The sequence below is a fragment of the Eumetopias jubatus genome, unplaced genomic scaffold (assembly GCF_037043125.1).
Source record: "Eumetopias jubatus isolate StellerSeaLion01/CBP00866 unplaced genomic scaffold, mEumJub1_p1.0 scaffold_6, whole genome shotgun sequence".
Lineage (NCBI taxonomy): Eukaryota > Metazoa > Chordata > Mammalia > Carnivora > Otariidae > Eumetopias > Eumetopias jubatus.
Window position 1 is genome coordinate 121,016,861 of NW_028274812.1, and position 121,896 is coordinate 121,138,756.

The 121,896-nt window shown below is 48.0% G+C and overlaps 6 protein-coding genes, 1 long non-coding RNA gene, 1 other non-coding gene and 1 pseudogene across 18 annotated transcripts; 6 read left to right on the top strand and 3 right to left on the bottom strand.

Moving 5' to 3' along the window:
- Positions 1-11,207: 11,207 nt before the first annotated feature.
- On the bottom strand, positions 11,208-68,117 carry LOC114199246 (uncharacterized). 3 transcript variants are annotated; one of them, XR_015768371.1, is made up of 12 exons: positions 67,876-68,117; positions 66,198-66,366; positions 65,826-65,976; positions 63,547-64,892; positions 62,741-62,832; positions 43,529-43,638; positions 28,151-28,376; positions 27,954-28,027; positions 27,748-27,850; positions 20,114-20,280; positions 18,298-19,649; positions 11,208-14,551 (listed from the first exon to the last, which is right to left on the bottom strand). It is a non-coding gene; the product is annotated as an uncharacterized LOC114199246 (long non-coding RNA). The 3 variants fall into 3 exon arrangements; XR_015768373.1 differs by lacking the exon at positions 11,208-14,551 and having other exon boundaries at positions 19,351-19,649; positions 63,547-63,668; XR_015768372.1 differs by lacking the exons at positions 11,208-14,551; positions 27,748-27,850; positions 27,954-28,027; positions 28,151-28,376 and having other exon boundaries at positions 19,351-19,649.
- On the bottom strand, positions 25,873-27,180 carry LOC114199245 (large ribosomal subunit protein eL6 pseudogene; annotated as a pseudogene).
- On the top strand, positions 52,885-52,987 carry LOC114199270 (small nucleolar RNA U13). The gene has a single exon (XR_003607256.1). It is a non-coding gene; the product is annotated as a small nucleolar RNA U13 (small nucleolar RNA).
- A 4,825-nt stretch (positions 68,118-72,942) lies between the features above and the next one.
- On the top strand, positions 72,943-74,246 carry IER3 (immediate early response 3). The gene is made up of 2 exons (XM_028091130.2): positions 72,943-73,187; positions 73,283-74,246. The coding sequence occupies exons 1-2, from the start codon at positions 72,978-72,980 to the stop codon at positions 73,541-73,543; spliced, it is 471 nt and encodes a 156-aa protein (XP_027946931.1). The 5' UTR covers positions 72,943-72,977; the 3' UTR covers positions 73,544-74,246.
- Positions 74,247-74,638: 392 nt separating this feature from the next.
- Positions 74,639-85,297, top strand: FLOT1 (flotillin 1). Its single transcript, XM_028091128.2, has 13 exons — positions 74,639-74,792; positions 75,131-75,187; positions 75,493-75,568; positions 75,656-75,746; positions 75,986-76,129; positions 76,264-76,383; positions 76,472-76,567; positions 76,792-76,944; positions 82,170-82,351; positions 82,536-82,581; positions 82,699-82,836; positions 83,090-83,254; positions 84,867-85,297. Exons 2-13 carry the CDS (start codon positions 75,145-75,147, stop codon positions 84,894-84,896), a joined length of 1,284 nt encoding a protein of 427 aa, XP_027946929.1. The 5' UTR covers positions 74,639-74,792; positions 75,131-75,144; the 3' UTR covers positions 84,897-85,297.
- An 812-nt stretch (positions 85,298-86,109) lies between these two features.
- Positions 86,110-90,635, bottom strand: TUBB (tubulin beta class I). Its single transcript, XM_028091125.2, has 4 exons — positions 90,395-90,635; positions 88,874-88,982; positions 88,493-88,603; positions 86,110-88,210 (listed from the first exon to the last, which is right to left on the bottom strand). The coding sequence occupies exons 1-4, from the start codon at positions 90,449-90,451 to the stop codon at positions 87,153-87,155; spliced, it is 1,335 nt and encodes a 444-aa protein (XP_027946926.1). The 5' UTR covers positions 90,452-90,635; the 3' UTR covers positions 86,110-87,152.
- Positions 90,636-92,490: 1,855 nt separating this feature from the next.
- Positions 92,491-106,273, top strand: MDC1 (mediator of DNA damage checkpoint 1). Of its 7 annotated transcripts, XR_015768374.1 has the most exons (16): positions 92,491-92,563; positions 94,782-94,920; positions 95,774-96,154; positions 96,240-96,309; positions 96,616-98,075; positions 98,773-98,838; positions 99,003-99,095; positions 99,628-100,395; positions 100,507-100,550; positions 101,003-103,255; positions 103,337-103,456; positions 103,585-103,767; positions 103,994-104,119; positions 104,231-104,341; positions 104,658-104,841; positions 105,518-105,615. XR_015768374.1 is itself a non-coding variant. In XM_028091091.1 (15 exons), exons 1-15 carry the CDS (start codon positions 92,561-92,563, stop codon positions 105,683-105,685), a joined length of 5,985 nt encoding a protein of 1,994 aa, XP_027946892.1. In that variant the 5' UTR covers positions 92,491-92,560; the 3' UTR covers positions 105,686-106,273. The 7 variants fall into 7 exon arrangements, 6 of the variants coding, with proteins under 6 accessions (XP_027946892.1, XP_027946893.1, XP_027946897.1 ...); XM_028091091.1 differs by lacking the exon at positions 104,658-104,841 and having other exon boundaries at positions 105,518-106,273; XM_028091092.1 differs by lacking the exon at positions 104,658-104,841 and having other exon boundaries at positions 99,006-99,095; positions 105,518-106,273.
- A 2,681-nt stretch (positions 106,274-108,954) lies between these two features.
- Positions 108,955-111,905, top strand: NRM (nurim). 3 transcript variants are annotated; one of them, XM_028091047.2, is made up of 4 exons: positions 108,955-109,129; positions 109,679-109,875; positions 110,485-110,661; positions 111,023-111,905. In XM_028091047.2, exons 1-4 carry the CDS (start codon positions 108,997-108,999, stop codon positions 111,302-111,304), a joined length of 789 nt encoding a protein of 262 aa, XP_027946848.1. In that variant the 5' UTR covers positions 108,955-108,996; the 3' UTR covers positions 111,305-111,905. The 3 variants fall into 3 exon arrangements, with proteins under 3 accessions (XP_027946848.1, XP_027946850.1, XP_027946849.1); XM_028091048.2 differs by lacking the exon at positions 108,955-109,129 and adding an exon at positions 109,224-109,555; XM_028091049.2 differs by lacking the exon at positions 110,485-110,661 and having other exon boundaries at positions 108,956-109,129.
- Positions 111,906-113,814: 1,909 nt separating this feature from the next.
- PPP1R18 (protein phosphatase 1 regulatory subunit 18) lies at positions 113,815-121,437 on the top strand. Its single transcript, XM_028091046.2, has 3 exons — positions 113,815-115,540; positions 119,713-119,923; positions 120,554-121,437. Exons 1-3 carry the CDS (start codon positions 113,909-113,911, stop codon positions 120,571-120,573), a joined length of 1,863 nt encoding a protein of 620 aa, XP_027946847.1. The 5' UTR covers positions 113,815-113,908; the 3' UTR covers positions 120,574-121,437.
- The last annotated feature ends 459 nt before the right edge of the window (positions 121,438-121,896 follow it).

The window sequence follows — 121,896 nt, forward strand, 5'->3', positions numbered from 1 at the left end:
TACAGACAGCAGAGCAGGTGTGTATATATATATATATATATATATATATATATATATATACACACAGAACTAGTAGGAAATAGATACTGTTTTTTAAAAAGTCAACTGAAAAGCGCCTGGGTGGCTCAGTCATTAGCGTCTGCCTTTGGCTCAGGTCATGACCCCAGGGTCCTGGGATTGAGCCCCGCATCGGGCTCCCTGCTCAGCGGGAAGCCTGCTTCTCCCTCTCCCACTCCCCCTGCTTGTGTTCCCTCTCTCGCTGTGTCTCTCTCCGTCAAATAAATAAATAAAATCTTTAAAAAGAATAAAATAAAATAAAAAATAAGTCAACTGAGCAAATTTAAAGACCTAACTGGTTTTACTCAATGATTCATGAATCAGGCATCCCATCTAACAAATAGAAGGGAGCTCTGAAGATTTTGTACAAGATGAAAGATTTTTATAGGCAAGAGAGTGGGACAGGAAGTCAAAAGGAGTGGATTATTTCAGGCAAAGTTACCTTCTCTTAAGGGAAGGCAGGGGGTTTTTCCATACAGATTACCTCACCAGTGTTGATCAGGACATTCCAGACTGATTACTTTAAATTCCAGTCCTAGGTGGATGAAACTGATGCCAGCAGCCTGGGTCTGAGGACCCAGGGGGGGTCCTGCAGGATGAACCAAGGTTCTTAGGCATCGAGAAGGATGGAGATCAGGTAGGAGCCAGCAAGAGGTGAAAGCAGAGTTTATTGAAGATATATATATATATATATAAAGAGAGATACAGACCAAGGTCTGGGAGACTCGGAAAGGAAAAAAGCATGAATCTCATCTTTGCTTGGAGTCTGGGGTTTTTACTGGCAACTGTGATCTGGTGTACGTGTCCTTTTAGGCATCCAGGAACTGGTCAGAGAAAGACAGGGTCCAGGTGTCCTTAATAAGTCACTCATTCCCTGAAGTCAGGGGTCTTGGCATCAAGGTGTTTGGAGTCAGCGGTCTTGGAGAATGTTTATGAGGACCCCTCCTAGTCACTCCTTAGATGTTATCTATTGTGCTGGAAGTTTCCAAAGACATCATTCTCTTTGTCCTTTACAAGGAGTACATATGCTATTTGCATTAGAAGGCCTGTGTAGTGTGGGGTGGGGGTGCAGATCCTAGCAAGAATAGAAGCCAGAAAAGGAGCAAAGGGGGAAAAATGGCATTTTTTGTGGGGTCCCTTCAGTTTCCCTGTCCCAGAGCTAATTAAGGTGTCTGACATGAAAGAAGAGTCTGAGGATATTCTGAGGGAAATGCTGGTATGAGAATTAACCTAAGTGCAACCATGTTAAACTTATATAAATCTTTCATTGGTTGGCAGAAAGTCAAAGTTTGACATCGCAGTGCATGAGTGAGGCTGAGGAAACCCCCTGTCCCATACATTGCTGGTACTGGTGCAAATGGCACAGTCCTGAGGAGCAGAACCTGGTAATATACACCAAAATTACAAATGCATTTACCCCTTGATCCAGAAATCTCCCCTCTGGGAATCTATCCTATAGATTTGCCAACCCAAACGCAAACTTGTTCAGGCATTAAAGTTAGTCATTGTAGCACTGTTTATAATCACAACTTATTATATTGTAACATAACCCAAGTGTCCAGCAATAGGGGACTGGTTGAATGCATAAGTCTGCGGTATCAATCAATGGAATACTATACAGCTATCAGAAAGAGACCAAGGCATGGGGAATTGCTAAATGTGCTTCCTTATGGAAGTATATACAGAACATTTTGTTAAAATTTAAAAAGGAAGGAGGGGCACCTGGGTGGCTCAGTCGGTTAAGCATCTGACTCTTGATTTCAGCTAAGGTCATGATCTCAGTGTCATGAGATGTAGCCCCATGTTGGGCTCAGCACTCAATGCAGAGTCCAGAGATGCTCTCTCCCCCCTCCCTCCACCCCTACCCCTCCCCCTGCTTACACATGCTCTCTTTAAATACATAAATGAAATCTTTAAAAATTTTTAAAAATGAAGGAGCAGAATATATAATAATATTTTATAAGATTATATATATACATAATATAATATGCTTTTTGTGTAAGAAAGGAGGAAATAGGGGTGTTTGGCTGAGTCAGTGGGTAGAGCATGGGACTTTTTTTTTTTTTTAAGATTTTATTTATTTGACAAAGAGAGAGAGACAGTTTGAGAAGGAACACAAGCAGGGGGAGTGGGAGAGGGAGAAGAAGGCTTCCTGCTGAGCAGGGAGCCCAATGCAGGGCTCGATCCCAGGACCCCAGGATCATGACCTGAGCCGAAGGCAGTCGTTTAACCAACTGAGCCACCCAGGCGCCCCTGAGAGCATGGGACTTTTGATCTTGGGGTCATGAGTTCAAGCACCACATTGGGCATAGAGCTTACTTAAAAAAAAAAAAAACAATAAAAAGTAAAAAAAGAAAGGAGGAAATAAAGTATTTATATATTTGCATAAAGAAACTTTGGAAGGATAAATAAGACACTATTATAATAAAAATGATTACTTACATGGACAAAGCAAGGGAGATCAAAGAAGACAGGGATGGGGTGGGAGTGAAATTTCTCATGTACCAGTTGATATGATTTTCATTTTGAACTACATAAATATAATATCTATTAAAAAGACTTCTTACAGGGTGCCTGGGTGGCTCAGTAAGTTAAGCGTCTGCCCCCCACTCAGGTCGTGATCTCAGGGTCCTGGGATCAAGCCCTGAGTCAGGCTCCCTGCTCAGTGGGGAGTCTGCTTCTCCCTCTGCCCCTCCCCTCCGCTCACGCTCTCTCTCTTTTTCTCAAATAATATCTTTTAAAAAAATAACAATAAATAAAAATTTTAAAAAGACCTTAAAACTAACACAATGTTATGTCAGTTATATCTCAATAAAATAAGTAATTTTAAAAATAAATTTTAAAACATTTTAAAGAATGTTTTCTTCAAAAGATTGTTAAAAATCTAAACAAGAAGACTTGCAATTTGGGTAGGCTAGAGTAATCTGTGGCAAACTAAAGTGGCCACAAAAAACAACTAGAGGGGTGCCTGGCTGGTTCAGTCAGTAGAGTGTGTGACTCTTGATCTCCAGGTCATGAGTTCAAGCTCCATGTTTGGTGTTGGAGATTACTTAAAAAAAAAAAAAAAACTAGAAAAAAAACAGATGAAACAATGTTTATAATCATCAGAGATCTGAGGAAACAACTCATACCATGGAACTAATTTAGTTAAAGTTCTAAAGGGAGGACCTAAGAAAGTAAGCTTATGATCTGAAGCTGCTTTTTTCCCAGAGGCATTTGCTGACCCTGGACTCAGGCAAAAGGCTGAGAATCTGCCCTTGGCTCAGACAGAATGCCATGGAGTTAGGGTGACAAAACTGGAGACTTAAGAGGTCTCAAAACTACAGTATCCTTTCAAGACATTTACCAAATTTTGAAGGCACATAAGGCGCAGGCAGAAACCTCTGAAATGAATGTTTTCCACTGTCTTTCAAGGTTTTGAATACTACAGATTACAGTTAAGGACCCTCCAGGGGAAGGATTGCAGTGAACTCACCAGCTCTTAGCTCAAAGTCTTGAGAACTATACCCTAGGAACAAGAACAAATAAAAGGTGGGCTACAGCCATAAACACTAACTAAATAAACAACTGCAGTTCAGCCTTAGCACAGCTAGGTCACCAACTGGATCAAGGTGCTCAGTTTCTACTCTGTCTGCCTAGCAGAAAAGAAGGTGAACACTCTACAGTAGAAGACATCATCATCTGGCCTAGGCACAGTTTTTATAAACAATGTTTTAATATCAAATCAAAATCAGTACACAAAAGACACTTCCATAAAAATGAAAGAGACGCTTCCATGAAAATGAAAACCAAGAGAAAAACAGGCAATATAAATAGACACACACGTGATCCCAATATTGCTTTAACAAGCAAGGGCTTTAAAAGAACTATGGTTAATAAGTTCACAGAAAGAGAGGAAAAGATGGAGAACCTATATTAAAATGGAAACTTTCACCACAAAACTGAAATCTATAAAATAATCAAATGGAAATTCTGGAATAAAAAATTACATCTGATATTAAGAACTCAAGAGATGGGATGGGTTTACAAGGGGTTAGAAATAGCATAAAACATGCTTGGTGAACTGGAAGGCAGACTAGTTTCCAAACAGAAATGGAGAGAGAAAAAAGAATGAAAAACCCAGGAAATATTTGTTAGGAGAAAAAGTTTAGAATTTTTAAAAAATCTCGGGGCACCTGGGTGGCTCAGTTGGTTAAGCAACTGCCCTCAGCCCAGGTCATGATCCCAGGGTCCTGGGATCGAGCCCCACAGCAGGCTCCCTGCTCAGCGGGGAGCCTGCTTCTCCCTCTCCCTCTGCCTGCTATTCCGCCCGCTTGTGCTCTCTCTCTCTCTCTGTCAAATAAATAGATAAATAAATCTTACAAAAGAATGTTTAAAAATCTCTAAGGATTTATTAAAGATCAAAAAAATACAGAAGCAAATATTCAGTAAGCAAGAAATAAAGGATATGCATAAAAAATAACCGGTTTTTATTTTTCTGAGGAAGCCTCTCTTCTGTTTCCATGCCCTTCTTTTTGTAAAAAATAAAATAAAAACTCCAAGCCTGGAGACATTTCAGGAAAAACCTGCCAAGGAAAATGCCTAGAATTCAATGGACAGAGGAGCCACAATGCAAAAAAAAAAAAAAGAGAGAGAGAGAGAGAGAGAGAGAAGGCCATAAAATGTTCCATTGACTTGAGAATTATGTTGTTTATCAATTTTTGTTACAAAATATACACCAATGTCACATTCCTTATTTTTTCTCAATCAAATGGAATCTACTCTGCGCCCCAACCTGCCACGCTGGGAAGAAATTCAACCCTAGTCATTGGTGGGGCTCCGTCCTCCCTCCACAAGGTCACAAAATCTCAGGGGCTTATGCTATGCCAGAAAAATTGAAAGCAAGGCCAGGCCCTTCGTGGTAGCTGTCCTAGCTCCAGCTGCTCTGGTGAAACACTACAGTCCGGGTGACTTAGACCACGGACATTCCTCTCCCAGTTCTGGAAGCTGGGAGGTGCCAGCAGGCTCAGTGTCTGGTGAGCACTCTCTTCCTTTCACTTACCCTCGCGTGGCAGGGGTGGGAGGACTCTGGTCTCTTCCTCTTCTTATTAGGGCATGAATTCTCAGCAGGGGCTCCAGCTTCATGACCTCACCCAAACCTAATTATCTCCCAAAGGCCCCAATTCCAAATACCAAGGCACTGGGGGTGAGGGTCTCAACATAGGGATTTTCAGGTGGCACACACACGCAGTCCATTGTGGCAGTCACCGTTTCAGTCGCTCCCTCTGCTTTCAGAGGCTTGTCAAGCCCTGCAGTCCTGGTCCTCCCACGGGTCCATGTCACTGACAGCAGGGTCTCCCTGGGGGACCGTGGCCTAGGTGCTCCTACTGGGAGAAACTAGGCCCAGCCTCTCGAGGCATCCTCCAGCCATCCCTCAGCCTAGGAAGACTCTGGGCAAAATTAGAGGCCTGCGTATCCACTATTCATAGGGAGAAAGCCTCAAATCTCCAGACCCCAGAGAATTTCAGCCTCTGCTCAGCGCATACCCACAGCCCACTTCTGTCTCTGTCAGCCTAGGTGTTAGCACATAATCCAGATGCCAACGACCACCCACCCACTCCATACCCAAAAAGAAGCTCAGAATTGAGAACCAAAGCTTCATAACTTGCTCAATGAGGACAATGTGCATAGAGCAACAAGAACAAAATAAAAAATAATTCCACAGTAAATTATCCTGCCACGAGCCTGGCAGCTTAGATAAATTCTGATGGAATGGAGAGCTAGTAAATACTGTAGCCACAATTTGGAAGGCAGCTATGCTCACCACTATACCACCAACGCTGTAGCTACAATTTAGCAAAGTGAGTTAAGGAGATGAATTCTTTCAGAGCCAAGGAGCTGCTCATCATGGGCGTGAAGGCTCTGGTCTAGGTAAAGATTCAACTTTTCCAGTGACCTATTGCTGAGAAATAACTATGCCAAACCTCATGGCCGCTGCCTCATATCATGATTTTGTCTGTCAGTCTGGCAATTTTTTTTTTTAAGATTTTATTTATTTGACAGAGAGAGACACAGCGAGACAGGGAACACAAGCTGGGGGAGTGGGAGAGGGAGAAGCAGGCTTCCCGCGGAGCAGGGAGCCCGATGTGGGGCTCGATCCCAGGACCCTGGGATCATGACCTGAGCCAAAGGCAGACGCTTAACCACTGAGCCACCCAGGCGCCCCCCCCTTTTTTTTAATGTAAGAGTTACAGTTCATTTATTTATTTTTAAGTAAGCCCTACACCCGACATGGGGTTTGAACTCACGACCCCATGATCAAGAGTCACATTTTCTACTGACTGAGCCCCTCTTCTGCTCTTGATGTTGACTGAAATCACTTGGCACCATCAGATGCAGATGGGCTTGGTCTAGAGTGCTCAAGACATTCCCTCACGTTTCTGTCTCCTTGGTGGGGACAGCTGGACTCCACCGGTAGTCAATGGGAGTGCTGCACACGGCTGTTGCAGCATGCGGTCTTGGGGAATTTGGACTCCTTCCATGGCAGGTCAGGGTTCCCAGAGTGTTCGAAGAGACAGGAAGTGGAAGTTGCCTACGTCTGGAGACTGGCTCAGCATCGCTTTACCGATTTTTGTTGATCAAAAAGCCATAGAAGCACCCAGATTCAAGGGAAAGCCCCCTCTTAATGGGACAAGGAGCAAAGGATTTGTGGCCATCTTTAACCTCCTGCACTGCATAGAAGTAGCCCCCTCCCTCCGGGTGATTCCAGGTGAGCTGAGTCCTGCTTAAGCAACAGCACCTATGAAACTAGATGGCTCTGGAGAAGATACCGAGACGACCTCAAACTTGACCAGCAGTGTCTGCCTAGCTGCTGTGAACAGCACACAGGCCTTACTGCTGGGTTTACAAATGCCGATGCTCACACTCAAGAGTCCAGCTGTATTTGATGAAGGAGGCAGCAAACTGGGAGCTCTCAATAACACAAACCCATCTAGTTCATTTCAATTTTTGCAGGAGCTGGAAAATGCGTGAGATCAATGCAGGAAGCCATTAAAAGGGTGAGCAAAAAGAAAAGTCCTTCATGATTTAAATTCTGCTCCCCGACCCCTCCTCTTGAGGAGACAAGAGCAAAGATCTATGAGGAGGGCACCGAGGACGGTGAGCACTGAGATGACAAAAGACCACTCCCACTTCCCTCACTCCATTCTGCAGACTCATTTCGAATACTTACATCTTTTTAAAAAATGATTTACATAAATATAATATACATACAGAAAAACACACAACCGTAAGCGTACAGGACAATGAACTTTCACACACTGAGCACATCATGGAACCAGCGCCGAGATTAAGGAAGAGAACATTCCCAGGATGCCAGGGGCCTCCCTCATGTCCCCTTTTAGTCACTACCCTCCCCAAAGGGTAACCACTCTCCTGACTTCTACAGTCTTGCCTGGACTTGAGCTTTATATAAATGGAACCTACCAATAGGGGGCCCTTTTATGGGCAGCTTCTCTCACTCGATTTTCTGTCTGCAGATTCACCTGTGTTGTCAGAAGTTGTTGTGAAATGATTCACCTTCATCGCTGAGAAGCATCCCACTGCATGAAGCTGCTATAGTTTTTTTTTTTCTTCTTCTTCTCATTCTCTTGTGGAAGGATAGTTGGGCTGTTTCCGGTTTAGGCTGCAGCATGTTCCCCAGTAGCCGTATCTCTGTCGGGGACAGTTCTGCTCCACCGGCCTCTCACTGAGGCAAGGGCACCAGTCTGAGGCATTTGAGACCTGGCCCAGCCAGCAGCACCACACAGTGCTGCCTTCCCAAGGGCTGCAGCCTGCAGGGCTCAAAGAAGCTAGACAGGGGCCTCCCTCCTGTCCCACAATCCTTTCTGGCACTTCTACCACCTTCCCAGGGCTTAGCCCAAGGACCCCTTCCTCCAGGACCCTCAAGTGTCCCCAGGCTCATCACGTCACCTCTGCCCCTCCAGTCCAGGGGCGCATGTTACTCTTAGTGTCCCCTTCTCCTAAGTCCTGGGCTTTTCCATGAACCCTTTCATTTCCCTCAAAGGTCCAGTATTTAAAACTCGGGAGCCACGGAAGGATCAGCAGGCCCTATCTTTAGGTCCTTCCTTCCTCCCGACTCTTACCTGCAACGTGGGCAGCACTATGCGGAACATGGTAGGTTTCCTGGGAGAGCCTGGCATTTTCTCAGCCTGCACCTGAGAATGACAAGCCCCCTGACCCTGAAATTCCCTCCGACTTACTTGACTGCTTCCAACAGTACAACCCCCTAGTGTTTTGAACCCAGGCAGGGGGGCTTGTGGGGCTCTCGGAGAAGCCAGAGTACACCGGTATTTGTGCAGTTAAAGCTGGAGAGGTGGCCGCAGCCTCTCTGCCAGGCCTCACCCCACTCTCCGTGCCAGTTCCTCCCCGGCCCACCTGAGGCCCAGGTAGCCACGTCCCTCCCTCGGATGCGCCCCCGCCCCGCTCCTCGCCCGGGCAGTGTCTTCCCTGAGCAGCCCTTGCTCTGTGCGTCCCCAGCCCCGCCCGCGGTCTCTAGAGCACAGGGCAAGGGCAGAAAGGGGGGGGGGTGCTGCTGGCAGACGGGGCTCTCCGTCCTGGTGGGGACGCCTGCCTGAGAGCAGTGGAGCCCGCCCACCCACCTCCCTCGCCTCTCCCCTCCCTCTGCGCGGGACTCTGAAGCTTCGGGACGTCCTCGGGACCTCGGTTACCAGGTGCGGTGGACAAAGCTGCCCTTGGGGAGGGAAGACGCCGCCCCGGGCCTTCTCTCTCGGCCCCTGCCCCGTGCCGGACCACGTCAGAACTACTCCAGCCGAAGCACGGCGGGACCTGAACCGTGGCGGCAGGTCAAGTCCAATCCGTGACCTAGGAAAATGGAGGCACGGTTCAACGTGTGTGGTAGAAAAACGAAATCACCCCCACGCACCCTCCGGGAGGCTCCACGGAGACCGACTACCGCAAGATGTGCCGAGGGCTCCCCCTGGTGGGCCTTCCAGCCGCTCCTCACGCCACCGCAGTCCCAGCTCGGGCCCCCGTCCCAAGCTGAACAATCTGCCATCTCAGGCAGGACTGGAAGACTTTCATTTGCTGCAGGGCCAAGTTATGACTCCTGGCATCCTCTGTCCTGAAATGACACTCAGTTCCAGGAAGAACTGGCTTCTGGGACAAACTTGCACTGGTGCCCAGTCTGGCCAAGCAGGTAGCCTAGTGTGTCCTGCTCCGGAAGCTGGCCCATGTCTGCTCTTCAGCCCCACTGGGCCTGAGCGCAGAATGCTAGTGGCAAGGGGAGCCAGGGCCTCGGGGTGGGCAGAGGCTGCTCCTTACCGCCCCTGAATTCATAGCCAAGAAGGGACTCGAGCAGGAGCCGGGTCTGTTTATATTGCAAACAAGGCTGATGCGATTCTATGTTTAGATCCCCTTCTGAGCTTTGGACAAAACTGGTGCAGCAGGAAAAGGGAAACAAACTGGGGCCATGCGTGAGCCCTGCCTCCCTCTGGAAGCAACTGGAAATCCCCTGCTCACCCAGACCAGGATAGATCTGGAATATTGGATGATTTACTCACTGGGTCCCAAGGACACGGCTACATAATGCCCCTGATGCATCCTGCTATCACATACACCCATGACATATGACACCTCTGGTTGTCCATCCGGGGACCGTCTCCAGCTTCCAGTGTTTGCTCTCATATACTCCCTGGCACAGGATCCAGCCTGGCTTGAGACCCCTAATGAAATGTTGGCATGGAACCCCAAGCAGAAACCTTCTTCCTGTCCTAAAGCTGCCATCCCAGGGCTCCTTTCATGCATCCTCGAGTTGGGTGGGGGACAGCACCCCTCCCCCGTCCCTATCTCAGGTGACTACTGTAGAACCTCCTCCCTGATCCAGCCTTGAGAAAGTTAGCAGAATATGCTTGGAGGAACTTGTTAGAGTAGCCCCCTACCATGTAGCATGTACAATTAATGCTTGTACAAAAGACATGGACACGCGAGTGAAACAGCACAGATAGCCCAGAGGCTTCCAATGAAGAACAATGATGTATAAAATATTGGAGAAAAAAAATCCAGGGCGCCTGGGTGGTTCAGTTGTTAAGCGTCTGCCTTGGTCATGATCCCAGGGTTCTGGAATTGAGCCCCGCATTGGGCTCCCTGCTCAGCGGGAAGCCTGCTTCTCCCTCTCCCACTCCCCCTGGTTCTGTCCCTGCTCTCGCTGTCTCTCTCTCTGTGTGTCAAATAAATAAATAAAATCTTAAAAAAAAAGAAGAAAAGAAAAAAAATCCATGTTCAACAAGGGGAGAATATCCCCATGGATACTCTCAGAAATGGAATATAAAAGCAAAAAATGAATAGGGCTGAAGCAGAGGCCTGTTGGGCTCTCGGAACAGTCAAGGGCAGCTAGGAATTCAAGGCCTGTCAAGTGAGAAAGAATTCAATTGTCTGCTTGAGGTGGGGGACCAGAGTCCACGTTCACTGATCAAAACTCCAGGAGCCGCGTCTGGCCTCTCCCCACCGTCTTCAAGAAAATAGATGGATAGGGAGGTCCCTGGATACCCAGATGAGTCTGCACGTGGACCTAATGCAGCCTCCTCTTGCCCGGAGTCACACCCAGGGTCATACCAGGGCAGGAGCCCTGGCTGCCTATAAGAACTTCCTCTGGACAGGCCCCAGCGCCCGAGGGAGAGCAACCACTCAGTCACTGGACAGGAGGATTGAGGAATAAAGAAGGGAGACAGAAAGAAAAAAAACAGGAAATGAACCTGGAGGCTGAGTTCCGAACTACACAAAAACACACGGAGAAAGTCAGCCAGCAGCATCAATACTCCAGAGACAGATTCGTGCCAGATGACGAGAAAAGAGCAACCAGAAAGAGACTTCAGTATCCTCAAAGAGCCGACTGAACATATAATGTTCATTAAAAAGACAAGCAATTATGAAATAAAACCCAGCAGAAAGGTGCCATTATAAAACATTGAAAACAAAAATATCATTTGATACGAAAAAAATTCCAAATATTTTCTAATCTCTGAAAAGAGGAGGACGTGCTAAGCTGACTGGAAAAAAAAAAGGCCAACAAAAGAAAGGAGTAGACTGATAGATTTAACCATAAAAATGTAATGATTATATTAATAGGGAAAATAAGGCAAGCAAATAAATTAGGGAAATATTGGCCATTTTGTAGTTTGCGCAGGCTTTGAATCCAGACTTTCTGGGTATGACCTGGGGCACAATACTTGATGTCTTCATGTTTCTGTGTCCTCCATAAACTAGATTAATCATTGCACCTGCCTCCTCGTGGGTCAGGACTAACCGACTGACTACATGTGAAGCTCTTCGACCAGTAACTAGCACATAGAAAGCACTCAATAGCTGTTTTTTTATTGTACTATGTTCAGACACAAACAGTTCAGAGCAGAGAAGCCACAGCTAATTAAAAATCACAGTAAAAAATTCAACTTCACCAATAACGAAAAAGTCAAAATAAAATTTAATTTTTACCTTTTTAGTTGGTAAACATTGTTAAAATGACAATAGAGTATTCCTTCTGTAACCATTCTAAAATTCTCCTTGGGTGAAAGCATTGTGATTAAGGAACTTAGGACTTTATTCAAAGTTTGGCATTGGAGACATCAAAATCTTTAGTAAACCTATGTTCTGGAAAGGCTTTATGCCACCGCACACCCATCAGGATGGCCACAATCATATATGATTGCATGTGTTTGGAAAGGCCCCTCAGGTGGTTCTAGCTAAAAGTTCTAATGTGAACCCATGGGAGACGGTTGGATCTGGGAGGAGCCTTGGCTTCCGCGTGTGCTCTTCCACCATCTTGCAGTTCAGCCTTAGATGAGGGTTTCCATTTCCTGGGTTTTGATTTCCTCCTTTTGCTATAAAATGGAAGAGCTGGACTAAAGTGGGGTCCTCGTTCTATGACAGGGCAACATGACATCTCAGGAAAGAACAGAGGCCTTGCGGTCAGGCCACTGGCAGTGATGTTCTCTCCAGTCATTCTTCCTCTCCGTCGCTGTATATCTGTCTTTTCTACCCTGAAGTCTGTCCCCCTTCTGTCCCCACCTGCCCTTTGGTGGTTATCTTAATTAAAACTTCCATCAGCTCTCATTGAGACAGTTTCAATAGACTCCAATTATTTTTCCTGATACCAGTCTTCACTTCTCCAATCCACCCCTGCACTGCCTTTTGGTATGCATCTTTCTTTCTCTGTGGTTGAAATTTCTGGCTTACAACAAGGGCATATTTGCTCTGCTTTATACAGTCATCTTATCAGACCAAGATCCTGGTAATGATCAGGGAGCAATTTATACTTTTGCAACATGGTTCCCATTATACTGCTTTCTCCTTTCTTCAGCAAACCCTCGGTATCTTCCCTTATATAAGAAATAAGCGAGGGGTACGTGCGACTCTTGATCTCCCCGGGGTCGTGACCTCGAGCCCTACATTGGGTATAGAGATAACTAAAAATAGAATCTTAAAAAAAAATGTGCCAGGATGTTATGATGAAGGTTTGCCATTGTAATTTATTCCTCACAATCAACAAAGTTTTTATTTTATTTTTTTTAAAGATTTTATTTACTTACTTATTTGCGAGAGCGAGAATGAGAGAGAGAGAGCACATGAGGGGGGGAGGGTCAGAGGGAGAAGCAGACTCCCTGCTGAGAGGTGAGCCCGATGTGGGACCCGATCCCAGGACTCCAGGATCATGACCTGAGCCGAAGGCAGTCGCTTAACCAACTGAGCCACCCAGGCGCCCTCAACAAAGTTTTTAAAGGAATTTTGCCTTCAGGGGGAGTTCTGTCTCCACCCACACATCTGGGCATTGGGGGTTTCCTGGGGCCTCAGTCAAGAACCTCTCCTGGGATCTCCATCTCCCTGTGGGACTAAAGACCAAAATTAGAAAGTGCCTTAAAGCCTAGAACTCTGCCTTATTTACTATTTATCCTCAACTCCTACACTATGCCTGGTATTTTTATTGAGTAAAAGAATGAATCCAACCACCTAAGATAAATATTAGAAATAATCCTTTAGGGGCGCCTGGGCGGCTCAGGCGGTTAAGCGTCTGCCTTCGGCTGGGGTCATGGTCCCAGGGTCCTGGGATCCAGCCCCACATCGGGCTCCCTGCTCCGCGAGAAGCCTGCTTCTCCCTCTCCCACTCCCGCTGCTTGTGTTCCTGCTCTCCCTGTGTTTCTCTCTGTCAAATAAATAAATAAAATCTTTTTAAAAAATAGTCCTTTAAAATTCCCCAGGGTCAAAAATGTATAGAAGCACAAAGCCAGCGCTGAACGTCTTTATTTTTCTCAGTTCCCTCTTGCCTTGTGCCTCCTACTCCCACCTTCTCAGCCCCAAAGACCTGTGGTGGACTCTCAGGCACTCCTTACCTTGGACTCTAGATCCCACGTGTGCCAAATCCAATCTGGATGTAACCAGAAGAGAGAGGCTAATGTGCAGGGGCCAACTGTACTCATCTTCAGACAGCACAAGACAGTCAGCACTTCTCCTCACAAAATGGGATACGTATTTTAGTCCAATAATACTAATATTAGCAATAATTCCTCACTGACCTCTTCTTCTACTGTGGTATTCAATGGCTCACTGGCGAGCAGTCTATAGCCAAGGGAAGTTCATGTTAGATGCAGATAAAGATAAGCCTGCTTCCAGTTCTTACTCCCAGGTGGCTTTCTAGACACAAGGCAGGGAAGGAAAATCTAGACTAAACAGGGCCAGGAGGCCCTTATCTGTCATTTTAAGGTTAAGAAAGGAATTCGTCTGTACCTTGATGGCAAGAAAAGCACATCAAAATATCAACTGACACTTAGAACAGACACGTGAAATATGCTTTCTTGTGGGCGTTTTCAGCATCGATTACAGGTTTCCCTCCCTCTCCAAAAATAGAGCATTCCTATGAAAACTTTTGGAAGCCAAAATGGCATACAGTGAAGAAACAGCTAACATTAATTTATATGGAAAAAATTTTAACATCCCAAGACCCAAAAAATAATCTCTCTTGGGCTTTTCTGATACCTTAGGGCACATCGTGCTAACGGAGGCACAAAAGAAATCCAGATAAAGCACCTATGCGCACATAGTTCCACGGGGAGATGCTGAGAGGCTGAGTGTAATTCCCCGCGAAGGCGCTTGGTGGCGCCGCTCCCAAAGCTCGTGCTGCCGGCAGTTTCCGTAAGGGCTCCCGGGAAATCAGTGCTGACTGCTGTCACTTTTCACTTTTTTTCCACAGAAGCAAATATCCTCTTCAGATTTCTTTCGGTCCGGGAAAGCAGGTACTAATGTAGGTCTTTTGAAAAGTGAAATGGCATAGCTCAAACTTTCAAAAAGCAGGGGTACCTGTATCTAGCGATTGCCTCGCGGCGGCTGTTAGGAACGGCCGACTTCCTCTTTTTTTTTTTCCTTTCTTAAAAGCACTCATCTGGTGCCATCTGGTGGCCAAACATGCAAGTACCTGGCTTGAGCAGGGCCTTTGTAGTTGGAGAACCTGTGAATGGGTCCTTTTAGAGTTATTCCCCTTCCGTTTTATTCCCCGCCCCCATTTTCCCATGAGAATCTATCAGTCGCCGCATACGGAGCGCCAGGGCATTGAGCTTGATAGTGTCTGGATCCCTACAGGGAAAGATAAGGAAGTTTGCTCTCCGAGGATGTGCAACTGATTATGACAAAAGGACAAAGGACGAAGGGATACATCCCTCACTCATGGCCACTCACAGTGTTCCCAGATTAGAGATGGAGAGCAGAATCCTTTGAGTGCTTCCAGCTTCTCAATAAGAAGCACGGCCTTTGGGGGCACCTGGGTGGCTCAGTCGTTAACCATCTGCCTTCGGCTCAGGTCATGGTCCCAGGGTCCTGGGATCGAGCCCCACATCGGGCTCCCTGCTCTGCAGGGGGCCTGCTTCTCCCCCTCCCACTCCCCCTGCTTGTGTTCCCTCTCTTGCTGTGTCTCTCTCTGTCAAAGAAATAAAATCTTAAAAAAAAAAAAAAAAAGGAAGCATAGCCTTTGAGTGGGAAGGTTGGGATGACTATTGGTAGACAGGGATCAGAACACAACACCTAAGAAAAGAAGGTAAGAGAAACTGTAGCTGCACTAAATGTGTTCAAACTTCCTATTATGAAAGGATTACATGTCAGAGTACACCCCCCCCAAAAAAAATCACGTGGATACTCTTAGTATCACCACGTCACCATCAATGATCTTTGAGGAATCATGAAAAGGCAGACAAGTGTTAGAAGGCCAGAGGTACCTTTGACTTCCAAAGATGGACAAAGGTGAATGTTGAAAATTACAAATCGGTGACCTTGACAAGGACCATAGGCAAAAATCCGCAAATGAGATACAAAAAGGTGTCTTGTGAGGCCTTAGGAGAAGTCAGTGGGGCCTCAGGGGCTTGTGGGGCTCAGCAAAGGCAGGTCATGCCAGACTGTCCTCGTTCATGTTGTCTTGTCAGGGTTAAGACTGATAGAAAGAGGCACTATAGCAGACCAAGGGTCTGCATGTGATTAAGGCATTTCATGACATCTCAAATTATATCCTTCTGGAACAAATGGAGAAATCTGGAATTGGTAACTACACAGTTAGAAGACCCTGGAACTGATTAAATGACAGAATTCCAAGGTGCTGAGGGGGTTCTCACTTCAGTCCTGCCCTGCTCAGTATTTATATCATGTCTCATGTGTTACATAAAGGATGTTTAGCAAAATATGAGGATGGCACAGAGTTTGAAGGATAGAAAATCCATTAGATTCCAAAATCTACCCAAAACCCATCTAGTCAGACCAAACAGATTCTAACAGGAAGAAGTGGGTCTTTCTTTTCTCCATCCCAGATCCCATTCTCTTGTTTTATGGGTTTTGCCCATAGTTTCTCCTCTGTATATGGCTCAGCTAAAACTTGCCCTGCTTCCCCCAAATCCTCATGTGGGTGAAAGCATCTTATCCACCTGAACCCCAAGGATTCCTCCTTTCATCTCTCTAGCAATTGATCTTTGAAGTCACTGAGAAGAATGTTCCTCACTTCTTCAACTACCCCCGAAAACAATCTAAATTCACCTGATCAATATGCTCTCAGCCTCGGTCTCAGAGTGGGCAAAATATCCCTCCAATTCCAGGCCAATCACTCTTCCTGGCCATCTTCTATCTTCTCCCCGGGCCTCCCCTATTAACCATCCTGTCCCCTTCCAGTCTCTGCAAGCACTCCCTCTCAGCCTCCTTCCTCTCCTTCCTGCTCTTAAGACAAACAAGAAGAAAAAATTTAGAGACCCTTTTCTCCTTCCCAATAAACTCTTCAAAAGACTTGTTTCCACCCCCCTGTCAGAGGTTGGGGTCTCTGGAAGCAGACACCCAGATGGAATTTGGGATGCAAATCACGGTTAGGAATCAACCTCCGTGAAGTAAAAGGCAGAACAGGGCAGAAGGAGGCCTGCAGAGTCTCTGATAGCCATGGCCAGCCCCCCAGAGCAAACCAAATTGGGCTGAACCAGCCAGGCCTTTCCAGCCCCATCCTTGCTCAGTCACTATGTGGGGCTGCCCAGAAAAAGGAAGGACCCTGAAGGAGCTGACAGCTGGTGACTGTCACCCTACCTCTGTGTCTACCACTCTCTCTTTGCTTCTCCTTCCTTTCTGGCACCTTGGAAATCCACCTTCTGTCTCCACTTCTATCCCATGCGTCCCGTTCCTGTGCCCCACTCCAAATCCAGCAGGTACTTTGTGATTCTTCCCTTCCCAGAAACGCTGCTGCATTCACTGATGCTGGTTCATTCTCCCTCTCTCTCTCCTCTCAGAAGTCTCAACTCTCGATTTCCATGATAACTTCCTCTCCTACCTAGCCTTAGCGTCTCTGGCTGGCCTTCTCAGGGGTCTTTGTCCTGTACTTACCACGGAAGTGCTGGGACCCCAACCTCCCCTTCTTCCTTACCCTCCAAGAGTGACCTCGCCCACCGTCAGGGTTTTAATCCCCACTGACATGCCAGTGACTCCAAAATCTACTCTTCAGCCCACTCCCTCCCTCCTGAGCTTCCAATTCTCACATCTAATTGGTTGCTAGACATGTCGATGCTAAAACTGTCAAGACGGGGAAGTTCTTTTCCTTTCCTGTCGTGTTCCCACCCCAAAGAAGGCTCTTCTTCTGGGGCAACAATTGAGGGATCCTTTGAAACTGCTCCTTCAAGTTCCTTTTCTAGGCAGCTACCCTTGCTTTGTCCTGTTTGGGCCTGTGTGTGAAAGTACTCTGAACAACAGCAAGGACTCTACCTATGCAAACCTGCATCGCTGCCATATAAAGAGCTGACGCTGGGTGCTGAAGCCGAAAGAATATTCATCACTTCTTCCCTGATCACACCCACTACCTACCTAACCAGGTGTGAACCTCTGACTCAGTGGGTCCCCAGGAAAGAGTTATTCAGAATTTCCTTATTACAGGTGTTGAGAGGTGATAGTGATTTCTTTTGTAGCTTGTGTTTCTCCTGAAGAAGAGTTCTCTGACCAGGTAGTTTTCAGCCATGCCTTTTTTTTTTTTTCCCCTTTTCCAGTCCTATATCTGTGTGGCAAAGGCCTGTATAGGAGGCATTTCTCGAGGGAAATGATCTCCACTGTATTTAAATGCATCATGCTTAGGATGTTTGTCTTCTCTTCCCAAGTTGGAATTTCCAGTTGAATTCAATGAATACTTATCAAGCAAGTATAATGTGCCACGGGCAGGGCTAAGTACAAGACAATCCCTGTCTTAAGGAACCTAAATGGTAGTAAAAGGAGTAAGTCTAATCGAGCACATGCCAGTTTGCTGATGATCCCAGAAGCCACAGAAACTAAGTGCTGTGGGGTTCTAGAGAAGGGAAATGTCTCCATCCAGGCTGGTTTCATAAAAGCATCTGAGACAGACCTTGAAGGGTAGATCAAATTTCAGGGAGTGGGCATATGACGGAAATAAGCAAGAAATAATGATGACACAAAAGGAATAGAGAAAAAAAGAACGACAAATGACAAAAAGCTATCAGAAGAATATCTTCAGAGAACTGCAAAATAAACAAAGAATAGTAGTAAGAAAATTTTCTCAAAGCTACGGCCAAAAACTGAGACCATAGAAAATAGCCTGGGAGACAGAGGCAAGGTCATGGAAGAAAGATTAGGACAATATTATTACAAGGAGGTGGGTAAGACAGGCAAGATCACTGGCCCATTAGCCCTTCATAGACCCCAGATGAGACCCAACCTCTTTGGATTTCCCTTTCTCACCTTCGCAGGCAGGATGGGTGTTAATGGCTCAAGACCCCACCTCTATCCGGCTCTCCAAGGAGGACAGCGCTCACCAAGAAAGACGTTGCTGCTGCATTGGCCCAATTCTTGTAGCTTGGTAAAATGCTGGGGCCCCAGTGTTGCCTAAGTGGCTACCTCCCACCTATACCAGTCCATCCTTCTGCCTCATGGGTGCAAGGTGGCTGTTCTGCCTGCAGGCTTCACATCCACATGGCAGGCAGAAAGGAAGAGGAAAGAGCATAAGGCGTGTTGCAACAGGATCTATCTTTTCTTTTCTTAATCAGGAAAGCAATTGAATTGCTGAAAGCCACACCAAGCGGACTTCTGCTGATGACTCATTAGCCATAGAGCCAGGTGGCCACCCCTAGATGCAAGGGAGTCTGGGGAAGTAAGTGTCTTAAGTAGTACATTGTCAACCAGACAAGATTGAGATTCCATTGAAGAGGATGATGGAGTTTGGGGCAGCAAACAGCTCTGCTGATATCGGAGATACATAGCCCATCCAGATAAATAGCCAACCACAAGATGGAGGAGGCTGCTGAGAAAGGACATTCTGAGTAGATGAGGAGGAGGGGATATCTGAGTAATTCTCCACCGTAGATGCAGGCACCTGCATGGCTTGGTCTCCTGTTCCTGTGGGTGTGGGCATGAGGCTGACAGGAAGTGAGTGGATTGCTTCACTTGCCCCAGGTCACTCAGATAGTTGACAGCAAAGCCAAAACGCACACCATTTCCCAACTTGGGAGGCTGAGCTCTTTTCACCACCCCATACATTTGCAAACGCTATACATTTGCAAACCCTATCCATTTGCAAACCAAGGGTTCAAGGGATCCTTGGAGATCCACAGAAGGGCCTCTAAGGGCTCTAGTGAGTATCCAGATGGGTACACAGTGGGTAGGATTCAACTCCTTGGCCCTCTTCACCCAGAGAAGTTCCACCTCCATGTTTTTCTTATGTAGTGAGCTTCTTTCTCTATGAGATTTAATTTGATAAAAAGGCTAAACCATTATTTTAAAAACCATTCTGCTGCATAGCTGTTGCGTACGTTTATTATTTGGTGAGCATTTTGAGATAGATCTAATTATGGGGTGGCTCACTCAGTTAAGTGTCCAACTCTTGATCTCAGCTCAGGTCTTGATCTCAGGCTCGTGAGTTCAAGCCCCATGTTGGGCTCCACACTGGGCGTGAAGCCTACTTAAAAAAAGGGGGGGGTAGATCTAATTATTTCATACATTCGTAAGTCCTCTGAGTTCAAAAGTGTGGCCAGTGCACAAGGGGTTCCAGAAACAGTTCATACTCGTTTGGTGCTGGTATCAGAAGACAGCGCTCTCTAAAATGGAATTAAAATGAAGGAGGATGGGGTCAGACACCTGCAGAGGCAATCCGGAGGGAGTCAGTATATCCCCACGTGTCCCTCAATGGAGTACAATATGGGTTGTACCCCCTGTGAGCTTTGTAGAGGCCGCTCATAGGCAGCAGGCTTGAGCCCTGGAAATCTGAGCAAGGAAAAGGGCCTGTGGTGACCACCAGGCTGAGTGCAAACAGGCCCATCAGGCGACCCACCTCGAAATAGCCAGAAGCCCTAGCTGACCAATGGGTTACTTACACATGGGCACAGGTACGAAAAAAGGAAAATTCCATACGTTCCCACACCTCCTCGGTCCCCCATTAACTGTAGCCCCCACCACTGCCTCCTGGCAGGCAGGCTCTCCTTTGCTGCCTGTCCACTACTCCCTTGCAGGGTATTCAGTAAACTTCTGTCTCCTCTGTCCTGTCCTGGGTGAATTCTCTCACCTTGGACTCAGCGGCTTCCACAGGATCGAATGGGTAGCCCCGCAAGTTGGCTCCATCTCTCCTGCAGCAGCACATGGGGGGGGGGGCTTAGCAGAAGGTGATGGTCTGAATTGGAGAATGGAATGTGTCTGTCTTCAGCTTATTTTCATTCAGTAGTCACACACTGACTGGATGGAGGAAAGAAGAAAGAGAAAGAGTCAGGGTTTCAGTGATGACTCACACGCAGATACCTGACCGTGGGACCCAGCAGGAGAGAAAGCTGACATCCATACAGGAGAGCTAGCTGCAGCCCGCCTACAGGGAGACTTTGTGTGCGTTTTTAAAAGACTCCCCCTCAGGGTGAATTACATAGGCACGGGTAGCCCAGAGGCATACAAGCTGGGCAACAAGGGGCAACTTTTGTGCAGGTTAGAAAAAAAGGGCCCTTCCTTTGGGTAGGCTGTCTATGCCCTGCTGGGGCATGAGGCCAAGGGAGCCGAGCAGAGGCTGAAAATTCAACCACACTTACCACCTTTGTGAGCTCATAGGCAGGGCCCGAGTTACCCAATTCTCCTTGTGCCTCAGGTTATCTGTTGAGGTACACAGCCCTGCATTCTACACATTAAAGCATTCTCAGCTCCAGACAACATCTGCCTTGGAAGGCAGGAGGAAGAGACATGGGGAAGCTTCTTTTCTCTTCCCCTTTTTGTCCTATGTGGACACGGGTCTGTGCACGAGTGAACACATGCATACACTCTTGCTTGCGCATGCACACGTGCAAGCACACACAAAGTCAGGGGCCTGTTGGGTAAAGCTTAAGCCACTGAATGTTTCAGAAAGAATAGTGATACCTAAAATAGAATAGTTTGTGTAATAAAGGTGGGAATTATCTTACTATTCATAGTTCTTGGTTTTATATGCAAGTACATTTTAGAAACCCAACAAGTAAATGCTAAGTATGGAATTAAGGAATCACAGTGTAATGAAGTGCAAGGAAGCTGATGTTCCTCACAAGAGTAAATAAAGTAGGAGGCATAGGGCCATGGTAAAGAGCTTCGTGTAGGATTCCTGGAGCTCCAAGCCCTCAGAGTGCATCACAGCCATCTTGCAGAGACCTGATATCCATTCTCTATTCCTCCTACTGACAGAAGCCCAATTTTACTTTGTTTAGCAATACTCCTCTGCTTTAAAAAAAATTTTTTTTCTCAGCTTCCCATGCAGGTAGAAGTGGGTATGTGACACAGTTGAATGGGATGTCCTTCTAAGTCACTAAATGGGACTTTTCTAGAGCTGACTCTACAGGCTTGGGTCCCCTTGGCCCTTTGCACTCCCGCTTCCCCTGCCTGAAGCGTCAGCACGGCAGCCTGGCCTCCGGTGGGCATCTCAACAGCATTCCCTCATTTACTCAACAGACACAAGGAAGTTTCAGGGCTGGGGACTCCGCATGAAGAAAACAGACAAAAATCCCTTCCCTCAGTGAGAAGAGTCAGATCATAAACAAACTGCTAGATAGTATGTCAGAATGTGGTAAGGGGTAAGGAAGAAAACAGATGAAGAAATGAAGCAAGACCCAGCCAGCCGTAGAGACCATTGTTCAGGAGGCTGCGGGAGCCAGGTTCCCATTGCACTATCAGGAGCCCTGTTCTCACCTTGAGACTGATTTTTCTTCTTAGAGAGCGCGCACACACTTGCAAGGAAGGGGGCGGTGCAGAGAAAGAGAGAGAATTTTAAGCAGGCTCCACACCCAGCGCAGAGCCCGACACAGGGATTGATCTCAAGACCCTGACATCATAACCTGAGCCAAAATCGAATCAGGGACTTAACCAACTGGGCCACCCGGGGGCCCCGAAGTTTGATTTTATTTTTTTTTTATTTTTTTTTTTAAGATTTTATTTATTTATTTGAGAGAGAGAATGAGAGATAGAGAGCACGAGAGAGAAGAGGGTCAGAGGGAGAAGCAGACTCCCTGCTGAGCAGGGAGCCCGATGCGGGACTCGATCCCGGGACTCCAGGATCATGACCTGAGCTGAAGGCAGTCGCTTAACCAACTGAGCCACCCAGGTGCCCCAGAAGTTTGATTTTAAATGCAGAAAAATTAAACCCCTAAACTGTGTATGTCACTATTTTTGAGGTTTCTGTTACTGTTCTGATAATGATCCTAAAAGAAGACTGTCTCGGGCATGCTCAGTGACAGTTCCTCAGCTCTCATCCATATGAATAGGTTGTTAGCCAGATGATACAAATAGCAAGATAAGTAATAGACTGTCAATAAGATAACTACTCCCATCTATGAACATACACAAGACGCTGCTGTAAAAATACAATGATTTTTCACAGAACTTTTCTGCAGATTGAAAATTGAAAATTTCAGTGGTGGTCCGGAAGTTATTTAACCTTCCAGTGCTGATTAATACTAATCTTCATGTGTGGGGCGCCTGGGGGGCTCAGTCGTTAAGCGTCTGCCTTTGGCTCCGGTCATGGTCCCAGGGTCCTGGGATCGAGCCTCGCACCGGGCTCCCTGCTCCGCGGGAAGCCTGCTTCTCCCTCTCCCACTCCCCCTGCTTGTGCTCCCTCTCTCCCTGTGTCTCTCTCTGTCAAATAAATAAGTAAAATCTTTGAAAAAAAAATAGTAATCTTCATGTGAACCAAAGGTGGGAGGAGGATGTACTATGTTAAAAGTGGGGGTGAAGGGAGGGAAATGGGGAGAGGAGGCATGAGTCTTCAATAGCAGAGGTTGCAGCTGTCGCCGCCTGCAGAGGCAAAGCAGGAAATGTAAATGCTAAAAGCACTCAGGGGTGAGAAAAAAAAAAACAAGACTTGCTGTCTCTTTGTTCTCCCACGTTTGAGTAAAGATGTGGGTAGGAACAGAAATTTTTCTGCTAAAGGATAAAAAGCTGCTCAAGCTAATGACATTAAAATGTCAAGTGCTAATTGACATTTTCCCTCAGTGTGAGGGAGGTCAGGGGACACCGAGTAGACTCTGGTGACCTGACATGGGCAGCTACCACCCAGCTCCACCAATTGTTACCAGCATTCAGTGTGGGCCTCGTGCCAGAGAGTCTCAATTTTTAAAAGCTAGAAATCTGGATTTTTTTTTTTTACGTGAAATATCCCATTTTTTAATGTTGGAAATGAATTCAATATTTTTGGTAAACATTCTTTGGCAAATTATGTTTCTGCAGTTATCAGGCAATGGGCCGTGAGTTTACAGTATGCTGAATGGACGGGATAAAAAGCTGTTGCAGTGAAAAAGTGGGAGAAAAGCAAGGAGCTGTCTGATAGTAGGTAAGGTGAGGAGATGGGAAATAAGGTGGAAATGGAAGAAAAGGCCAAAGATGGTGGGATGGAAAGATTAAAAAAAAAAAATAGGGGGCGCCTGGATGGCTCAGTCATTAGGCATCTTCCTTCGGCTCAGGTCATGGGATCGAGCCCTGCATTGGGCTCCCTGCTTCTCCCTCTCCCACTCCCCCTGCTTGTGTTCCCTCTCTCGCTGTGTCTCTCTCTGTCAAATAAATAAAATATTTTTTAAAAAATAAAATAAAATAGGTAGAAAGGAAAAAAATGTTGAAGAATGTGATCAAGGAGAGATTGGGAGGAAGAAGGTACAAAACGTGGGAGAAGAATGTGTGAAAGGGGAGGAGAATTTGAAGAGGTAGGAAGCAGCGGGGCTGCTCTAGGCAGAGCGTGGGGGTTTGGAATCATCCCCCAGAGACACAGGATTTTGCTGGCACTACAGGGGGAGCAAGAAAGAGCTCCACCCGGTAAAGGGGAAGCCCAGCTTCTCAGCCTCTGGCCATCGCTGTCTTTTGAGAGTCACACTGAAAGAGGACTTCAACTACTTCCGTTGGGACTTCAGTCTCTACTTTCCAATTGATTAAGTTCTTGTTTCCAGCTTCTCTCTTAACTCAGGCAAAAGACCCCGTGGGCAGAGCGGGGGACTGACACTCTCCCCTCCAGCAATAAAAGCTGGCCTGAGCCAGCAAGACCCTGAGGCAATGAGCCACCTGACCTCGGCTGCCTACAAACCTTTGTCCCACATTTTCCCCCTATAAACCTGGAGGCTTTTTCAGCACTTTGGAGATAATCTTTGAGATGTTAGTCAGTCCGCTGCCGTCTGGTGTTGGCCTCACTGAAATGAATTCCTTTCTTGTGTCACCACCACCCGTGTCTCTGCCTTTGGATTTTGTCAGTGGCAAGTGGCTGAACCGGGTCTGTTTGGGACCCCCCGAGCTGGGTGCTCTTGTACCTAGGGGCCCCAGCTACAAAATGACCCAAACCCCCACTTTCCTACAGCTGTAGGAAGAAGTCTAGGACCCTGACCCAGGAAATGCCACCCGGGTCAGTCAGTAGCCCCAGTTGATACCCAAGGTCAATATCACCTCTTGCTTCTTCCTCTCACTACTTCCTGTAGGCATCCAGCCTCTTCAGCCCCTCCCTCCCTCCACAAACTTACACTGGGCTAGGGGGCAACTCAGCTTCAGCCAGAGGCTTGAACCATGGATAGGCCAGTCAAGAAGGGGAATTAGAGGGGAGCCTGCATGGCTTGGTCGGTTAAGCAACTGAGTCTTGATTTTGGCTCAGGTCATGATCTTAGGGCCGTGGGATCAAGTCCTGCATCGGGCTCCATGCTCAGTATGGAGTCTGCTTAAGATTCTTTCCCTCTCTCTCTGCCCCTCCCCACCACCCCTCATGTGTGCACTCTCTCTCTCTCTCAAAAAAAAAAAAAAAAAAAAGAATTACAGCCCAGAGCAGGGACATGGTAGAATTCCATAGCAAAGGTGACTGTTCCTAAAATGATTTCTGTCTCAGGGGACCCACTCTGGACATTTCTCATCTCTCTGCTCAAGGAAGACACCCTTTCTTTTCGTTGTGGTCAGCAACGGAACACCTCTTTGATCAGTCTCTCAGTTCAGATTCTGCCTTAATTTCATGTAATCAAAGGATACATTGCAGATTTTTGTCTTACGAAAGAGCAATACTCCCCCAAATTAATGATACCATCATACCCTAAAGCAAAAACAAAGGAAGGATGGAAGGAAGGAAGGAAGGAAGGAAGGAAGGAAGGAAGGAAGGAAGGAAGGAAGGAAGGAAGGAAGGAAGGAAAGAAGGAAGGAAGGAAGGAAGGAAGGAAGGAAGGTGGGAGGGAGGGAAGGAGGGACTTACTGTCACCTTCCTCAAGGACAGAGTGGTTTCCTCCTCTGCCAGCCCATAACGTCCCATGGCTGTTATAGCCTGAATGGCACTCCAGCTCCCCTCAAGCCCTTCACAGATCATTTCTTCTTCTTTTTTCTTTTTTTAAGACTTATTTTGAGAGAGAGTGCAAGTTCCCGTGCGCACAAGCATGAGCAGGAGGGGCAGAAGGAGAGGGAGAGAGAATCCCAAGCAGATTTTGTACTGAGCATGGAGCCCACTGTGGGGCTTGACCTCATGACCCCGAGATCCCAACTTGAGCTGAAATCAAGAGTCAGATGCTCAACCGACTGTTGCCACCCAGGCGCCCTCCTCTCTCTCTTTCTTTTCTTTTCTTTTTTTTTTTTTTTAAGATTTTATTTATTTATTTGACAGAGAGAGACACAGCAAGAGAGGGAACACAAGCAGGGGGTGTGGGAGAGGGAGAAGCAGGCTTCCCGCGGAGCAGGGAGCCCGATGCGGGGCTCGATCCCACGACCCCGGGATCATGACCTGAGCGGAAGGCAGACGCTTAACGACTGAGCACCCAGGCGCCCCTCTCTCTCTTTTTTTAATGGATCTGTTACTTAACTAGGTTCTTTCCAAGAAACTTAGAACACCAGTTTGTGAGGATAAACTCCGTTTGTAAGAGAAAACACAGAGCAGAAACAGCCTCAAAGCTGAGGAACAGCTTTGATTTTTGGCAGAATTTGTGAGTCCACAGCTTCCTGATCAATCTGGCGCTGCTCTATAATTTCACATTTCTCCTTCTCCGTGTTGAAGAACTCACCTTCCTTGTGTGTAGCTTTACATGGCTTCTTCTTCTTGAAGCATCAGTGAGATGTTTTGGTGGGGGTGGCAATGACAAATCTCTGGTGTGTTCTACGCAGAGGATTGAGGGCCAGGGGTCTGGTCACAAGTAACAAGCCACAGCTCAGCTGCTTTAGGAAAACCACCCTCTTCTTCTGTGGCGCCCAGTGAAGATGATCAAAATGGTCCCAGGAGTGACACCAGCTCTCCGTTTTCTCACATGCTGGCTGAAAGGTTTTTTTGCACGGCTCAACAGCTTTTGAGACACATCTTCAGTAGGATGATACCTAGGCCTTGTGCAAAGTTTAACCATTTGGGTACCACCATTCTTGTCCCCACCAGCTGGTTTTGTGACAATAGCAAGAACCTTCTCCTTTTTCTTTTCAATCCTGGATTTAGCTGCTGACTACTTCCTCTTGCACAGAGCTCTTCTGGAATACACACCCGGTGGGGGATGTCTCAGCCTTGGACTGAGACAGGGTATCGGCTGCAGGGGGTCTTCCCCTTCTTTGGTATTTTAGCCTGGAGGTTACTGTCATAACCTTGCCACCAGCATCGGCCTTCTTGGCTTCAGGTTTCTTCTTAGCATCCAGCTTCTCAGCTGTTTCGCCCACCATCTTGCAAGATGGAAAAGAGCCATTTCCTATTTTTCTTACTCACCTGTGTAGCCTCGGAAAAAGGGCTTCCCTGAAGGTAACTTGGGTGTTTCCCTGTTCTTTGCCATCTGACAGAGCTCAATACCTTCTTCACCTTACTTGTTTGTAGAATACAGTCAGGGTTTGTGTCTGCATGTTTTGTTTCTCAGTTGAAAGACTGAGGATGAAAGTTGAGGATGTTTGAATGTGGAACGGAAATGTTCAGAATCTGAAGGATGGAAGAAGACGTGCATATTCTGCCACAAAGAGGGGAGCTCTCTTCAGTCCTGGGCCCACAGTCTAGGTCATTTCCTCATGACCAAGTTGTTAAAAAATTGAAATCCGGGGCGCCTGGGTGGCTCAGTCATTAAGCGTCTGCCTTCAGCTCAGGTCATGATCCCAGGGTCCTGGGATCGAGCCCCGCATCGGGCTCCCTGCTTCTCCCTCTCCCTCTCCTCCTGCTTGTGTTCCCTCTCTCACTGTGTCTCTCTCTGTCAAATAAATAAATAAAAGTCTTTAAAAAAAAATTGAAATCCTCTTTAAGCTGCAAGTGATATCTTGTCTGTGCTTCTAAACAACAGCAACATGGGCCCCTTCCAGCCACCAGCATCTTCAGGCCCCACCATCTTACCCCCAAATCTGCCTCTCTCCCTCTGTGCCTTCTCTACTCCTGCCCCTTAATCTCCCACACACATTCCTCTTTCCCCTTCTTTTTCATCTATTCAAGCATCCAGCAGATATGTAATCAGTATCCGCCAAGGGCCAGACACCATGCTGGGAACAGAATAAAAGCTGGCTAGCATGGGGCCCTCCTGACCACAGAACCTTGCAACCCAGCATGAGGGCCGCAGTCTAGAGGCAACCACAGTGCCCACATCTGAGCTAAGGGGATCTGGGCAGTGAGTTGGGATGAGGCTAGGGCTCAGATTGAAAAGGAAACCTAACTACAGGGTATTATAAACCTTTTATTATGGGGGCCACGGACTTAGGAGCATTAAGCCTGGAATTTGATGTCATACAGACCGAAATCCTACTACTTACCAACCGTGTGACCTTAACTCTGAGCCTCTTTTCCTTTCTGGCAGTAACAACCTCAGCCAATGAACAGGTCAAGTTTGATGCTTTACTCCATTTAGCAGAGTACCTGGCAGTTGGTTGTAAAAATAGCGAGTGGGAATTGGCATTAATGATACAGAGATGTCGGGTAGCATGTGAACACAGAGGAAGAGAGGTTCCAATTTCCGTACCCCATTGCTCCCTTTTGCTGTCCACTTCTCTTCCCTCTGTCTCCAGTCTTCTCCAGTTAGAAAACTGACACTTCCTAACATAGAAACAAGAGCAGAAAGTATGTGGGGACAGGAAACGTGGGTCATTAACAACGGAACTCCCTCCCAAGTGCTCTTGAGTGAGCACCTTCGCCCTGCTCCCATAAAGCCACTTTCACCTCCAGCAGAGCGGCCTCTGCAGGACCTGCTCCAGCTTGAATCACTCTCTGGACAGATCTTCAGCCCACTCTTCCTAAAGCCCGAAAGGTCATCACTCCCTTGAGCTGCTGGAAAAACACTGTGCAGAAATCACAGAGTCCAGGAAAGAAAAACAGGCAACAAAATGGAACAAGTGCAGGGAGTTGAACAGATGTTTATTTTGATCCATGTCCAGTGTTGGCAAACCTAGAAAAGAATACAATGTCCAGGAAAAGGCAAGCTGAAGGGAGGGAGGGAAGAGGGCTAATGATAGCAAATCTGAGACTCTACATAAAAAAATAAATTTGATCCATTTATCATAGCATACAAAATGATAACTTCTACATAGGATATATTTTTTAAATTGAAACTATAGCAGGGCACCTGGGTGGCTCAATCGGTTGAGCATCCGACTCTTGGTTTCAGCTCAGGTCGTGATCTCAGGGTTGTGAGATGGAGCCCTGCATCGGGCTCCCCTCCCCTCTCCCTCTGCCCCTCTCCCCTGCTTGTGCACTCTCTCTCTCAAATAAAAAAATAAATCTTTTTTAAAAATTGAACCTATAGTGGTGCCTGGGTGGCTCAGTCGTTAAGCGTCTGCCTTCGGCTCAGGTCATGATCCCAGGGTCCTGGGATCGAGCCCTGCATCGGGCTCCCTGCTCAGCGGGAAGCCTGCATCTCCCTCTCCCACTCCCCCTGCTTGCGTTCCCTCTCTTGCTGTGTGTCTCTCTGTCAAATGAATAAATAAAATCTTAAAAAAAAAATTGAAACTATATACGTACCAAAGGAAAAAATGGCAGAATTTCTCTATAACTTGAGAGTAGAGAAGACTTTCATAACTATGGCTAAAAATCCAGCTTCAATTGAAGAGAAAGATTGATAAATTTAACTACATAAAAATTTAAAAACAGGGCACCTGGGTGGCTCAGTCAGTTAAGCTTCTGCCTTCAGCTCAGGTCATGATCCCAGGGCCCTAGGATCGAGTCCCACATCAGGCTCTTTGCTCAGTGCGGAGACTGCTTCTCCCTCTCCGCACCCCCCACCCCCCCGATCATGTTCTCTCTCTCTGTGTCAAATAAATAAATGAAATCTTTTTTAAAAAATGTAGAAGCAAACACTTTCTTAAGGAAAATATTACCATGAGCACAGTAAAATGACAAACATGTCACAGACAAATGGCTAACATCCCTAATATATAAAGCACTTCTAAAATTAGAGGGAAAAGAACCAAGGACTTTAAGGGGATCAGAATAGGCCACCCCAAAATGTGCCACTTTGGCATGTGAATTATTTTGATCTGAAGGTAATCGACACCCAGCAGACTCAGGAAAAGCTTTTTACCTCTCCTTCAACTGCCTAAAAGAACTTAGATAGGGTTCTGAACCACCAACAGAGTTATTACCAAAGATAATTTCTGTTTTTCAAGTAATCTCTACACCCAACGTGGGGCTCAAACTCACAGCCCCAAGATCAAGAGTCACATGCTCTACCAACTGAGCCAGCCAGGTGCCCTGGTAACTTTTTGCCTGAAAAATTTACCTGCTCGGCAAGGCAAACATATGACTACCAAACATCTGTTCTTTTTATCTTCCTATGAATTGTCCCCCTCCCCTGTGAAGCCCGAAGCCCCTGTTCCATTCCTTAGCTTAGGCCAGCATATAAGCCTCAGTTGCCTGACTATCTTGGAATATCATATTTTTATTGGGCTCTCGTATGTACAAAATTTGTTTTTCTTCTTTAATTTAGGTCAATTTAATTATTAGACCAGCCAAAGAGCCTAGAAAGAAGAAGGGACATCTTTTCTGCCCCTACAAACTCAGTTTGAAGAACAGACACCTGGGTGGCTCAGTCAGTTAAGCATCTGTCCACCTCTTGGTTTCAGCTTGGGTCACAATTTCATAGATCCTCCACATGGGGCTCCATGCTCAGCAGTGAGTCCGCTGGAGATTCTCTCCCTCTGCCCCTTCCCCAACCCATGCACATGCATGTTTTCTCTCTCTCTCTCTCAAATAAATGGATAAGTCTTCGGAAAAAAAAACTGGAAGAACAGGGCACCTAGCAGACTCAGTCGAAAGAGTATGCAACTCTTGATCTTGGGGTTATAATTTGAGCCCCATGTTGGGTGTAGAGATTACTTAAATAAATTTTTAAAAAACTTAAAAAAATTTGGAAGAAACATGAACAAACAGTTCACACAAAGAAATGTAAAGGGCTCCATAACATATAAAAATATGTTCAGCTTTGTTTCTAATAAGAAAAATACAAATCAAAACTATACTAAAGTAGTATTTTTTACCTATCAGATTGACAAAAATCCAAAAATTTGTCAACACACTTTGTTGGCAAAGCTGAGGGGAAACAGGCATTCTATTACACTGTTGGTGGGAATGGAGAAGGAGGCAACCCCTATGGAGGGGATTTCGTTGGCAATTCCAACTATATTTGAATATATATATGTTTTTTTAAATTACATATGCATTTCCTCTTTGGTTCAGCAATACCACTTCTCAGAATCTATCCCAAAAAATTAAGGGCAAAAATATGGAAAAATGTTTACATAGACTATTTATTGCAGCCCTGTTTGTAATAGTAAAAGCATAGAAACAATCCAAATGTACAACAATAGAGAACTGGTTGAATTAAACAGGAAGTACTATGGAGCATTAAAAAAAAAAAGGAATAAAAAAATGTCACTATAGGGACGCCTGGGTGGCTCAGTCAGTTGAGTGTCTGCCTTCGGCTCAGGTCATGATCCCAGGGCCCTGAGATCAAGCCCTGAGTTGGGTTCCCTGCTCAGTGGGGAGTCTGCTTCTCTCTCTCACTCTCCCTCTGTGCTTGCTCTCTCTCTCTCTCAAGTAAATAAATAAAATCTTTAAAAAAAAAAGTCTCTACAGACTGCCGTGGAGAGACCATTACCATATATTGTCTGGAACTGTATGTAAATATCTCAATAAAATAATAATAATAATCTTTTAAATGAAAGGTGGGGAAAATCACATAGAATGCTACTATATATCCAAGAATAAATGAATATATATATATATATATATATATATTTTTTTAACAATGAGAGACTAAGATAAATCTTTAAAATGTCTGTGGGAGAAGGAGGAAATTGAATAGAGGAGATAGAGATAGAAACTAGGTTTTTCTGATACATTTTGTTTTTAGATCTGACTTTGAAGCTATGTAGATATTTTAAATAATTACAAAAAAATTAACTTTAACTTAAAAAGCTCTCTTTAGGGGCGCCTGGATGGCTCAGTCGCTTAAGTGTCTGCATTTGGCTCACATTATGATCCTGGGGTCCTGGCATTGAGCCCCACATTGGGCTCCCTGCTCAGCGGGGAATCTGCTTCTTCTTCCACCTCTGCCCCTCCCTCCCACCCCTGCTCATGCTCTTTATCTATCTCAAATAAATATCTTAAAAAAAAAACAAAAAACTTTTCCTGGGGCGCCTGGATGGCTCAGCCGTTAAGCGTCTGCCTTCGGCTCAGGTCATGATCCCAGGGTCCTGGGATCGAGCTCCACATCGGGAATCCCTGCTTCTCCCTCTCCCACTCCCCCTGCTGTGTCCCTGCTCTCGTTGTGTCTCTCTCTCTGTCAAATAAATAAATAAAATCTTAAAAAAAAAAAACTTTCCCTAAAAAGCAAAAGAAATAAAACAAAATCTATCTGTGAGTTAGTGGTATAATCACAGAGAACAATTTCAAACAAATTTGAACACTAAACACTAACTTGAGTGTATATACCTAGTGAGATATACCCTAAGGACAAAAAGAATTGAAAAGTGGGTTTCATTTTTATATTAATTGATTAACAATTAATCAATTAATGGTGATAATATGGAAAGATAACACAAATGTTGGTGTGTTTGGGAACTGAGATACTTGGTTAGGAGAAAGAGCAGATCTAAGACGAAGTCATGTAAAATAGTGGGAGTCTCTATTTGAACCAAAAGTGTTAGTATAAACAAAGAATTACTTTATGTGAAAACATATATGCTTGTATTTCCTGTCCACCAGAAGGTCCTTGAAAACAAGGATCAACCCAATAGCAATGAACGTCCCTACCACCCAGACTGTGGCCTCTACTTGCAATTTCCCATTGATGGAAACCTTAAAGAAATGTTTGGTTCTCAGCTTAGAGAAGGAAATAAACAAGATGTGCTTGGATAGCTCATCATAACAAAAAACTCAAGAAGCTATCAAAGTATCTTAGGACCATATCAAAGGGAGGTGAGACTCCCACTTGCCAAAGATGAGACAACTGAAGCATTCGTAAGAATAATAATTGCAATGGATTGCAATAAACTGAAATAGATCAAGTATATTTAAACCCATGACTTTCAGGGCACCTGGGTGGCTCAGTCATTAAGTGTCTGCCTTCGGCTCAGGTCATGATCCCAGGGTCCTGGGATTGAGCCCCGCATCGGGCTCCCTGCTCAGCGGGAAGCCCGCTTCACCCTCTCCCACTCCCCCTGCTTCTGTTCCCTCTCTCGCTGTGTCTCTCTCTGTCAAATCAATAAATAAAATCTTTAAAAAAAAATAAAAATAAACCCATGACTTCATAATGATTTTTTTAATTCGTCACATTTGGAGATTTGTAGGCAGCCAACTCAATAATTTGAAAACTGGTCATAAAGAGAAATCAACATTTATCCTGCCTTTCCTATAGGAACCATACCTGATCACATGGCTGATGAGGGAATTTCTCTTACAGAAATAGTCCAGGTAGTAAATGAAGAACAGAGTGGTAGAATTCCAATACCACCAATTTGCAACCACTAAGAAAATCATGGATTAGTCAATACCTGATAACATAACCAAAAGAGAGACAAGTTGACATTATGCACCTCCTGTCGGAAGTTCACAACATTCTCTGTGAATCCTGCAAAATAAGCCAAACACAGACTGAGGGAAATTCTATAGGACAAAAATAAAACAATCAAACGACAACAACACAGTTTCTTTAACAAATGCATTACGAGGGGTAAAACAGAATGGGTGAGAGAACTTATGCATTAAGAGAAACATAAAAATAACCAATATAATAATGTATGGCCTTTATTTCAATCCTGATTCACAAAAACATAAACTCATTTTTTTTAAATGAGACATTTGGGGGACTCTGAAAAAGAATATCTGAGGCTCCTAAATTCCAGGATGTTTCCCCATTGGTCTGAGCCTAGACATTGCTGCTGTTGTAAGTAAAGACCACTTCAGAGCCCAGAACTAGAGTTGGAACAGCTCCCTCCAACTGGCTCTTTGCTGTCAGAGGAAGAGTCTACATAACAAGGCCACCTCTCTTATTCCCTCTCAGCCCCCCACCCTCCCCCTCCTCCCATATAAAAGCATTCAACAGGGGCGCCTGGGTGGCTCAGATGGTTAAGCATCTGCCTTCAGCTCAGGTCATGATCCCAGGGATCCTGGGATCCTGTGATCGAGTCCTGCATCGGGCTCCCTGCTCAGCGGGGAGCCTGCTTCTCCCTCTGCCTCTCTCTCTCTCTCTCTCTCTCTCTCTCTTTCTTTCTGTCTCTCATGAATAAAGACAGGCATTTTGATCTTGATGGCAGCTTAGCTTTATTAATCCTCAATAAATGCAGGTATTTGAAAAGAGACTTGTGAAGCAATTTCAGGAAATATTTTCAGGCAGCTCAAAGTTTCTCACAGAGCAAGATACAAAACTTAAGTGAAAGTAGGAAGAGCAGTTAACTCGTGGTAAAGAGACTGTAAACAGGAAACTAGCAGCTTCTCAACATAAATGCATTTGGGAAAGGTCCAGAAAATCTGGGTAAGTATTTATGTATCATCTAATCTGGAGACATGCAAAGATCCCTGGTGCCTCTTATAAAGGTCAAAAGGTTCTGCTATCCTTTCTGCAAACATGGCCACTGGGTGAATACACATCAATCTCCCTTTCATTGCAGTAGCCCTCAATCAGAACTTTCTGCAAACGGGTTTTGGAGGTTAAAAAATTCTGAACTCCCTGGAATGAGATTGTCTTGGGGGGAGGAAGGTTGGTAAAACTGCCCCCACACCAAGCATATTGGCCCTTCCCCAAAAGGAAAGACTTCTGATTCACTTTCCAAGGGCCCATCCTCTCTCTACACAGATATTCCCTAGCACTGCATACACACCCTCTCCTCCCTTCCTCCTTGACTTATGACTCTACTCTTGTCTATCAAATCCAGATTTATCGTGTTTATGTCTTTTAACTACCAAAGTCCTTTTGGATATAAGCTTGGTGTACATGAATAAGCAGTAACTACCAAGTATTATAGCTATTAATTATATTAACAGTTATGATATTAGCTCTAGTTATACCCTATATAATACTGTACTATTTATGATAGTTATATTACAGTAATAGTTACAGTGTGAATGCTATGGTAATACCATAACATTCCAGTTTATATACATCGTCTTGTATACTTACAATGTGGAGAGAGAATTTAAAGAAACAAGGCCCAGGAAACGTGGGCAGCTTGCTCAGATTCTTATAGCTAGTATGTGGTAGATTCAGAGTTCAAATTCAGGTGGGAAAGAATCTGTGTCAGGGCTTGTTCTATTAGTAAGCTGCCCCTAGTGGTGCACATCTCATTATTATCACTCTCTTACCTCTCATTAATTACACAGAGCATCAGCAGTTTTATAAAAGCTGCTTACCAAGCTGAAGTAAAGGAGAGTTAACCACACAACACACACACACACACACACACACACACACACACACACACACACACACCCTTTATTCAGCTAGACTCCTTCATCCTCTCAACCAAACGTGTCCATGCCTACTGCATGCCAACCTGGCACTAGTCCACAGGTCAGGCATGGTCCCTGCCCTCTTGGAGCCTCCTGCTAATTCGGAACCTCACTACACCCTACACTTTTCCTTCATAGCACTCATCACCCTTTCATTATTTGTTCGGTATCTTTTACCCCGTTGTCCTGTGACCTCCATGGGGGGGCGAGATGGCTGTCCTGTTCACTGCTATATCCAGTGTCTTGGGTCGCACCTGGCACCTAAGAGAAACTTAATATGTGTTGAAGGAATGGATGTGAACAAGCAGTGGGAGCAGGCTCCCTCAAAGGTTAGAGAAGGTATTTTACCAGCCAGGAGTTAGCTGATTATATTATCTGTGCCTCAGGGTGCTAATCTCTGCCTAACAGAAAGTGGCAGCCTCTGAGTTCAAGCCTCCCTCCCTCTGCACACACACCTTCGGGTGTCTGCCTTGACAGTGAGGTCTGCCCAGGCCCGCCCAGCCCGGGAGCTATACCAACGGGTGGAAGCTTGCCCCGTCAAAAGGGCTAATTAATCCTAAAAATCACATCAGTGTCCTAGCTCTGGCCGATCCAATCCCGGTGTCTCTTTGATCACAATCTCTAGCCCTAGGCTGAACCTCAAGAGAGTCTCAACACCTGGAACAAAGGACAACACCCCCCTCTACCCCTCACTGTAGGGGGGTTACCTGCTGTGCCCTGGGGGCTAAGGTCACATGCAGGCAGGATCTCTTAGAGATGCCTATTCTGGCATCAGGCAGGCATAAGTGAGCTGGGTCCAAGGACAGGGACCTGGAACTCAGAATGGGAGCCTTAAGCAGACATGGGTGAGAATGTGCAGGGGGAGTCCTTCTCCCCTTAGACTCAGGGAGCTTCTTTTGAGATGGAGGCAGCAAGCTAGGAGCAAAGGAGGAGCAATTCCTGCAGTTGTCTGTGGGCTGAAGATAAATCAGTCGTGTCTTGTGAATCAGATTATCTGGTTGCCTGCTACTCAATTCTTTGATTTCCTTTTCTTAACTCTAGACCTTTAGGGAAGTATTATTTAATTATTCTGAGCCTTTTCAGTGCTGATGTGGTTGCTCCCAAGCATAAAGGGACAGGGACACTTGTGGGGACATGGCAGGGCTGCGAAGTCCCTTCCCCTGCCCGTGGAGATGCTCCCTCCAACTGCACCCCCTAGGATGTTCCTCTTCTTTTATTATGGGAGATGGCTCTTTCTTTGTAGCATCCAGACCAGCCAAGAATGGCCCCTGACTCCAGTCCTCAAATGGAGATGACCCAAAAGCACCCAGAGCTGGTTCTGGAGATTTGTTCTCCTGATGCTTGGAGTTGTTTTGCTCTTCACAGACTCCTGTAGCCCTGGGTAATCTGGGGGCCTTGATGGAGGAAGGTCATCACCGGGCAAGTAAAAGGATCCCAACTGTAGTCTCAGAGTCAGGAATGTGGTCTACAAATTGCCTCCCACCTCAAGACCTAGAAGCTCAAAGTTGCCTTTCCTTTCACAACCGAGATCTCCCCTCTTCTGTGTTGTGCAGAGCCCCCCACCCTCCATCCAGGGCACTTTTCTAGTTCCCACAAGAACTGGATCTCCTCTTCCATTGCTCTGAAAGAAAAGAACTCTGAATGACAAGTCACCAGCCCTCCCCCCGGAAATCCCCATGATTAAAAATGTTGGTATTTTGTTTACATGTGAATAACCAATATTCTACAACCTCTTTTCTCTCTCCCACGTGTACACATGTTCTCATTTTTCCAACTGATGTGTGTATCCTTTCCTCAGCCTGCAGCTGAAAGTTTGTGACCACTGGGGGTAGGCCCTGTCATCTCAGGCTCTCACTCAAGGCCTCAAAGTTAATGCTCTGTTAGGGCATTTGTGACCTCAGAGGAGAGTTCAGTTACAACGGTGTGCTGATAAACCAGTATGAGTGGTTAGGGGAGTAGAATCCCTGATTTGTAAAGGTTACCAGTTTCCATGATATAAATATTCCCTTCCACCATGACCCTTTTCCAACTACAATGGTTTAACAACCAGCTTGTAACAGTTTAACAATTGCTCTCACCAGTTGGTCTGAGCTGGCTGAAGCACACCACTGTTCAAGGCATTCTTGAGCCTCAGGAAATGTCTCAACAAAACGAATAATAGATTCAGTGAAAGTGAAGGGAGGAAAGAACCTTCGTGGGCCATTTTTGCCTGCTGGCTCTCTTGGCTCAGAGTACTGGAAAAGGTATGGACTTTAGGGAGTCAAAGCTCTGGGTTCAAATCCTTGTGTAACTTGGGCAAGCTTCAGCTTCCAACTCTGCAAAAGAGGATTGATAAAACCTACCTGTGGGACCACTTTAAGAATGAAATGAGATGCCTAAATGAAATGCCTAATATATAGCAAACTCTCCATAAATATTCTTTCTTTTGTGCCCACCCTTGTCTTGATTTTTTCCTGTAGTTCACATAATTATTTTCCAAGGGGTCCAACAGGGGGAGCCCAAACTCAACACTGTCAGGGTGGGGGCTGGTAATTCAGCCCCACTCTCTCACCAGTCTTGGCTTTAACTGGGGAAGCTTTGAGGAGCAAAGCTTTTTCTCTTCCAGGCTCTCCTGGAAGAGCCTCATCCCAAAAGAGGTGAGTCCATCAAAATGTTTTAGAAACTGGGGCTTATGCCACCTGGCTTCATTCTCCTCTGAGATGGTAAGCTATACCCCGAATCAGAAACCATGGTCCATGAAGGGATAACCACGTCATGGTAAGCTATACCCCGAATCAGAAACCATGGTCCATGAAGGGATAACCACGTCATGGTAAGCTATACCCCGAATCAGAAACCATGGTCCATGAAGGGATAACCATGTCAGGACTGGAGCAAGGGCAGGGGGCTTCACCAGAACTGTACTTCACACAGTGCAGAGCTCATAAAGCTTTCTGCACAGCCAAAATGCCTCCCACACCAAACCAGGTCCCATAATAAACGGTTACACCTAACACTCACGGGGATTTATGGTAAAATTGTGCAGCAGAAGGCTGTGGTCAGATATCTAGAAGAGCTTTCCAGCTATAAAACCACCAAAGAAGGAAGTGGAGTCTTTGTCTCAGTGGCTGGGAAGGGTGGAGAGAGGAGGGGAGTCAGAGTGGAAGGAACAGGAGGCTCACTAGTTTGAGAAGTGTGGCTATTCACAAACAATGGAATTATCCGAATGATACAGAGGGGGCATCAAAGGAAACTTTGAGGAAATCTGGTTTCTTGTGATAAAGAGCTTTTGGTAACCTGAGACAGTTTTGGAAACTTGGAAGCACAAAAATTCTTTATTAGAACTGAAAGGGAAACCTTGGATTTGAATCATGAAGGGCCATTTTCCAAATGACTGACCCATGCAAGTTATTTAAACTCTCTAAGTCTCAGTCACTCATATATTCATTCACTCCACCTATATTTATGGAGCATCTTATATGTCAGGGTCTAAATGAATCCTGAGGAGACAAAGGTGAGCAAAACTGGCACTGTCCTTTTTTTCATGGAGTTTACAATGTATTCATCTGTAAAAAGGCATACTAATACTGGCACAACTAGATATCCACATGCAAAAGAAAGAAGTTGGATCCCCACCTCGTGCCATATATGAAAATTGAGTCAAAATTAGATCAAAGACCTAAATGTAAGAGCCAAAACTATTAAACTCTTAGAAGAAAATATAGGCATAAATCTTTGCGACCTTGAATTAGGTAATGGCTTCATGGATATGACACCAAGTGCACAAGTAACAAAAGAAAAAACAGATAAATTGGACTTTAACAAAATTTAAACTTTTGTGCTTCGAAGGACACTAATCAAGAAAATGAAAAGATGACCCACAGAATGATATAAAATGCTTGTAAATCACATATCTGATAAGTGGCTTATATCTAGACTACATAAAGAACTCTTACAACTCTGGGATGCCTGGGTGGCTCAGTTGGTTAAGCGTCTGCCTTCAGCTCAGGTCATGATCCCAGGGTCCTAGGATCAAGTCCCACATCAGGATCTTTGCTCAGCATGGAGACTGTTTCTCCCTCTGCACAGCCACCCCCCCCCCCCGCTCGTGTCTCTCTCTCTATCTCTCTGACAGATAAATAAATAAATCCTTAAAAAAGTTAAAATAAAATAAAATCTTGGGGCGCCTGGGTGGCTTCGTCATCAAGCGTCTGCCTTCAGCTCAGTTCATGATCCCAGGGTCCTGGGATCGAGCCCCGCATTGGGCTCCCTGCTCCGCAGGAAGCCTGCTTCTCCCTCTCCCACTCCCCCTGCTTGTGTTCCCTCTCTCGCTGTGTCTCTCTCTGTCAAATAAATAAATAAAATCTTAAAAATAAAATAAAATAAAATCTTTTAAAAAAGAACTCTTACAACTCAAAATATGGGCAAAGGATCTGAATAAACATTTCTCCAAAGATATACAAACGGCCAAAAAGCACATAAAAAGATGCTCAACATCATTAGTCATCAGGTAAATGCAAAGATAAACGATAATGAGATACCACTTCATACCCACTAAAATGGCTAGAATCAAAAAGACAGATTGGGGAAATGGGAACTTTATATACTGCTAGTGGGATGTCAAACAGAGCAGTCAATTTAGAAATAATCTGGAAGTTCCTCAAAAGGTTAAACAGAGGTACCATATGACCTAGGAGTTTCACTCCCAGGCATATACCCATGAAAAATGAAAACATATATCCACAGACATTCTTGTACATGAATGTTCATGCCAGCATTATTCATGATAGCCAAAATGTAGAAGCAACACAAAAGTTCATCAATTGACGAATGGTTATATAAACTGTGGTATATACATCCCCAGCATGGAATAGTATTTGGCAATAAAAAGAAACAAAGCACAAGTGAAAGCAATTATGAGAAAGGAAAACAAAGCTGGAGGCATCACCATCTCACATTTCGAGATGTGCTACAAAGCTGTAGTGATCAAAATCGTACGGTACTGGCACAAAAATAGACTCAGGTCATGGAACGGAATAGAGAGCCCAGAAATAAACCAGACATGAATAAATATGGTCAATTAATCTACACTAGAAGAGGCAAGAATATACAAGGAGAAAAAACATACAATCCTCTTTTCAGGCAAGGGGCCGAGCTGCAGTCTTAGGACCACCAGGCGCAGCTGCCTTAGCCACTCGTGCCCAGCTTTCCCTCCACAGTGTCTTCCACGGCTCTCTTGGCAAAGAAATCCCAATACGTGGCTTTCGCAGAAGGATGCCAGTCATCTATGCACCACGAGGAGCCTTGTAACACCCCTATCTCTCCGGGGAGGCACCCACGGGAGGGTTAGGGACGGTACCTGGTGGTGGAGGCCGACTGTGCCAGAATTCTTCGTCCGCCTCTGTCAGCAGTCTTCCCCAAATCCTTTTCATTCTTAGATTCCTCACATTGGCTTCTTGTCAAACAAGCAAAGGACCAGTATTTGTCCCCATGAATGCACCACGACTTGTGGTGGCACAGCATCCGCTCATAAAGCTGCAGCACCGGCTGCCAGCGGGTCAGCTAGGCAGAAGGCCATGATGGCCACTCACCTCCGGTGGCCACCAGGATCCCTAATATGGTCGATTTTATGTTATGTATATTTTACTACAATTAAAGATAGAAACAAAGGCAGGGCGCCCACATGGCTCAGTGGGTTAAGCATCCGACTCTTGATTTCAGCTCAGGTCATGATCTCAGGGTTGTGAGATCGAGCCCCACGTGGGGATCCGCGCTGGGCGGGGAGTCCGCTTGGGATTCTCTCTCCCCCTCTCCCTCTGCCCTTCCCATCCCAATTGCATGCATGCATTCTCTCTCTCTCTCAATAATAATAATAATAATAATAATAATAATAATAATAATAATAAAGGCATAGTAGTAATTCTTACCCCATAGGGTTGTTGTGAGGATTAAATGAAATCAATATTGGGTGAAGGAATGGCTAAAGTGTGTAACATCATTTATGAACCAGGTTTGGAGAGTGAAGTTCGGGATGGTGGAGGGACACTTTAACTTCCTACTTTAATTCATGTGTCTATTTTTCAGATTTTTTATAACTGGTATACTTTCAGAATTAAAAAAAAAAAAGGAATGAGGGCTGTTTATATTCCTGCATTACTGATTTGTTCAAGACTTAGTTATCCATAAAAAAGTGCATGAGGATTGGGATCAACATTTTATTCTTGGCCTATGTTTGACCTTCTGTGTTTGTATCTCCGTGTGTAATTTTTTCCAGATTTCCTTAGCTTTGCCTGCCTTTCTTCCCCTCCACCCCCAACTTATTTAAGACTCTTAGTCACAGTCTTTTTTTTTTTTTTAAGATTTTATTTATTTACTTGTCAGAGAGAGAGCACAAGCAGGGGGAACGGCAGAGGCAGAGGGAGAAGCAGGCTCCCCACTGAGCAAGGAGCCCAATGCCGAACTCGATCCCGGGACCCTGGGATCATGACCAAGCCGAAGGCAGACGCTTAACAGACTGAGCCACCCAGGTGTCCCTCTTGGTCACAGTTAAACCTCCCAGTCTGATCATTGGCTCCTGCCCTCATGCTGGAAGAGAAACCTCAGACCTCAGGTGGGGGGACTCCACGCTCATCCCTAGACAGTGTCTTCTCAACTCCTCTCCCGCGTTTTTACCTCCTTCCCCATAGTGAAACCTTCCCTGAGATCTGATTTTCAGTCTCTCACTGCAAATTGAGAGGTCTGCTGCTCCAGGAAGCCAGAGACGGCTGGGAGCCCTGGCTGGAAGTCTGTTTCGTGGGCAGGAGAAAACTGGCAGAAATCCAGACCGCTGACGTCACCTGATCCGGACGGCGGAAGCCATTGCCCAACCATAGGAAGCCGAAGCCAACAACACATTTCTCTGTGACTCCTTCCCTCAGTTCAGAAAAGCATTTTCCTGGATAGAAGGCAGTAGGAGTGGAAGTGTTCTGACCTTTGAACCACACAACCACACAACATGAGGCTGGCCAGAGTCTTGACTGACAAATGAGCGTGAGACCTGACCCTGGACTCCTGGCTTGGAAGATGCAAGTCTGAGTTGGCGCTCTGCCCCCTAACTCCTGACCTTTGACAAATCATTCGATTTCCTTGGTCAGTTTTCTTAGCTATGAATAACACTACCTACCTCACAGAAGTTACTGTTGCAAGGCTTAAATGAGGTCATCTCTGTGGAAGATTTCATAAACTTGAAGCAGGATGCCCAAACCAAAGTAGGCTTCTTTGAGGGCCTTCCTGACAGCAGCAGACCCCGAGGAGGCTGGAGGGAGAGTGGGTACAGGCTGATTGGAGCCAGGCAGCCTGCACTGCAATGCCACTGTGCTGCTTAGCAGCCCTGGGACAGGGAGTCATAGCTGAACCTCACGGCGCCCAGCTTCCTGGTGGTCAAAATGGGGATGATAAGAGGGCGCCTGGGTGGCTCAGTTGGTTAAGCGTCTGCCTTTGGCTCAGGTCATGATCCAAGAGTTCCAGGAGACTCGGGTCATGATCCCGTAGTCCCAGGATCGAGCCCTCATCAGGCTCCCCGCTCAGTGGGGAGTCTGCTTCTCCCTCTGAGCCTCCCCTGTCTCATGCCCTCTCTCTCTCTCAAATAAATAAATAAAATCTTTTTTTAAAATGGGGGTGATAAGAATACGCTCATCACAGTGTTGTCAGGAGGGGGAGTAGTTACTCAACATAGAGCACATGGGCACGCAGAACACTGCCCAGCTCATGGCAGCACTCATCAAGCCCTGGCTAGGCGGATTATTCGAGAGACCATCTTGTGCACTTCCAGGACCTGGGCTGGGCATTCAGTCTAATCCCAAGAGATCTCACAAAAAGAGATTCTGCCCCGAATCCACTGTCCACACAGCAGGCAGAGAAATTCAGCTAAAATCTGACCATGTCACTTCTCTGCTTAACTACCCAAATCTGCCCTAGCCAACCCAGTGAAAGCTTTCAAGCCCCTGAGATAGGCCCTTGAGTTCCTCTCCAGCCTCATATCCTGATGCCCACTGCCTCTCATCAAGGTTCTAGCAACCCCAAACTACCTGCAGCTTCTCACTTCCACCCCCTGGCCCCCGTTACCCTTCTGCCCAGCATGCCCTCACCCACCCTGCCTTTGCCAACTGCTAGTTATTCTTCAAGACCCTTAGTTTCATGTCTTCCAGAAAGTCCTTCTTCACTCTCCTGTGCAGGGCTTGGTTCCTTGAAGGCACTTCCATCATGGCACAGGGCAGATTTTATCCCAGTTCTTCATGTGACTGTTTCACAACTGATTGGGGGATTCTTGAAAGCAGCGGCCAGCACTGGGTCGTACTTAGCTCCCTAAACCCAGCACAAGCACACTGCCAGGCACACAGCAGGTGCTCAGTAAACACTGGGTGCCAAGACTGATGGATGGATGACCAGGAACCAATGCAGCTTGTTTGTTCAGCTACCAACCCAGACGGCATTGCTTGCCTGGGGTTGGGCTGAACCTCTCAAACAGATACAGTTTCCATTGGCCTCATCAGTTGTCTTAGAATCACCTCTGCCTGGGTCGCAGGCATCCTCTTTTTCACTTTGTTTCTCTTCCTTGTTTTGTGTCATATTTCTTACCCTTTGTTGCTTTGTATCCTTTCCTCTTCTTTCTTTTGTAGTTGAATGGATGTCTGTTCTCTTTAACAGCTCATCAAGCGCTCTGGGCGGTTAAGAGTACCCCCTTGACTCTTCAGAAAGAAAGAAAGAGATTTTGAAAGGAAGACAACCAAACCTTATTATGTCCCCAGAAATTCCATACCTTTTATTTCATTTATTTTTGGTAACATCCATAATATGGTATATCACCCAAAGAAGCTAGGTTATGCTTCTGTAATAAACATCCCCAAAATCTCAATGGCTTTATGCAACGAAAATGTATTTATTGCTCCTGCAGTATGGGTTGGCTGAGGCTCTACTCTGAATCATTGTAGTCCTAACTCCAGGACCCAGGCTGACAGGGCAGCCACTATCTAAAACATTGCCAGTCACCATAAGTACAAGGAGAGAATGTGGAAAAGCACACACTGGCTTTTAAAACTTCCACATAGAAGAGACACATCTTAATTGGCCAAAGTCAGTTACATAGCCATGCCTGGCTAATCGGTAAGAGTTAAATGGGGTGGCAAAGTACAGTCTTTCTAGGAACCTGGAAGGAGAAAAAGATTCATCTGTCTGTGAACAAGCCTGATAAAGCACAGTGGTTATTACTGTTCCCACTTTACAGATGAAGTGGCTGAGGTTCCAGAAGTTGATGTAGTCTGCTCAAGGACATTCGGGAAATGTCAGAGAGGAGGGCTGAACCCATGCCTTTGGATTCCTGACACTCGGTTTTTCCCACGTAATTGGATTTTTAGCGTGCCTAGACCTTTTCTGCCATTTTCTACCAAGTTTTTGGACCCGGCATGCCAGAAGCAAGATGATAAGAAACCCTGCTTTGCTCACCAATCTCTGCATCACATCTGGTAAGGGCATCGGCATCTCTCCCCAAAGTGAGGTTTTTGGAGACTTATATTTTCTAAGACAAAACCAAGTAGGTCACAAACCTTGGAGCACAGCCCCATGATGGGTGTAGAGATTACTTAAAAATAAAATCTTTAGGGGTGCCTGGGTGGCTCAGTCAGTTAAGCATCTTCTTTTGGCTCAGGTCATGATCCCAGCGTCCTGGGATGGAGGCCCATGATGACAATGATGTTGATGGGCTCCCTGCTCAGTGGGGAATCCGCTTCTCCCTCTCCCTCTGTTCCTCTCCCCCACAACTCATGCTGTCTCTTGCGCTCTCTCTCAAAAAAATAAAATCTTTTTTTAAAGGTTATATGCTACATTGTTCCATTTATGTGACATTTTTGAAAAGACAAACAATAGTCGTGGAGAATATTTCAAACTAGCAAGAGGTTTGTGGCGGATGGGAGGAAGGATGTGACTACAAAGGAATAACATAAGGGAATTTTGGGGGGCAGTAGAACTGTTCTATATCTTGATGTCAGGCTCCGTGCTGAGTGTGGAGTTGGCTTCAGATTCTCTCTCGCTTTCCCTCTGCTCCTCTTCTTTGCCCGCTCGTTCTCTCTCTCTCTCTCTCAAATGAATAAAATCTTTTAAGGCATGCCTGGGTGTCTCAGTCCCTTAAGCATCTGCCTTCGGCTCAGGTCATGATCCCAGGGTCTTGGGATCAAGCCCCGCATCGGGCTCCCTGCTCAGCAGGGACCCTGCTTCTCCCTCTCCCTCCACTGCTCCCCCTGCTTCTGCTCTCTTGCTCTCTCTGTCAAATAAATAAATAAAATCTTCAAGGAAGGAAGAAGGAAAGAGGGACACATGGGTGGCTCAGTAGGTTAAGCGTCTGCCTTTGGTCAGGTCATGATCCTAGGGTCCTGGGATCAAGCCCCACATCGGGCTCCCTGCTCAGCAGGAAGCCTGCTTCTCCCTCTGCCTGCCACGCTCCCCCTGCTTGTGCGTGCCCTCTCTCTCTCTTTCTCTGACAAATAAATAAAATCTTGAAAGAAAGAGAGAGAGAAAGAAAGAAACCAGAAAGGGGGTGCCTGTCTGACTCAGTCAGTGGGGTATGTGACTCTTGATCTCGGGGTCATGAGTTCAAGCCCCATGTAAATAAGTAAATAAATAAATACCTTCTAGCCCCTCCAATAGCACAGAAGGGGCCCTGAGGAGAGAGGCACTGAAGAACTAAGTGCCCTGGAAAGGCCACCACCTTCCTCTACCCTAACCCCAAACCCCATTGGGATTTTCCTGGGCCCTATGCTTCACACTCTCCCTCCTGGTTCTCCTGCTATGCCAGTGTGACCCACACATCACGTCCTTTAGACTCCAAATCCAGGGGTCAAGGACTCAGTCTTCTTTGCTTACTTTTTTTTTTTTTTAAGTAGGCTCCGCACCCAGTGTGGGGCTTGAACTTACCACCCTGAGATGAGGGGTCGTATGCTCTACCAACTGAGCCAGCCAGGCACCCCTGCTCTGTTTACTTCTACATCCTTGTGCCTGGAAATTAGGTATGAGGTGGGTAGAACGAAGGAATGTTCTAGCACTAGCCCTGATTCATCCTGGAGTACTGCACAGTCTAGTCTGTATTTAGCCTCTTTTCCAGCTGCACTAGATACACCACAGCTGGAAGGCATCACTGGTCCCCTTCTCATAGCCCATAGCAGAATCTCCATCTGTCCGATAGTTTGAAATCTGAAGATATTAGGAATCTGATGAGTTTATTGTTGCTGTCATTTTAATTTTTGAAGTACATTTTTATTATAAAAATAACATCTGTTCAATGTTTTTTAAAAACTTGGTCAAAAAACAACAAATAAGCAGACTCAATCCTACTTCTGAGAAGCCACAACTGTTACTGGTTCCTTCTCTATCTAGAAATATTTATGTGTATGTCCATATACATGTAACAGGTGAGAATGAATTGATCCACAGCTCTTGGGGACAGGTAATGTCTTATGTCTTTATGGACTCATATCAAGTCTGGCTTTAGCCCTGACCATCACAGACTAGAATTCTAGAGTCTAACAGTTTTCAGACTGCCTGCTTGGGTCATACAAGGAAGTCAAGGCTCATGCCATCCTGAGGAAACAGAGGAGAGTCTCCTGCTCTGACCATGGTGGTCAGCACTGCCTTGTTCCTTGCCCAGGCCTGTGGGGGCCATTAGAAGTTAAGCCGCTCAGTCAAGCCTGGGCACGTCCGAATCACCTACGCATGACACCCACAAAGCCAGAAGAGGGGGGAAAAAAAAACAACTCTGGAAATAATTTTATATTTGAGAAGAAGGAGGAAGAGGAGCAGGAGAAGCAGATGGAGAGAGAGAAGGAGAACATGAAAGCAGTCACATACTAGGAAAAATCACAAATCTATAGTACATCCTTAAGTTGTTTTTGGTTTCATATAGCTCTTTCATTTTTAATTATATGTGGGGGACCACTGTAAAATTTTAGTGCTTCTCTGCAGTCTTGATCTGGCCTTCCCTGGGGGCTGGGGCCGTTTGCCGAGGCTCTGAAAATGCCCTATCCAGAGCACCCCAGCCCAGCTCGCATGGACCTGGCAGCCAGTCCCATCTGAGGGGCTGCTTTGGAAGAGGCCTGGACCTCCACATGCCCTGGAGAAGTTGCATCCCCTATCTTCTCTCTGAGTTCCTAGAGGTCTAAGAGTCAACCAAGGGGTAGGCTACTATCTCCACACCCTCCCCTCTCAGACCAGACATCCAGTACCTTGCAAAACCAAAGCCCAGGGCGCCTGGGTGGCTCAGTTGGTTAAGCGACTGCCTTCGGCTCAGGTCATGATCCTGGAGTCCCGGGATCGAGTCCCGCATCGGGCTCCCTGCTCGGCGGGGAGTCTGCTTCTCCCTCTGACCCTCTTCCCTCTCATGCTCTCTATCTCTCATTCTCTCTCTCTAATAAATAAATAAAATCTTTAAAAAAAAAAAAAAAAAACCAAAGCCCACTTAGGGGTGGATTTCCTTTAGAGTCCCACTCAGCCTGATTCTTTCCTTTCCTTCTAAAATACACAAAAATCCTTATGCTTAAAGGAGCTAGAAAATGAAGAACAAACAAAACCTAAACCCAGCAAAAGGAAAGAAATCATAAAGATCAGAGCAGAAATAAATGATACAGAAACTAAAATAAAAATAAACAGGACAGATCAACAAAACCAGGAGCTGGTTCTTTGAAAAGATGAACAAAATTGGTAAACCTCTAGCCGGACTCATCCAAAACAGAAAAAAGGAAAAGAAAAGAAAAAGAGAGAGAGGGGGAGAGGACCTAAATAAAGAAAACCACTCCTGAAATAGGAGAAATGACAGCCAACTCCAAAGAAACATAAACAATGGTAACAGAATATTATGAAAACCTATATGCCAACAAATTTGACAACTTAGCAGAAATGAATAAATTCCTAGAAGCATATAATCTACCAAAACTAAAGCAGGAAGAAATAGACATTTTGAACAGACCAATTACCAACAATGAAATTGAATAAATAATCAAAAAAGTCCCCTAAAAGTCCAGGACCAGATGGCTTCGCAGGCAAATTCTACCAAATTTTTAAAGAGAGTTAATACCTATTCTTCTCAAACTATTCCAAGAAATAGAGGAGGAAGGAGAACTTCCAATTTCATTCTATGATACCAGCATCAACATGATATCAAAACCAGATAAACACACCCACAAAAAAAAAGAAAGAGAGAGAGAACTACAGGCCAATGTCTCTCATGAATATAGACATAAAAATCCTCAACAAAATATTAGCAAACTGAACCCAACAATGTATTTAAAAAATCATAGACCACCATCAAGTGGGATTTATCCCCAGAATGCAAACATGTTATGTCATATCAATAAGAGAAAGGACAAAAACCATATGACCATTTCAATGGATGCAAAAAAGAGCATTAAACAAAGTACAACATCCATTCATGATAAAAACTCTCTGGAAAGTAGATCTAGAGGGAACATACCTCAACATAATAAAAGCCATATATGAAAAATCTACAACTAAAATCATACTCAATAGTGAAAAACTGAGAGCTTTTCCCCTGAGGTCAGAAACAAGACAGGGATGTCCACTCTTACCATTGTTATTTAACATGGTACTAGAAGTCCTAGCCTCAGCAATCAGACAACATAAATAAAAGGCATCTGAATAGTAAAGAAGAAGTAAAACTCTCCTTATTTGCAGATGACATGATACTATATATAGAAAACCCTAAATACTCCACCACAAAACTGCTAGAACTGATAAATGAATTCTGTAAAGTCACAGGATACAAAATCAATGTACAGAAATCTGTTGCATTCTTAAACATTCATAATGAAGCAGCAGAAAGTAAAATTAAGAAAACAATCCTGTTTACAATTGTGCCAAAAACAAAAAAATATCTAGGAATAAATTTAACCAGACAGGTAAAAGACCTATACTCTGAAACTATAAAACACTGATGAGAGAAATTCTAGACAATGCAAAGAAATGGAAAGACATTCCGTGCTCATGGGTTGGAAGAACAAATAATGTTAAAATGTCTATACTACCCAGGGGTGCCTGGGTGGCTCAGGCGGTTAAGTGTCTAATTCGTGATTTCAGCTCAAGTCATCATCTCAGGGTTGTGAGACTGAGCCCTGTGTCAAGTCCCAAGTTGTGTTCCCTGCTTAACGGTGAGTCTGTTTCTCTCCCTCTCCTTCTCCCTCTTCCTCTGTCCCTTTCCCTGCTCTCTCGCTCTCTTTCTCTCTCTCTCTCAATAAATGAAATGAAATCTTTTTTTAAAAAAGATGTCTATACTACCCAAAGTAAACTACAGATTTAATGCAATCCTTATCAAAATACCAACAGCATTTTTCACAGAACTAGAAGAAACAATCCTAAAATTTGTTTGGAACCACAAAAGGCCTTGAATAGCCAAAGCAATCTTGAAAAAGAAAAACAAAACTGGAGGTATCACAATTCCAGATACCAAGTTATATTACAAAGTGGTAGTAATTAAACATTATGGTACTGGCATAAAAATAAACACATAGGTCAATGGAATAGAAGAGAAAACCCAGAAGTAAACCCACAATTATATGGTCAATGAATCTTCAACAAAGGAGGAATGAATATCCCATGGGAAAAAGCTCTTCAACAAATGGTGTTGGGAAAACTGGATACCTACATGCAAAAGAATGAAACTGGATCACTTTCTTTCTTTTTTATTTTTTTTTAAATTACTTATTTATTTGACAGAGAGAGAGAGAGAGAGAGAGGGAGGGAGAGAGCAAGCACAAGCAGGGGGAGTGGCACAGGGAGAGCGAGAAGGCTTCCCACTGAGCAGGGAGCTCGATTTGATCCCAGGACCCTGGGATCATGACCTGAGCTGAAGGCAGATGCTTAACTGACTAAGCCAACCAGGTGCCCCCAGACCACTTTCTTACACAATACACAAAAATAAATTCAAAATGGATTAAAGACCTAAAAGTGTGACAGGAAACTATAAAAATCCTAGAAGAGAACACAAGCAGTAATTTCTCTGACATCGGCCACAGCAACATTTTTCTATATATGTCTCCTGAGGCAAGGGAAATAAAAACAAAAATAAACTATTGGGACTATATTAAAATAAAAAGTTTCTACTCAGTGAAAGAAACAATCAATAAAACTAAAAGGCAACCTACTGAATGAGTAGAAGATATTTGTAGATGACATATCTGATAAAGGGTTAGTATCTAAAATATGTAAAGAACTGATACTACTCAACACCAAAAAACAAATAATCCAATTAAAAGTGGGCAGAAGACATGAACAGACATGTTTCCAAAGAAGACATCCAGGTGGCCAACAGACGCATGAAAAGATGCTCAACATCAATGATCATCAGGGAAATGCAAATCCAAACTACAGTGAGATACCACCTCACATCTGTCAGAATGGCTAAAATCAAAAACACAAGAAACAACAAGCGTTGGCGAGGATGTGGAGAAAAAGGGACCCTCTTGCACTGTTGGGAATGCAGTGGTGCAGCACTGTGGACAACACTATGGAGGTTCCTCAAAAAGTTAAAAATGGAACTACCCTAGGATCCAGTAATCACACTACTGGGTATTTACCCAAAAATACACAAACGTGAATTCAAAGGGATACATTCACCCCTATGTTTATTGCAGCATTATTTATAATAGCCAACCTATGGAAGCAGCCCAGATGTCCATCAATAGATCAATGGACAAAGAATATATATATATATCTTCCATTGTGACACACAATGGAATATTATTCAGCCATAAAAGAGAACAATATCTCACTATTTGCAACGACATGGATAGAGCTAGAGTATTATGCTAAGTGAAATAAGTCAGTCTGAAAAATACAAGTACCATACGATCTCACTCATATGCGGAATGTAAGAAACAAAACAAACAAGCAAAGGAAGGAAAAAAGAGAAAGAGGGAGGGACAAACCAAGAAACAGACTCTTAATTATAGAGAACAAACTGATGGTTCCCAGAAAGGAGGTGACTGGGAGGCTGGGTGAAACAGTTGTTGGGGATTAAAGAGTACACTTACCATGAGGAAAAAAATACAAATAAAATAAAATAATTTAAAAATCAAATAAATAAATAATAAACACACTAAAAAAAGCCAAACTCCTAAAGGGGTCAGGAAACCCACAACTTCAAGGAAACAAAGTCCTGGCTATGCAGAGGAGGGAGAGGAGAATATCTTCATTCTTTTTTTTATCTTCAATAGATTGTTACAATAAATTCACGACAAATTGTCCTGCCACATACATACTCTTTTGAATTTGATCCTTTCTTAGAATATGCTGCCTTTTGGGAAAGTTACTGTGGGAAATCAGTTAAGAATCATTTATGAAGGGGCTCCTGGGTGACTCAGTCAGTTAAGCGTCTGCCTTCAGCTCAGGTCCTGATCCCAAGGTCCTGGGATCGAATCCCACATCGGGCTCCCTGCTCAGCAGGGAACCTGCTTCTGCCTCTCTCTCTCTCTCTGCCTCCCTCTCCCTCTGCCTGCTTGTGCACGTGCTCTCTCTCTGTGTCAAATAAATAAACAAAATCTTTTAAAAAAATTTCAGTCCAATTTAGACAACAAAATGCATATATGACTATCTGAGAAACTATTTGAGAACAACTCAAGCCAATGAATATTTATGGGGCATCTACTAAAAAAGCTAACAGTTTCTGATAGCCTACTAGGAACCAGGCTCTGCACTAGCCTGGGGATACTGCAACCAAGCAGACAGAGAGGCATCCTGCCCAAGGGAGCTCAGAAGGACAGACATGAAACATACAGGAATGAGGTAGTGACTCCTACAAAAGGGGGAGCACAGGCTGCTGGAGAGCCAGAGGACTAAACACAGGATGGGGTATCAGGGAAGGCTCCCTTGGAAACTGATATTTAAACTGAGACTTGAAAGTAACCAAAATACAAAGACATCTGAGCTGGCAGAGGAGGGAAGCTGAGTTTACTGCTTACTAGGCAAGTGAGAGCCATGTCCCCCAAGAAATCAGTTCAGCTGTCTCTCCAAGCAGAAATTGAAAGGGCAAGATGTAGGTCCAAAAGGGGGAAACCAATAAAGCAGGACTGAGTTCGAGTCGCTGGCTCGAGTGGGGGCTGTACACTGTACTTTGTAATTGGTCCTCTTCGGGTCTCAGTTCTCCAAAAAGCAAGCAGCTCTCACAGAGATCCAAGACAGGTACTGTGATGTCTTGGGAGACTCAGAGCCAAAGCAGGCAAAACCATATCCATTTGCTCCAAGGCTAGGTAGATCTTTCCTTACAAAGACTAAAAATAGGAGTAGGGCAGGTAGAGAAAGAAGGGAAGGTGATGGAGGGATCAGAGCTGCAGAGAACGGAGCAAGTTCAAGGAACAAAGATTTGAGATACAGAAGCATGGAGTCAGAGAGGGTAGTGGGACTTAGAGGAAGCTCATAAAGTAGGCTAGGTTAAGAAAGGCTTGGTACGGGCACCTGGGTGGCTCAGCTGGTTAAGCGACTGCCTTCGGCTCAGATCATGATCCCAGGGTGCTGGGATCGAGCCCTGCATCGGGCTCTTTGCTCGGCGGGGAGCCTGCTTCTTCCTCTGCCTCTGCCTGCCACTTCCCTTGCTTGTGCTCTCTCTCGCTCTGTCAAATAAATAAATAAAATCTTTAATAAAAAAAAGAAAGAAAGAAAAGCTTGGTAGACCATGTGCTATGAAGGGGATTGTGTGCCCCTAGGTTCATCTGTTGAAGTCCTAAACTCCAACGTAACTGTATTTGGAGATAGGGTCTTTTGTAGGTAATTAAGGTTAAATGAGGTCCGAAGAATGGGCCCCTAATTTGATGGGGTTTGTATCCTTATAAAGGGAGGAGGAGACACAAGGGAGCTCTGTCTTCTCATGAGCACACAGAGAAAAGGCCATATGAGCACAAGGGGGATGGTGACCACCTGCAAGTCAAAAGGAGAGGCCTCTGATCCATTTGTGGTTCATAAGAGTGACGACTGGGTGTTCATGCCATTGTGGGACATATGCCTTTCCCAAACCTTATTACAACCTTGGCATGTTACTGCCTGATGTGGGGGGAAAAAAAAAGCCTCAGAATTAAACCTGCTTGCTGGCACCTTGATCTTGGACTTCCAGCCTTCAGAACTGTGAGAAATACATTTCTGTTGTTTAAGCCACCCAGTCTGTGGTATTTTGTTATGGTAGCCTGGGCTAATATACCATATTGGGAATTTTGAACTAAAAGCTCAATGAGGCTTTTTTTTTTTTTAAGATTTATTTAGTTATTTGAGAGAGAGAGAGCATGAGCAGGAGGGAGAGAAGGAGATAGAATCCGAAGCAGACTCCATGCTGGCCGATCCCAACATGCGGTTCAATCTCCTGACTCATGAGATCAGGACTTGAGCCAAAACCAAGAGTCTGATGCTTAACCGGCTGCGCCCCTCAGTGAGGCTTTAAGCTGGGGATATACATGCTTACACTTAGGCCTGTGGAGGTTCACTCTGGCTGCAAAGTAGAGAAGGAATCTGAGCAGGACAAGACTAGAAGCAGAGAGACGAGGTCGGAGGTGAGTGTCGGCACCCAGGCTGGAGACAACGGAGGCTGGAAACATGGTGGAGGGGAGCAGAGGAAAAGCAGACAGACCGGACAAACCTGTACAAGGTCAAATCATCAGGACTTGGGGATTAACAGAGTGGAAAGAACAGGGGGGCAGATTCCAAAGGCCCCTAAGATATAGTTAGAAAGGACTGGGCTGGGAGTCTCAAGATTGAGGCTCTAATCACAGATCTGCCACCAATAAATTACCCGGTGACTTTGACCAAGTCACTTTATTGCCCTTTCACTGCCTTAGTTTCCTCACGTTGCAGAAAGAGTTGGGGCCTGTTGATTTGGCAGTTCCATCCAATTCTACTATCCTAGGATTCTATGAAGTAAACGCATTAACGAGGACAAATTAAAGCCATAGCATCATCTCCCTCAAGGCTAATTTGGGGACGCTTCCCGTATGCTTTACTTAACACTATTGATCATATATACTTATTAACTGATCATCAAGGACATATCAGAATCCTCCACTTACTTGTCTGTCTCCCTCAAAAGACTGAGGACTCTTTGGGGCAAGAACCAGGTATCCTGTACCTGGAACCAGGTCTCATATGGTGATTGATTCATTATATTTGTGGCAATCCTCGTATCAGACAAATTAGATTTTAAAACAAAGACTGTAATAAGAGCTGGGGCGCCTGGGTGGCTCAGTTGGTTAGGCGACTGCCTTCGGCTCAGGTCATGATCCTGGAGTCCCGGGATCGAGTCCCACATCGGGCTCCCTGCTCAGCAGGGAGTCTGCTTCCCACTCTGACCCTCCCCCCTCTCATGCTCTCTCTCTATCTCCTTCTATCTCTCAAATAAATAAAATCTTAAAAAAAAAGACTGTAATAAGAGTTGATTCATTATATTTGTTAAAATTGATTATTTTAAAGTACCGAGAAGACAGATACATGGTTATTGTCTTAGTGCAATGTGTTGTATGTTTTCTGTGTATGGAGCACTGTGGTGGATGCTAGCGTCCACAGAATAAACAAGCAAGTCATGGACCCGACGTCAAGTCAAGTAGCTTAGACAGACATTAAACACATGAAGACAAAAATGATGGTTTATTTCTAGCTGTGGTAAGTGCTACAGGAAAATTTCTGGATACTGTGAGTGTGTAATAGAGAGACATAACTTGGGGGTAGAGGAAAGATTTCTCCGCAAGAATGACCTTCATGATTATACACATGGTTGATTTACTCACAGAATGAAGAGGGAAGAGAAGAGGGGGAGCAGGGAGAGGGGAAAGGGAGAGAGAGAGTGACTTTTAGGTAGAAGGAATAATAAGCATGCACGAAGGCCTGAGGCAGGAAGGAGTTCTGGTGAGGAGAATACTAGAAGGAAGCCCACCAAAATGGTACTGTTAGTTAAAATCAGGTTGCAGAATGTTGGGTACTTTCAATTTTCTTTTGTATACATTTTTCATTTTACAGATTTTCTTTTTTTCTTTTTTTTTAGATTTTATTTATTTATTTGACAGAGAGAGAGACAGCAAGAGAGGGAACACAAGCAGGGGGAGTGGGGCAGGCTTCCCGCTGAGCAGGGAGCCCGATGCAGGGCTCAATCCCAGGACCCTCGGATCATGACCCGAGCGGAAGGCAGACGCTTAATGACTGAGCCACCCAGGTGCCTCCATTTTACAGATTTTTTACAACAAACATGTATTGTTTAAATTATCAGAGGGGGAAAAACAACATTGTTAGTTTACACAAAATAATAAATGATGCAGAGAGAATGGGTGTCATGGAGGAGAGAGCACATTCCAGAGGGATTGGTGACATAAGCAGTGAGTAATTCCTATGTGGGAGAGAGCAATAAGCACATTGGTGGGGCCGGAACAAAGCAGCAAGGGTGACTCACAAATGATAGAGCTGAAGCCAGTCCACCAAGGTCCATGAAGGTGAGGCCAAGGAATTGGGGGTCAGATGAGAAGTGACAGGGAGCTACCTTCAGGGGGCTTGAGTAGGGAAAACACACCTTTTAGCAGAGACAAGCAGGATGGGGAGAAACCAGAGGCATAAAGACCCCCTGCGTGGGCCCTGCAGAGCAGGTGCAGGACAGCAGGGACCTGGTAAGGGCAGTAGTCCTACAACACAGAGCCAGCTTTGGTCCTCTGTTACTTCCCAGGCGTCGAGGGGTTGGGCTGCCCCATGCTTTCTGCCCCTACAGCGGAAGTGGAAACTGTGGTTTCTAAAGGTCCTTCCTGATCTGCAATCTCTGAGAAAGAAACTGCTAGCCCGAAGACATTTCTAAAGAGATAAAGTCAAAGATGGGTTTGGGCGGAAAGGGTGGCAGGGCACAGGCAAGGTCTGGAAAATTGAGACCTGATGTAAGTTCTAAGATCTGATCCCACCCACTCCTGATCATGATAAGCACCCCTGCCACCCCTACAGGATCCTTTGCCAGAGTTTCCCCCTGAGGCTGTGAAGCATGTTTAGGGCTGGGATGTGAGTTGGGGACGGGGGCGGAAATTGGCTCCCCTCCCGTCTCTGAGCTGGACCCACAGGAACTGCCTCAGCCGCTTCCCTTCCAGCCTCCCTGCTCTGCTCTCGCTACGCAGTTACCTCAGATCACCATCTAATTGCTCTACCTGAATGCTCCTTGGCATCTCCCACTCACCTTGCACTCCTGACATGGGTGCTGCCTTACTTCCTGCTAGCACAGAGGGATGAAAAGCAACGTCATCCTGGCCTTCCGGCCAGGAAGTTGAATGCAGCATTAGGGTCTGTGTCCTAGCCCTTGACTGCTCTCCAAAGAGATACAAAATTACATTAAATCATCATATTAAATGGGTGTATCAAATGCAGGACCAGTCAATCGGTAAGTGGCTGAGGGATCTCTGTTGTTGACCCTGAGCAGTTGTGAGGATGGAGGAAGCAGGAGCACTGAAGAAACAGTCCCAGTCTCCACAAGTTTTATTTGCTCTTTGGAGGCATCCAGTTCTTAATAAAAGTAGCATCAACCCAGAAGCCCTGGGTCCATGTCACAGCAGAGCTCTTGCTGAGTCCTCTGGCCTGGCACACTTACCCCTCTAAGCCTCAGGTAGTTCCTTCCATTGCTATTATTATTGACGGTTGTTGAATAAAGGGGCCAGTCATAAGAAGTAAATGGAGAGCTTTGCAGAGTATAGCAGATGGCATTTTCCAAAGATGAGCGGCCCTCCCCTCCCTGCTCTTCTGTCATTTTACAGACTCCAGGGTGGGGTCATGTTCCTTCCCCTTGAATCTGGCTAGGGTTGTGACCGCACTGACCAACGGGGTACAGGAAGAACAATGTAGATCATAAAAAAAGGTGAGGTCATAAAAAGAATACAGTTCATGCCTGCTTCTTTCTTTCAGTAACCCAGCCACCGTGCAGGAAAAACCCAACCTAGACCACCAGGAGAGAAACTGAGGCCCCCAGCCAATAGCCAGCATCGATTGTCAGACATGTGAGAGAAGAATCCTGCAGATGGGGGCGCCTGGGTGGCTCAGTCGTTAACCATCTGCTTTCGGCTCGGGTCACGATCCTAGGGTCCTGGGATCGAGCCCCGAATCGGGCTCCCTGCTCGGCAGGAAGCCTGCTTCTCCCTCTCCTGCTCCCCCTGCTGTGTTCCCTCTCTCACTGTGTCTCTCTCTGTCAAATAAATAAATAAAATCTTTAAAAAAAAAAAAGAAGAAGAAGAATCCTGCAGATGATTCCGGGGCCCTGCTTTTGAGCCTTCCAGCTGAAGCCCCAGACATCAAGGAACAGAGACAAGCTGTGCTCTATCCAAATTCCTAACCCACAGAACCCATGAACATAACAAAGGGTGTCTCACGCTGCTAAGTCTTGGGGTAATCTGTTAGGCAACATTAGGTAACCAGAACATAGAGTGAGCACATATCAACTGAAGCAGGAAGTGCCCTAGAGGAGTTAAGAACTCCTTTCTTATGCAACGGAATGTCATTAAATATGGAAAGCCTTACTAGCTCGCACCACGTGGTTTCTAAGACAGTTCTGCTGAGAAGTTGTTCTCTCACCAACAACATCTGAACTAACAAAAAATAAAAACAAAACACCTCAACTTTTTCTCCATTCTCATTCTTCTCCATTGTCTTCTTCCCTTGACTTCCAGTGATAATAGAAGTTCAACTACCACACGAACATACCTTTCTGCTGATCTCTGCTTCGTTCTATTCATTGATTCCTCTTCTCCCACCTACCTTCCCGCTAGGGTAGAACCAACTTACTTTACAAAGGCTTACTCCCCTTTCTGTCTCCATGGCCCTCGAGAGCTCATTCTTTCTTGCTGAAACTATTACCTGTGTGCCAGAGTCCCTCACGCCAGTCTCTGCCTAGCTAGCTCTATTCTACATGAACTCCTGTCTGGTAGCTCCCATTTCCCACTAGTCATACACCAATACCTTACTTCTTCGCCACCTCAAGTCCAACACACCCAAAATGGACCCACTGAAACAGATGCTGTCTGGGCCTCGCTCAGATCCTTTTTAGCAGCTGGTCCACTCATGACTCCCAAGCACGTGGCCTAATAACCACACATAGGTGTCCCCTTTTCTGATGAATTGCCCTGGACCAAAGGGGAGCCAAACTTTCCCCCCTTACACATACTTTGGGCAGACCTGGGTCAATGACGGCCTGATGTGGGGCTACAAAACACCAGCCCCCTTGCCTCCAGCTGGAGCCCACTCTTGTGCCATCTGTGCCAAGAGCCTCAGCCTCTTCCCGTCTGCCCCCCCGTTTCCCTCACTCTCCTTCTCCTCCCTCAATCAGTCCCTTGAACAAAAGTCCCGTGCCCGGCTCTGCTTCTAAGTGACCCAATCAAAATACCTACCAAGGCAGATTTGCTCTGTTTACACTGTCAATGCTGTGTCTTGGCCGTCCCAGCCTGAAACTCCCTATCAGGCCAGACATCACTTTGAACACATTGTCTAGCAAATGCCTCTCAGATGTACTCCTACCTTGCAGCTGGATTGTGAAATCAGACTCCCCTCTGCCCTGCCTGATGCTTCCTGTTTTTCCACCCTTCTTCAACATGTCTAGCATGTAAGTGCCAGATTAAAAATTTTTAAATGCCTCTGATTGTACAACTCCTCTACCCAAAATTCAATGCCTCCTGTTTCTAATGGTATCAGATAAAGATCCTTTTGTCTGTTTTCCTGGACCCTCACTGAGATCTGGCTTCCATCTTGTTTATTTAATCTCATTTTCAGTATTTCTAATTTTCTATTCCAGCCAACTCCTTCAGAGTTCCACAAACCACACACATTCCTATCACACCAGCAGGACTTTCCCCTGTCATCTATACTTTCCTACGTCCTGCCAATTAATGAGAGTATAACTGGAACCCACGTGAGTTCACTCCTCGGTGAATCAGAAGCTGCACCAGGTTGCCCTACAAAGGAAACTTTATTTGCAGCAACTAAGGAGATCATGGGGAACAGCTTCCAAAGATAGGACTCCCTGAGCAAGGGCGACGAGTTCCTTCTATTTAGGGTTAGGATGAGTATTTAGATAGGGAAGCCTTGTCATCAAATGCAGAGGTGGGCATAAGGCCATGCCTAAGCCTTAAGGAAACATGCCTATACATACATTGTATGTTATGTAAATGAGACTGAGGCTCCTCCTTGGGTGGAGGTTTTAGTATTATAATGAGGTAAAGGTAATCGTAAGTCATTCTAGAGATCATTCCATCATCCCTCTGTGGGGGTGTGAGTTGGGGGTTAGGCTCAAACTGGTCTGGGTGGTCTGGGCCAGCAGGAGGTCCCGTCAGGGCAGTTGCTATTGCTCGAGGGCTGGTTTTGCTTTCCATTTGCTGGAGTTAAGAAATAAGCTGGAGGGGCGCTTGGGTGGCGCAGTTGGTTGAGCACCCGACTCTTAGTTTTAGCTTGGGTCATGATCTCAGGGTCATGAGATCAAGTCCCACATTGGGCTCCTTGCTACTTGGGTTTTTCTCTCTCCCTCTCCCTCTGCCCCTTCCCCTGCTTGCGCGTGCACTCTCTCTCTCTCTCTCTCTCTCTCTCAAAATAAATAAATCTTTTTTAAAAAGAAAGAGGGATACACTGGAAAGAAGAGCTCAAGGAAAAATGTGGGACAAAGGTTGGTGAGTATAAGCCAGTGGTCAGTAAATGTCAAGTCCTGGGTTCTAGCTGGAGACAGGAGGGATGGCCAACTGCCTCCCAGTATCCACTCGCTCCTTCTTCCAAGTTTCCAGCTGGGCACATGGCTGCGTGGAGTAAATAAACATGCTCAGGCCTCCCTTGCAGCTAGGTATGGTTAAGTGACATCACCTCAACCTAGTTCATATAAGCAGAAATGTTGTGCATTACTTCTGTCAATGGCCTTAATAGAAAGGAGAGTGTGTTTCTTTGCCTTTCTCTTCCCTACTGGCTGTAATCTGGAGTTTGAGCAGTGTTAAGGAGGAAGAATTTCCTCTGCCTTGTAAGGTCCTTCTAGCTGGACTAAGAATCAAATTGATGTGAGAAAGATTAACAAGAGAAAATCAAATTTGATAGCGTATGAAATTCCAAAGACAATGAGGCAACATGACACTTACATGAGCTTGGGAGAGGAGTAGTGTCTGAGGATACAAAGGAGTGAAAAACCATTAGCAGGAAGGTGAAAGGAGGTATTTAGAAAACAAAGGTCTCCCTATTTTGCAGATAAGTTTCTTAGGTAAAGAGGAATCTCTGTAAATAGCTCTCTTTGGGACAAAAGAGCTCTCTCTGTACAATCAGGCCATGAGGGAGAGGTGAAGAGCTTCTCCTAATCGGCTGCATTTTGATCGCTTTTAACTCAAAATAATGTTCATGACAAACTGGTCTATCTTGGGGCGGCCGGCCCTTGGTCCCTACAACAGCCGTCTTAGATCATGAAGTAAAAGCCATGTTTTGAGGGTGGTGAGGTAACAAACTAGAGCTGCTAGCCAAGCCCAGACTACGTACCCAAATCTAGAGAATGAACTTATATGTAGTAAACTACTGTTGTTATTGTTGTTTTTACTCAGAGTTGAATCTAAACCTAACTGACACTCAATCCTTCGTGGTTCTACTCACATTTTGTGATGAAAGAAGTGGACGCAGTGGTGTACAGGTAAATGATTAACAACTACCTTGGGCGTAAGGTAGGGGGCAAGTCCTCATTTGCAATATTTCCAATTTCCACGGCGTAAATATTCCCATCAAGGTCAACTTCAAGCTACCAATGTAATGTCAATTGGCTCACAAAAACCCCAAAAATATAATGAGTGGCGCTTGTGAGCTGGTATGAGCGGGCTCCTGCAAACCACTGGGGAAGGGCTGGGCTGGCAATGACATTTAATGGACCTTGCTACATGCTAGGCACTGTAACAGGCATTTTGCATACATTACCTTCTCTAATTCTCCTACCCAACTGCTGAGGGGCAAGGCCAAATTTCTCCAACCATTAATACCTTTTGGGAAAAATTCCAATACAAATGGATTTTTATTTTTATTTTTTTAAAGATTTTATTTATTTATTTGACAGAGAGAGACACAGCGAGAAAGGGAACACAAACAGGGGAAGTGGGAGAGGGGAAAGCAGGCTTCCCGCTGAGCAGGGAGCCCGATGCGGGGCTCTCAATCCCAGGACCCTGGGATCATGACCTGAGCCGAAGGCAGACGCCTAACAACTGGGCCACCCAGGCACTCCCAAATGGATTTTTAAAAAACATCTTTTCTATAACCTTGGAAGACATATTGGTCACTCCCATTATGGATAATTGGAAATGGAGGTTAGGAAGAGAAAATGGGGTATGGTGGATATGTTCTGGGGTTTGATCAACCAGCACACACCCTCTCCTCCTCTGACAACAGTCACTGGATTCATTGGGGAGTTACCTCTTTGCGGTCGGTGGTAATGACTATCAGATAAGGTGTCCTTTCCTTTCCCTAGCTCCTGCCTAAACTAGGTTAATCAGACTCCGTCTGCTGGGGCTTGGGATGATGAACATGAATGGGAGAGATGGAAAAATCTAATTGTTACTCATTCATTTCAGCAGATAGCAAGGGCAAGACTTGATTCCTGCCACTGAATCCCCTGGAGCTGCATTCATTGCTGTGTTCCCTAAGCCTAGTTCTCTAGCCTTCCTTTGATTCTGTGAGCTATCCAGTATCTTCCCAATAATCAACTTTTCTGTTTAAGTTAGCCATAATGAGTTTCTGTGGCTTGAAACCAAAGAAATCCAAAGGAAGAAAGAAAGAAGCTTTAGAAAAAATTAAAGGAGCTGAGGCAAAGTGCACAGAACCTTAGAAAGACATTTCTAAATCACTACCAACAGGAAGGTGGCCATGATTATGCAAGGAGAACTGAGACAAGCCCAGTCAGAATGCAGGGCAGGAGCTTTATGCATTCTGCACCGCAGGAATTATGGGCAGAATTGACATTACATAACCCTGAGTGTTGAGTAGGTGTTGGAGCTATACCACAGGATGCTCATCACAGGGTAATTAAGTAAAGGCAACTCAAATCTTTTTACATCTAGAGGGCTGAAGTGACTCTATGTGCCTAGAATCACATGAAATGTGTGGGAGGTTTGTTGTTGTTTTTTTTAATATGTTGATCAGTTGGATGGAGGATCAGAGAGAAAACACAGACCACTAAGCTCTCAGTCAACATTTTATCCTCTAGAAAGTAAAATGAATTTATAATCATCTCATGAAAAACTAGAAGCAATGGAGAATCTGGCAACTTTGTAATACAGGAAGCCAGAAGTTGTATTCGGGTTTGTGGGACTGCCCAGCATTCTTGCTAGTTCTGTGCCTCAACCAAAACTCCCCCCCTCACCCCATCGTGCAGTGATCTCACCCTGCTCTGAATTCCTAGAACGCTTGCTTTCTGTATCAACATTCTATTCATTTGACATTCATCACAGTGATTTGCTGAGGAAAAGTACCTGTAAGCTCTAATATGCCAAACAAATGTTAGTTATTATGCTAGTGTGTGTGTGTGTGTGTGTGTGTCTACACACATATATAATGTATATAATATATACATATTAGTGTATACGTGTATATATATAATATATAAATACATGTGTGTGTATGTACGGTTTTATAGTTATTATGTGTTTCTCTTGTTTTCCCTTCACTGAGTTATAAGGTTCTTGAAGCATATTTTATCCATTTTTTCTGCTTTCTACTGCTCTTAGTTGGAACACATTTGTCAGTCTACTGATGTTTTGAGTGTGGGGACTTAACTGCCACCATTTCACAAGTCCATGACTTCCGGCCACTTACCTTCACTGCCCTTCTGTGTCCTGCAGGGCTGCTAGGAGGACCAGATGAAATAACGGGCACAAAGCATCTTGGATGGGTTCGTTTCCTGTGGCCTATGACACAAAGAACACTGTGGCTTTAGTTCCTCCTTCAATCTCTTGTTTTCATTTTCTCAGAAATTTGGGTCATGGATATGATCAGAGATATGTTTCTCAATAACAGATTTCTGAAATGACTCCTAGACCTCTCAATGAGTAGTATGCAACATACTAGGTCAGAGGACTGACCTAGACTATTTTAAAAGTGCTGAAAGCAAGGTAAAGCCATCAGCCTGTGATAAATGTTTTCCCTATGCACCATTTTTCCTTCTCTCACCTCATCATCTAACCCAGTATAGTCCAATAGAACTTTCTATGATGAGGGAAATGTGCTATATCCACTCTTCCCAATATGATAACCACTAGCCACGTGTGGTTATTGTGTACTTAAAATGTGGTGATGCAAATGAAAAACTGAATTTCAATTTTTCTTTAATCAAAATTTAAATAGTCACATGCTACCCCATGGAACAGCACAGAGCTAAACTAAGAGAATCTGGGTCTCTTTATTCATTCATTCACTCATCATTCAATCAAAATCTGTTGAGTACCTAATACGTGTCAGGTACAGTACTAAGCCCTGACAGTGGGTTGAATGATTGTCTGAAAGAGCTCAAAAATTGTTTAGGGAAAAAAATAATCCTTTGAGATGATCTCAAGTCCTTATCCTCTTGAGGTAAGTTGCTGGAGGAGATTTCTTAGGCCTGGGTCACCCTGCAGATAACTTACCTTCCTGACTTCACCTGCTGGGTTAGAATCCTTGTCTGAGCTGGAGGCAGTTCTCAAGGGCTGGTAAGAGGCCAGTGATATGGCCAACAGGGCAGCCCACTAAGGTTATCCGATCCTGGGGGCTGGGTGCACAACATATTCAGAGTTGGAAAGTGAGACACAAGCAAGGATGCAAATGTCAGAGCAGTGTAAAACCCCAAAGACACCAAGAGCCAGGGCAGCAAGCCAAATAATAACATTAATAATGAGGATTGTTGAGAGACAGGAAAACACAGAGGTTGGTTGCTCTGTCTCTGGAGCCAAACTTCCTGGATGGCAATCCCAGCTCTGCCCCTCTCCTGCTATGTAACGCCTCTGTGCTGTCTCTTCACTTGTAAAAAAAAAAAAGATGTTATAATGGCCCTCTTTTCAGAGGCTTACCATGAATACTAGATGAATTTGAACATGGAATTGAACCCAGGTGAAATAGCTCCAGACGCCACTCTCTGGCCAATATGCCATACTGCTGGGTTTCGGAAGGAGGTGGACCAGAGTTCCAATCTAACTCTTGAACTACTTTATAGCTATGCAGTCTTGGGAAAGGGAGCTGCCTCATTGAACCTCTCATTTTCCTCATCTGTAAAATGAGGGTATAAATAATAATAGTGGGGGGGCGCCGTGGCGGGGCTCAGTCAGTTAAGCATAGGACTCTTGATTTAGGCTCAGGTCATGATCTCAGGGATGTGAGACTGAGCCCCATGTCAGGCTCCACACTCAGCAGGGAGTCTGCTGGGGATTCTCTCTCTTCTTCTGCCCCTACCCCCCTCAAATAAATAAATAAATCTTAAAAATAATAATAGTAGGGATTTGTGAAGGCTTAATGAATTGATTTATGTATAGCAGTCAGAAAGAACAGTGCCTACAAGCCTAACAGCGTGGGCTTGTGTTACTGTACATGATGCCATGGGACCTGTGCAGAGCCACGTAGCAGAAACTGAGTGGGGAGCGAGGCAGACAGAGATACTGAGCCATATGGTGGCCTGGGGGGGCGGGCAGGCAGGGTATGTTCCTGGAGTTGCTGCAGATCCAAGGGAAACTGCTGCAGCATCCTGAGGACATGCCAGTTCTTTAGGGGAGAGGCTGCTAACCAAGGAGATAGCTGCATTCCGGCCCATCCCTGTACCCTGAGGTAACCTGAGAACCTGTTCTCTAGGAAGAAATAATTTTCACTTGGCAGATTTGGTAGACAGGGATTTTTTGTTTGTTTTGTTTTTTAAGTAAGCTATACTTAGCCCAAAGTAGGGCTTGAACTCACCACCCTGAGATCAAAAGTTGCATCCTCTACCAACTGAGCCAGCCAGCCGCCCCTGCAACAGAGATGTTTTGAGGCAGCTTCCTTAAACAGTTCTGTCAAAGAATAAAGTGGTAAACTGCTCTGGAAAACAACATGGTAATTTCTTTTTTTTTTTCCCATGGCAATTTCTTATAAAGTTAAATCTACACCTAACTATACTACTCCTAGATATTTTCTCAAGAAAAATAAGAACACATGTCCACAAAAAGAGTTGTATAAAACATTCACAGTAGCTTTACTCATAATAGCCGAAAAGAAGAAAAAAACCACAAATGTCCACCAATGGTGAAAGAGTAGCCAAATGTAGTATGTTTATACAATGGAATACTATAAAGAAATTAAAAGGAAAGATCTACTGATTCATGCAAGAACATGGGAGAATCACAGAGATATTATACTGAGCAAAAGAATCCAGACACAAAAGAGTGCCTAGTATAATTTTATTTATCTGACATTTTAGAATAGGCAAAACTACAAAAATGGAAATCAGAGCAGGAGTTGCTGAGGGCTGGGAGTAGAGAGAGGGTATTGACTACAAAGGGACATGAGGCAATGGAAATACTCAATATCATGATTGTAGTAACATTTGCACAATGTACAAGTTTGTCAAAACTCATCAAACTGTACTCCTAAAAAGGATGCATTTTACTATATGTAAGCTATACTTCAAAATGCTTGGCTTTTAATAAAAAGGCAATATCACGAAGCACTAGCAAATTCTATGTGAAAGAGTAGGAGTCAGAAACAGGATGAACACAACTCACAGGGATGGGTTGAGAATATTGGCTTTATACATTTCTTTCTGATTTTCTTTAAACGCTGACAATTTAATAACTTTTTTTTGCCTTGTCAAAAGTTTCCTGGCATCAAAATGGCTTCATTACAATATCTGGTGGTGGTGACCAGAAAAGGTAATAGAACCAGAAAGATCAATAGACAGGGGTACCTGGGTGGCTTAGTCAGTTAAGCGTCCGACTCTTGTTTTCCGCTCAGGTCATGATCTCAGGGTTGTGAGATGGAGCCCCAAGTCAGCTTCCACGCTCAGCAGGGAGTCTGCTTGAGATTCTCCCTCTGCCTCTCCCGATAGTGCTCTCTCTCTCAAATAAATAAATGCATTTAAAAAAAAGATCAATAGACAAATGACTATAATTGTGTTTGATGCCTCAAGAGGTTTATGTACAAAGTAGGTGGACTAATACTGCATGCGGGAGTCAGGAGACTCAGGAGAATGGAGAGGAAAAAGAAGAAGCCTCATGTGTGAAGGGTCCAGTGGGTAAGAGTTAGGCACATGTGAGAAAAAGCACAAAATCAGACTTACCACTGTATCTCGGGCACTGGGACAGCTTTGTGGGAGTTGAGAGAGAAAGCCTGGATGAAGTTGCCCGGATTCAGGTTGAGAAGCCAGTGCAGCCCCACCAGAGAGTTTGGGGCACAGAAGTCAGTAGGCAGGCACTGACTTGGTCAAGTCCATCTTTTAACAGAAAGCTCTGGGGAAGACAAAGAAGATGGACTGTGGGCAGGAGAGTTAGGAAGGTTCTTTGTGGCCCATCCTTGTCATAATTTCCACTGAAATAAAATGTGCCTCTCTGGTAGTGGATTATTCTGCATGCCAAAAGTATTAGGTAAGTCTCAGTATAAAGCAGCCCTGAGGGTAGCTCAGCTGTCCAGTACTTTGGGACCCCCTGTTTCTTTCCTGAATTGGGGAACCCTAGCTCCCAAGCAACCCCTTAGTTCAGGCTCCCAGGGGTAGCACCACTCGGTCTGTTTCAGGGATACAGCGGTTACAGGAGCAAACCCAAACAGTCATGGTTCATGGTGGAGATCAACAGGCCCAAGGGACACAGTATTCTCAGCCTCCCCTTGTGAACAATCCCCTTCTATGCGGGGTGGGATTTCCAACCTGAGGAAAAAAACTGACCAATGTCTGGGAAGAGAGACTGTCATAGAAGGGTAGGGTCAGGGCCACCCCGGAGCCAGGATGACGGCAACATGAGGCCCAGACACTCCAGGGAATCCATGAGGCCATGGAGAGAAAACATGAGGGAAGGCAGGGTTACAGTCTGCCTGGCCCAGCTTCCTCTTTCATGAGCTCATGGTAAAAGCCAGGCCAGGCAGGAGGGTGCCAGAGATTGAGCGAGCGTGTTTTTTCCCTAACTTGGTTCTGAGTCACACAGGCACCTACCCTTCCCAGAAAACCACTTCAGGGCTCACCCCCTGGCAGCCAGTCAAGCCCCAGCGCTAACACGCGAGACAGCCAGGCAGGAACTGGAGACCTGCCAGCCGGGAGCACTCATCCCACCCGCAGAGGCCTCTCCCAACCTTCAAAGAAAAGACCCTATGGCAGCTGTGTTGGAAGTAGGAGGGAGACTTAGTTTAACTTTTGAGAACCCATGGGAGATGTTGTTGAATCATGGGGTTGCAGAGGAGGGAGAGAGCCTTTAATCTAAGCAGTTGACTTTACAGATCAACTCATCCAGTAAATACAGGGTGTCTGAAAAAGCAGGACAAAGGGGGAAATACTTTATTTGTTGCACTTTCCCCTCCCCCACCACCTCTTCTGTGCTTTGAATTAAATCACCATCATACTTTCCAATGCTGATATGGGAGCGCTCTACAGAGAGAGGCAAGCTGCTTCCCATATGAAGTCCCAGCTCTGCAACATTAATGGATTAAAGGGCCCTACATTCCCAGCCTTTGCAGGCGGCTGGTAGTGATGGAGAAGCACAGTTTTAGGCACTGAATACAGAGCAGTGAACAAGATGGTTAAAGTCCTGTTCTCATGAAGTTATTACCCGGTAGGAAACTGAGGCCAAAGGGTGGAGCTACAGCACGGGGCCCTGGGAAGCCAGCGTTGGCAGAACAACAGGCACACTGGGTCCCTTCTCAGCTCCCCCACTCTCAGCAGCCTCCAGGGAATTTGGGTTGAGTTGAGCTGAGCTAGGAGGGGCCAACCTACATCCCAAGGCAGGGGATACCGTGTTCTCTTGTGACCTTACCTTGGTGCTCCACGCACTCTTGCCTTCCTTTTGCATCAGGGAAAACTGCCAGGAACTGATCTTGACCCTCCTAAGGCCCGAATCGTTGTTTCTGATGGCCATTTATTAACTCGCTGCCAAGAACTCACCACCCCACCCTACCGCCATACCTCTGGCAAGAATTGTTCCAATGAGAACGTGTGCGCATAGGGCCAGGGGAAGGGTATTTAAAATCAGTCACATTGGCCCAACAAGAACTAGGAATGCAGAAGTCTCTGCTTCTTTGGAGAAACGAAAAAGCCACAAAACCTGCCCTGAGATGGAGAGGGAAGGAAGGGGCGGGGGGGGGCGGGGGATGAAAACAGAAAGAGAAATTCTATCTCTTGATGATCTTAGCAGTTGGAGGCTATTTTGTCATCCTGGTCTCCTGCTCCCGGGTTAGCTCACTGCTGCCCACATCCCCTCCAAAGCAGTCCCTCCTCGTATAATACTAATAATGACCATCACAGAAGAAGCACCTGCTATGTGCCTAGGAGCATACACTCGTATCCTTAAGCCTCACCTTAAACCTTAAAACCAATATGCCCACTTTGCAATTGAGGAGACATTTTCAGAGAAGTAACTGGCCCAGTATCATGTAGTTAATAGGTAGCAGAGCCGGAATTTAAACCCAGTTTCCTCTAACACCACCAGATTCTAATATGCTCTTTTTTGCTACACCATATCTCCTGTCTATCACAAATCCATCTCAAGTCAACAAAGTTGCTGAGCATCTACCAAATGTCGGGTGCCACTGAGCTTTCAGTCTCTATTTCCTGAGTACCCTGACTCCAGCCCTCTACCTCTTTCCCTTTTTCAAATGCTCCCACTTCTAAATATCTGTCTCCTTCCCATTACCCTTGTCCCCCATTCTAGACTTCGGTCAGCAATGTAGCAGTACTCTAGGTGGGCCGGCAGGCATGACTCACTCTTATGCCAGGGATTTACAGAGTGAGGGCCAGTGCTTTGCCATCCATCACCTGCTCAGTTATTCCCAATTTAATGGCAGATCCTCCTGAGCCACAGTTGAGCATCCAGCATCTCCTCTTTGGAGAGGAAGCATTTGGTGGGAGGTGGGTGGGGGAGGGGGGAACCTCTGAAAGGACACACAGCTGGACAAACAGACACCTCTGAGGGTGAAGGATAGCTCCTCAGAGGAGATGGATTTAAGAATATTTGTTAACCTCCTACTGGGTGAAAGGCCAAGTACTGGAGATACCACCAAGATACCATGAGAAAAAGAGCGGACGTCATCCTGTATGTTTATGGAGATTATATTCCAGTGGGGGGAGACAAACAACAAAAAGTAAACAAATACATAAAATGATTCCCCATGTAGCAAGTGTTGTAAGAAAATGAACAAGGGGCTAAGAAAGAGGTTGGTGGGAGGTCAAGATCACAGGTCAAATGAGGGAAAGGAAGGATCATAGCAATCTTGGGGAAGATGGGGAGGAAATGAGGAGCCGTGAGAGCAGTGAAATGGAAAGGGGCCAAGGGCCCGTTTCCCTAGGATTCAGGCAGTGAGAACTGGTGCAGCTGCTGGTCTCAGCCCCTGGCCCTTCCTGGCCTTAACTCATCCCCCAGCACTCACCCCCACACCCTTTCATTGGCTTAATGATTCACTCTCAACCTTTCCCTAGCTTCCTGTATGGGGGGGTGCGGGCGGATGAGGCAGAGCCCCGGGTCTCTGAGGGTGGAGGAACAGGGATGAGATTGGTTGGGAAGGAATGGCGAGTAGTCTGAGTTTTCCGGTTCTTCTCTGTCCTATTCTGGTCTTGCTACAAAGAAAGGTCTCTTTGTGCCAGGAGGACGGTAAAGATAACTAGGCCCAGCTGGAGGCCCAGATTCCAGATGTGGGAGGTAGTGGTGAAACAAGATCCTGACATCCCTCTTCATTTCCCCTCCCTGCCAAATGCCCTAGAGAAATTTTCCATCATAAACAAGTTGTGCATTCCTGACCTTGGGTGCCCCCCACCCTGCCTCCCACCAAGCCATGTCCTTCCATCATCACTATCCCCCCCACTCCCAATTTATATCTGTGTGAGCATGTATGTGGGCCCATCCACATATGCAAGTAGTCTTGTATTCGTGTTAATCACTGTGTAGTGTGCAGGTTGCCTTGGAATAAGGGTGCAGGTCGGTGTGCAGGCTCACTGCTTGAGTGTAAAAACAATGATGTTGGCAGGTGTGAAAGGCAGGTATGGGAAAGGGATGTGTCTCTGTAGAGGAGGTGTGTTTTCTGCTGGTCAGGAAGAAGTAGGTAACACATGAGTTTAGATAGCAGTAATGGGTATAAAATAAAGCAACATAGAGGCCCAGGTAGCAGTTGTATATACAGCAATAATGTATCTATTGGAGTCCAAATGTGGGGATGTCCCTATTTGCATCCCACACATCCTTGCTTGAGAAATGCCATTAGGTGTTCCTTGTTTGGTGTGTAAGAATTGTCCCAGCTGTTCTTAAGATGCTAAAAATCTGTATGTGGGGTTTGAAAGAATGTATCTGTGTCTCAAAGCTTAGGGTGACCCAGCCAGGGTGTGAATACCATATGTGCATTTATCGTTCTGCATTTCCAGCTTTCATTTAACAAGACTGTTGAGCAACTACTACAGGTAAGGCACTGTGCTGGGTTTCATGCAGGGCACAGAGACACGTGTGACACAGCCTGTAACGGAAGAGATCATACGTGTACTCTGCGTGCACCAGGCATAATATGATCTGGAGTAAAGACCTGAGCCAGATGCCTTTCAAATCCCTGGAGTCAGCCTTGATGCCTTCATGCTCTTACTGTCAGCACCCCACTCTCCACACTCCCAGGTTCTAATGATTCCCATCTCATTGCTAACTCGCTGTGGTCTTATGCTAGGGATGTCTCTTACTGCCACCCTGCCTCTTGTTTCCCTCTTCCATGGCCCATCTCAGGCCCTTGTTACCTTCCACCTGAACCCTTCCAATAGCCTCCTATTCCCTGCCTCAGTGTCTCCCCACCCAGGGCATACTTGTCATTCTACTTAGTTCCCAGCTTGAACTACCCTCCTTTTATATCCTTCCGTGACCCACAGAATCCAGCATCTAGAGTCAAACTCAATCTCCTGGCCTGGAGCTTCAGCTAAGCTCTCCCCACTCTGCCCACCTCCTTTCCAGAATCATTACTTCCCACTACTCCTTTACAGGAAACTTACTGTAAGATTGTTTTTCTTGTGATTCCCCAAACACATCCTGTACTTTTCCAGCTCAAGGCCTTTGCTGATTCCATTCTCTTCCTCACAGTCATCTTCCACATCTGACCCTGTGGGATCCCACCCTGTGAACCCACTGTTCAAAGTCATCTCAAATGCCACTCTTCCATGAAGCCTCACCTGATTGATTAGCAGATGGGAACCCTAGTTCCTTTGGGTCTCCCCTTTACACTTACTGTTCAGTTTCCTTAAGACCCTCGGGAGAGTTCTCCTGGTCGGCGTCCCTCCCCACGCATAGGGTGAGGTGCCGCTGAGTCAGCAGCCCACACCCTGAAACCAACCTCAGTATTTTCAATAGGGGCTTTTATTTTTTTTTTAGGATTTTATTTATTTATTTGACAGAGACAGAACGAGAGAGGAAACACAAGTGGGGGGAGCGGGAGAGGGAGAAGCAGGCTTCCCGCTGAGCAGGGAGCCCGATGCGGGGCTCGATCCCAGGACCCCGGGATCATGACCTGAGCCGAAGGCAGATGCTTAATGACTGAGCTACCCAGGTGCCCCTCAACAGGACCTTTAACAGGGTGCCTGGCACCAGTAAATGCTCAAAGGATGTCAAATCGTGTGTCCATGAGCAGCTGTCTCTAAGGCAGTTATGAAAATACACCAATTCTCTTAAGTTATTACCATTACCACATTTGCATAACGTCTCACAGTTTAAAATGGTCTTTACATAGATAGTGTTATTTTTTCTACTACGACAAGGACAAATCCAGGTAGCTGCTAACCTCTTGCCTTTGTTTTGTGGCACCAGCCTTACGTGAGCTTTTCTGCACACATCTTCGTAGGTAGCTTTATTGTGTTGCCCCTGCGAAGTCTCTGCACTTTTGCTTTGTGTATGTGCACGGTAAAGGGGAGCAGGATAGGACACCCCAAAATGTGCCACCTTGGCATGTGAATTATTTTGAGCTGAAGGCAATCGACACCCAGCGGACTCGGGGACAAGCTTTTTACCTCTCCCTTAACTGCCTAGAAGAATTTAGATAGGGTCCTGAACCACAAGGACAGCTATTACCAGAGATAACTTTTTATCTAAAAGACTTACCTGCTTGGCGGGGCAAACATCTGACTCCCAAACATCTGCGGGTGAATTGCCCTCCGCCCTTTTGAAGCCCCAGGCCCCTGTTCCGTTCCTTAGCTCGAGATGGCATATAAACCTCAATTGCCTTTGAATCTCAGGGCTTCTTGGGCTCCTGAAGTACATAATTAAATCTGTTTTTCTCCTGTTACTTACATCAATTTAATTATCAGACCAGCCCAAGAAGCCAGAAGGAAAGGACTATTTTTTCTACCCCTACAATGTGGTGTGTGCTGAGGCGGGCAACATCAGGTCTGTGTGTACTAGTGTGTTCATTTCTCTGTCTTCTTGGCTATTTCTGTAATGACTTTCCTCTTGGCGTGCGTGTGTTTTCTATGTGTAGCTACAAGTGTATGAATGTGCGTGTGTAACCGTAATTCCTTGACTCTGCTAGGTCACTATTGTCCCAGCATGGCCAGATTTGTCAGTCCGCCTGCCTCCCCAGAGATGGGGCCAGTGGCCCAACCACCTCCTAAGCTCTCTGCTGGCCGCTCTCCAGCTACCGCATGCCCTGACATGTGCCTGCGCCCGGAATCTCACCCATTCCACTCACAACTCACACACTCACAACACACACTTCAGCGCCTAGGTTGCACAGGCCAAGTCACCACCCCCTCTCTTTGCTTAACCGTCGGAATTTCCAGCTTGCTCCGGCCACCGCTCCCAGCGGCGGGTGGAGTCGAGAAGGACCCGCCCAATTCTGGGGCGCACATAATTTGCTCTGCACCGCTGCACGTCTGCAGTCGGCCTTCCGCTCCGCTCAGTGCGCCATGTGTCACTCTCGCAGCTCACTCCCTACCATGACCGTCCTGCGGGCCCCGACCCCAGTCTCCTCCGCCAGCCCCGGACCCCGGCGGGGCTCTGGTCCTGAGATCTTCACCTTCGACCCTCTCCCGGAGCCCGCGGTGGCCCCTGCCGCGCGCCCCACCGCCTCCCGCGGGCATCGGAAGCGCAGCCGTAGGGTCCTCTACCCACGAATGGTGAGTGTAGTGGAAGTGGGCAGCCGGAGGGGCAGGGGGAACGGCCGGACGCCGGGGTCCTCAGCTAACCTGTCGCCTTTGTTGTCTCTCTTCAGGTCCGGCGCCAGCTGCCAGTCGAGGATCCGAACCCTGCCAAAAGGCTCCTTTTTCTCCTGCTCACCGTCATCTTCTGCCAGATCCTGATGGCTGAAGAGGGTGTGCCGGCACCGCTGGCCCCGGAGGACGCCCCCAGCGGCGCAGCTCCCGCGCCCACCCCGGCGCCCCCGGTCCTTGAGCCCCTTAATCTGACCTCTGAGCCCTCGGACTACGCTCTGGACCTCAGCACTTTCCTACAGCAACACCCGGCCGCCTTCTAACCGGGACTCCCCACATCCCCCCACTCAAGAGAGTCCGAAAAACCAAAGAAACACCAGGTGTACCTGGTGCGCGAGAGCGTATCCCAAACTGGGACTTTCGAGGCAACTTAAACTCAAAATACTGCCGCGGAGACGCCAGCCCGAGCCTGGGATGAAACGAGCGCCGACACTCCGCACCGACACTCCCGGGCTAGGCCGCCGTGGGGAAGAGCGTCATTAATTTATTTCCCACTGATCCTAATTAATATTTATATGTATTTATGTATGTCCCCCTGAGTGATGGAGGGGTGTATGTAATATTTATTTTAACTTATGCAGGGGTGTGAGATGTGCCTCCCTGCTGAAAATGCACTCTTGGTATTTGTTGAGCTTTGTGGGAAAGTTGGGAGGCTGGGCGCTTTGGTTCTCCTTCAGAACGAATGGAAAGGTCCTCGATCTGGGAGAGCGCCCGGGCTGAGAGTCAAGGATGGTGGCGGGTCGTAGTTTAGGGGCTGGTATTCCGTCCTCCAGGATTTCAACTCCTTGGATCTACTGCGTGAGGCTTTGGCGGACCATTGGGGATAAGGTCCTTGGCTTTCGATCTTCTCGAAGTTGCCCCCAAGGGGTGGCTAGGGTGTCGAAGGTCGGTGGGCTGTCAGCGGGCGGCTGTGGGGTCGCCCGGTATGTTCTGTGAACACAAATAAAGTCGATTTACTGTCCGTCATCTGAGTGTGCGAATCTTTGCTCGCGGCAATTCCCCACCCCTCCCCGCCTTCCGGCGCTAAGGGCGGGCGGGCGGAGCAGAGGCCACGTCCCCGGCAGGCGCTCCGCCCCAGATGACCGGATGCGGTCTTCGTTGCCCAGTGTGCGGTTTTCCAGTTACCGCGGGGCAAATCAGAGATGGGTCAATCTCCCCGGCCCTGGGTTGCAGACTCACGGAGGTCACGTCCCGCTTCCCGGGGCGGAGCTCCCGGCCGGGGAAGGGGGGCGGCGGGGCTGGCGGCGCGCCCAGCAGGCGGGGCAGCCGGCGTAGGCCCGGCAGCAGGCGGGCCGCGGACGCGAGCGCGGCTTGCCGGGAAAGGGGCGGGGCGGAGGGTGTCCCGCCGCGGGGGGCGGGGTCGCGTCTGCCGCAGGAACAGGGTGCGGCCGAGTGAGGGGCGCGAGTGTCGGCGGGGCTGGCTGGGAAGCCGTCCCCTCCACCCTCCGGACAGCTCCTCCGCTCCCCGACTCGGTGCGAGCCCTGGCCGGGCCGCCGCCAGCGTGCGGGAAGGTGGGTGGGGAAGGGAGATGTAATCGGACTGCGGAGGAGCAGGCAGGGTGCCGCAAGGTCTGCGGGCCTCTAGGCGCGGGAGAGCTTTATCAGAGGAGCGAGAAACTCCTCACCGAAGGCGGGAGGGGGCAGGGGGGAAGGGAGTGGCCGCAAGCCGGCGGGGGGCGGAGGGAGCCGCTGGGGATCTGTGCGACTTAACAGGGAAATGCCTTAGCGGACCCACGGGTGCGGAAGGGACTGGGCCCTGGTGGCTGGAGATTGGGCGAGACTGACGGGAAAGAGAGAACATTCACTCCTGTGGACCCCGCCCGCAAAGGCTTTCTCTCCCTTTCCTCCAGCTTCAACCTGAGCCATGTTTTTCACCTGTGGCCCAAATGAGGCCATGGTGGTCTCCGGTAAGTAATGTTCTCTTCTCAGCCAGTGTCCCCCAAACTTGCGGTCCGGCCTCTACCCCTTACCCTTCTCCCTACCAGCTCCCCAGGCCCGGGCCTTCTGTCCACCCCCCCACACACACCCCACCTCCATGGCTGCAAGCCACCCACTTGTGATTCCCAGTGCTACCCTTCCAAGGCCCAGACTGCCTCCCCTCCAGCTCCCAGCTTTTCTTGTGGGGATTATCCCCCCCCCACTCTAGTTTTTCAGTCTTCCATATTCTAGCCCTGCCCCTGCCAGTGCGGTTTACTGCTCCCGTACCTTGCAGGTTTCTGCCGAAGCCCCCCAGTCATGGTGGCTGGAGGACGTGTCTTTGTCCTGCCCTGCATCCAGCAAATCCAGAGGTAGGTAGAAAAAGAACCAGGGAAGGGGAACCCCAGTTTTCTCTCTTTTCTTTTTTTCTCACTGTCCACTCCTTCTTTTTCCCATAGGATCTCTCTCAACACACTGACCCTCAATGTCAAGAGTGAAAAGGTTTACACTCGCCATGGGGTCCCCATCTCAGTCACTGGCATTGCCCAGGTGAGGCTTTCAGAGCCTTTCCCCCCTGGAGTCCATTCCCTCATCACCTTCTTTGTCCCCAGACATTAAGAATCTTCTGACCATGGCCTTCCCAACCTCTGGCTGCAGAGAAATGTCTCTGCTAAGTCTCACCTTCTCCAGGGACCCCCAGGGCACTTGACTCTTCCATTCTCTTCCTGCTTCCTACCTGGTTTCATGAGACCTTCACCACATTTTCCCTATCCCTACTCTGGTTACAGGTGAAAATCCAGGGGCAGAACAAGGAGATGTTGGCAGCTGCCTGCCAGATGTTCCTGGGGAAGACGGAGGCTGAGATTGCCCACATTGCACTGGAGACTCTGGAGGGCCACCAGAGGGCTATCATGGCTCACATGACTGTGGAGGTGGGCTTGAGGGCAGGGAAAGATCTGGAAGAGATGTCAGAGTGAGTGGCACCTAAGGACCCTGCTAGTCTCTGGGAGACAGTAGACAGGACTGAGAGCTTAAGTTCCTCCTTCCCACCATTCTGTTACCCTAGGAAATCTATAAGGACAGGCAGAAATTCTCAGAGCAAGTTTTCAAAGTGGCCTCCTCAGACCTGGTCAACATGGGCATCAGTGTGGTTAGCTACACCCTGAAGGACATTCATGATGATCAGGTAAACTTAGGTGGCTGATCCTCTCCAGTTCCCTGCTCCCATCTCTTAAACCCTCCCAAGGATTCTGATTGCTGCTTCTCTGTCACAGGACTATTTGCACTCCTTAGGGAAGGCTAGAACAGCTCAAGTCCAAAAAGATGCTCGGATTGGGGAAGCAGAAGCCAAAAGAGACGCTGGGATCCGGGTGAGAGAGATTCCACTTGGGGGATCACTTGGTCACTGTGGGCTTCTTGGGCATGCAGCGGGAGGGGGGATGGAAGGGGCACAACTGAGTGAGGGCTCATAGAGCCGGGTTGGCAGAGGAAATAGATGAGGCCACATGCAGGGGAGCCTGGTGAGGAGCAGGCTCTCCCTCCTGGGGCCTTCTTCTCCCTGCTCTAATTTCCTCTCTGATCGCTGTGTGGACAGGAAGCCAAAGCTAAGCAGGAAAAGGTGTCTGCTCAGTACCTGAGTGAGATCGAGATGGCCAAGGCGCAGAGAGACTATGAGCTAAAGAAGGCTGCATATGACATCGAGGTCAACACCCGCCGAGCGCAGGCCGACCTGGCCTATCAACTTCAGGTCAGAGCTCTCACACTGGGCAGTTAGTTCCTCTCAAGCCCTCCGTCTTAGCCTGCCACACTTTCTCATATTCTAACTCTGATCCCTTTATGCTGGCTCTACATTTCTGACCCAACTCCTCCATATCAGGAAGATTTGAAAGACCTAAGCATTTCAGTTGAAAAGCAAAGTAAAGGCCAAGAAGGGATATGGTCAGGATGGGATCATATGTTTGGGCAGATTGTCCCCTGGGCAAGGGCACCTGGAGGAGTGGCTGAAGCAGAGCTAAGATCCAGCCCATGCTCCACACTCACCATGCTATGGGAGGTGGCACCTTTTTCTGATTTTCCGTGGCTCGTAGCAGCCCTGGTGATCCAAGAAGGGCATGGGGAAGGAAAACATGGACTTGGGCTTTGAATCCTGCGAAGTGAGATATGGGCAGCCCTTGATATTACAAGGTGGCATGGTCAGTCCTCATTGTTTGCAGATTCTGTATTTGAGAATTTGCGTACTCACTAAAATTTACTGGTAACCCCAGAAACAGTCCTTGTGGCACCTTTGTGATCATTTGCAGACATGCACAGAGCAATGAAAAATTTGAGTTGCCTGATGTGCATTTGAAGTTGAACAAGATGTTCTGCCTTCTTGTTTCAGCCCTAATGATATAGAGTGTCATTTTCACAGTATATTTACTGCTACATTTTTTGATTTTGCTGTTTAAATTGGGCCCCAAACATACTGCTAAAGTGCTAAGTATTCCTAAGTGCAAGGAGGTTATGATATAATTTACAGAGAAATTACATGTGTTAGATAAGCTTCTTTCAGGCATGAGTTATAGTGCTGTTGGCAGCAACTTCGCTGTTAATGAATCAACAGTGTATATTATATAAGGTATCTTTAAACAGAAACACATATATAGCAAGGATATATACTGATCTGTCGTGAACAGGGGCTCACAGGAACCTAACCGTGTATTTCCCCTGATAGCAAAATAAGTATTTGCTAATTCAGTATTCATGGCTACTTTATAGAACAGATCTACCATGAATAATGAGAATCAACTGTACTTTGAGACCTTCACCCAAAGGATAGCAATATTAGGAAATTTGTTTTTGCCAAGAGTTGGTATAGCCTTAAAGGATGATGAAGTACAAAACATCTTTAGTTGATGATGTTGAGTTCCTGGTGGTTTGACAGGCAATTGAGTGTGGCATAGTACTTGGCTCCTCAGTGTGGTCTGCCTACCAGCAGCATCAGCATGGCTGTGGAGCTTATTAGATACAAAATATCCAGCTCCAGTCCTACTGACTGAATCAGAATCTGCACTGATTTTTTTATTTTTTATTTATTATTTTTAAAAAAAATTTTTTTATTTATTCAATTGAGAGAGAGCAAGTAAGAGCATGAGCAGGGGGAAGGGACAGAGGGAGAAGCAGGCTCCCTACTGGGAAGCCCAATGCGGGACTCGATCCAGGACCCTGGGATCGTAACCTGAGCTGAAGGCAGACGCTTAACCCACTGAGCCACCCAGGCACCCCTGCATTGATTTTTTTTTTTAATTTTTTAATGTTTTATTTATTCATGAGAGTCAGAGAGAGAGAGAGAGAGAGGCAGAGGGAGAGGGAGAAGCAGGCTCCCCGCAGAGCAGGGAGCCTGATGCGGGACTCGATCCCAGGACTCTGCGATCATGACCTGAGCCGAAGGCAGATGCTTAACCATCTGAGCCACCTAGGCGCCCCCCTGCATTGATTTTTTTAAAGTAGGCTTCACGCCCGACCTGGGGCTTGAATGCATGACCCTGACATCAAGAGTTGCATGCTCTACCAACTGAGCCAGCCAGGTGCCCCTAGAATCTGCATTTTAACAAAATCCCTAGGGGATTCATGTATACATTGTAGTTTGAGAAGCATTAACATAGTGGAAACCATTAGCTTGCGTGGTCCTTAACTTAAATAGACTTTCCTTATCTGTAAATCAAAGGATTGGGCTGGTTTTGGCTCTGTTCCAACTTTTATCAGTTCTTTATTTTGTGCCAGGCTTTGTGCTAGGTGCTTGGGGAATTAAGGATTCATTCAACAAATATCTATTAAGTGCCTGCTATGTGCCAGACATTGTTTTGGAAGTGAGGATGTAAGTATGAATGAGACAGAAAAGATTCCTGCCCTTGTGGAGCATATATTATAACACAGGAAACAGCTAATAAGTAAGTAAATAACTTTCATAGGTTCTAATTATCTTGTTCAAGTGCTATGAAGGAAATATACAGAGTGATAAAAAAAAACAGTGGAGAGGTACCATATTAGGTTGGGGGCGATCCAAAAAGCTTCAATGTGGAAGTGATTTATGAGATAAACCTGAGGATGAGAAGGAGCCAGCAATGTAAAGAGTTGTGGGCCAAGAGCATTCTAGGCTGTTCAAATAGAACTTTCTTTGATGATGGAAATGCTGTAAATCTGTGCTGTGATATTGAGTGCGTGAAATGTGGCTTGTAGAACTGTGGCTAGTGAAATGTGACTGAAGACAGAATTTTAAATTTTATTTAATTTTAATTAATTTTAAATATAAATAGCCATGTGTGGTTAGGCAGAGGACCATCACATGCAAAGGCCCTGAGGTAGGAAAGAGCTTGGTGTGTCCCAAGAACAGAGAGGGGGGTTCTGATCTGGTGGGGCTGGTATGCTGTGAGTAAGATGGTGAGGCAGGCAGGGCCAGGTCACATAGGGTTCAGGTGGCCGTGTTGGAGACTTAGAAGAGCATTCAAAGCCCAGTGGAATGCTATTGGAGAACTTGAAGCAGCGAGGTGCCATGGTCTAATTTACATTTTTACAAGGATCAGTCTGGCTTTTGTGACTTGTGTCACAAGTGTCTCTTGTGTCACTTGTGTGACACTTGTGTCACTTGTGTGACTTGAAGACAAGAGAGGAAGCAGGAAGATAAGTTGGAAGCTTTTTCAGAGATGATGGATTGAATAAATACAGTTAATTGCACTCCCTCTAAAACCTCACTAAAACCACACAGAGTGATTTTTAAAAAGAAGAAGGAGAAGGCGAAAGCAGATGGAGAGAATAGGATCAGAAGGAACAGAAAGCATAGTATCATTTTGGAAGCCGGAAAGACATCAAAATTGACTAAGCCAGTGGTACTTTATCAGTGGTGGGCACGATGTGACCATTGAATGCTAAATGCTGACAGCCTCCCCTAACCCCCTTACCGCATTTGGCCCCCAGACACTCCCGTCTTCCAAAGAAGTCATCAGAAGACTGTGCCGAGGAACGTGACCAAAGCGAAAGACTTTTAAGGATCCTGAATCATGGGTTCCTCAGCAGATGACCTGCCCAGATCACCGTAGAGTAAAGCTTGGAGTAAAGCTCAAACTCAGCAAGCCTCACCCACATGCCCACAGTTTCCTTTCACTGTTTAGACCTCCTTCACTGTGAGCAGCCAGCCAAGGATGACCTGATATATGAGGGAATCCTGCAGTGTTAAAGTCTGAGAGTAAAACCACGAACAGCAAAACAGTTTGGAGGATACATACTATGAAGGGAGAAGAAAACTTAAAAATTTTTTTTTAATATTCTTAGTGAGATAAGAGAAGAATTCACATCTAGAAAATCAGGGCATAGAACAGAAAACAAAAAAAGAGCTCTTAGAAATCAGTAGGATGGCAGAAATGAGGGGGAAAAATCACAGTGAAGAAATTCTAATGAATCTATGGATTTATTACTCTAATTCTAATAGATTCTAATTGTAATAAATTTATTAATCCTGATCTACAGATTTATTAATCTAATAAATCAACAGAACAAAGAAAATGGGAGGAAAATCACCAATGGAAAACTTTTTTAATGTTTATCTGTTCTGAAAGGTATGACTTTCTAGATTGAAATAGTCCACCAAATGCACAATAAAACAACTACCCTGTGAAATTTCAGAACATGGAGAATAAAGAAAGGATCTAAAAGCTTCCAGAGAGAAAGAACAGATCACAAAGGGTCAGGCATCAAAATGACTTCAGATTTCTCAAGAAGCTTGAAGACTGTGGAGCAATGCCTTCAAAATTCAGATAGAAAATGAATTCTAACAATAACCTGTACTCTGTCATTCAAATAGAAAGAATAAAAATCTCAGAAAAGCAAGATCTCAAAAAACTTATTGCCCATATACTTCTTCCAAGGAAGCTACTGGGGGTTATTTTATCAAAAGGTGGGCCTAAACAAAGGGGGCAGGAGGGGCTCCAACAGAGAGAGATCCTGCACACTGAAGGAGAGAGCAACTAGTCCAGTTTGGAACCGGTCTGAAATTTTAGGGTCAGAGATAGCACAGGGGTGCCATATCCAGAAGCACCTTTCCTCTGGAGTGAACACATGGGTGCAGTAAAGGCAGGGGCATCATCTCTGCTATTGATAAGACCCACAGGGATGATGGTCCATGGCTGAGCCAGAGCAGTGGAGCAGTAAAGAAGCATGTACCTCTCTGGTACCTCTCCTCACCAAAATCTTGGCAAGAGCCTTCAGATCTATTTACTCGTTCTTGTCATTGTTTAGAATGTCCCCGGAAGAAGAATACAGAAGAAGCTGGTTATAATGGTTGCCTCTGGGGAAAGGAACAAGGTAGTTTGAGGAAATAAGTGGACAGAAACCTTGCTTCTCACTGTTCATGTTTTTTCTTTGAATGTGTACCATTTACAAAAGATAAAAATGAAAAAGATACATACCCACCCACCCCCCCCTCCACCGCCAAACCAGTAGGAAGCTATTGCAGGGAGGGCTGGAGTTGATGATGGCTTGCAGGAAGGTCACAGCAGCACAGATGGAGAGAAGTGATGGATTTGAGTGAGGCTGGAGGTGGAAGACGGCCACCATGCATCAGAGCCCTCCAGGTGCTCATACTCTAGAGAGGGACACTGCAGAGAAATAGACTATTATGGGAGCTCAACAGAGGGACAGTTAGCCTGGCCTGAGGGAGAACAGGGACCAGATGCCAGCCCTATCCAGCTCTTGATGCCGAGGTTGCTTGGAAAATGTCCTACCCTCGATGCTGCCTGAGGAGGATCAGGCCATCCCCCAAGCCATGATTGGGATCCATATGGGAAATGGACTCCACTGGGCTGGCTGACCCCACCAGGGACTGATTTCATGTACCTGCTCTATTTTTATATCTCACCCTGGAGCCCTGGCCCTGGCTTCTCTCCGTGGTGCCTGGGAACTTGCTCTTCAGCTCTCATGTTGAGCATTGCTCCTACCCAGGTGGCCAAAACTAAGCAGCAGATCGAGGAGCAGCGGGTACAGGTGCAGGTGGTGGAGCGGGCCCAGCAGGTGGCAGTGCAGGAACAGGAGATCGCCCGACGAGAGAAGGAGCTGGAGGCCCGAGTTCGGAAGCCCGCGGAAGCTGAGCGCTACAAGCTGGAGCGCCTAGCTGAGGCAGAGAAGTAAATGCCCCCTCCCAGGCCCCATCCTTGTCCTTCACCACCTGGGTGCCCCCATATGAAGAACTGAGGCCCTCACTGCCTGAACTTCTCCGGAACTTGGGTTACAGGGGCCTGTGTCTCTCCAGGGGGCCTGCCTTTCGCCCTTCCTCAGCGCCTCCCCCCCCACGTCCCTTTCTGTGCCCAGGTCCCAGCTGATTATGCAGGCTGAGGCAGAAGCTGAGTCTGTGAGGGTGAGTTAAGAGGTGGCTCTTGCTGGCTTGTGGAGTGAGTGGGGGTTGCTGTTTGAGCTGGGGTTTCTTGTCCTCAACTACACCCATCAGTACCACAGTTGCCTGTACCGTTCTCAGATGCGTGGGGAGGCCGAGGCCTTTGCCATAGGGGCTCGAGCCCGGGCTGAGGCCGAGCAGATGGCCAAGAAGGCAGAAGCATTCCAGCTGTACCAGGAGGCTGCTCAGCTGGACATGCTGCTGGAGAAGCTGCCCCAGGTCTGGAGGTTGTGTGTGCACCAGGAGAGAAACAGAACCAGGGATTGTAGGGTGGGGGGGAAATGAGGGGCTTGGGAAGAACCAGGCTAGGGGACTCTAGGTTAGGGGTGGGAATTATAAGCCAGTGACTGAAGTGAGGAAGAATGATCCTTACAAAGTAAAGAAGATCAAGGATCTTGAAGCCCAGGGTAAGGCGTTTTAGGAGGGGTGTGGTCAGGCCACAGGTGCTGAGTGGGCATCTCTCACCTACCAGGTAGCAGAGGAGATCAGTGGTCCCTTGACCTCAGCGAATAAGATCACACTGGTGTCCAGTGGAGGTGGGACCGTGGGGGCAGCCAAGGTGACTGGGGAAGTACTGGACATCCTGAGCCGCCTGCCAGAGAGCGTGGAGAGACTCACAGGCGTCAGCATCTCCCAGGTGAGGGTCTCTGGGGTGGGAGCTGTGGATTTTCTGTGAGTTTCTGGGTTCCTGGGGCATGTGATGCAGCAGGCCTAGTACTCGACCAGCACCAAGGAGGCTCGGGAGCCACCGACATTTTTGCTTTCTCTATGCTAGACACAGTGCTAAGCTGCTGCTGCTGCTGCTGCTTTTTTTTTAAGATTTTATTTATTTACTGCAGAGAGAGAGAGAAAGCATGAGTGGGGGCGGGGGAGAGGGTGAAACAGACTCCCGGCTGAGCAGAGAACCTGATGCCAGGACCCTGGGATCATGACCTGAGCTGAAGACAGACACTTAACCAACTGAGCCACCCAGGCGCCCCCACAGTGCTAAGCTTCTACACAAATGGTTGATTGGTTTTTTTTTTTAAATCAAACTATCCTTTGGGTGTATGGTATTTTACAAAGTAAAGAAACAACTTTCAATATGTTAAGGAACTGTGCCCCTGTCATACAGCTAGCTGGTAAAGCTAGATTTCAAAAACCCAGGCTGACTGTCTTCTAGAGCCTTGTGGTCACCCCACCAGTACAAGGAACTGGTTGCAGCCTGTTGACAGTTGATTCCAAGGCATATCACGGTCTTTCTTGGTGCCTGTTTATTCACCTATAGATTATGGTAGAGGTCAGAAAGCAGGCTCTGGAACCATACTGTTGTGGTGTGAATCCTGGCTCCAGTGCATGCTAGCTGTGACCTTAGACAAGTTAGCTATTTCTCTGTACCTCTTTCCCCACCTTAAAATCAGGTTAATAATAGCATCTACTCTATTGAATTGTTAAGGGGATTAAATGAGTAAATATTTTCAGTGTTTAGGACAGTGCTTGGCACATAACTATATATGAGTGTGCTTAAAAACTTATATAGGGGTGGGGCGCCTGGGTGGCTCAGTGGGTTAAGCGTCCAACTCTTGGTTACGGCTTAGGTCATGATCTTAGGGTCCTGGGATAGGCCTGCGTTGGGCTCTACGCTCAGTGCAGAGTCTGCTTGTCCCTCTCCCTCCCCCTATGCTCTTCCCCCTGCTTGTGCACATTCTCTCTCTCTCTCTCAAAGTACCTTTAAAAAAAAAAATTACAGGGGTGCCTGGGTGGCTCGGACGGTTGAGTGTCTGCCTTCGGCTCGGGTCGTGATCCCGGGGTCCTGGGATCGAGCCCCGCATCGGGCTCCCTGCTCAGTGGGAAGCCTGCTTCTGCCTCTCCCTCTGCCTGCTGCTTCCCCTGCTTGTGCACTCTCTCTGTCAAAAATAAATAAAATCTTAAAAAAAATTACAAAAGTGAAAAGTGTAGAGCATACCAGTGACCTTAAGCTGGGTTCCTTGGATCCTTCTTGAGGCCGGCATTGAAAGCACTGAAAGATTAGGAGCTAAGGGGGGTCTGTGCAAGCAGGGCTCTAGCCCCCTCCACTCCTTTTTAGCGATTGTTGTTGTATATTGGTCCTAATTACTGCTTGACAAGAGGGTACGGTAGGGCGGCAGAAAAAAAAACATCTTAGAAGACTTCTGGAAATGCATGTCCTCCCTGCAGCCCTCATCCAAATGAGGAGCTGGGAGAACAGGGTACGTGGTTCCCAAGTGTCATCCCTGTTGTCTTTTTACCAGGTGAACCATAAGCCTTTGCGAACAGCTTGAGCCAACCTTCGCCAGTGCCTAGCTTCATGGTTGCCAGAATGGTCCCCATACTGCATGCAAAGCTGGCTTCCCTGAGCATGCCCTTGACAGTGGGATTTCACCCCTCATCTCCTTGCCGAATAGCCTTGTGCCTTGCCTTGGAGGGGAAGTGTTACTCTTCCCAACCCCACACTGCCAAGACTACCAGTCCCCCACGGGTTCCGTGCCAGCCTTCTGATTATCCTACTCACACCCCCAATTTAACTTCCTAATTAGACTGTGTGTACCTATTGTCTAGAATTTTCCTGACCAAAACTGAGGGATGGCCTGGAGGTTCTCAACTTTGTCAAATCAATTGCTGTTAAAAGGTACCAATGCTGATAAACAATTAACTTAATAAAGCAGAACTCGTTCAAAATGAATGCTGGAATGTAGCTTATTCCCTTCAATACACTTTTGAGAATGGGAGAAGTTACCTTGTATACTGTTAAAATTGTGCAACTTTTTTTCTGCAAAATTTGGTTATAGGCAGAAAAAGCATACTCAAATGGAAGAAGTGGTGAGACGAACTAGTCCCCAGAATTACTGAAAATAGGGCCAAGAAAAATTATAGACTTAAATTTCCAGGGTAGCTCTGAGACTTTGTGTTCTTAGAAGCATGTTGTATTAGGTGGAAGCGTTACTTTAGGATGGGACCATTAAGTGATATCCTCCACTGGTTATCTTTCCCTTATGTTAACTGAGAAAATCCCAAAGGTAAGAGAAACCAGCAAGATACCATAACCCAGATGAACCCTGGGTGTGCTATACACTGGAAGTGGGGGTAGTAATAGCTTTCAACTCTGCATTTGCAAGATTGCCCTGGAGTACTGTTAAAATAGATTGCTAGTTAACTGGTTTCTGGTTCAGTACTTCTGGGTAGGCCTGAAGATCTCCATTTCTACAAGTTCCAAGAGAATGTTGATGGTCTGGGAACCACTTATGCCCTATTTTAACATTCATCTCAATTCCCGTTTCTGTCCGTTGATCCTGTATCTGAGCCTGTGCCTATCCCAGTTATTGAGGCTGTTAGTGAAGGTGGTGGGGTGGTCTGGGTACCGGGGTTAAGATATGAGGGTCAATTAAGTATAAGGATAGTCTCATCAGTTTATGGAGAGCAAAGTTTATGTGTAGCTGAATGTGAGCCTCATGTACCACTGGTAGTCTTTCCCTAAATGAGCACACATCTCACAACTTTTGTTCAGTTGTCATTTATTTTTGGCTCTTGGGGCAATGTTATCTTTTCAATATGAAAAAAAGCAAGTTCAACACAAAATAGCAATTTGAAGTGCAGGACAGGGTGAAGCTAAGGGCGGGGGGAGGGAATAGCAAAAGGAAGAAATGAGATGTTGCCCAAGATGGAGGGTCTCCTTGTCCCCTCTGTGGAAGAATGATTCAGAAGATTTAGGTGGCAATGCACACCTTTCCATTACCTACACAGCAGAGCTGCGTGTTTGCTAAGAAAAGGTGGGGAGGGGGAGGGCCTTTCTGGAGGCTGGTCCCGCTAACCCCCTCTTGGCCCCCTTCTCCAACCAGGGGAAAAGGCAGGAATCCAACGTATGAAGGAGGTTATGTAGGAGAGGGATGATCCTGTTTAACAGAGTGGGGCAGACCCCTGCAAAAAAAAGCTCAGAACAGAGCTTAGAAGATGAGAAATAGAGATAATACTGTCAACACCTCTCCTGAAGCTGAGAGGAGCAGGGAAATTCCTGGAAATTAGGACTCAAAGGCCTGAATATCCCTCTCCAAAACTGCTCTAGAATAGAAAACCCTACCCCTTCCTTATAGGTACCTCTACTGCTATGAGGTAACTTGGTTTCCTTTCCCCTGGGCTACCACATGGGCCTAGGATGGTGGCCATCTACTGGGTTTCAGCACATGGTTCTAAATGGGATCTGATGAGACCCAGCTTCTTGGAGAATTATCTTAAAAAACAAAGGGAAATATCAACTGGACAGATGGGAGAAGTGGACACCAAAAGGAAATACAGGGCTACCCAGAATGGCAGAAATCTAGGTTTCCCAGAGTGGAAGAGAGGAGACATTCAACAAACAACAAATATTTATTGAGCGCCTATTATGTGCCAGGCACTGTTCTAGGATCCCCCCCTCCAAAAAAGGAAAACAAAACAAAATAAAATGAGACAGAGGCAGAAAATGCAATTCTGAGGGAGAGGACAGGGGCAGCTGAGGAAGAAGGCTGAGGGAACGGAGAAGCCTGAGGTGATGGTGCTCTGCCTTAGGCCTCCTCTTCGGCCTCCTCACCGAAATCCTCTTCTTCTTCTGCGGTGGCGTCCTGGTACTGCTGGTACTCGGAGACAAGGTCGTTCATGTTGCTCTCGGCTTCAGTGAACTCCATCTCGTCCATGCCCTCGCCTGTGTACCAGTGCAGGAAGGCCTTGCGCCGGAACATGGCCGTGAACTGCTCCGAGATGCGCTTGAAGAGCTCCTGGATGGCCGTGCTGTTGCCGATGAAGGTGACTGCCATCTTGAGGCCACGAGGTGGGATATCGCAGACTGCTGTCTTGACGTTGTTGGGGATCCATTCCACGAAGTAGCTGCTATTCTTGTTTTGCACGTTGAGCATCTGCTCATCTACCTCCTTCATGGACATCCGCCCACGGAAGACAGCAGCCACGGTGAGGTAACGGCCATGGCGGGGGTCACAGGCGGCCATCATGTTCTTGGCATCAAAGACCTGCTGGGTGAGTTCGGGCACAGTGAGGGCCCGATACTGCTGGCTTCCACGGCTGGTCAGAGGTGCGAAGCCGGGCATGAAGAAGTGGAGACGTGGGAAGGGCACCATGTTGACGGCTAGCTTGCGGAGGTCAGCATTGAGCTGACCAGGGAAGCGGAGGCAGGTGGTGACACCGCTCATGGTGGCTGAGACGAGGTGGTTCAGGTCCCCGTAGGTTGGCGTGGTCAGCTTGAGAGTACGGAAGCAGATGTCGTACAGGGCCTCATTGTCAATGCAGTAGGTCTCATCCGTGTTCTCTACCAGCTGATGGACGGAGAGGGTGGCGTTGTAGGGCTCAACCACCGTGTCAGACACTTTGGGTGAGGGTACCACACTGAAGGTGTTCATGATGCGGTCAGGATACTCTTCTCGGATCTTGCTGATGAGCAAGGTGCCCATTCCAGAGCCTGTGCCCCCACCCAGCGAGTGGGTCAGCTGGAAGCCCTGCAGGCAGTCACAGCTCTCAGCCTCCTTCCTCACCACATCCAGGACTGAGTCAACCAGCTCAGCCCCCTCTGTATAGTGGCCCTTGGCCCAGTTGTTGCCTGCCCCGGACTGACCTGGAATGGGATCGGGAGGCAAGCCTGATTAGTAAAGCATGAAAAATAAAGGACCAAATTTCCACCTTTCAACTTTTGGAATAATGTACACAAAAGTGCCTTCTTTCTCACTCACCTGTGATACATCCCTCCCCCATTATTTACCATCTCAGGCAGTCCCTACCAACACCCTGCATTAGAGATTTCAGAATACAGCCCTGGATAAGCACTCTAGTATAACAATAATCTCCTTGCTGTCTCCTTTACCCAAATACGTTGAACAGCACATTGCATATAACTCACCGAAAACAAAGTTGTCTGGTCTGAATATCTGCCCAAAAGGACCTGAGCGAACAGAGTCCATGGTCCCGGGTTCTAGATCCACCAAGATAGCACGAGGAACATATTTGCCACCTATATGGAATAAAGTAGAGTACAAATTGGCAAAGGAGACCAACTGGGGTTGGGGGACAGCCAGGGACCCTAACTTGTGATTCCAAGTGCGGCCACCAGGGGGCATAAGAGCCAGTCTTCTGCCCCACGGTGGGCAATCAAATCAAGGCCTCCTTAAAAAAGGGAAGGAAAAATCCATCCAAAGGTGGTAAGAAGTACTCCAGGGCTGGAAAAGAGACCCTAGAGAAGCGGGAGAAGAGACCCCAAGCTTCCCCGGGCTCCCAACCTCACCTGTAGCTTCATTGTAGTACACGGAGATGCGATCCAGCTGGAGGTCGCTGTCACCGTGGTAGGTTCCGGTGGGATCGATGCCGTGTTCATCACTGATTACCTCCCAGAACTGCGGAGGGAAAGCAATGAGACTTCCACAGCTCTGGTCCTGGCCAATTATGCCCACCCGACCTACACATTTTAATCCCAGACACACCCGTAGTGAGCCTGGTTCTAGGGCCTGGCGTTCCCTGTCTGCCTGCCACACCCTTCCACCAGACACCCGCAACCCCAAGGAAGCCGAAGCTTTCACTGCTTGGAACGCGAGACGAGGTGCAGCTGAGGAGGGCCGGCGATCGCAGTTAATTGTGGGGTGGGAGTGTGAGGAGAGGGGGAGAGAGGCGGCCGACCACACCGGACGAGCACACCTTCCCGCCGAGCACAATGGGTTCGAAGAGACCAGACGCTGCCGCAGTCGACCACCCCCCACCCCGCCCTCCACGTGACTGCGGGGCCCGCGCCCGCCGTGCCACTGACAAAGGGAGGTGTCGCGCGTGGGCGGGGGCGGGGCCTGAATTCGGCCCGCGAGAGGCGGGGCTCGACTTGGGCTAGGGCGCCCCCAGGCGGTAGGCAGGGCCGCATTGTCCCGGCGCGCCAGGGGCGCCCGGGCCCCGCCCTTCTGCTACAACGTAGCAGCAGCACTTCCTCCCTGCCCTTCCCCCGCTACACTGTAACCGCGCGCAAAAAAAAAAAAAAAAAAAAAAAACACCAAAAAACCCACCCCTTGCCTTGGCCTCGGAATTTTCTTCTTTTGCTAGCTTTTTACCCCTTGCTTTAAATAAGGATTCTCTTCCTTTCTCCCACCGTTTAGTCCTGAGGGACCCTTTAAAGAAAAAGACCCTCCTGCCCTCTTTCTCCATACTGGTTCACGCCCTAAAAGGGTCTCTTTACGGGAGATGAAAGGAAATAAAATTAATCCAGCAGCTATTAGTTTTCCATCCACAAAGAACTACGGGACCGCCCCTCGGGAATCGCGGGCGCGCGAGATGCCTATCTTTTGGGAAGGGTGCAGCGCAGCCCACCCTGGCGCACCGCGTCCCCCACCCCACCGTGGGATCCGGACTCCCTTCAGCCGCCGCCCAGCCTCCCCCCTTCCCCCTTCGGCGAAGCCCAGCCAAGGGGGATGCACATGGGGGAAACCTCGCCTCGCTTTGTCTCGGACCGTTTCCGCATCTCCCTCCCTCCCCGGTCCTCGGACCGTTAGAACACTTTCAAGTAAAATCTTACAGAACCACCGTCTTCCCACCGCCAAACCCGAAAGGTCCTTAACAGTTTCCCCAAAATGAGCCAGTCAAGACTAATTCCCCCGTTTTTCAAAAAACAAATTCTTGCTACAAACGTCTATTATATATGGAAAACTTTTGAGGGGCAAAGCTTGACTATGGATGGTATGCAAATGATCACAACCATTCATCATTTATCTGGATTTTTTTTTTCTTCTCAAAAGAAATATAGTTAGAAGAAGAGGTTTAAAATCCTTACCTTGGCACCGATCTGGTTGCCACACTGACCGGCCTGGATATGCACGATTTCCCTCATTGTTAAAATTTATTTTTAATTCTTTTGCTCGCCTCAAGGTGTGTACGGGGCAAGAAAATGATAGGGAATTTTTTTTCTATACTGCTAATCGCAGGCTGGAAGGATGAGACGTGTCCCAGAGGCTGGAGCAGCGAGGTCCGAACGCAGAGGCAGGAAGGTTCTGAGAGGGAGAAAAGAGAGGGGAGGGCGAAGGAGGGAAGGCGGGCAGGGCGGGGCGCGCGTGCGCCTAGGCTGGGAGGCGGGAGAACGCGCCCCGCGCCGCGGTCGGGAGACAAAGCCTTACCGAGGCTGGACCTGATTAGTCGATGCCAGTCACGTCTGAGACGTCCATTGGTCTCTGCTCGGATGGACGAATGCAGGCCTCACTGGGAGTTGTAGTCCTCCATTGTTGTCCACGCTGCAAAATGAAGGGAGGAATGGGTGGATACTGGATTTTTGGTTTGGGGTTTTTTTTTTTAGTTTATGAAAAATGACCTTGCGCAAGTTTTCTTTCCCCTATGCCTGAGTTTTTTGTACTAAAAGGGAGTAGTTTTCGGGGATACAGGAATTGGGAACCCTACGGTGCCAGGCGTTGGAAGGTGGAGTGGGCACGCCCTCACGCTCCCTGCTGCTGTAGCTCTTGGGAAGAGAGGGCTGCTTAGCTCAGCGAAAACTGGGGAGAAATGCAGCACCCTGTTCTGCTAACAGTTGGCCCTTTGGTGACCCAAGACATGAACTCCAGTAAGCCGCTGCTCTCCCAGATAGGAAGAGGAGACTGCCCTCCTGCTGTTTTTTTGGAAGTTTTCTAGTGATAATGTTCAGAAAGAGAAACAAAATTGCAGCAATGGCTTTTCAGAAGAGAGATGTAATTGTCTGAGTCTGAGGGTGTGTTCACAAGAGTAAGTTGAACGGTTTAAAAAAATTGGTATCTGGAAGTCAGAAGTTTCTCTCCATGTAAGGGGTTCCGGGCCTTAGAGAAGCATTGAAGACACTGCTTTTGTCAGAGAACTATGGATGAGGTGCCAGAATTTCAGTGCCTTCCAGCCTGCCTCTCTAGACATTTTGGTGAAAGTGATTTTCAGTTTGCTGAATTCACTGACTAGGTGGCTGGCTGTTGCAATCTTTCAAAAGCCTCAGGATTGAAACAAAAGAGGGGGGCCCATGGGAGAAAATAGGATGGGCTCAAGTCAGAGTGGCTGCTTCTTAGGGGTTTATTCATTTGACAGATACTAAGTGTCCACCAACCTAGAAGTTGGGGATACAAAATGAGTAAAAATTGGGTCCCCCGTCTTCAGGATTTTGCAATTTGATGGGAAGTGTATAAACAATGGAGTGTGGTAAGCACTGTAATAAGACGTATCATATCAAGGTCATCATTGTTAATTCACAGTGCATTCAACACATTTCTCCTCACCTAAATAAAAAACAAACATCAAGTTGTGTAAGACCTTCTCTACCCACTTAAAAGAGAATATTTTATGTTTCAGGGCATGATCGCAATGAAAGCAATTATTTTGTGGGGGGGGAGAGTTCAGAATTTAGAATTAGAGGACTTCTTTCATGTTGTTCCTTCCTTACGTTAGCTGTAGGAACCTCGGCAGGTCCTTTAACTTAGCACACTTCATTTCCCTCTGTAAAATCTGCTTTTCCCTATTTGATTGTCGTGGTCGCAAGAAAGTGGGATAATGAATGCAAAAGGCCTTCCTGAAGTATACACATAATCGAATTGTTACTATTCTCTTAGTATGAGATAATGAAATAAGATGATTTTATCAACCTTCCTCAACCTCTTGAAAGACCTCGGTCAACCTTTAAGATAGTTAACAAAACAGTTCTCCCTCTTCGCCTACGGATCCTTAGGAAAATGACCTCCAAATGTCCATCAGGGATGTAGTCTCAGGGAGGAAAGGACAGGGCTTCTACTAAAAGAGCCAAATCAATAGGAGATGGAGTTCCACTGCGATGAGGAGTCCTCAAGCGCCACGCCTACGGGCGGTTCTCCAAACTGCAGCCTCCGGCCACGACTGCAACCCGCACCGCATTTTCATTTCTCATGAGTCAGCAGACTCCATGTCTGGGAGGACCAAGGAAGGGCTCTCTTGGCTGCAGTAGACGCATCCGGCGACGGCTATGGTAAGCCCCTCTATCCGCCGTCGGCACCCAGACTCTGTGGTCGCGGTTTGGAAATCTGCGCGGGACGTGGGCGGTGGGTGGTGAAGCGGTGGTGGGTTGTGCCTCGGAGCTGCCCAATCGAAGTGCGCCCTTCTGAGCGCGCACGGTGGCCTCCGATGACCGCCTCACTCAACCAATTTCGGGAGCCCAGGAAAAGCCGCCCCTCTGAGCTGTTGAGGGGGCGGGGTGGGAGCGGGGGCGGGGGCGAGGCTGGGGGCGAGGCTTTGGCTGGGCCTCCGGGTTGGGAGCTTCGTCAATCGTGGGGCAGCAGGGCTGTGAAAGACAGCAGCAGGAGCCAATCAGCGAATCGGCGCCCTCTCGGCACGAGCTCCTGCGCCACTGGGTCGCGGCCGTTACTGGTGGCGCGCGCGCGGGGACTCAAAGTAGGTGAGTTCTGGGGGGCCTCGCCCACGGCTCCTCGGAAGCCATCTTGGTTCTCCCGGAGGGCGGGAGGGGCGTGCCTTGGGTGCGACTGGGCGGAGGATGCTTGGAAGTTTGTTTCTCGGGATTATAATACTCATCTTTACTTGACGCCCCTCCCCGAGTTAGGTATGAAGACGTTGGGCCTGGAGGGAACCCCTGGGGTGGAGATAAAAGATGGTGGCCCACTGGATTGGAGCCAAGGGTCCTGGGCTCCCGCTGCGTTCGCCATTCTTAAGGAGGGAGTTAGTACTATCCCCGGGGGCGCGTCCTACTTTCCCTTCCAACAGTTAACCTCTGTGGTGGCATCTTTCTGAGTGAATTCCACCCATACTGTTTGGAGTTTTCATCACCTTTCATTTGTCCTTTTATCAGGAGGGCAGGGTTAATTTTATGTTTGGTTTGTGACTGTATCCCGAGCTCTTTGAACAGTACCAGGTGCGCAGTAGGTACTGTCGAAAGAAAATGATGTGCCCTAGGGGAAAAGACACAGTTTTGCTGGTCCACTTCTCCAGAGGGTCTGTGAAGGCAGAAATGGAAATTAATGGTTACAATATAGTAAGAAGGATTAGGGGAGGTACAAGTTCAGTGAACAGTGGGGACCATGTGGGTACACAAAGAACACCAGAAAGCAGGGAAGATTCCAGGAAAGATCTTATTGAGGAAGTGACATTTGAACTGAATCATAAAATATGGGTAAGAGTTGGACCAGAAAACTAAGAGTGAAGGGCCAAGGAACTGGCTAAGGCATGCAGGTGTGGGGAACAACAGGAGCAGTGTGTTCAGAAATTGGGGAGAAGGTCCATGTGGCTGAACCCTAGGCTTTGGGGGAGGGGAACAGGACCTGAGGTTCAGATCATGGAGGGTCCTTGCTAAGGAGTTGAGATTTTATTTTACCATGTGGGCATGGAAAGCCATCAGATATTAAACAGAGGACAGAGAGTATCTTGGTGCTCTTGGGCAGGTTCCTTAACCCATCTCTGTTGCAGATGCTTAATCTGATAAATGGAATATAATAATAGTTTACAAGGTTCTTGTGAGGATTAAGAGTCTGTCATAAAGTAACTAGAGCAGTGCTTCACACATGGCAAGGCTTTATGTATGTCAGCTGTTAGGATTTTTTGCAGTTTAGTTTGATCACACTGTGATGTTCTGGTAAAATATAAAAAGCATGGGCTTTGCCTCCAGAAGCACATTTATTCCTGTCCTTTCCACCTACCTGCTATGTTATCCTGAGCAAGTCATTTAATATTTTTAGCCTTAGTTTCCCAAATGCATGCCTCATATGTCTATTATGCCTGACACATAACACAATGCCCAACACACAGTTGATGCTTGGCAAAGTTTAGCTCCCTTTAAAATGATTTTTTCAAACTGTTGGTTCCAACCCAGTAGTGGATAGTGAAATCAGTTTAGCAGGTTGTAGATCAGCATTTAAACAATAGTGGATGGGGAAAAAAAAGAATGAAAACTATCAGTGTATTGTATACCATAGACGAAGCATTGTTTCTCAAAATGTTTGTCTCTATACGTAAGCGTACTTGGGACCTTCTAATGTTTATTCCCTCCCCCATAATATTTATTTTTTATTATAGTCAAATATTTTTTAAATGTTTCAGAAGGGTAATAACAATGATTGTCAGAAGGAGAAATGTCAACCTCCACAACTCTCCAGATTTACCCCCAGTTACCATCCCCCTCTTTGAGGCTGTGTGTGTGAACCTCTGATAGAGATGATGATAATGTGTTTCCTTCCCAGGTCATGGAGGACACCCAGGCTATTAACTGGGAGGTTGAAGAAGAGGAGGAGACAGAGAGACCCAGTGAATCCTTGGGGTGTAGCTTGGAGCCTGTAGGGCGATTGCATATCTTCAGTAGTGCCCATGGACCAGAAAAAGGTCAGAGGTTATTGGATGTTAAAGTACTGGTACAGGCATCTTATTTTTGTGGGGAGGTAGTTGGAGGGTTGTAAGAAGCTTATACATGTTCCAAGGAGATCTGAAAAAATTTTTCACTGGTAATGCAGAGGAGGGGGCTGATTGAGTTGATTATTCTAGGCAAGTGCCCTGGACTCAGTGGGCTCAATTTTACTTTGGTAGGAGATGAAGAGATTCAGATGGAAATCCAGCATGGTCTGGAAGTGGATGGTGGTGATGGTTGCACAACAATGTGAATGTAGTTAATGCTACTGGACTGTATACTTAAAAATGGTTAAATAGTAAATTTTACGTATATTTTACCACAATAGAAAAAATCCAGTGTGGATGGGTGGGGTATTGACAGTAACACATTGCTTATATTGTTCAATACTTAGATGTCCTACGGTCTTTGTTTTTGTGTGTGAGTAAAGTGATAGTTTATTAAGTGAAGATACAGAAGAAGCTCTCAAGAGTGAGAGGGGTCCCAACAGGGTTGCCCGTCTTTTCTTTTTCTTTTTTTTTAAGATTTTATTAATTTATTTGACAGAGAGAGACACAGCGAGAGAGGGAACACAAGCAGGGGGAGTGGGAGAGGGAGAAGCAGGCTCTCTGCAGAGCAAGGAGCCCGACGCGGGGCTCAATCTCAGGACCCTGGGATCATGACCTGAGCCGAAGGCAGACGATGAACGACTGAGCCATCCAGGCGCCCCCGTCTTTTATTTTTCTTATGTATGTGAGGACCTTGAGTTGGTAATGGGGTACTTAACAGGAATATTTTCCTGATAGCAGGCCAAGACTCAGGCCTTAACCTATCTGCCTCTCTAATTCTTAGATTTCCCCCTGTACCTCGGGAAGAATATGGTGGGCCGAATGCCTGATTGCTCTGTGACCCTGCCCTTTTCATCCATCTCCAAACAACATGCAGTGATTGAAATTTTGGCCTGGGACAAGGCACCTGTGCTCCAAGATTGTGGCAGCCTCAATGGTACTCAAGTCCTAAGGCCTCCTAAGGTCCTAAGCCCAGGGGTGAGTCATCGGCTGAGGGACCAGGAGTTGATTCTCTTTGCTGACTTGCCCTGCCAGTACCATCGCCTGAATGTCCCCCTGCCCTTTGTTTCCCGGGGCTCTCTAACTGTAGAAGAGACACCCAGGGTACAGGGAGGAGCTCAACCCCAGAGGCTCCTGTTGGCTGAGGACTCGGAGAATGAAGTAGGTATGTTTGTGTATTGGGAGGGTGGGTGAGAAGATGGAGATGGTGAGTGTAAAACAGTCAACTTACTCCTTTCTACTCTTGACAGATTCTCCTTCTGAAAGGTGTGTGAAGAAAGAACTAAGGACCTCCCCTTTGGCAGCAGTAGTTCCAGAGAGGTGAGTGCCAAAGGGCCAGATACTTGAGTCTTCAAAAGGAGGAGGAACCAGGGACTGTAGGATCCATCTGCAAGAGATGCTTATCATGGAAATGGGGTTGGGGAATTGCACATACTCCTTTGCTCAGCTGAACTTTTATTGAGCACCTGTGATTGTGCCAAGTAGAGAACTAATTGCTAGAGAGAGAAAAAAAAAAACAACAACAGATACTGCCTGTGTCTGCCCTTAAGGAGCTCGTAGTTGAGTGGAGTATTCCATGTTGGGAAATAGAGGCTATAGACTCTTTCCCTTCTCTTCCCTTCACAGTGATGAAGAGGGGCCTTCTCCTGCCCCAGACGGCCCTGGGCCACCGTTTGCCTTCAACCTGGACAGCGACACAGATGAGGAAGAAAGTCAGCATCCAGCAGCAGGAGAGTCCTCCTTAGCTGCCAGAAGAGGCTCCACTGCAGAGACACAACAGCCTAAAGCTGTGGCAACTGAAATCCAGCTTGAAAAGGATCAGTGTTCAGTGAAAGAGAGGAACAATGATACCAAAGTTGAGAGGGATGCAAGGAATGGGGTGGTCCCACTTGGGGCCACTCTGGAGAGAAACCAAACTGCTGGGGAGGACAGTGACACAGATGTGGATGAAAGCAGGCCTGCTGAGGTCCATTTGGAAAGGGCCCAGACTTCTGGCTTCATAGACAGTGATACTGATGTGGAAGAAGAAGGGATCCCCGCAACCCCAGCTGTAGTTCCTATGAAAAAGAGGCAAATCTTCCATGGAGATAGTACAAAGAGTCCTCAGGCACCTGCTTTGGTACATCTACAGGAGAGCCCAGCTGGTAGTGATACAGATGTGGAGGAACGTGAGCTCCCACTGGCAGTCCCTTCGGAGGGAAACCAAGCCTCTGTGGTGATTGACAGCAATACAGATGCTGAGGAAGAGGTCTTAGCAGCGCTCACTTTGGCACGTCTGAAAGAGAGCCGAGCCGATACATGGAACAGAGATACAGATGCGGAACAGGATAGGGCCCAGCCTGTGGCCCTTCTGGAGCAAAGCCAAACCTCTGCTGGGGGAGACAGTGACACAGACGTGGAGGAGGAGGGGCTCCCAGTGGAAAAGAGAGGAACTGTTCCCAAGTGTCATACAGACAAGGCACATTCAGAAAAGAGGCAGTCTCCTCTCCGAGACAGTGATTTAGGGGTGGACAAAGATAAGAGCTCACTTGGGGTCCACCTGGAGAGAAGCCAAGCCTCTGCCACAGTGGCCATCAACACACAAGTGGAGGAGAAAGTCCTTTCAGGGCCAGCTATTATACTTGTGGAGAGGCATCAGGTGCCTATGGTATGGACAAATCAAACAGATGTGGAAGTAGAAGGGGGCCAAGCAAAGCTGCCTGTGGTGCATCTGGAGGAAGCCCAGCCTCCTCCACCTGGGGACTGTGAGATAGATGCAGAAGAGGGCACATCCTTAGCAGCCTCAGTGGTGGCAGATGGAGGAAAGTGCGAGCTTCCGGCAGAAGGGGATGCTGGGACAGAATGGGTTGCAGCTGTTCTTGAGCAGGAGAGGGCTCTTGAGGCGAGGGCCCAGGGTGAGTCCCTTGTGTCACAGGTGGAACAGGATCTTCTCCCTGTCTTGAGGGAGAACCTTACAGATCTGGTGGTGGACCCAGGTACCTCAGGGGAGCCCATCCAGGCACAGAGAGAGGGAGCCCAGACCCCCACAGAAAGGGAGAGAGAACCACATGTGGACAAGACCAAGGACTCTGGGGACAACCATGGGGGTAAGTGCTGGCCTTCCTCCCTTGACCCCTAAAAGAAAGAATGCCTATAGGGTATCTTAGTGTATTTGGGCTGCTATAAGAGAATGCCATAGGCTGGGTAGTTTATAAACAACAGAAATTATTTCTCATAGTTGTGAAGGCTGGGAAGTCCAAGATCAGAGTGCCAAGATAGTCATGTTCTGGTGAAGCCCTCCTTCCTTGTTCATAGGCACTGTCTTCTCCCTGTGTCCTCAAATGACAGAGGGGCACAAAAGGAATTCTGGGGTCTCTTTTAGAAGGGCACTAGTCCCATTCATGTGGGTTCTACCCTCATGATCTAATCATCTCCCAAAGAACTCAGCTCCTAATAAAATCACATTGGGAATTAGGTTTCAACATAGGAATGTGGGTGGGGATACAGACATCCGGTCCATTGCAGAGGACTTGGGGTTGGGGAGAAAATGGTAGAGAAAGAGTAAGGAGTTAAGCTTCAGATACGACTTTTTTTTTTTTTTTAAGATTTTATTTATTTGTCAGAGAACAGCTGCAGGGCAGAGGGAGAAGCAGGCTCCCCGCTGAGCAGGGAGCCCAATGTGGGACTCGATCCCCAGGACCCTGGGATCATGACCTGAGCCGAAGGCAGACGCTTAACTGACTGAGCCACCCAGGTGCCCCAGATATGACTTTTATTATCTATCTTATATTCTTCCCCTCCCAGATTCTGAAGACCTGGACCTACAGGCTACCCAGTGCTTTGTGGAGAGAGACAATCAGAGCCCAGAAGGTGAGGACATCCACATCATATGGATGTTGGCGCAAGTGGGAGCTGGGAGCCCAGACTGGTGGTCCTTGAAGGTTGTGAAAACAGGCATGGGTGGGGCAGGAGGCCAGGAATGGGACCCAGAGTTCTGTAGAGGAGCTGTGCTTGAGCCAGCTTTTCTTGTGCAGCAGTCCAGAGCATGGAGGATGAAGCTACCCAGGCCTTCCTGGTTACTCTACCCCAGGAGCCTGGCCCTTCCTGTTGCAGTTTCCAGGCCCCAGGTATAAGAAACTCTATCCTTCATGCCCCTAACTTGGCATCATTGCTTTTTTCCTCTACATGTTTCTTTCATAGTCTTTGACTCTTTTGTTAATGTTTCTCCGTCTCCATCATTTTTAAAAAAGCTGCTATGAGAACTTCTATATGCAAGTGGGGTCCTAACTTAGAGACAAATACTAAATGTTGTGATTGTCCTCTTTATTCCCAACTTTCCTTTAACAATCCACTTAGGTTTATTATTGGTGAATTTTTTCTTTTAAAGATTTTATTTATTTATTTGAGGGAGAGAGAGCACACTCACACAAGTTGGGGGGGGAGCAGAGGGAGATGGAGAAGCAGGGTCCCCACTGAGCAGGGAGCCCAATGTGGGGCTCGATCCCAGGACCCCGAGATCATGACCTGAGCCGAAGGCTGATACTTAACTGACTAAGCCACCCAGGTGCCCCTGTTATTAATGAGTTTATTTTAATATTTTCTCAACCTATTACATTTTCGATCTGCATTTCTCTCTCTCTCTCTCTCTTTACTTTCCAGGTGCCCTGGATGAGCCGTGGGAAGTCTTGGCAACACAGCCATTCTGTCCGAGAGAGTCTGAGGCCTCTGAGCCCCAGCCCATTGCTGCCCATCTTGATGCCCATGGATCTTGCCCCTCTACACCTAAGACAACACCACAAGCCCAACATCCAGAGAGCCCAGTTCATGAAGAGCCACTGGGGATTCAAGGCAGAGGGATGCAGACTGTGGAGAAAGATATGGGTACACCAAGAGAAGCAGCAGAGGGGGTGGCCCCTGAGAGAGGACTGTTGAACAGGGAAACCAAGAACCTGCCAGCAGGAGAGCGAGAAGATGTGACAGGAGAAGAAGAATTAACCAGAGGGAGACAGGTGTTAGCTAGAGATAATCAGGGACAAGAGTCTGACCAAAAGGTGAAAAGTACAGGTATTAAAAGGAATATGGAGAGTTTAAACATAGAAATGGAGATACCTAGGGAAGTACAAGAGGAAGAGATAGGAAAGCAGACTCCTGCAAGAGAAATATTTGAGAGAGAAGCAAAGAAACTAGTACTAAAGAGAGGGGGTGAGCCAAGTGTATTAGGCGTTGAGGTACCGGAAGTAAAACTGGAGAGAGGCCCCCAGAGAGGGGAGACAGAGAAAGGGAGCGAGGACAAGGAAGGGCAGGCCTCCAGTCTAACACCAGAGCCTAGAGCAGGGACGGGGGACCATCAGGGACTTGCTTCAGCCCCAGGAGCTTCTGGGAGCCAGTCAGGTGGAGCCCCCATGAGCCCCAGGAGGCAGCAGAGAGGTAAGTGAAGGCAGAGGGAAACCCAAGGCAGTGCACAGCCATTGTGCTGCTCAACCCCTAAGTGTCTGACTGCTTAGACCTCAGCTCCACTTGTTTTTACTTTCTGTCTAGGCCACTTGACTTGCAAGATGCCACCTGCTGAGAAGGCCTCTGTGGTGAGAGCTGCTTTTTCTACCTCTGTTCACTGCCCCTTCCCCTGACCTTGCTTTAATCTACTCAATCTTCCCAATTTTCTTCGGTTGTCACCACTCCTTAGTTGGCTTCTGTGTCTTTCCTTTCACCCCTGTCATTTTCCTTATTTGTTTCCCAAGTTCTGTCTGCCTCTGCCTGACTCAGAATGTCCATTTTTTCATGTCTTTTCCCTCTTTTCCAACCATCCTCTTACTACTATCAGCCATCTGTGGAGAACACTATGCTGGCATGAGGAGAGGTCTGCGGGAGCGAGGACTGCTCCCACAGGAAGTTCCCAGTCTCATGGAAGGGAGGTCATAGACAAGTGAAATGCCAGGAACACACTCTAACCATACCCAAGTATTAAGAACATATCCAAGTACTGTCTCTCTTCTCTCTGCCTCTTCCTCCCTCACTTGCTTCTATTTCTCCTCAGGGTGATCAGGAATCCGCAGATGCTTGTCTGCCTCCTGCAGTGCCTGAAGCCTCAACCCCACACCACAACCCCCTCCTCTCTCAGAGTCAAAAACATCCTGTGCCCCAGCCCTTCCTTTCTCCCTCCCCATCTTCTTCAGAGCCCATTCCCGGGACCAGACAAAATGGGAATCAGGAAGTTCCAGAGACTCCCTTGTCCTCAGAGATGGAGCCTCTCCACCCAAAATCCAAAGTCAGGCTCCGAGGGTCCTCCAGGAAGACACCCTCTGCAGTTTCTTCTTTAGCCCTTGAACCTCACTCTACCATCCCCACAGACCAGCCCCTCAGTCCTGAGCTCCCATCTCGGGTCACTCGGGGCAGGACACGTAGGTCCTCTGGCAAGACCCCTGAACCAGTTGTCCCCTCAGCCCCTGAGCTCCAGACTTCCACCTCCAAAGACCAGCCTGTTACCCCTGAGCCCACGTCGCAGGTCACTCGGGGTAGGGCACATAGGTTCTCTGTCAAGAGCCCTGAACCAGTTGTTCCTATAGTCCCTGAAGTCCAGCCTTCCACCTCCAGAGAGCAGCCTGTCACTGCTGAGCTTCTCTCTCAGGGCAGGACCCGTAAATCTGTCAAGACTCCTGAACCGGTTGTCTCCACAGCCACTCAGGGCAGGGCACATAGGTCCTCTGTCAAGACTCCCAAACCAGTAATCCCCTCAGCCCCCAAGCTCCAGCCTTCTACTTCCACGGACCAGCCTGTTACCCCTGAGCCCACATCGCAGGTCACTCGGGGCAGGACACGTAGGTCCTCTGTCAAGACCCCTGAACCACCTGTCCCCACAGCCCCTGAAACCCAACCTTCCACCTCCAAAGACCAGCCTGTCATCACTGAGCCCACATCTGGGGCCACTCACAGCAGGACACACAGGTCTTCTGTCAAGACACCTGAACCAGTTGTCCCAACAGCTCCTGAAGTCCAGCCTTCCGTCCCCACAGACCAGCCTGTCACTCCTGAGCCCACATCTTGGGTCCCTTGGGGCAGGACCCGTAGGTCCTCTGGCAAGACCCCTGAACCAGTTGTCCCCTCAGCCCCTGAGCTCCAGACTTCCATCTCCAAAGACCAGCCTGTCATCCCTGGGCCCACATCTGGGGCCACTCACAGCAGGACACACAGGTCCTCTGGCAAGACCCCTGAACCAGTTGTCCCAACAGCTCCTGAAGTCCAGCCTTCCGTCCCCACAGACCAGCCTGTCATCCCCAAACCCAAATCTCAGGGCAGGACATCCAGGTCTTCTGTCAAGACCCCTGAGCCAGTTGCCCCCACAGCCCCTGAGCTCCAGCCTACCACCCCCAGAGGCCAGCCTGTCACCCCCAAACGTACATCTCGGGGCAGGACACCTAGGTCTTCTAGCAAGACCCCCAAATCAGTTGTCCCCACAGTCCCTGAGCTCCAGGCTTCCACCCCCACATACCAGCCTGTCACCCCCAAACTCACATCTCAGGCCACTCGGGGCAGGACACAGAGGTCCTCTGTCAGGACCCCTGAGCCAGTTGCCCCCACAGCCCCTGAGCTCCAGCCTTCCGTCTCCACAGATGAGCCTGTCACTCCTGAGCCCACATCTCGGGCCACTCGGGGCAGGACACAAAGGTCTTTTGTCAAGATCCCCCAACCAACTGAGCCCACAGCCCCTGACCTTGAATCTCTCACCCCCACAGATCAGCTGGTCACCCCCAAGGCTCAGGGTAGTCAGGATAAGACACTGAGGTCTTCTACAATAAGTGCTGTGCCAGTTCTTACCACCCCTGAATTCCAGTCTTCTGTCCCCACAGACCAGCCTATTCCCCCTGAGCGCATCCCTCAAGCCAGTTGCGGCAGGAGGCTGAGGGCCACCAGGAAGCATGAGTCTCTCAGAGCTCCCATTGTCCGTGAGCCCTACTCTGCACTCCCTGAACCTAAATCTCGGTCCTCAAGGAACCAAAGACAAGGAGCAGTGAGAGTAGTTGAGTCGCTCAGGACCATTCCCAAGCCTGCCTTTGCCCAGCTTCCTGAGGCCCCCACTCATACTACCCAGATCCAAAAGGTAGAGGCGGCAGGAAGATCTGAGTTCACCCCAGAGCCCCTGCCTAAGGCCTCTCAGACCCGCAAGAGGCCTTTGGCTACTGTGGATTCACCCCCACTTCAAAAACGGCTCCAAAGAGGGGAAGTCACCCAGAAGACAGTTTTCCTCAAGGAAGAGGAAGGAGATCCAACGGAGAGGCCAAGGAAGGAGGAGGTGAGGAGAGGGCCGGGGCCGTGAAGCTAGGAAAGGGCTTAGAGGCTCAGAAATTCCCAGCAAGATCTTTCTCAATCCCAGGATGTAGTGCTTCCAGGACCAGGCAAGAGAAAGAGAGACCAAGCAGAGGAGGAGCCCAAGGGAATCCCAAGCCGCAGCCTTCGACGGACCAAACCTAACCAAGAGTCCACAGCCCCCAAAGTAGGAGAGAAGGGGCATGGGGCTTGGTGGGAGACAGACATGGGAGGATGGGAGGAGACCTAGGGGTTTGGAGACAGGCACTGATGGCATGGGTTGCTGTGACCAGCTCAGGTTAACCCCTTCCACAGGTACTCTTCACAGGAGTGGTGGATGCCCGTGGAGAGCGGGCAGTGCTGGCCCTGGGAGGGAGTCTGGCCAGCTCAGTGGCAGAGGCTTCCCACTTGGTGACTGATCGAGTCCGACGCACGGTCAAGTTCCTCTGTGCCCTGGGGCGGGGGATCCCCATCCTCTCCCTGGACTGGCTGCACCAGGTGAGAGTCTAAGAGGTGACATACCATCAGAGATACTGATGGCGAGAGACTACTCACGTGGTGCTCTAGAAAGTAGTGGGGGGAAGGGGGTACAGGAAGACAAGGGTGGTGAGTGAGGCGGAAAGCTTAATTCAAAGAACATTTCATAAGCTCCTTCCAAATGCTAGGCAGAAGAGCTGGGTGGTGGGCTGGGCTGAGCTTTGGTGCTGACTGCTACTGTCCTTAGTCCCGCAAGGCTGGTTGCTTCTTGCCCCCGGATGAATATGTGGTGACTGATCCTGAGCAGGAGAAGAACTTTGGCTTCAGCCTTCGAGATGCCCTGAGCCGGGCTCGGGAGCGAAGGTTGCTGGAGGTGAGAGGCTGCCTTCTGCCCCATGCTTCAGCCTTCCCTCCAGAGGTTCCCCAGCTGTTCATGGCCTCTCAGTGCATACATTTATGGCCTCCAACATTCTCTTCCTCTTAGGGCTATGAAATCCACGTGACCCCAGGAGTCCAGCCACCGCCACCTCAGATGGGAGAGATCATCAGCTGCTGTGGAGGCACTGTTCTACCCAGCATGCCCCGGTCCTATAAGGTATGGGTAGTATGTTTTGGATCTGGTGAGGTGGCACTTAAAGAGGTGGCTGGAATGGGAGAAGGTTGGAGAACCAAAGAGGTATGGATGGGAACACAGGAGTAGTGAGAGGGTGAGGGGAAGCTTTGTAGTGTGTAAAGGGATAGGAATGAAGAAGTCTGCTGATTCTGAGTGGATTTATTTTCATTTTGTATTTTAAAATTTTTCAAATATCCACAAAGGGAGAGAGAATCTCTATTATCAATGAACCTCCATATATCAGTCATTCAGATTTATTTTTTTTTTATTTTATTTAAAGATTTTATTTATTTGACAGAGAGAGAGACAGCGAGAGAGGGAACACAAGCAGGGGGAGTGGGAGAGGGAGAAGCAGGCTTCCCGCCAAGCAGGGAGCCCGACACGGGGTTCGATCCCAGGACCCTGAGATCATGACCCGAGCCGAAGGCAGTCGCTTAACCAACTGAGCCACCCAGGCGTCCCAGTCATTCAGATTTAACAAGGTAGTTTAGACTTTGCTACATTTTCCTCATTTATTGCTTTTTTTCTTTTTCTTTGCTGAACTATTTTAAAGGAAACTGCAAACATCATATTATTTCCCCCTACATACTTAAAATATACTTCTCTAAGAAATTGTGTACTTTTTTTTTTTTTACATAAATGCCATTATTGATCCATAACAAAATTAACAATAGTTTCTTGGTCATTTTCTTACACTCCATTAAGACAGATTTCTCCAGTTGGCCAAAAATGTCTCTTTACGGTTCAAGTCAGGATTCAAACGAGATCCATGTATTGCCACAATTGCGTATCTCTTAATTTTCAGTTACTCTAGAAAAGATCTCCCCCAACCCACCCAGCCGTTTTTTTTTTATTCCATTGACTTCCTACAGAAACTAGGTCGGTTGTTCTTTAGAATGTTTCAGTCTGGGTTTTTCTGTTTGCTCCTTTACTGTGCGATTTATCTTGTTCTTCTTTTACATTCCTTGTAAACTATAGTTAATTTTAAAAGCTTGAATACATTCAGGGTCAGCTTTTCTGGCAAGAGTACTTCTGACAAGTATGCTTCATATCAGGAGGTCTATTTTAGTGCTGCTGAAACTGATTAGTGCGTTCTGAACCTATTTCTAGGATTCTTTTTCACCCCTAACCTTGTCTTTGCTCTCTGTCTGTCCCCAGCCACGGAGAGTTGTGATTACATGCTCCCAGGACTTCGCTCGATGCTCTATTCCATTTCGGGTTGGCCTGCCCATCCTCTCACCTGAGTTCCTGCTGACAGGAGTGCTGAAGCAGGAGGCCAAGCCAGAGGCCTTCATCCTCTCCACTTTGGAAATGTCATCCTCCTGAAAACGTCACCACAGTACTCTTTACCCTCCCAGACCAGTAAATGAAGTGTTAGAAAAGATTTGGAAGAAAGAACCTAGGGCTTTAGAAAGGATTGGGGTATACTGACCTGATTTGTCTTGGAACATGGGTGGGGCTGAAAAGGCTTATGGGTAAACAAAAAGATAGGGAGAGTTGGAGCCACTGATTTCTTAAAGGGCCGCTTAGAGTTGGGTAATCCCATACTCAGATATCTTAAGTGGCTACCCTTAGCAGGACTGATGTCTTCACTGCTCTGTGGCACACACAGTGTCCTGCCTCTTGTTTGGAAGCCATTTCTCTTCCTCTTTTACTGGGATTCTTACTCGTCCTCTGAAGGATAGTGGAAACAATTTTAGTATCAAGAACTTGAAGGGATGCTTGGAGTGGGTAATTTTGAGGTTGGAGTTGTGGAATACTCTAAAATTTTTTCTTTTTTTTTCACTCCATCTTGATAGAAGTGTTCTTTAGCTTTGAGCAAATCTCTACACTTTTCTGGCCTGCTTTCCCAGTATTTATAAAATTAGAGCTTAGGTTTAACCTCTGATAAATAAATATTCACTCTGTGCCTTATGGTGTAGTGCAGTTTTTTTTAACGTATTTGAAATTTAAATTTTACTTATTTTTTTATTTTTATTTCTAAAGTAAGCTCTGTACCCAACGTGGGGCTTGAACTCAGAACCCTGAGATCAAGAGTCTCACGCTCCACCAGCTGAGCCAGCCAGGTGCCCCTTAAATTAAAAGTTGGTTGATTACAATGATGTGGAGAAATTGGAACCCTTATTAAACATTGCTGGTAGGAAGATAAAATGGTTCAGCTGCTGTGGTAAGTAGTCTGACAGTTTCTCAAAAAATTAGACATAGAATTAGCAAATTAGACATAGAATTACCAAATTACCATACTAATTACCATTAGTAGGCATACACCCAAAAGAATTAAAACTTGTGTTCAAACAAATACTTGTACACAAATATTCATATCAGCACTTCACAAGAGCCAAAAGGTGAAAAGAAAAACATCCATCAGCAGTTGAATAAATACATGCAGCACACCCATACAATGGAATATTATTCATAAAAGGGGTTGAAGTACTGATTCGTGCTACAGTGTTTTGAGGGTGAACCTCAAAAGCATTATGCTAAGTGAAAGGAGCCAGACACAAAAAGTCACCTTGGATGATTCTACTTACATGAAATACCTGGAATAGGTAAATGCATAGAGACAGTAGAGTGGTGGTTGCCAGGAGCTGGGAGAAGGGGAAAATGGGGAGTGACTGCTTAATGGGTACAGGGTTTTATTTTGGAGTGATGAAAATGCTTTGGAACTAGATAGAGATGGTGATTACACACATTATGAATGTATTAAATGTCACTGGATTTTTCTCTTTAGTTAATTTTATGTTATGTGAATTTCACTTTAATAAAAAATGGGTGATTAGTTTGTGACTTTTCTGCAAGTAAATTATACTTAAGTTTGTGAAACTTTGGTGTAGTAAAATGAGTGCAAGCTTTGCTGACTTTTAACACTGCTGACTTTTAAACATACAAACATGTCTTAATATATATTAAGCACAGCCATTGTAGGTGTGGCACATGGTAGGATAAATAAATGTTAGTCCCCTTGCACAACTCAGAGCCTGTACTGTGTGAAACCTGTCTATGGCCTGGAGGTCCAGGGGATTCCTTACAGTACCAGCTGTCTCTATATCCCCATTTAGCACTCATGTGCACCCTTACTTAGTGACATGGAAATGCCCCAGTTTAAATTTCTGGAGAACAGAGACCTTTTCTTACACTTCCAATAAATACTATAGCTTGTAGCACAAAGAAGTATCTCTGTCACTCAAGGTCCTAGCAGGAAATGATGGCACAGTCAAATTAGGGTAATTTGGAGAGAGTTTAATAAAGGGAAATTTACAAAGAAGTTGGGAGAGTGTAGAGAAATCCTAATGTTGCAGTACTCCAGTACCCACAGCTCTACTGTGACCACCTCTAAGTCCTAAAGGTTGAGAGGAGGGAGCAATTTTGCAGAGAGGGCTTCCTCAATAAAAGCTGTGATTTTCATTGATATAGGCCATTCAGGACAACCTCTTGAAGCAGAAAGCAGGGTGGAGGTTGCACCTGGAGGGGAAAATATGTCTGGTAACAGTTTACAACAGCATTGATTAAGAGGAGAGTAGGAGTACTGAGCCTGTGGGAGGAGGAATGTAAAGGCTGTGGGATGCTGCCTGGCAATTTTTTCATTCATGAGCCCACAGGACTAGAAGCAACTTAGTTCTCATCTTGGTAAATTTTCTTTGTATTTCTTCTGTCTATAAGCCAAGGGATTTCACTTAATGATGTCTAAGTTCCCTGCTATGGTCATAGCTACTGTGACTAGGTCCTTAGCAACATGATCTTTAATTCTGACAGAGGAAAACCTTACTTTTACTTTGCTTTTCAGATATATTAGTCTAGGTATTACAAAGAGGTCTGAAGGAAAAATGTGTTCAGACAAAAGGTCTTAGTGATTTCTCACTACTATGTGGGGTCAGACTAATAAGCTTGCAGAGTGAAGTCATAGTGAATTATCACAGGCTTGGATAAAATTAGGCTGCTACAAAGTTTAACAACAAAATATTCTATCATAAGTATTTTAACACTGTTACTCTCATGATTACAAATCAACAGCCTTTGGCATTATTAGAAATAATCTGTGTCAGAGAAGTTTTCTGTCCTCGGCAAGTGGAGAGAGTAAGTTATGGAATAAACATTACTTTATGGTAAAATAGTCACTAACTCTTTAACAAGATGTAATAGGTGATTCAGAGCTTTGGGTTCTCAGCCTAGGTCAACAATCTTCCGTTCTCTCACCGTTTACTATTGAAGTGTTAACTGAGGCTTTGTAACCTCCGACTCTGGCTAGGTTTTCTGGCTAAGGTTACAGAAAAGGGGACTCATAATTCTCGGTTTCTACAAGAACCCTGAAAGAGAGGAACTGTCTTCATTTTAGATGAGACAACCAGCCGAGCTGCGACTCAACCCACACGAGTGGCTGTAGAGCCGCTGCCCTTTCCTCTTGTCACTCGGAATTCTAACTTTCCCCTCTGTGACGCAGCGACTGCCGGCTCCGTAAAGGCACCCGGACCCGCCCTGCGGGCAGAGAAAAGGGCGCGCTGCGGGCGCGAGCCCTGGCATTTGAGCGAGGGCGCTCCGCCTTCCTGGGCAGGGACCCTGGGAGGGGGCGGGGGCGGGGCGGGGCCTGTGGCCGCGGGAATCCCAAGCCCGTCCCCTTCCCCACCCCTCCGTGTGTCGCCATGGCCCCAGCTCTGCTCCTGATCCCTGCTGCCCTCGCCTCTTTCATCCTGGCCTTTGGCACTGGAGTGGAGTTCGTGCGCTTTACGTCTCTTCGGCCACTTCTTGGAGGGATCCCGGAGCCTGGTGGTCCGGGTGAGCGGGAGGGATCGAGGATGAGCTCTGGGGCTGGAGGTGGAGCCGGACGAGAGGGAGGGAGGGCGGGGCCTGGAGACAAATGACAGGGGAAGTCCGGGAGAGGGAACTAGAGCCTGAAAGCCGGAGAAGCCGGAGAAGCTTCAGGGCAGACCAGAGAGCTAAATCAGGAACTCAGGGATTAGAGGTTTGGAGAGGCAAGAGAGTGAGGACTGAGTGGGGTGGAAAAGGGCGATAAGCGGAGGAAAGGAAAGTGCTTTTAAGGAGAGGACTATGGAGCGGAGAGTGTTCAAAAGAGGGAGCATTTGGAGTAGCGAAAGAAGAGGGTCAGTCCAGCGGTTGCCCCTCCAGCCGTGCTTTTTGTGACTATATAGGAATCCTCCTCCCCACTCTGAAGGAGGAAGAAGCAGGGAATGGAAAAGCAAGGTGGGCAAAGCCTGGAGAGGAAGCATTACGGGGACATGGCCTGGGGCCCCAAAAGGAGAGCAGGATTGGGGGTGTTTCCCACAACCCTCTTGATCTTTTGTCCCTTTCTTCGACTCCCCCTAGATGCCCGCCAGGGATGGCTGGCTGCCATGCAGGACCGCAGCATCCTTGTCCCCCTGGCCTGGGATCTGGGTCTCCTCCTACTATTTGTGGGGCAGCACAGCCTCATGGCAACTGACACAGTGAAGGCGTGGATGTCTCGATATTTTGGGGTCCTTCAGAGGTCACTGTATGTCGCATGCACTGCCCTGGCCTTGCAGGTATGAGGCTTTGGCCACTCAGTCCCAAGGGAAACTACCTGTGAGAAGAGTGTCCTAGATTGGAGGGGCAAGGACCTTAGCCTTCTGAAAATGTGGGTTTAGGACAAGAACGAGGGTGTTCAGGACTCTCATCTCTGCTTCCATTCCTCCACAGCACATATCCTCCTTATCAAGAATGGTGTACCTTTCCTCATTCCCCAAGCAGATATATGTGCATTCTCACCTTTGCAACTTTGTTCATGTTGTTCTGCTTGAGATCCCCTCGGTAACACCTCTTTCAGTGCTACCCTTTCTTCAAAACCACTTCCCTAGGTTTCAAGAGAAGGCTTCCCAGTTAGCATTCATTTGTCTTCTCAGTGAGTGCTTGGCATAAGCTACTTTATGTACCTATCCAGTCATCACCCCATCCGTTCTGCAAGTCCTCAGGGTAGATACAGGTCATCCTTACATCCTTGGGACCCCACCTAGCACCCTCTCTGTGGTGACTGTTTGTGATGCTCATGGTGGAGGTGCAGAGAGGTGCAGACCAGCCTGGGGTGGGGGCAGCCTCTGGGTCTAGGTCTTTCAAGGGTAGGCTGCTGAGATACCCAACCGCTCATCGTTCCCCAGCTGGTGATGCGGTACTGGGAACCTGTACCCAGAGGCCCTGTGTTGTGGGAGGCTCGGGCTGAACCATGGGCCACCTGGGTGCCCCTGCTCTGCTTTGTGCTCCACGTCATATCCTGGCTCCTCATCTTCAGCATCCTTCTCGTCTTTGACTACGCCGAGCTCATGGGCCTCAAACAGGTGAGGCTGCCAGATTCCTACCTGAGACCTATGATTCCTTCTAGAATGCCTTTTTCCCTTCTAAGGCTTTCCCTCCTCCTTCTCCCATGCTCTTCCACCTTCCTCTTCCTTCAACTCCCTCACCTACTTCCCTTTCTTATAAGATAGTCTCCCCTCAGCTTTCTGTCGAAGACCTGAAACCATGGGCTTCCTGGGACTGGGGAAGGTTCATGAGCCAGAGATGAGGATCAGGGGCCCAGGTCTCAGAAGGGTGGTTCTTGGACCTGAGTTACAGAAGGGAAAGTTTCCTGGAAGGGGAGGAAAGAGGTAACTAAGTTGCAAAAGGGGCTTGATCCCATTTCTAAGCTGTTCTCCCTCCTAGGTGTACTACCACGTGCTGGGGCTGGGTGAGCCTCTGGCCCTGAAGTCTCCCCGGGCTCTCAGACTCTTCTCCCACTTGCGCCACCCAGTGTGTGTGGAGCTGCTGACGGTGCTGTGGGTGGTGCCCACCCTGGGCACTGACCGCCTCCTCCTTGCTCTCCTCCTTACCCTCTATCTGGGCATGGCTCACGGACTTGACCAGCAAGACCTCCGCTACCTCCGGGCCCAGTTACAAAGAAAACTCCACCTGCTCTCCCGGCCCCAGGAAGGTGAGGCCGAGTGAGGAGCTAACCTGGTTCCAAGCCCTGCACTTCCTCTCCTTTAACATCCAGGCCCTGGCTGCTTCAGACCAGAGGCCCAAATCTATGGACTGAAGGGGCTATCCCTTCCCCTGCTTGAGCCTCCACTCCTTGGGCCCAGCTCCATACCCTAAATTCTGAGTTTCAACCACTGGACTCCAAGATCTACTTCTTACCAGCCAGGAAGAGGGGGTGGGGAACTTATCTGTCTCCTCACAGTTTAGGGCTTGACTCCCCCCCCCCCACCTTAAGAACCTCCTTATAAGGACAAAGGGTGGCCCTGACCACTTCCCTCCCACTGTTACTCCCTTCTGCACCTCAGGGATCCCCTTCTCCTCCTCTGGCTTCCCTTTCTAGGAGTGGTACTAGGGTCTGCAGGTTTGATGGTAATGCCTGCCCTTCCAGGCTCCAAGTGCCAGCCCCCTGGCTAGCCTTGCCATCTCCTTAGGCCCTGGCCCTGGGCTCTGTCCTCTAACCTAGTGGAGAGGATCCTCCCACTCTTCATTTTGGGTGACTAAGAGCTCTCTGCTGTCCTGAGGAACACGTGCAGCAGAAAAATAAAATTCAGCCTGTTTTTTCTACATATGATATGCAGTCTATCAGTGTCTCTGTAGCTAGAGGGTTGACTTTGGGAAGGAAGGCTAGCGGAGCCCGGGCACGCCAAACTCGAGTCTGGGCAGCCACCGCGCCCTCTGGCGACCGCTGGGCGGCGGCCACTCCGGCAGACCCACCCCCACCTCCCCAGGGCGGCCCAGTCCCCCTTCCTCCAAATCCCCCAATTTCCCTCGCTGCAGACCAGGGGACCCATGGGAGACAGGTTGAAGCTAAAGAGTGGGGCAGCGGCTCAGGTGGGGGAGCCAGTTTCCATGGCCGTTGGCTTCCGAGTACCTCTCCTGCCACCCCGCTCTCCACGGGCCCACCACAGCCTGGTGGCGGCCCTGGACCCCGCAGTAACAAAGGCTGGCCGGGGGAGGCGAAAGCGTGGGGAGGAGCGGCAGGAGATGGGAAGGGCGGGCCCGGCTGTAGCAGCTGCTGCTTCCTCTGCAAGTCCCTCGAGGGGCCTGAGTCACGGGCGGCTGCCTTGGGTCGGCGAGCTCGGGGCGAGGGTCCGGACACCTGGGTTCTCCAGGCTACCGAGAGGGAGCGGGGTGGGGTCCCCGGGGACAGAAATGGAGGGCCGGGCGTTGAGGCGGGAAAAGGGGAGTCCGCGACCCTAGCCCCACGCGGGGTTCTCTGCAGCGAGGCCCCGCCCCTCGGGTCCCGCCCCGCGCCCCCTTCCCTCTCCCTATTGTCCTCAGACAAAGCGGTCGCCGCCCCCCGCCCGGCCCCCAGGTCTCTGTCTGCGTCCCTCCTCCTCGACTCCCTCTTTCCCTCCTCCTCCTCTCCTTCCCTCCTCCCCTCCCTCCTGTCTCCGGATCTCCCTCGGTCCCACTCTCCTCCTCTTCCTCTCTCCTCCTCCCTCCGGACGCCAGGCTCCTCCGCACCCCCTCCCCTAGGAGCCCCGCTGGCTTGTGAGTTGACTGAGGGGCTTCAGACTTGGGGAGGGGGTGTCTCCTGTCTCCTGTCCCCGGCCCGGACCTTGGGCTGTCTCCTCTTTGTGCCGAGATTGCCTGTCTGAGCGGTCCGAGCTGGGTGGGAATGGCCGGCTATGTCAGGGTTCCCTGAGAGCGGAGACCCGGGCATTGGACTGGCAGGCTCGGGAGAGCAGAGCCGTGGAGCGGGTCCTCCGCACGCCACGGCCCCGGGCCCGGCCGGTGGGAGGCAGGCGGCGGGGACGGGACGGGGTGGGGGTGGACGCCAGGGTTCTGGGAACGTGCTGGCAGCCCAGACACCCGGGTTCCGAAAGTCCCCAAGGGAGGGTATTCCCCCCCCCCCCCGGCCCCGAGCTGCCGGGGGGCGGAGTGCCGGGTGGTGGCTGGGGGGCCGGAGAGGCGTGGCCGGAGCGGAGCTGGGAGGGGAGCCGGGACCTCCGGCGCCCGCGCTGAGACGCGCCCGGGCGCCCGCGGAGCTCCATTTCCCCTGTGCCCCCTGATTCCCCTGCTCCCCTAGACCTCTCCACTCCCCGCCCCTCCTCACCTCCCCGACACCCCCTCAGGTCCCACCACCCCCTCTCGGGCGGGATTCCCTGATCTCCCTTCCCACTCTAACCGCCTCTGGGGTAACGGTGGGGAAACCTCGCCTGAACCCTACCCCCCTCACCCCCGACCTCTCTTTTCTCTCTCCTCTCTCATTACGACTTATTTTTCCGCCCTCCTCTCCTCTCACATCCTTGGGACTGTCTCTGATACCACTAACCCCGCGCTGCCAAATCTGACTCCTGCCTTTTTGCCCCGAATCTCTATTCTTCCTCTCAGGGCCACGACCCCACCCCCACTTGGCCCACAGCTTTTTCACTTTCTGTTTTCCCCTTTCTTTGCCCTCCATCTTCTCACTCCTTCCGTCTGTCTTTACCCTCAGCTCCTGTGCCCATCTCTGTGTCCCACCTCTCCCCCTCTACTTCCTCTCCCCCCACCCCCAGTCTCACCCCCTGGAGCCTCTCTTTCCTGTTGTCTGGCCCCAGCACTCCCCACCCTCACCTCAGCGCGACCATGGCCACCATCCCAGACTGGAAGCTACAGCTGCTAGCCCGGCGCCGGCAGGAGGAGGCAGCCCTTCGTGGCCGGGAGAAGGCAGAACGGGAGCGTCTGTCCCAGATGCCAGCCTGGAAGCGGGGGCTCCTGGAGCGCCGCCGGGCCAAGCTTGGTCTGTCTCCTGGAGAAGCTAGCCCTGCACCTGGGACTACAGAGGTTGGACCTCCAGACCCAGATGAGTCGGCCGTCCTCCTAGAGGCCATTGGGCCGGTGCACCAGAACCGATTCATTCGGCAGGAGCGCCAGCAACAGCAGCAGCAGCAGCAGCAGCAGCAGCAGCGGAATGAAGAGTTACTTGCAGAGAGAAGGCCTGGGCCTTTGGAGGCCCGGGAGCGGAGACCCAGCCCTGGGGAGATGCGGGATCAGAGCCCCAAGGGAAGAGAGTCAAAAGAAGAGCGGCTCAGTCCCAGGGAGGCCAGAGAGAGGAGGTTGGGGATAGGGGGAGCCCGAGAGTTGAGCCCCAGACCCTCAGAGGCTTTGGACTGGAGGCAGAGCCCAGGAGAGGCTGGAGACAGGAGCTCCAGACTGTCAGAGGCCCGGAAATGGAGGCTGAGCCCCGGAGAAACTCCAGAGTGGAGTCTGAGACTGGCAGAGCCTGGAGAACAAAGCCCCAGGAGAAAAGAGGTGGTGGAAAGTAGACTGAGCCCAGCAGAGTCTGACAACCAGAAGTTGGGGCTGACAGAGTCCCATAAATGGAGGCTTGACTCTGGAGAGTCTCAGGAACAGAGTTTGGTACAACTGGAGGCATCAGAGTGGAGGCTGAGCTCAGAAGAAGAAAGAAAAGACTGTTCAGAGGAATGTGGGAGAAAAGAAGAGAGACCAATTCCAAGGCTGGCCTCAGAAGAGGTTACAGAGCTGCCAGAGACCCTGACAAGGGAGGCTCCAGACAGCAGCTCCGGAGCAGTGGAGGCAGCAGAGCAAAGGCCCAGCCCTGTGGAGGATGGTGAGAGGGGCCTGAGGCTGACAGAAGGATGGAAATGGACCCTGAACTCTGGAAAGGTTCGAGAATGGACACCCAGGGACACAGAGACTCAAACTCAGAAACCAGTCCCCCCAGAGTCTGCTGAGAAGTATCTGGGGCCTCTTGGTACCGAGGCTGGAGAAGGGGAGGCTGAGAAGGAGAAGGCGGGGGCTCAGGGCAGGCCTTGGAGAACCCTGCAGAACTACAGCTCTGTGCCCTCCCCCTTCCCACCAGAGCACGCTGGGACTGGAGGCTCTAGAAGGCAGGAAGAGGAAGCAGTGGATCTCCGGCCCCCACCAGCAGCCCCTCTGTCTCCCCCACCCCCAGCCCCACCTGCCCCCCAGTCCCCTGGGGATCCCCTCATGAACCGTCTGTTCTATGGGGTGAAGGCAGGGCCAGGGGTGGGGGCCCCTCGCCGCAGTGGACACACCTTCACAGTCAACCCCCGGCGGTCCGTGCCCCCTGCAGCCCCCAGCACTCCCACCACCCCGGCCACAGCTGATGCGGCAGTCCCTGGCGCCGGGAAGAAGCGGTACCCGACTGCCGAGGAGATCTTGGTTCTGGGGGGCTACCTCCGCCTCAGCCGCAGCTGCCTTGCCAAGGGGTCCCCTGAAAGGCACCACAAACAGGTAGGGAGCAGCCAAGCCAGACTTCTCAGAAGTCCGCTCCTCAGTTCTCTCTAGCCTGCCTCCTTTCTTTTTTATATCCCTGTATTCTTGCCCTCCTCTATTCTTTCTTGTTAATTCCTGCCACCACCCTTCCTCCTCTACACACACCCTTCCTTCTTACAGAGTTCATTTTCCATTCATTTCCAAGCCCAAGGATCCTGCCCCAAATCAAGGGCTGCCCCTGGGTGTGTCTCACGGGGTGTGCCCAGGCTGCTCGCTCTTCATTCCCTCAGGCTCTGGGTCCCACCCTCCCCGCCCCCTCAGCTCCCCCCACACCCCCTCCCGCCGCCCCGTTTCTCCCCTTCCTTTCCTCTGAGTCTGTGACCGAACACAGCCCTTCTGGTGGGAGACCTGAACCAAGGCTACAGCCTAGAATCTCTGAGAGCAGGGTCATCAGGTTGAAAGCACATACAGCCTTCCAAGGGAGTGAATGTTGGGGCAGGAAGCCTCAAGAGGCACACGGGGTGGCTTTGGGGTTCTAGGGAGAAATGGCAGGGAGAAGTGAGTGGAGGAAAGTCTCAATCCCAACGCAGAGAGAGGCCAGAGCTGAACGAGGAGACGTCCTAGGGTGGGGGCGGGGGAATGGAATAGGGCTGGAGAGCAGAGAGAAGACTTTTGAACCCCGAGTCTGCTCCATGGGAGAGGCGCACACAGAGGCCATTTGAAGTGGGTGACCTCAGGGTTGCACACCCCCAGCTGGGCCACTGCTTTAGACAGTGCTCCCTTCTCTCTTGGGACAAGAAAAGCTTTCTCTTCTTCCAAAATACCCCCGCTCCGTACTCCCCTTCTTCCTTCCTCCCTGGGCTTCCCCTCCCTCCCCAGGACTGGCTCAGCAGTTGGTTTTCCCCTTTTCCCCCTCTTCCTGCTGCCCTGGCCTCTCCCTCCCTTTGGGGTAGCAGAAGAGAGAAGTGAATTTGGAGGCGCGGTGCTGAGAGCAGGGAATACAATGGGAGTTGGGGACAGGGGTGGGGGCTGAGGCCAGCAGAAGGTCAGAGGTTAAAACTGGAAAAAGGACAAAGTGCAGGAAGTGGGAGCAGCCAGGCTTCTTGCCCTGGCTTCAGCCCAACCCCTTCCTTACACACCAACTAGTTTCCAGCTTGAAAATCTCTAAGGAGAGAGAGGTCCCTGCACCTAACACATCTCCCCAGGGACTGGGAAGCCCTTCCTGGTCGCCAGTCCTCATCTCATCTGACATCCTCAGATTTGGTTTTTTTGTGTGTCCTGTCAGTGGGAAACCACAGGGACCAAAGACCTAGATCGAGCTTGCGGGTCACTTGGTCCCCCAATTCATCTTCATGGGAAGCTCACGCTCCCATCCGGAGCCATGGCACCAGAGTCTATCCTGAGCACTCTGACTGCTGCCAACCCTGTCCCCTTCGGGCTGGGCAGGTGTAAGGAGGTGGGTCCGGAGCTGCCAGGATGAGCTGTTCAGACAAGTCACTTGCTACTGAGGTTGGCCTGTGCCTTTGGGGAGGAAGAGCAGAGGGAGGCATGAAGTTTGGGGCCCAAAGCATATGAGTGCAAGGCAGGACCTGTGACAGTGACCCTACCTAGGTCAGGGAGTAGGGGAGCCGGAAGCAGATCACCCAAACAGGAAGCCTGGGGGTGGGGGCCGGAAGGCTGGTAGGGCTGAGTGGGGAACCGCTGGGCCCTGGGCCTGCCAGAACTGCTCAGGATGTGGTGAGAGAATAAGGAAGCCCTGGCTGCTCTGGGGGTGGGGGTGGGGAGAAGCAGCACAGAGTTTTCGAGACCCAGACACCTCCCCCTCCACCCTGTGTCAGGCCTCCTTCCCCTCTCTCTGCACCCTGCTCAGCAGGGACTAGCATGCCTTGTCCCAGCTCTGACCCAACCCACTTGCTTGGGGACCAGAGGACCGCCCCCCCTTCCCTAAATAACTTCTGTTTGCAAGCTAATGCCATCAAACATATCCTTGCCACGGAGAGAAATCCCAGCCCTGCCCTGTGGCTGGTGCCCTTCCCCAGAGGCCCTTCTAGCTGAGAGATGGGCTCCTCCCCTCTCTGGCCCCCTTGTGACTTTATATAGCTGATGGGAGAGGAGCAAGTGAGTCACACCCCTCTGTCCCCCCCCACCCCCCCACCCCGCCCCAACTCCCATGCAGTCTGTGCATTCCTGAGAAGCCCAGTCAGAAGTTGGGGCGGGGGTGAGGGGTGGAAGGGGGCGGTGAGGAGAGAAGCAGGGTTGGGGAAGAAAGAAAACATGACTGAGAGCAAATAAAATGAATCCTTTTTCAGAGTGGATAATAAACTGTGGAGCTTGTTATCCCAAAAGGGGATGTGAAAAGAAAACAAATGGGTCCCCAGAAGTTTGGGTAAATCTGTCAATAACAGAACCAGAAGTGATCCCTTTTGAAAAGCTGGGATGTAAGGCGTCTGGTTGCTGTCACTCATTTCTACCAGCAGCTCCACAGACAGACTGTGTACCTCCCACATTGTTCCCCAGTGTGGATTCTCTCTGGGGACCACATCTGAGGTCTGGACCAACCCTTCCTTACTCCCTAGAGCAACTTTCATGCTCTTATGGCCAGCAGACACAAGATCACAAATAAGTGAGTTCTCTGGTATGTTAGAAGGTGGTAAATGATTATGGGGGGAAAAATTAGAACAGGGTAAGTGGAACCTTGAGGGCCAGAAAGTTGGGGGAGTGAATATGAACTTTAAATAGGGTGACTGGGAGACAGGGAGCCATGGAGCTATTTGGGGGAAGAGGGTTCCAGGTAGAAGGAATAGCCAGTGCAAAGGCCCCAAGACGGGAGTGCCCCTGCTTCGAGGAACCTTGACCAGGGTGGCCAGAGCGAGAGCAGATGAGAGGTGAGGTGGGGCATGGCACAGTGGGACTACCCTGTGTACCTTAGTCAGGCTCTGGCTTTTCCTCCCAGTGAGATGGCCCTAACCAGCCTTCCGGCCCCCACCATGGTTTGGAGCCTCAGAGTTCCAGCTTCCCTTGGGGACCCAGGTTTCACATTCCATACAGCCCTTAGCATCCACCTGTCCAGCCACCCTCCCGGCTTCTCTCTTCTCACACCCCAGCCCATGCGGAGATGCAAGGATGCAGGGCCCAAGCCTTGAGTTTCCCAAACAGGTGCCTGGGAAGGCCTGAGTAGATCATCCAGACCTTTCCAAGTAGTTCACATGGAATCCTTCTGTTTGTCTCCTTAATCGCTTTGGCTCCCAGAGTTAATCCCACTCTGCCCCTGCCACCTGAGCTTCTTAAAAGGGCAAAGGGGAAGGGTAGAAAGGCAGTGAGAACAGCTGGGGCTCGCCTGCTCTTGGGACAGTGTGTTTGTGGATTTTCTGCCCCCTCCAGGTCCCCTCTGGCCTTTTGCCTGTGTCTCTGTATGCCTCTCCTGGTGCATTCTCCACCCCAACCTGTGTTTGCGTGGACTTTCCTCTCTGCCCCTGTCACCTCCCCCAGCTGTACCTTGCAGGGACTCAAGGGCCCATCTCCCCTGTGTGTTAGGGGAGAGTTGTTTCCTCTGGGCCTTTTGGTAGGTCTCTTCTTCCCTCCCAGGCCCCAGCCCCACTTTGTTGTCGGTCCACTCCAGCTATAGAGGAGTGAGGCGAGCAGGAGGGCGCGGGTGTCCAGGGTCCTGGGTTTCCCAGGAACTTTAAGGGACTGAGGGTGTGGAAACCAATATGCTTGGCTTTGCTTTTGCCTGGGACTCCCTCCAGGCAGCTATTTCCTGCCAGCTCAAACTTCCCTCCTCCTCCAGGAAACCTTCCTGGTTGCCCTCGTGATGCCCAAAGAGTCAGTTCTGATTACAGGAGTTATCTCCATGTATCTTCATTTCTTTTTACTCTTCCACCACCCACAGTCTAAAGAGTAGGGACCCGAGTCCTGTATTACCCACCTCTGACACCTCTGCCAAAGCTCAGGCCAAAGTCTGATGTTTTGGAAATATGATAGAAGAGGGAAATTCTGGGATTAGAGAGCCTGTGTCAAAAGGAAAACTCGACCCCTAGGTCCCAGAGTGGATGCGGAGGGCAAAGTCAGTAGGGTGCCCAAATCCAGCTCCCCTCCCCGACCTTGCATGTCCCCCCCCTTCGCCCCCCCCCCCCCGGGAGCTTCCCCAGGCTAACCTCGGGGGGCCTCCCCATTTCTCTTTCCACTCTCAGCTCAAGATCTCCTTCAGCGAGACAGCATTGGAGACCACGTACCAATACCCCTCCGAGAGTTCGGTGCTGGAGGAGTTGGGCCCGGAGCCAGAGGCTCCCAGTGCCCCCAGCCCCCCAGCGGCCCAACCCGACGATGAAGAGGATGAGGAGGACCTGCTGCTGCTGCAGCGGGAGCTCCAGGGCGGGCTGCGCACCAAGGCCCTGATCGTGGGTGAGCGAAGGCTCGGCCTGGCCGAAGGCACCCCCTGGTGTTCATGGCGGACACTGCGGTCCAGGAGGGAAGGGGAGGAATTAATAACGTTGGTGCTTGGAAGAGACTTGACCTCTAGCCCCACCCGCTCCTTTACAAGTGGGGAAATCGAGGTCTTGGGAACTGAAGTGCCCAAGGGGTCTCCAGATTTCAAAACCAGGACTCTTTCTGAGCGCTCTAGTGTGGTTAAAAACACAGGGTTTGGGTCAGACAGGCCTGCATTTGAATTCCATCTTGTGGTGTATGTAACCTCCAGGAAAGCACTGACCTCTGGTCTCCGTTTATTAATTATGAAATGGGGTTAATAATAACCACCTCCTGGGGTTTACTGAGAGGGTTCGGTAATTTTTGTGAAGCACCTTGGAACTATGGCTGGTCATCAAATGACTTCGCCTCATCTGGGGTTATTATGGGATTAAACAAGTTGTAAGAAGGCCTGGCGCAGAATGCAAGCTAAATGGGTGATGGCCGCTGTCCCTGCAGTGGCCTTCCAAGCGCTCGGCATGGAAGATCAGTGCAGAGAATAAGTGGGGAAGATGGGGGGCAGAGGCCCTCACTCATTCTCTACCATTATTGCCTCCTCTCCCACAGATGAGTCCTGCCGAAGGTGACCCTCTGTCAACATAGGGTCTATACCCACCCTTTCCCAGAACTGAAGATCCTGGAGCCCAGAAGATTGAGAACAGAGAGACCCTGAACATGAGCTTGGCCAGGAAGGGCAACCAACATCTTCCAACTTGCTTTCCTCATCCTGTTTATGGGGGCAGAGCTAGTCACCCAGTTTCCACCCTCACCAAAGGTCCCTGGTATGAGTGTGTCAGACGTGCTGGTGGCATCCTAGGTGATTCAAAAGTGAGCATCAAGTCCCGAGGAGGATCACAGTGCTCACTGGGGCTGGAGGTGGAGCACCTCCTCCAACTCCACTGGTACACTCTCCCTTCAGCTTCCCTTGACTCCCTACCACCCCCTGGGGGCTCTTAGGATTTAAGCACTCATCCTGGATAGCTTGCCCCCACTCCATTTACAGGCCCCTCTCCTTCCTATTCCTTAGGCCACTGCCCCTTTGTTTACACCTCCTGCCTCCTCTCTTGACCAGCAGCCTGGTTTACAAACCCCATTAGCTCCCAGCCCCCACCTGCCAAAGTCCCAGGTTTACAACCACACCTACTTGTTGAGTCCATGTGGAACCCTCCCCTCTGTCCCTGGCAGCTGCCTCATTGGGGGTGTGGCTTCCTCCACTTTTGCTCAGTATTACTGTACCTCAGTTTTCCCCAAGAAGGAAGGCTGGGAATCTTAGCCCTGTACCCCCATCCAGTTATTTAATTCTGTTCCTCCTAGTGGTCCACAACTGAATTGAATTGCAAGGGTGAGGGGTGACTAACAGGGCACCTCAATTCTTCTTCCCCATTTCTTCTTCCTTATCCACTGCCTGTTTGTTTTTTAAGTTTTCCATAATAAAATGGAGATCTCTCCAATTCTCCTGCTGCTTTTCCTTCTTTAGCAAAAAAAGTGCTGGTGGGGGAGGCTGTGTGTTCCTCATTCCAAGCCTCTCCCATCTTCCTATTGGCCATGAAGAGGTAGTGGCCAGGGCTGCAGGAGGGAAAAATGATGGAGATGGAATAAGAACTCAGCGTTGACATCATGAAAGGGCTCTGGGAGAGCCCCGTAATTGTTTCTCAAAGGATGAGCAGGAAAAGGACTGATCTGAGGGAGGGTAGGAGGAATCCGCTACGCTGGGAGTCCTGCAAGAGCACACTGTCAGTTGGGTTTAATGAAGCATCCCCACGCCGCACAAAATTATTCCAAGTACACTTGCAAAGTGATTACTAGAATGAATGAATGGACAACTATATGAATAGATGAAAAGAGCTAAAATACTGGAAGCAGAGGACACTCTGACTTCAAGGATTCCAGTATTTATTTAGAAGCCTGCT

What these genes read in the sequence shown, in the direction of transcription:
- PPP1R18 (XM_028091046.2), top strand. Translation starts at nt 113,909, where the DNA reads ATGGCCACCATCCCAGACTGGAAGCTACAGCTGCTAGCCCGGCGCCGG. An exon ending in CTGAAAGGCACCACAAACAG is followed by an intron (nt 115,541 to 119,712) that starts GTAGGGAGCAGC and finishes TTCCACTCTCAG; the next exon opens with CTCAAGATCTCCTTCAGCGA. An exon ending in CACCAAGGCCCTGATCGTGG is followed by an intron (nt 119,924 to 120,553) that starts GTGAGCGAAGGC and finishes CCTCTCCCACAG; the next exon opens with ATGAGTCCTGCCGAAGGTGA.
- FLOT1 (XM_028091128.2), top strand. Translation starts at nt 75,145, where the DNA reads ATGTTTTTCACCTGTGGCCCAAATGAGGCCATGGTGGTCTCCG. An exon ending in ACCTGGCCTATCAACTTCAG is followed by an intron (nt 76,945 to 82,169) that starts GTCAGAGCTCTC and finishes GCTCCTACCCAG; the next exon opens with GTGGCCAAAACTAAGCAGCA. An exon ending in CGCCTAGCTGAGGCAGAGAA is followed by an intron (nt 82,352 to 82,535) that starts GTAAATGCCCCC and finishes TTCTGTGCCCAG; the next exon opens with GTCCCAGCTGATTATGCAGG.
- TUBB (XM_028091125.2), bottom strand. Translation starts at nt 90,451, where the DNA reads ATGAGGGAAATCGTGCATATCCAGGCCGGTCAGTGTGGCAACCAGATC. An exon ending in GCAACCAGATCGGTGCCAAG is followed by an intron (nt 88,983 to 90,394) that starts GTAAGGATTTTA and finishes TTCCCTCCGCAG; the next exon opens with TTCTGGGAGGTAATCAGTGA. An exon ending in ACCAGACAACTTTGTTTTCG is followed by an intron (nt 88,211 to 88,492) that starts GTGAGTTATATG and finishes ATCCCATTCCAG; the next exon opens with GTCAGTCCGGGGCAGGCAAC.
- MDC1 (XM_028091091.1), top strand. An exon ending in GCAGCAGTAGTTCCAGAGAG is followed by an intron (nt 96,310 to 96,615) that starts GTGAGTGCCAAA and finishes TTCCCTTCACAG; the next exon opens with TGATGAAGAGGGGCCTTCTC. An exon ending in CCCTGGACTGGCTGCACCAG is followed by an intron (nt 103,768 to 103,993) that starts GTGAGAGTCTAA and finishes TACTGTCCTTAG; the next exon opens with TCCCGCAAGGCTGGTTGCTT.
- NRM (XM_028091047.2), top strand. Translation starts at nt 108,997, where the DNA reads ATGGCCCCAGCTCTGCTCCTGATCCCTGCTGCCCTCGCCTCTTTCATC. An exon ending in GCACTGCCCTGGCCTTGCAG is followed by an intron (nt 109,876 to 110,484) that starts GTATGAGGCTTT and finishes ATCGTTCCCCAG; the next exon opens with CTGGTGATGCGGTACTGGGA. An exon ending in AGCTCATGGGCCTCAAACAG is followed by an intron (nt 110,662 to 111,022) that starts GTGAGGCTGCCA and finishes TCTCCCTCCTAG; the next exon opens with GTGTACTACCACGTGCTGGG.
- IER3 (XM_028091130.2), top strand. Translation starts at nt 72,978, where the DNA reads ATGTGTCACTCTCGCAGCTCACTCCCTACCATGACCGTCCTGCGGGCC. An exon ending in GGGTCCTCTACCCACGAATG is followed by an intron (nt 73,188 to 73,282) that starts GTGAGTGTAGTG and finishes GTCTCTCTTCAG; the next exon opens with GTCCGGCGCCAGCTGCCAGT.